General features: G+C 37.3%; 9 protein-coding genes across 15 annotated transcripts; 7 read left to right on the top strand and 2 right to left on the bottom strand.

The window, feature by feature from the left end:
* The first annotated feature begins 21703 nt into the window (after nt 1-21703).
* LOC108671719 lies at nt 21704-24782 on the top strand. The gene is made up of 3 exons (XM_018159292.1): nt 21704-21951; nt 23090-23213; nt 24417-24782. The coding sequence occupies exons 1-3, from the start codon at nt 21821-21823 to the stop codon at nt 24780-24782; spliced, it is 621 nt and encodes a 206-aa protein (XP_018014781.1). The 5' UTR covers nt 21704-21820.
* A 51-nt stretch (nt 24783-24833) lies between these two features.
* LOC108671709 lies at nt 24834-28652 on the top strand. The gene is made up of 5 exons (XM_018159283.2): nt 24834-25633; nt 26339-26420; nt 26795-26900; nt 28348-28422; nt 28632-28652. Exons 1-5 carry the CDS (start codon nt 24841-24843, stop codon nt 28650-28652), a joined length of 1077 nt encoding a protein of 358 aa, XP_018014772.1. The 5' UTR covers nt 24834-24840.
* Nucleotides 28653-28755: 103 nt separating this feature from the next.
* LOC108671845 (protein starmaker-like) lies at nt 28756-34101 on the top strand. Its single transcript, XM_018159444.2, has 6 exons — nt 28756-30222; nt 30351-30790; nt 31083-31224; nt 32155-32663; nt 33229-33390; nt 33751-34101. The coding sequence occupies exons 1-6, from the start codon at nt 28776-28778 to the stop codon at nt 33982-33984; spliced, it is 2934 nt and encodes a 977-aa protein (XP_018014933.1). The 5' UTR covers nt 28756-28775; the 3' UTR covers nt 33985-34101.
* A 4381-nt stretch (nt 34102-38482) lies between these two features.
* On the top strand, nt 38483-41412 carry LOC125178451 (secreted protein C-like). The gene is made up of 3 exons (XM_047882188.1): nt 38483-38629; nt 38977-39410; nt 39447-41412. Exons 1-3 carry the CDS (start codon nt 38627-38629, stop codon nt 40726-40728), a joined length of 1719 nt encoding a protein of 572 aa, XP_047738144.1. The 5' UTR covers nt 38483-38626; the 3' UTR covers nt 40729-41412.
* A 5442-nt stretch (nt 41413-46854) lies between these two features.
* LOC108671977 lies at nt 46855-50292 on the top strand. The gene is made up of 2 exons (XM_018159586.2): nt 46855-48600; nt 48848-50292. Exons 1-2 carry the CDS (start codon nt 46958-46960, stop codon nt 48939-48941), a joined length of 1737 nt encoding a protein of 578 aa, XP_018015075.1. The 5' UTR covers nt 46855-46957; the 3' UTR covers nt 48942-50292.
* A 2001-nt stretch (nt 50293-52293) lies between these two features.
* LOC108671698 (glycine-rich protein DOT1-like) lies at nt 52294-56662 on the bottom strand. The gene is made up of 5 exons (XM_047882187.1): nt 56588-56662; nt 54879-55656; nt 54609-54795; nt 52478-52731; nt 52294-52328 (listed from the first exon to the last, which is right to left on the bottom strand). The coding sequence occupies exons 1-5, from the start codon at nt 56660-56662 to the stop codon at nt 52294-52296; spliced, it is 1329 nt and encodes a 442-aa protein (XP_047738143.1).
* A 6471-nt stretch (nt 56663-63133) lies between these two features.
* LOC108671875 (fibroin heavy chain) lies at nt 63134-65874 on the top strand. Of its 6 annotated transcripts, none has more exons than XM_018159478.2 (4): nt 63134-63218; nt 63586-63802; nt 63839-64463; nt 64850-65874. In XM_018159478.2, exons 1-4 carry the CDS (start codon nt 63210-63212, stop codon nt 65496-65498), a joined length of 1500 nt encoding a protein of 499 aa, XP_018014967.1. In that variant the 5' UTR covers nt 63134-63209; the 3' UTR covers nt 65499-65874. The 6 variants fall into 6 exon arrangements, with proteins under 6 accessions (XP_018014967.1, XP_018014976.1, XP_018014990.1 ...); XM_018159487.2 differs by having other exon boundaries at nt 63586-63838; nt 63875-64463; XM_018159501.2 differs by having other exon boundaries at nt 63586-63892; nt 64055-64463.
* Nucleotides 65875-68777: 2903 nt separating this feature from the next.
* Nucleotides 68778-75292, bottom strand: LOC108671933 (cuticle protein AM1159-like). Of its 2 annotated transcripts, none has more exons than XM_018159539.2 (2): nt 75215-75249; nt 68778-69354 (listed from the first exon to the last, which is right to left on the bottom strand). In XM_018159539.2, the coding sequence occupies exons 1-2, from the start codon at nt 75224-75226 to the stop codon at nt 68848-68850; spliced, it is 519 nt and encodes a 172-aa protein (XP_018015028.1). In that variant the 5' UTR covers nt 75227-75249; the 3' UTR covers nt 68778-68847. The 2 variants fall into 2 exon arrangements, with proteins under 2 accessions (XP_018015028.1, XP_018015020.1); XM_018159531.2 differs by lacking the exon at nt 68778-69354 and adding an exon at nt 73754-74334 and having other exon boundaries at nt 75215-75292.
* Nucleotides 75293-85723: 10431 nt separating this feature from the next.
* On the top strand, nt 85724-86510 carry LOC108671949 (cuticle protein AM1159; the record flags this gene model as incomplete). The annotated part of the gene is made up of 1 exon (XM_018159551.2): nt 85724-86510. A coding segment is annotated over one exon (525 nt), but the record flags the coding sequence as incomplete, so codon positions are not given.
* Nucleotides 86511-108394: the final 21884 nt, after the last annotated feature.

Genomic DNA, 108394 nt, shown 5'->3' with positions numbered 1-108394 from the left:
TTATATTTGATGAGACGTGAATTCGCGGAGACGACAGATATAGGCGGTCGTGTCTTCGGTATCTTGACTACAGTCGCTCCACAAATTTCACAGCGCAATATTTTTCAAACCATCCGAATGCATAATGCAAACAAATGCTTGGACAAAACAGTACTGCGATCAAATATAATACGCGATGCAGCTGAGGATGTCAAGATCCATAAAAATCTGCCATTGGTGATCTCTTGCACTGTTGTAGAATCTGATGATGACCTTTTAGTACTAGGCCTAGATTTCATGTAATCTTATAGCTGTTATATAGATTTAAGTTTTGTTTCATTTTATATGCTTATTAATTTCCTTAAGAAATCTTCAATCTAGTCCTCACATTGTGACGAATGGAAATCTCATTAGGTTATAAGATTGCTGCTTTGTTCAAATAGTCACAATCTAGTTTTGTTTCATTTGATATGCTCATTAATTTCCTTAAGAAATCTTCAATCTAGTCATCACATTGTGACGAGAAGAAAGCTTATTAGGTTATAAGCGTTTACTACTTTGTTTACCTATAGGCTTATTATTTTTTTAACTAGTCATCAATATAGTTAGATACATTTACATTCCCTCTCCCCTTCAATTGCATAAGATTTCATTAATTTTTCTGATAAAGACATTGCTCACATTCTGCCATCTGAAGAGGGGCGACTTGTTCTGGGTGAGTTTTTTCATTGCTTATGTCAATATAGAGCAATCATTTTAATGGGTTGTAATGAACTATGAATTTATTAATTTAAAATTGTAAAACATTAATAGATTATCTATATATTAGTTTTCATCATTTATATATCGGAGCACGTTAGAGTTCGAATTGCTTGCCTTGAAGAGTGATGCAGCGAAGAGGGGGACAAGAATAAAAGGCAATGGGAGTTCATTGAACCGAGCGTGAAGCAAATCAATACATTAGCTCTAGACCAGGAAATGTATAACTTTCATATTCGCCAACAACGAAAAAATATTTGCAAGTTTGCCTAGATTTTGATCTGATTAATCCTCGTCTTTACGCGGAATTAGAAGTGGCAAGAATATTATTCTACTGTGGGACGAGACGAGCTGACGAAGCAGAGCGATCACAACAAAATTAAACGAGAAGGAATTGCGATCCCAAATATGGTCCTCGACTGTGTCACCTGCCGCAAGACTGCGCATGGGACGACTGACTAATGACTATAGGCGATAGAGTGGCACGAAGAAAATGTGGGCTGTAATTTTTGTGTATCAGGCGTCCCGTGCCGTACACGTAGAGGCTTTACAGTCTCTTGACAGCGCATCATTTAGTAATGCTTTGCGTCGCTTTCTTGCGATTCGCGGGGACTGCTGCTGCTGCTGCATCCTGCGAAGTGATAGAGGCACAAATTTTGTGGGACATGCTAACGAGAATTTGGACCTACATCGAATATCCAAGAGTTATCAGGAGAAAGACTTCGAATGGATATTTAATCCAGCTCACGCGTCCCACTTTGGTGGGTCTTGGGAAAGAAAGGTGGGCCAGGTGAAGCGTGCGCTGGATGCCGCTAACCTTCAGGCGGGCACCTGCGGCCTGCCACGTCGATGCTGCAGGCCATGCATTGGAGCTGTGACCGTATTAGTTGCGGTGCCGAACTGCTGTCGCCGACGCTGCTGCTTGTAGATTTCTTCTCAAAATTCATCTTCTTAACTATGGCTTTTTAAGTATAGCTGTGAAGAAGGCTTCTATGAGGTTTTCAATGATAGGTCTGGTTTCCTGCTCCGCGTTGTAGCAAGTTCAACCAGCTAAGGTTCTTGCAGTTTTAATTGAAGCTTTTCGGATGGCTGTTATACTACAAACGGCATCAATTCTGCCGGATTTAGCGGAGAAAATTGACAAAAAAAAATCACGTGCTGCGTCGCTCGTTCTTGCCGATCTATAGGTCATGATCAGATCATATTGACTTGTATTGAAGCTCGTGGTATTGAAGCTCGTGGTATTAGTCTCCGTCGTTGATGTGAAGATATCGTCGCAGGCGTTGCCATGTGACTTCGTGGACCTACGTGGACGTCGCCCGTCCACGTATGGACGGGCGCTGTCACCTAAGCTGGAGATTGGCCACCATCTTTAGTTTTATATCACTACAAAAATTGTCAGGATAAAACATAGGCACTTTTACGTTCTCAAACCGGCCGTTGCTTAGGTTCAGTATTTAGACTGTCACCTAAATCTCTGTCACTGCCACTCACAAGTCACTCTCACTTAGAAATGATTCGAACTACACAAAAATTCATTATAGACGGCATGCATGATTAGGTAAAAGCTCCTACAATAATCCTCAACGCTTCCCTTGATGACGACATCCAACAGCAAGACGATGTGCAGTTTATTCTTCAGGAGCCGAAGTCGAGAGAGATCTACGAACGGCTCATACATTTGCAGGAAAACTGCGAAGCGAAGGAGCGAATTGAAATTGCGACATCTCCAACAGACATGGCTACTTCTTCTGTAACTAAGGCTCTCAAAGCCAGGAGGAGGAAACGCGAATGAACTCTCCCATCAGCGTCTTCCCCAGCGTAGCTAATGCTACAATCATGATGCCTGCGTTGGAAGATCTTCAACACATTCACAGCTCCCTACTAGGCTGTAATATCAACATCATATGGCCCAGTATTATACAAGCATGCCCAAGTCGCGTTCAGCACCTCCTGCAGAAAGCTTTTGGGGGTGGCAACAACTTATCAATGCACGGCTACTTTGAGAACAAGTACATGCAGTTCACTAGCGAGTCTGGCAAGGTACTTCATTCACAAAGATACCCTTAAAGTACGTCTATGCTACTAATATTACGCCGGAAGCGCTATAAGGACAGTACCATGCGTGGCTTCAAGACGCTCGCCGTGGGGATCGTTAGGATGAAGCAGGTGTCGCAGCGGCCGCAGTATCATGAGTTGAACTTGTATTCTCTTGTGGGCAAGAGTACTAGGCCTAGATTTCATGTAATCTTACTAATCTATGCTGTTATATAGATTTAAAATTAAATAAAGTAGGAATATCCTACGAGGCTATTCCATTTAAATAAAACTGAAAACAATGTGAAATCTTTAACTGACCTTTTTCTTCAATTTTGGATCTTGATTTCAGAGTTGGCTGGCCTTCGATGGGCAGTACGTAACTTTCGCCGAATTTACGCTTTCCCTTTACCACGTTCTACTGTGAGTGCATGAGTGTCATATTCATTGTGACGGTAATTTTGAGTTTTTGTCCAGCATCTTCTGATTCTGTCATTCTGAAGAACATTCACTTCCACTTCCATCATGGCTGAGCAACAGAACATCCAGACTCCAGCAAACTGCGTAAAGATGTTATGTAACGTAAGCATCACACACCTGGTGCTGTTGAACCCCACTTTCTTCTCGGACCTGTCGTCCGTGTTGCTCGCCGTTAAGATGCACAGCAGCATGGACACGCTGCGCTCCAATGAGATGCAGCTCTCACCCACTGGTGCGCTCGATACCACCATAAATCTCTGCTACTCGCTTCAGTACTCACGCTTCTTAAAACAAGATGGGGACTGCCTTCTAATTTTGCTGCAACGCCGGAAGCGCTATAAGGACAGTACCATGCGTGGCTTCAAGACGCTCGCCGTGGGGATCGTTAGGATGAAGCAGGTGTCGCAGCGGCCGCAGTATCATGAGTTGAACTTGTATTCTCTTGTGGGCAAGAGTACTAGGCCTAGATTTCATGTAATCTATGCTGTTATATAGATTTAAAATTAAATAAAGTAGGAATATCCTACGAGGCTATTCCATTTAAATAAAACTGAAAACAATGTGATATCTTCAACTGACCTTTTTCTTCAATTTTGGATCTTGATTTCAAATATCCAGAAACTTTGGTGAAAGGCGGAAAATAATGTATTGCTGATGATAAGAGTTGAAAATCGCAAGCAGAAAAACTACCGTGCATGCATTAAAATTTCAACGTCAGTCGACGTGTTTAGAGTATTGCGTTTACGAACCCGAATTATTGAAAGAGAAATTCATGTACATGGTTCCACTGCACTAAGGTTCAATAATCGTTGTCTTGAAACAGCTTTCGAATAACTAAATGAGAAATAAGCAACAATTTCCACTCCATAGAAGTAAAATAATTAAAGTTTAATATTTGAAACCAAAATGGAACAAGCTGGTCTGGGCGAACACCGTTCTTTGCAAGCAAATTTTTCAGGTAAAAGCAATTCTTTTCTGTTCCGTGTTTCCGACAACGTAGAAACAGTATTTATTTCACAGATTAATAGGAACTACTACAAGCTGCTAGGTGGATTTTGTTAAACAACTATTTGGTGCGAGGATCTCTCGTTTACCCAAATGGAATGCTTTCGCCAAAAAATTAAACCCAGTAGACAACCAAAATAAAATATTTTTTGAGTTATTGCAACATAAAAATAACATTGAAGGAATTAATCTAGAGTGGAAGTAATGCGGAAAACAGGACTGAGCTAAAGGAGGGGTTTCAGTACTAATTACATAGGAGACCATTATAAAAATTCAGCAACATTCCGCGCAAAAAATGTTCAAGTGGAAGCTAATGCACCATGAGACCTTCGAGCCAAATGGTAGCAGTTAACCACTGCTGAATGGCAATGGATTCGTCAGTGCAACTTTACGGACAGATCCGCCATTCAATTTTTTTATTTATAACATCTCTATAGCTTAATAGAATGAATTTTATATAAGTTGCTCACATTGTTTCACTGTGAACCCGTAAGCTTGTGCTCAGCATTCATCCGTTACTAGAATACGATTAAAGCCTATAAACCTTTCATTTTACTCAAAAAATATAACCCGTGTAATTTGATGGTGCATCGAAAAAGCCGACTTTAAAATGCGGAGTTCGAGACGGTGGGTGGCTGAGGGCTCAGTGCTGATGTTTCACGGGAGGCGAGGCGATGGTGTACAGTCGAAGACAAAAACATTACAACTAAGAATTTTCGGTCAGTTGCATTCCTGTCGCATGACTGGTTCTATAGATGGTTTCGTAGAAGCAAAATTGCTCACATTATTTACCAAGGCGTCACGGAAACATGAAAAGGCGAAGTACAAGCTCAAGTGATCGAAGTTGGAGAATTCTAGGAAAATGCCACCTAGTTCCAGCAACTGTGGACGACATTAGTTTTGTCTTTTGGACCTATATTGGAGTTGGCCACGTTGCCGAAGACGAGTTGCTGCTTGGCCTAGACTTCATTTTCTTCGCCTGTCAAACCATCCGAATGCATAATGCAAACAAATGCTTGGACAAAACGATACTTCGATCAAATATAATACGCGATGCAGCTGAGGATGTCAAGAAAGATCTTCAATAAATGAAGAAAAGAGGATATCGTTCGAAAAAAGGAAGAAAATTCTAAAAAAAGAAAATGGAAGAACATTAGAACCTAAAAGTAGAAATTGAAAATCATTTCAAGAAAATTTACTACGAATGCGAACTTGATAACGACAATAAAACTACCGGTGAAATAACAACATCTGCTATGCAAGTAACAAACTCGTGCTCCATTGAATTAAAGGTTCGGGGAAAAATTTTAAAGTCTATCATCGATACTGGCAGTACAAATTCAACCATCTCAAGTGCTATTGTGCAAAAGTTCGACCTCTACAGCTTAATGGACCATGAAGAGAAACTTGCAGAGTATTGTGAAACAGTTAGTCAGTTTAAGGAAATATTAGGCAGCTTGCTTTTACCAGCTTACTTTAAAAATCTGCCATTGGTGATCCCCTGCATTGTAGTAGAATCGGATGACGAGAATGACGACGAATTAGTATTAGGTTTGGATTTCATGGAACCATACAGCTGTTACATAGATTTAAAATTAAATAAAGTAGGAATATCCTACGAAGCCATTCCATTTGAATAAAACTGAAAACAATGTGAATCTTTTATCTTTAACTAACCTTTTTCTTCAATTTTGGATCTTGATTTCATATATCCAGAAACTTTGGTGAAAGGCGGAAAATAATGCATTGCTGATGATACGAGTTGAAAATCGCAAGCAGAAAAACTACCGTGCATGCATTCAAATTTCAACGTCAGTCGACGTGTTTAGAGTATTGCGTTTACGAACCCGAATTATTGACAGAGAAATTCATGTACATGGTTCCACTGCACGAAGGTTCAATAATCGTTGTCTTGAAACAGCTTTCGAATAACTAAATGAGAAATAAGCAACAATTTCCACTCCATAGAAGTAAAATAATTAAAGTTTAATATTTGAAACNAGTAGGCAAGGAACGCACAAATTAATGTATCTTACGCTTTTTCTGAAGCCTAAACTTTACAATGGGTAATTGTTGATCATGAACCGATGAAAACCAGCAACCGAGGGCAAAAGTCTAAAAAACAGGTCTATGTCGAATGTTATTGCTGATGTCCCTACGACTCTTTCATAAATGTCCCCACATCAAGTTTTACTTCCTGCCAACTAGAAAAGCAGCATTCGAGTACGAATGCAATCAAATGGACAGAGAACAACAGTATAGAGATAAGAAGTTACTGTCGGGAATGCGGGCTGCTGCTGCAGGTTGCGCATCAAGCATCAGACTCGCACAGCGAGCTCTAGCGCATCTCTTGAAAGAGAAAGTGGACGTGAAGCTCGAAGAGATGGTAACTAATTTCAGAATACACTCGACATCTGTTAAATGTTACAAGTATGACTCGTACAGGTACAAACATGAACACTTTTATTATTATTATAGTTACAAACTTGAACATTTTTATTATTATAGGTACAAACATGAACGCTTTATAAAATTATTTTAGGCGGATGTCGGCCTCACGTCACGCCATGACTATTAGTCTAAAGTAAAAAGAAGCAGAGATAACGGTGTATTTGTCCTCTAGATTGCACGTTAAAAGATATTTTGTGTCCACAAATTCCGGGAAGTGGTCAGAAGATGATGTGTAGTGAATAAACAAGTTGGAACTCGTAAGCATTTGAACGGAATTTTTTAAACTAACATTCCTTGAAAAAATTGCTGAAGCAAAACCACCTAGAATAAAATTGAAGCCAAAAGTCTTTTTGGCCTTCAATTGTCACGCCCTAACATTGTTACCAACTATGGACGTAACCCCGGCACTGATCAGTTCAGTTATTTATGCATTAGTTACACAGATCCACCATTATTCCGACTGTCGTATGCATCAGTGGTAGATTGCTAAGGCCGGTCGTCGACTGCGACATCCAAAACCCGTTTCTATGTTAAACTGTGCCAATGAGTTATAATTCTATATGATGAAAGGAAATTTTATCTCAATATTTCATATTGATAAGAGTTCTCTTCATATACTCAAACAGATAATCAATATTTATAAAATGAGACTTTTGAAACGGATTATCACTAAATAAAAATATAAGCGGCAAGTGACGAGGTAAAAATTTAATGGAAATAAGCTCAAAGTTTATCCAAATTTACAATATTTTTTCATTGATTCAATGTAATAAACGGTTATAAATTTGACACTACCATAACACGTACGAATAGGAACGTACCAAAATGTGCCTAATAAAAGTATGTGAGGCGAAGGACTCGACCACGCATCATCACATGAAGCCTAAGCAACATCACGTCAACGAGCACCGACCAAGAAGGCTCGCACCTCGGCTTTATTCACACTCACGAGTCCGGCTGTTTTGGTTCATCTTGAACTGCTTCTCTCCTGAAACCTGCACCACAATTCGTTAGCCCCAAATAACACCAATTCAAGAAACATTATACATTATGACGTTAATATAGTAAGAAATTCTATATGGTTGAAAATTTTGAGGTGTAATTGACACCTAAGTTTCAAGACAACAGCGGATGTCAATGTTTTGTAGAAAAAACATTTAAATTTGTTTATTTAAATTTCGTAGCATCAAATGAAACGCTCAGCGAACATCACAGGCTCAAAATTCGACCACAGTAGCTATCACAATTGCAACATAATTATAAAAATGCAACAGGTTGGAGGAAATAAAACTTTTGAACAAAGGTTATAACTTTCAAGTTCCCACCCAAGCTTCAAGCTTTCGCAAGTTTGACGCCTGCAACAGAAAGAACGATGTTTTTTTACAACTTCACAGAACAGGGAGAGACAATGCGCCTACAGAGCAAATTTTAGAGCTCTCACGTCCCTTGTACAGGTCATGTGCGTACCACCGAATACAACGACGATCTCAAGACCGCAATCACACGGAACGTCGGTGAAAGCCTCTCGGGTGACACAACTAATTCAGTGATACTCTTCCCGCAAGATATTTGGTGTAGACTAAACTTGATGCCGGCGTTACGCTGGACCTGGGGCCATTGTTTCAAAACTCGCTAAGTAAACGTAAGCATTACGCTCTATTTTCTTGTCTATGATTGGTGGATTTGGCTCAAAAGGCCGTCAATGATTGGCTGATGAACTTACGATCTCTCAACTTTTTTTGAAAGTATAGGCACAGGAGTTAATCCAGACGAAGAAGGAAAGGAGGTCTCGTTACAATATAGATCCAAAACTAATCTACTATTTCGGTAATATGGATGCTTATGCATGCAGAAGTCAATTGAATACTGTCAGCTACGCTAGCGCCTACGCATCACAACAAAGAAATAGCATTCCTTCAGTAAGGCATATTTTTTAAAGGCATTCGATAGCATGCATTCCATCCGACATCGCAACTCCGTCGTGGGCCATAGGAATTATGATGTCGGAAACAACGAAGTTTCAATAAATAATGCCGTTCCAGTTGAGATCTGGAGTGCGGTACAATACAAAACAACTGCATTTTTTCTTCGTTTACATAATATACAAGAATTTAAATGCATTTCGAGGCCCTGAATATTATAACATGTCTAACGTTACATTAACTGACAATTAAATGATCAACTAATCTACCAACTTGAATCAATGGTCATATATAGGACGCACCTAGACACTTCATAGGTACAAAAATATCTCTGAACGTAAATGCGTCGAAAGAATAAAAGCGGAAGAGCCGGCCGGAAGTAGCACGATATCTCGGCGCCGTTCACGCATCGCAGCCTCCCAGCAGAGACGGTCGGCGCAACTTCTTACCAAAATAACTAAAAGTAAATTTATTTACACTGGTAACGCACAAAACGATGACTAGGCAAGAAGTGGCTTTTGAGAAAACGGCATCACGCAGCGAGGCTTTCAGCGATTTCACCGAAAAAGCAGGTGCAGTCGTTTCAGCTGAATGGCATTTAGGTCAAGACATGGCGAACAAGAGCAGAGTTAATTACTTCTGAGTAATTCACACGTAAAAGACATCTCGAACTAGAAGCACCACAAGGCACAAGCCATACTGAATCAATTACGAAACAGGTTCTACAGGGCACATCAAAGCCCTACATAGATTTTTGAACAGTACACATAAGAAGCTCATAAAGTTATGGATTACGCTTTTCAAGCTGTTCAATAACAGCTTGAGACATACTCTCGATAGAACATTGAGTGTATGTAGTTCCTATTTACTAATGTTGAACGATTATTAAGCACGTAAATTTCCAGTGGCGGCATGATGGCGAAACACTCGGATTCGGTCAGCTTGGATTCTGCAGAGCCTTCGACCGAACACGATCCTGGAAGGTCAGCTGTGTAAGCAGGACCAGAGTTTCTTCACAGTGTCATAAACTAAAATGGCTTCGAAAATGACATTAAGCAAACAAGGGAGCGCCTTACAGGCCCCTAAGAGATTAAAAAACCATTCGTGCTTTCAAACTTCAAAATTAACGACATGTATGTGACGGCTACAATAGACACTGGCTGTGATGAAACCGTCATGGCTGAAAAGACCATGAAAAGGGTCGGGATATCTGCCCTTTTACAAAGGAAAAGGCGACATACTAGCTCCAGTGATGGAAGAAGGAACATTCTGAAACGTGCCACCTCGTTGCAGCGACTGTGGACAACATTAATTTCGTGTTTTCGACTCATATTGGATATGGCCACATTGCCGAAGACGAGTTGCTGCTTGGATCTGATTTTATCTTCTTCGCTTGCACCACCATCCGAATTCATAATGAAATTCAAAATCATTTCAAGAAAATTTACTATGAATTCGAACTAAATATTGACAATCAAACCACATTTGAAATAAAGACATCTTCTATTGAAGCACCAAAATCGTGCTCGATTGATTTGCAAGTACGCGGAAAAATTTGTAGCTAATGCTACAATCATGATGCCTGCGTTGGAAGATCTTAATTAAACACATTCACAGCTCCCTACTAGGCTGTAATATCAACATCATATGGCCCAGTATTATACAAGCATGCCCAAGTCGCGTTCAGCACCTCCTGCAGAAAGCTTTTGGGGGTGGCAACAACTTATCAATGCACGGCTACTTTGAGAACAAGTACATGCAGTTCACTAGCGAGTCTGGCAAGGTACTTCATTCACAAAGATACCCTTAAAGTACGTCTATGCTACTAATATGATGCCGTTATTTTTCCTGAAAGAAAAAAGACAGGCTATATTTCATATGTTCTTTGAATATTCGATAAATAAGTTCTGTTGTCTTCAGGAGAGCTAAGCAGGAAAACGATTGTTCAAACTTTAAATTGAAGGGTTCTGAATAACTAAGATAAAGAATTGACTGGTAGCCTATTTCGTCCTATCCTAGTTCTTGTATTTCTTTCTTGATAAGGAAAATATTCAACTTGCATTAGGTGATCAAAAAGTATTTTCGAAATTCGTCTACAACCGATCTTCGCAATTTCGACCGCAAAATTAACCCTCCCGATGTTTTTTCGNACAGATTTATAACCAAATTCCAGCAGCCTTCACCAAGTTATTTACTAAAGGATACTTGTATCATGTCGATTCGTTCAGACCGAAACTTTCTATTAGAACAAGTAATCGATTCAAAGGAGTCAGTGTCAGCTTTGAATTAGTGTGTGGAGCCCTGACCGGACGAACGTCACTTGTAGACGCCACAACGAAGGAACCAGCGCGAAGTGTCTAGTTGAAACCAGATCAGCCGCCAAGACGTCGGCTTCCGACTTCTTGGAACACGATACCCATCAAATCCCGAGGGAGTTGATATATTACAAATTTGAAGCTAAGTTATGAAGTAATGTGCTAAGTAATAAACTAAGCGAGTAGTTTCGCTCAACGCTGAGCATTTGCTGACAATGTGATCGCTGAGCTGCGGCCGAGGCGACGAGCTCGTTCCGCTAAGACGGCTGGAAAGCAACTGTTCCAGCTTCAAGGATTTGAATCTTCTATTACAATACCCTAGCGCCGAGCCGCCGACTAGCGGTCGTTCTGGTAGTGGTTAAGCACGTGTGCAGTCGTGGGCAAAAGTTTATCTCCAAATTACCAAGTTATAGCAGTGCGTTGGGATCCAGTTGCCTAGCAGTTCAAGAACGGCTGATTTTGTATAGTCAATGGTGCTATGGCGTAGATTTTGATGTTCTGAAATAACTGAAATTTAATACGTTCTCACAGATATTTCCTTCGACTGTACCCAAGTCGCAAGCTGGAGCCTACGTTTCAGCTAGAGACCAAACACGCGCATCGGAGTTGATCTTCAGATTCAGACAAGTTATTTCCCAGATAGACAAGTTAAATTATCTGCTAAAGAGAAATATAAGTAATAACGGATGGCATGCTTGGTTAGGAAAAAGTTGCATGCAAGCTAAGTTACCCAGGTCCCAGCAGAAATGGAAAGATTCTATACGCTTGAATCTTCAATTAATCTTTCGGCAAATAAAAACGCTCTTAACTGGATGAACTTGCTAGCTGCTCGATCATCAATATTATCGTCACCATTCGTCCATAATTAAGGATTCTGCGCTATTCACAAACTAAACTATCCATGCAGCAAACAAATTAAAGCTATAGACCGCAAACAGCGTTTAGTTACGAGTTCACAAAACCGTCAGCCAATCACTAACATCTTTTAAAGCAAAACCTACCAATCACAGACGAAAAATCAGCCGCTCTGTGGACTTTTAGAAGTTAATTCCAGTGTACTCGAGTGTTTTTTGATAACTCGACCTCGGTAACGAGTCACCTTCAGTAGACATGGGTTGGCCTTTTTAATTATTTTTTGCAGTTCTGGAAGCTGTGGTATATTATTTGTTTTGGAAACTCTAGGGCAAAGGGGAAAGAGAGAGATAGTTTGGAAACTCTAGGGCAAACTCTCTAAAATTAATTACTAGACAAAGGGAACAGGCCAGGCAACTCAAATTCGCAATGAATGATAGTTTGATGCGTTTTGTGCCGAAGTGGGTGGAATTTACAGGAAACCATCTCAAAACATTATTAACTTTAGTTCACTTGCGCCGTCGAACGTCGGGACTTGCCCGACTGGCACCATAGAAGTAAAAGTTGTAGCCTTGATCAATCGTTTGCGTTATAGCTTTGTCCTGTATTTGAATATTTCATACTGTGATGGTAAGTCTTGAAAGGGTGATTTGATAATATTCAAGGTAGATTTGAAAAATTATTTGTGCTGTAAGAGTAGCGGAGCTAATATGGCGATCATGGCTCGCCATCTGATGAAGAGGGGTAGGAGGAAGAAAGTGTCTGAGATACTTAATAGGGGTTCCTGCGATTTTTAGCCCATTTTCTCATTTATGTAAAAAATGCCATATTGTGCTCGTCATGTCCGTCTGTCTGTCTGTCCGTCCGTGACTTCACGTTTTCGTTGACGAGAAAATGCGCTCTGTCACTCACTGCAGTGAGTACTGAGTTATATTGGTCTGGTCTTCAATTCAAATCTACTGTGGGGATTATTAATTCATTTAAGGACAATTAAAAAGCATACTTCTAATTTTGCCACTTCAATCGACGGTGATATTGTAAAAAATGTTACCCGCTTACTAAGGCAGAGTAAATAGGGCACTAACTTGAAAATGTATTAAAATCGCAGCTCCAGAATCTCGTCTTTTGATACGTTTATAGTTTTAATGTTATGCGTATCTGTGAGACTGGTACCAATTACCGCCATCGTATAAACAGTTTAGCAGGTTTTTGCTTATTGTTATATTGGTTTGGAATGCATATATATTTTTAATCTTTTCCTTGCATTGCAGAAAAAAGCATTGACATTGATCCCGGAACGGAGAAATCCCATCACGTCAACTCTTGGGGAGAAACGTGGAAAGCTCTGTTAGCAGCCTAAGAGAATGATCCAGAATTGGAAAAACACGTCGAGAACTACATCAACCAGTCTATTATCTACAAACTGATTAACAGTCATTTCCTGGACAGTTTAAAATTCGACCAGCATGATCATGTCCGCCTGAAGCAACCTAATAAGATTGACCGTTGACGAACAACTGGCATCACAATAATGTTGTTTGGGGCCCTGTGGTTACTCAGCGACTCAACGGGGCCGGTGAAAAGTTTAATGTAGAATTGTGCAACGTTCAAACTACTGCATATCAAATTAACTCGAGAGCAGCTCAAGATGCCCCGCAACATTGTGACTAAAAAGCGATCGATGAATTTGTTGCAAAATTAACCTCCCCGTATGCAGAATGGTATTTAAAAGATGGCAAATATGCAAAACCAAAATATCATGAAAATTCAAACTTGCGATTGTTATTCATTAGTTTGTTCATTAGAACACGATCTAATATTTGGGGGTTTATTTTCATATTCTTTAATATCATTTCCTCTCATTAATTACTGATAATGTCATGCCATAGTCCTAATCTCTGAGCAGATTTTAGTAAATTTTTATTAAATAAAGATTATGATGAAAGTGCAGTGAATCATTTTCACTGATTAGTTGAGCTGTACAATCTTAACAGTAAACATTATGTTCTCCACAAGAGCAGCGTCAACTTAAGTGATGTCCGCTACAAAATTTTTATGTGTTGTCGCGACAAATGTGATATTCACTGCAAAATTTTAGGGAGTACTCGCAAAAAGTGATATTTCAGTACAAAATTATGGAGAGTAGTCGCGTCAAGGTAATGGACTGGGATAGCTAAAATTCTTAATAATTACATATCCTTGTATCGACTACCATTAATTCCCGTTAATGCCACTAACACTTCTGTAACCGGCCTTCAAAAGGACTTTTTTTTTTAAGAAAAACTAACTTAGACTAACTGACTTAGAAGAAAGAAATCCCCCCCTAACAGACACACATAAAAACAAACGCCTCTTTCTTGATATTTAGTATGCTGCAATTTTAAAAGAGAAAGGTTAAACACGAATGTGTATTTCGCAAATAGAACCCCATTTAGTAAACCAAAATATTTTTTTAGTTTCAACTGTTTCAGCACTAGAAATTCAAGACGGCTCGGACAAATTTACGGCCGGTCTCGATCACGGCCAATCTCCAAATTCAGTGACCAAGGAATATCTCTCAAACTAATGAACGCAGCACGATAAAACTTGGAACACGTATAAATTAGGAAATAACGGTGATGTAGCTCCTGAAAATTTTAAATTTCACCTTCATTCGGGAGTTATATGGCGGTCTGGGCCGAAATTCGCAGTGAGCAAAGAATTTCTCCCAAACTACTGAACAGATTAGAACGAAATTTTGAATCAAAATTCCTAACTATCAAACGGTGATTTTTAGCTCGTGAAAATTTACCAGATTCGGAGTCATGTTCTGCACGTGTTGTGTACAAATCGTCAAACAAACGTACGAACTTCTGACTTCGACTTCGCGAACTGCCGCCCCCCTACTGCCCCTTTCTTCCTCACCGGCCCCCCCCCAGATCTTTCCATCGCCCACAGGGGGGCGATATCGCCCACTTTGGGAACCACTGAAATAGATCAATCAGCCCAAAAGGAAAGAAGCCTGACGTAGAATGGCCCATCATCGTCTGCCAATACGCAAAAAAAATTTTACACCACTCGGACGGAGCGCGGCGGAGCTGTCCCGTGTGTCAAATCAGCCTAACGGTTGAACGGCCACGCGTCGTACGACGATAAATTTTGGAACAGAACTATGAACCTAACTCCAGATGCTGTGAGCTAAAAGTTACGTAATTTAGCAAAGCTTCGAAAGTCACTCGTCGAAGGACGATAGATTTTGGAACAGAACTATGCTTTCTGAAACCTAACCCCGGATGTTGTGAGCTAAAAGTGACCGTCTGGTGGTGCACGCTGCACGGCGGATGCATGCAGTTCCACTGGCGGGCTGGGCTGCATGGTTGGTCGCAGTCCGTTGTCCGCTAGTTACAGTTCGAGCTAAAGTCAGGATATGAAGTGATGGTTCGGTGCAACGTTCAGTGGTGGACAACCATTATTCTATGGGCTATTCGCTTCAGAATATGGTGGCGTAAAGCTCCTAATATTTAAAGCAAGATGAAGTCATTGGCTGGTTACTGACGGCAGGTTAATACGCGGCTGATTAGTGGTCATCCGGAAATATGCTGGCCGTCCCTTTCAGGGCTGATTGGTGCACAAATTTGGTGGTGCACGGCTGCGTTCCCGCGGTGAGAGCATCTGCCGCACCGCAAACCAGTCGTTGCTCCACATCATTGCCGCAGCATAATATAGTATAATAAAAGTTATATCCAGGTAATAAAAAATAATGGCCTAATGAAACCTTAGCCTAATAGTTATAAAAAATAAGTATATATCTTTTGAAAGGTGCAAACGTTTTTGCCTTCATCATTCAATTAATACCTAAATAGTTAATTATAACAGATATTTCATTGCGAACATATAAGTTTTAATTTCGAGTTATTTAATTTCGAACATCTAAATTCCTATTTCTCCATTCCGTGGCGTATGCACTTCCTTGCAGAGGCGAATTTTCCTCTGGGCAAACGTATTTACTGGCAATAGAAGTTCTTGTTCGCAAATTTGCTGCTCAAAAATTACATGTGAGAATTCGCCATAAAAGACAACTATTTCCGCGCATTTGGCATCAAAAAATCTCAAAATGTGAGAATAATTATCCAATTATCAGAGAAAATCAAGCTCGGTGAAAATTCTAAACGGATTAGAAAACATCCAGTCTACGACTGACTAAGCCTACGGCTTGAAAATTTCCGAGCGGGTCCAACCATTGGCTCACCATCGTTTTTCGATGTTACACCAACGATCGCACAAAAATTCTTCAGAGGCTTTAAGCTTTTGATGAGCAGGCCGTCCGGCTAAAGTGATGAAACTAAACTTCGGAGACTATCTCGCCACAAGCTGTAAAACTATCATTCGATGAACATCTCGCCAGTCGCCACATATTATACGGACTATTCTCCGAAGTGCATCTCGATCGTTCGCCGCCATGCAGTGTCTCGTGCCAAGAATTTCTTGGAGGCGTGACTAGGGACCCAAATCACCCAATCAGGTCCTCATATAATCATGGTGGAGCATTGAATTACAAGGAATTATTATATTTTGCGTTACATTAATTGGTGAGGGTTAATTTTCTATATGCTTATAAGCGTCTGCTTATCGTTTAAATTTTTTAACAAAGTCAAAATCCCAAGGCGATAAGTCTTTGCTACAACCCAAATTTCTGATTTTGTGTTCCGGTGAAGATATTATGCAGCTTTATCTTTAAAATCTAATTTTAAATGGCTAAAACTCGAGAGTTGGCGGCAGATTTGTGTCAAAAGATCATAGATTGTAAAAAGAAACAGAAGGGGTATCGAATAATATCCAAGAAGCCTGATCTATCATTGACTGTACACTTGGAAATATCATCAGGAAGCAATCATCCAGATGATATCATCCGAGCATGCTGTTGCTAACCTTCCAAGACCTGGTTGTCCAAGGAAACTAACGGACGGCAATGCAAGGTGAATTAACAAAAAGGTACAGAAGAACCCGTTTGTTGCTCGTGGTGAAATTATAACGACCGGGAAGAATCTTGGATTGATGTAGAAAATGACAATCAGCAGAGCTCTACATCGTACTGGTCCTATGCAGTGTTGCCAGGTTTTTTCTCGGCGAGAATACCAGATTGCCTAGCTCAAAATACCAGAATTATGTATTGGAGACAGGTCAAAGTAGACAAGTGATGCAGTAGGCAGCCAGTTCTATGAATGGATGATGATTTTCAAGATCAGTGAAATATTGAATGGCACCCCAGAATTCAAGTGGCACTCCAATAAGTGGCACACTAGAATTCAAAACCACCAAACAAAAATGTTGGAGCTTGCGTCGCAGAGATCAGTTCGACAACCACAGTCGTCCTAGGCCATTTTATCACTGATCAGTGATCAATCAAGGATCATCACCCTCGTGCTTACATATATTGTACTAAGCACTTTTGTTAAATGTTAACAATTAGATTAGGGTTATTTCAACATGCGGTAAACTTGCGGGTCCAAAAATTGCGGGAAACCTCTAGTCGCGCCGCTTTGAAGGTAATCATATAATCCACGCCTACGCTGGATAAACTTCTAACTTCCTGGTGGAACTTAATGCAGTAAATTTGCAATAAGCCAGAAAAATACCAGATTTAGGCAAATATACCAATATACCAGATCTAAAATATTCATACCAGACACCTGAAAATACCAGATTTGTGAATTTTGGTATAGAAATATACCATTTGGCAACGCTGGGCCTGTCGTCGATTCTTACATCGCAGAATATTTACAGCACAGTGTGAGCTGAGTGAGCTCTGCCCATTCAGGTTCAGCTTCTCACAGCCGATGGTCATGTGTTAGGGTTGGCCTCATCGGGACACATTGGTTGCTAGTTTGGTAAGATTTCTTGATGTGATGAGTGGCGGCCATAGTGACAAACCAGAGATTTATAGAATCAGTTTATTTTAAATTTCCTAATTCACTCAAGATTTCAATCAATTTATTATATATGATAATGCTGGTATCCATGATACTTTTCTGGTCTACTAATAGGACTCAAGAAATGAACTTGAGGGAGAGTCTAAAAAAAACTCTGCTTTGCCACTATGGTGGCGGCTGGTGCTGAGTGTAAACAGACGAGCTCATAGAGCGGCTGCGCTGCAATGGCACATTTAGTTTTTTAGACCATCGGCAACTCCGTCCTTTTTTAAATCAAATGGGTGCTTATTAATTTTGTTTCATATATTCATATAATTTAATTGTTCTGGCCAGTGCCCAGTGGCCAGTATCCAAGCCAGCAAATTTGTGAGATATTTGGACTTTGATAGGGACATTGAAGTCATTTGAATTTTTAAGAATTGTTGAAGGGTGATATTATGAATACCTAGGTAGGTTAGGTACCTACACAAAACCTCTCACTGTATCAGACTGAGCTCCATCTTATTTTGAATCAGTCAATCAGATACTATCACATAGTATCAGGAAACGTGAAAGTGTTGAAACTAGATCTTCCTTTACAGTTTTTTTGATAAAACTGCAATAAACTCTAATTGAAAGTTGAAACATGGTCCTGGAAAAAGTAATTTATGTATAAATAATTTTCTTGTTTGTTCATTCAATTGTTCAAAGAATATTTTTTGCTGTGTGGGCACCGTAGTGGCAAAGCAGAGTTTTTAGACTCTCCCTCATCTCTCAAGCATGGTGGCAGGGAATTATTGTGAGTACTTATGCGTTTGCAAGAGCATCGACCGGTCCGGCTCCTGTCTCTTATACACATCTAGATGTGTATAAGAGACAGCTGCTTATCGTTTAAATTTTGTAACAAAGTCAAAATCCCAAGGCGATAAGTCTTTGCTACAACCCAAATTTCTGATTTTGTGTTCCGGTGAAGATATTATGCAGCTTTATCTTTAAAATCTAATTTTAAATGGCTAAAACTCGAGAGTTGGCGGCAGATTTGTGTCAAAAGATCATAGATTGTAAAAAGAAACAGAAGGGGTATCGAATAATATCCAAGAAGCCTGATCTATCATTGAGTACACTTGGAAATATCATCAGGAAGNGCTTTTGCCGGTGAAGGTGTTTTACGATCGGTCCGTAAAGAAGCGTTGATCGGTTCAAAATGACATAAGAACAGGTTCTTTTGAATAACCTATGGATTGCCACCATGCTCTCAAGTTCATTTTTGAGTCCTATATCATATATGCTATGGAGACCAGTAAAGAGTAAAGTATATCCTGGGACCTGGATAGGTACCTGCATTATCATACATAAGAAATTGGTTTAAATCATGCGTAAATGAGGAAATTAAAAATGAACTGATTCTAAAAAATCCGTGGTTTGTCAGTTGTCAGTTGTCACTATGGAGTCAGGACTGGCCACTGGGCACTGGGCATATCACAAAGCAGGTTTCCCAAAGCTCTTTTAGTATATAATATTGTCATATTGACAACATTTTGAGCTGAATAAATATTATAATATTATTCATTATTTAATAAGTTACTTGCTGAACTTAATAAATATTATTATAATATTATTCATTATTTAATAAGTTACTTGCTGAACTTAATAATAGAGCCTGAAAGTTTTCTATGCAGAAATTCTGAGATCTTGAAATGACTTATTTGGTAAAATTTGATATTATGGATAAAACTTTCAAGTTGAAAAATGTTTGGAATTGGGTACGTGCTGACCTACGGGCTAAGGCTACCATCATCAGCTACAGTCAAGACCATTAGATTGATCATTTATGGATTTTACTATTTATGCTGCATAAAAATCTTTTACTAGCATGAAAAAATTTTTACTGTACACTTGGCAGCTAAAAATGTTTAATTAATAAGTGTTCATTACAAATCTAATGGACTAAAACATTTGGTTATACATGTCAACATCCAATTAAATGTTAGCCTAAATAGCCTGATGTTAATCTGACTGACTAATTATTATCCAGACAACTCCAGAAGTTTGTAGTTACCAAATTGATAGCTCCATGCCAAGGCCACGGTTGTGAGGCCAATGTCCAGGCAGAGAGACCAGGGTCCAGGTTGAGGGGTGGGGGGCCCAAGTCCAGGTTGAGACTTGAGAGGCCATGGTCCATGCTGACAGGCCCAAGTCCAGGTTGAGAGGCCATGGTCCAGGCTGACAGGCCGTGGTCCATTTTGAGAGACTACCGTAAAATGGGGTTACTTTGACCGGCGGGGTAACTTTGACCACTTTTCGTTTTTTTTAACAAAAACCCCCATGGGGTAACAAAGACCATCACTTTTTTTGAAATTACATAAAGACTATGAGAGGCAGGAGCCAGCAATTTATGGTGAGTGAAGCTAGAGTATAGACCTGTATTTTGCATGTTTCAATTCAAGTTTAATTTAGCTAGTAAAAAAATGGCATCATTTATAAAAAAAGTGGTCTAAGTTACCCCATTTTACGGTACTAGGATGGAGGCTGAGAGACCAAAGTCCAGATTGATAAGCCAGGGTCCAGGTTGATAAGCCAGGGTCCACGTTGAGAGGCCATGGTCCAGGATGACAGGCCAGGGTCCATTTTGAGAGGCTAGGGTGGAGGCCGAGAGACCAAAGTCCAGATTGAGATGCAAAGAAGCAAGGGTCCAGGTTGAGAGGCCAGGGTCGAGATTGAGAGGCCAGGGTCTAAGTTGAGAGGCTAGGGTCCAGACTGACCAGTTGGGGTCCATTTTGAGAGGCTTGGGTGGAGGCTGAGAGACCAAAGTCCAGGTTAAGAGGCAAAAGACCAGGTTAAGAGGCTAGGGTCGAGTTAATATTAGCTAGAGATTCATTTTTGATTAGGTATAAGTTGAGCTTCAGATGAGATTGGAATATTCTGATTTTTTGGAATCTTGCAGCCGCAAAGACTAAATGAACGATTCCAATAAATTCTGGAAAATTTGGCCAAATCTAACAATGACAGAGATGAAAACGCCTGTGCTTGCAGTCAAATTTCACTATTTTCTGCGAGTCTTGCCTAATTGATTTCATTAAAAATGAGAAAAATAGAACTGTTTTTCATGCTATTTTTGAAATTCCCATAGAAAATGATGAGTTTTACTTGCTATTTTTTAAATAATTTTGTTAAATTCTAGGTTGGATGCTGCAGGTGCTTGCATTCAGGGCTGGGTAGATAAAGGTCTTCTTATGAGCCTCCCTGTGGTGGTCATTGCTTCACTATTAGCCTCTAAGTGGCTATGCCTATGGCTAATTAATTAGGCATAGTGGCCAATCTAGGATATCAGGTAGAACTTTCCAAAAATAGCCAGTAAAAAAAATTATCTCTTGAGTGATGCACCCAACAGAGACGCTTGAAATTTACAGAGCTAGCACAGAAAATTATGGTCTTTTTGAAGTAAAAAAAATTCAACACACTCACAGTTCAATACCTTGAAAAATGTAGGTAAGAAATTGTGATCTACACTGCCCTGCCACTTATGCAAATGAATACATTTATCTTCTCCATTTTCAAAGATTGAGTTACTGTAACGTCTATTAAGCAATGAACCATTGAAAAAAATAGCATTATTTTCATTCCTTTAGCTTTTTACTCTATTAATTAAATATGACAAGACATGAATGCATGAATTTACTTTTCTAATGAAGTTTTAGTCCAGTCAAAGCCCCAATTCTGGGTCAAAGTTATTCTGTATTTATGGGTTGAGGTGCTCATGGAAAGATTTTTACAAGGATAAAAATTTGGAGGACCAATTGGAAATAAAGGGATCACTGAAATGAATTTTGATAAGGAAAAAATTGGTTTGAGGCAGGATTAGATGTATTTTGCATGTTATTTCTTTAAATACAATATTATTTTATGTTCACAATTCTGAGATGGGTTTGTATTATCTTCACATTGAAGTAAATTTCTTTGTGCTAAATAATTTCCATTCAACATCTCATCTATTTGCTTTTTTCTTGCAGATATTTTAACTTGAAACCAACCTGTGGAAAATTACCTGCTACGTACCTGTCATTAATTTATTTCTTTCTTGTAATTTATGTAGGTTGAATTACATTATAATATTAATGATTCAATATTAGAAATGGCTGCTCCTGTAGTTATCACCTCTTGGAAGAGCCATCAGGCTCACTGCATACTATTTGCTTCAGTGCATGAAGATGTTGAACCATCAACCAGAGAAGTTGAACTCTACATATCAGAGTCTAGCTGCAAGTGAGTATATATGATCCTTGATTATCTTACTCTGGCTTTTATGACTTTGAACCATGAATTAGCCTTATTACTTAGTTTTTATTTCACATATTCTTCAAAAACATTAAAGTAAAATTGTGTTTACCCCATTAAGGCAAGAAATGGCTAGCTTACTCTTTTTTTTTTCCATACAGAAACTGATGTTTTCAAAAACATTGTTTTGCACTAAATGTATCAATGAAACATCCTATGTATTTAGTCATGCTTTCTGTATGCTGGTTCATTCCCCAGTAGACAATAGACTGTTAAAAATTTACAGTAGCCAGCACTTGTTGTGTAGGTATAATATGTTTCTCATTAAAACCATTGATAGATCCTCATTCCAAAATATGCTTGTTCCACCCAGCGGATATTTCCATAAAAGATGAGAGTAATTTTCATTGACAGCCAGTAATCTTAACATAGCATTTTTGATGTGAAAATGTTGCCTCAAACAGTGGATTTGAATTCTAATCAGTGCCATTCAATGTTTTGCTGAACAATTTCCCATTTTAATAATTGGTATTTGCTGTGCTACTTTTGTTTGCGATGGTCAGGTAATGAAGTTTTGTGTGCAGCTGATTAAAAAAATTTACTTGGTGGTACATCAAAAATACCTACCATATTATTAGTAACACAAAATTAGGGTCATCATGTTTGATGCAATTCATCCATATAATTTAGAGATATATTTTGTAGTTTGTTTTTCCTACATGTTGTGCCACTGCAAGATTCTATTTCTTTTCTTCCATATAGTATATAATCATGAAAGTAGCAACATCCAGTACACTTGACTTGCATTTGCGCAAAGAAATTGCAGATTCCAAAATTTTAATGGTTAGAAAATTTTAATCTTCATTATAAGAGTGAATCAAGTTTGTGATTTTTGAGATTCATTGTTCCATTCATGATATGAATGAACAATGAAAAACTCTTGATAAAAACATGTGTTTTTTAATGTGGAGGAATTATCTTTCCTGTTGGTATATAACTAGTTCTTTGTTGATGTGATCATTTGATTTGTTGATGCAATCACTAGTATAAAGTTTATATGTATATTTTCTACCAAGCTGTTTGAAATGTTTTTGGTTTGATAATTACTTCTATATGTGTTTTTCAGTGAATACAATGACCATGCAATTGTTGAAGAGAAGAAGGTACATGATGAATGTTTACTGCCTGGCCCATATTGCGAATCTCTTCCTCAAGACTACACCATCAGGAGCTTCAGTCTTGAAATAATTGTGAGTCAAAGTTGTTCTTATGAACTAATTTGTTCTATCATACTAAGTTATTTATTATTGAATTATCAGTTCATGGTCCCTGATTGGCTAGTTCAAGAAAGCTTGCTGCTGTGTGAGACTGTGATTGTCAAGCTTATTTTCAGAGTTCTTTAATGAATGATTGATACCTATAGTTTAAAACCTGTGTGGTGATTGACATACTTTTTTTGAGATCTGTGTGGTGAAAGGCAGTGTTTTCTTAATACTGGGTAATGATGAGCAACAATTGCTTGGGAACTGAGAAATAAGCTTAAGATATTTTGGCTTTGCTTAGAATTTTTTTTAAGAAAATGGGTAGGTGCTATGGGTCATAATGAAATGGGTCATGGTGAAATGGGTCATGGGTAGGTGCTATGCAAGTTTTGCATAGCACCTACCCATGGTGAGATAGGCAGGTATTGCTCAGACCTGTGGAGAGATAGGCAGGTATTGCTTAGACCTGTGGAGAGATAGGCAGGTATTGCTTAGACCTATGGAGAGATAGGCAGGTATTGCTTAGACCTATGGAGAGATAGGCAGGTATTGCTTAGACCTGTGGAGAGATAGGCAGGTATTGCTTAGACCTGCGGAGAGATAGGCAGGTATTGCTCAGACCGGTGGAGAAATAGGCAGGTATTGCTTAGTTAAACCTGTCAAGAGATAGGCAGGTATTGCTTAGACCTGTGGAGAAATTGGCAGGTATTGCTTAGTTAAACCTGTGGAGAGATAGGCTGGTAGGTAGGTATTTCTTAGTTAGACTAGGTAATGATTATCTTTTGGCTAAAATGATTTGTATATATATGAGGATAGTAATCCTGCCATAAGCCAGAAAATGGTTTACTGTGCATTTTTAATCATAAAAGTTAGATGTTTTGGAAACTTGATGAATTGAGAGTAAAGGTGGTAATGCATCTAGATTATTCCTGGAACAATTTTTTATACATACCAAGTAGGTTTATAATAATTTCCAAGTCAAGTATGGTACTTTATTTAATGCAAGTCATTTTAAAAGGAATAAAGTTTAAATTTAATTGACTAACATTAATATTAAAATTAAATATTACATCTACCGTCAACTTAATTATAATGTGTTATGATTATTGTTAGTATTATTTTTTGTATATTGGTAGGTAGTTTATTGTTGTGATGTGGAAATATTCCTGTCTCATGTTAAACTAATTTCAGAAGGATTACCATCTCCCTGGCATGCCTTTGGATACGTTCCAAAGCTTCAGTTCCTATTGGGCTACAAACGGCGCCGTCTTATGCTGCACGTCCTGGGTAACGCTCTACCCCTTCTTGTGTCAGCGCTCTGTTGTCGACTGGAGTGCCAAAGCATTGAGAGAAACATATGAACTTATGCCGTGTCTGCAATGGCTGTCATGCTATCACGATGTTGATGCTTCAACTGCATCCTTGAACCTTGTTGACGAGGGGGCCTGTGGAAGAGAAGTTTACAGTGAATGTGGTGTTGAATTGATCAAAGTTGATGATCGAAGCCAGCTGCTTAGAAGTGCTTATCAAAAATTTGTGATATTTCGATACGTTTGATTTGGACTTGAATTCGTTTTTTTACTTCATTCAACTTTTGTGCAGAGTTGCCAATTCAATGGGATCCATCTTGAGCCGCCTTCGTGACCAAGGTGAAGCCTCAAAGCCTATTCATGATGCAGAAGACTACATCCCTTTAAACCTGCAACAATATTCACTGAATGATTTAGTTGTGCGTTGTGACACAAACAAGGTTGTGCGATATGACTCAGCCAAATTTTCCAGTAAGGCTTACCGTATCACAGAGAGCGTTCGCCGTGCAGGATTTGACTGTGCAAAATCTTTCTTCACATCAAGCAACAACCTAACTTGTGATGATGTCGGTTGCATGGAACCTCTGCCTCGAAGTCTGGTTGAGGATCTGAAGCCAAAGTACACATGTTGTCTGTCTCGTGAAGATGACTGCTTATTGCAAGAGTACGATAGAATCTTTAGACGTTTCGTGGGTCTTGGTGAAAATTTCAGGAATGAAATATTGATGTCCAGTGAAACTGAACATTATGAAACCGAGAGCAGCGAGACAGCACAAACTGTATCTCATGAAAGAAACAAGGCCCTGATTATGCCATATTCTGACTTTGAAAACTGCCGCAATGTAACATGGCTACAGCAGGAAGAACTCGACAAAATCACATACATGAATCAGCCTTTTTTGGATGGAGATCTGTCGGTAATTCCACTTATATCGCAGCTTGGCATTAGGTTAGGATATCACAAGATTGCGCTGGATGATAAGAGCTTTCCGCATCAGTTTCTTCATCCCAAAATGATGCATTTCTTCCTCAAGCTTCAGGAGGCATTTTACACTCTTCGTTGTATGGACTTTGACTTTGTTGCAGCATTGCAGGACGGTAAGTATCCTCTATAGTTTTCTTTCAAAAGTTTGATTTTTCTTTTGTTGTTTTTCTCTTTTTAGCGCATTTTCTCATTTATGGAAAAAATGCACTATTGTGCTCGCCATGTCCGTCTGTCTGCCTGTCCGTCCGTCCGTGACCTCAAGTTTTCGTCGACGAGAAAATGCGCTCTCTGTCACTCACTGCAGTGAGTACTGAGTTATATTTTTTTTAGTTCATGTTGATTTTGTATACATTTGAAGAAATGTAGTACTATAGGTACTCGTAGTAGAAAATGAGTAGGTACCTAGTTTCAATGTTTAAGTTTGTTCACTTAGCCATTGGATTGAAAAGCTCATTATTACATTCTCATTGATCTTTCAAACCACCAAATGCATCACTTGTGGTAGTATGTTTATCTGTACTCTCCTACCAGTGATGGCTCCATAAAAAACCCACTTGAGTACATCAACCTAACGTACCTTAAGTTTTGTAATGTAGGTAGCAAAAATAACACCACATTTAGGGTTTATTTCAGTGAATCATAAAATCACCCGTTCTGTGCCTTTCAATTTACATGATGCAGTTATGCATACTCAGACGTGGGCAAGAGCTTGTCCAGAACAAGATTTACCTAACAGTTTTTAACCACTCGTTATCTTTTAATTAATTAAAGTGAATATTAGGTTGAAAATCATTAACTGATTGTTGTTAATTGAACAGCACGTGCTAAGGACTTTGTCAACGGTGTCTGGACACGTGTAGATTCAGCAACAAAGGCGCTTGATGAGCTGCTGTATTACAGGTAAGCGGCTTGATACGTGAATATTTTATTTGTAATATTCTTTGTTATTGAATATACCTTTATGATTATTGAATATACCTTTATGATTATTGAATATACCTTTTTGATTATTAAATAAAGCTGGGAGCTTTTCAGATAAAGATTATATACTTTGTATGTACTTTGTATGTATTCATCCGTTCATGGAATATAGGTACCGTATTTCATTGTGATTAGCAAAGATCTATAATAATTTTAGCCTAAATATATTTTTATGTGTTGCAAAAAAGCACAAAGTTTATGAATAAAGGTTAACAATCGCGTTTTCTGCCTCACAAATGGTTTAAAAGAGTGATCATTCAAGGCTTGTTTTGACTTATGTTTCTCCTTCACAGGCTGGCTAAGAGCAGCGTGGACATAACAGAAATTCTGCATAAGCGTCTTGGTTATGAAGGATATGCTGAGGACCTGTACTTGGGTGATAACCATGCCATTGCTCAGGTACCAAAATTTTGCCTAGTGTAATTCTCTTAATTATGCTCTTAATTGTTATTTGATATGCGTATTTAAAACTGCAATTTTATGTAATGTAAGGACCATTATACCTGCATTGTATAATGGAAGCATCTGTATACTTTTAAGGTCGCATGCACATGGATCAATATCTAAATACGAATTAATATTGTATTTTAATTTTCTGGGCTTTCTCTGGAATGTCTTATGAAGGAATTAAAATGATGAAGTCAATCAATTATATGCTTTCATTAATCTCACTGGTGATATTCATTAGTTTATATAGTGCTTTATGGTCAGAGTGAATGTAAGTTTCTATTGATCTTTGCATGGTAGCTAATTTATACCTATCCATTTTAACTAGTTGGCAGGTTACTATCAATCGCGGTCTTCAAATTGGAAGGTATATTTTAATCAGGTTTACTGTTGGGTGTAATTCTGATAATTCCGAGGATATTGAGGGTTTACTTTGATAATCTTCTAATTTTTGATAAAGTTTTTACTCGCATACCTATTCGTAATTACATATTTTGCATTCTCCAAATATGTGAACTACAAATAACTTCAACACTTATTGTTGCATAAGTGTGCCAAATGCAGTATTTCTCTCTCTTGCCAATAAAACCTGACATTTAATCGGTCAACTTTCTCTGTTGAAAAGATTTCTTTGCGCTAAGAAAGTTGATTCATGTTTGTGAAAACAAGATAAGCAATATCAAAGAAGTGGTTCCTGAAATTCAACATCTACCTGCCCTATAATGACTAGCAAGAATATCAATAATATATAATTAACATGCCTTGAATATGTATTCTAGCATTGAATTGTCTAGGCATTTTACAACACTTTAGATGTTTAATTTTTCGTTGATTTGGCAGTTTCTAGTTCAATTTAGCCCACTTTCGGAACCAGTGCATTTAAAAGATGGATTTTGAACAAACCTCACTCATTGATATATATATATTGGTACCTATCAATTATGGTCATTAAAACCTCTTTTTAGCGCATTTTCTTATTTATGAAAAAATGCCTTATTGTGCTCGTCATGTCCGTCTGTCCGTCCGTGCGTCCGTGACTTCACCTTTTCGTCGACGAGAAAATGCGGTCTCTGTCACTCACTGCAGTGAGTACTGAGTTATATTTTTCTTTCTGCCCAAATCAAGTGTGTATCATTTGTCATTTATGAAACATTTGAGGATCACATTTATTCCACGCGTGTGCGTTGTTAAATTACATTTTATTGTGATAAGCCTAAAGTTGGAATAGTTTTAGGCTACTTTTTTATCCTGAAGCTTACATCCCTATAACCCTTCATGTACTGACGGCACTTTCTGTCCCAAGCCTTTGTACACGTATAGCATTGACTTCATTAATGTATTTGCCGGCAAACAATTAAGCCTGCAACTCCATGCAATTAACACATAAATTCTGACCCAGGCGCGTCGTCTCGTGCTGAGCTACCGGTCGCCGCTGGTTGAACTACATCCCTATNGGTCTGTTGCTGTGGTGCTGGTCTGTTGCTGTGGTGTGGGTCTGTTGCGGTGGTGTGGGTCTGTTGCTGTGCTAATTTGTGATCGTTCTAACTGAAATTCATGTACACTCGGCGCTCGCTTCTACCGACAAGAACGCAACATCGAGAAACAAAAACTACCGCAAAATATCCTCATTGCCAATATTACAGTAATACTTCATTACAATTATGCTGTTGCCTTCCATGACAGGTTCTGGCCGTTGTAGAGTAATTCTCAGTGATGTTTCCATGCGTCTCCTAATTAATCTAATTATGTATTAATACTATCTTACTCTTTTTCTCTCATACTCTATAATACTCTCTTTTTCAGCCCGGAAAATTGCCCCAAGATTACATGGCTAGCATCCACGCAAACTTCGAGGCGTGCGACGAGTTTGATCAGGAGAAAGAAATTGCCACCGAATTGGCAATTCTTCGACGATTGCATCTTCCTGTTGGCAAGGTTGCATTTATGTACCATTTTGGAGAAACCAATATCGATGAGCAGTCGTGTCTGAAACGTGACTCAAGCCAGAGCAATGGGATTCTGAACGATGAAAGTAGCGTTAAAGATTCCACTCGAAACGATGAATACGGAGAGAGCAACTCTCCTCGTGATGATGAAAGCAAGGAGTGTAACTCATCTCAGGATATAAATGAAGAACACGCCCCATCACAGTATGGTGATCACACGCCATCAGCCACTGAGTACAGTTCTTCATCTTCTCATCACTTCCAATCATCTTCTACTGATGTCTCTGTTGTGAAAGACGTGAGAAGTGAAAGTGAGTTAGGTGCAAAACATGGTCAGGATGTTGATACTTCTTGTGAACAATCCGAAGAAAAAACGGAATCTTCGCATGAATCGTTTGAGGAGTACTCAGATGCTGTGGAAATTTCAGCTTCGACACTCCTCCCTCGTGATGTGACCAGAAAGCTTTTCTCTAGCACCAGTAGCTGTGAGAGCGTCACTGTACATGGTTTGCCGTCTCACGTTCACTGCAAGACATCACAACAGGGCATCTCTTCTGACAATAGTAGTGCCCATAGTAACTGCTTTAAATGTAGTATTGAAGGAGATTATTGTATATATTCACATAATACCTGCGATGAAAAGCATGTTGTAGATGGAAATCGCCACAACATTGATTCTGCCGAAATGACATCTTCGACTGAAGTTTTGAAGGAAGCGAAAGAATTTAGTTATGATAGCAATGTTTTCGAGACGGTTTCAGAAGAAAAAATGTCATCCCAGAATATACCTTCTGTGGAAGATGGTGAATCTGTGGAAGATTCTGAAGAATATTTTGATGAAGCCGTAGAATCTATTCAAGAAAATGAGGAATCTGCCCAAGAAGATAAAGAACATCTCCAAAGACATGAGAACCGTGTCCAAGAGGCCAGAAAAGTTGTTGAACAAGCTGGAGAATCGTTGAAAAGAGCTGGGGAATCTTTCAATCATGCTGGAAAATCTTTCAAGCAGGCCGCTGAAGCATTGAAGCGGGCTACCGAATCTTTCAAGCAATTTCAAAAATCTTTCGAAAAAGCTGGTGAATTTTCCCTTGAAGGTATGAAGCCTGTCGAAGAAGCCGGAGAATTTTTCCATGGAGAAAAAGGATTTTGCCAAAATGAAAGGGATACGGCGCCGAAAGCCAAAAATGATCGTCTAGTTCATTCTGTGGATGCAGCACAAGAACTTTCAAAGGAAAGTGTGCGAGACTTCAATTTTTCTATCAAAGACACGGAAGCTCCTTACCAAGGATCGGAAATTTTTCACAAATCATCGGGAACTTCTCATCAAGATTCAGAAATTTCTCAAGCTTTAGAAACTTCTCATCAAGATTCAGAAACTTCTCATCTAGATTCAGATACTTCCCACCGAGATTCAGAAACTTCTCATCAAGATTCAGAAACTTCCCNTCTCATCAAGATTCAGAAATTTCTCAAGCTTTAGAAACTTCTCATCAAGATTCAGAAACTTCTCATCTAGATTCAGATACTTCCCACCGAGATTCAGAAACTTCTCATCAAGATTCAGAAACTTCCCATCAAGATTCAGAAACTTTTCAAGATTCAGAAACTTCTCATCAAGATTCAGAAACTTCTCATCAAGATTTAGTAACTTCTCATCAATATTCAGAAACTTCTCACCAAGATTCAGAAACTTCTCGAGATTCAGAAACTTCTCAAGATTCAGAAACCTTTCACCAAGATTTAGAAACTTCTCAAGATTCAGAAACTTCTCAAGATTCAGAAACTTCTCATCAAGATTCTGAAACTTCCCATCAAGATTCAGAAACTTCTCACCAAGATTTAGAAACTCTTCACCAAGATCCTCAAGCTGCAGATGAAAAAAATTGTATTGATACGGTAAGTTTGAGTTTAAATAGTTTACTTTATCATGCTCTTTAGCGAACATCTATACGACTAACCCAAAGCATATAGGCTTCCATTTTGACGGTAATTAGGTTGTGTTGTTTCATTTTAGCGTACTATTATTATTATTCCAGTGACTTGAATATTGACTATATTCACGGAAATATTTTCATGTGTTGCAAATAACCTTGCCAATATCACTTTCATGAATGATTGATAATTCATTTTATTGTAGGCTGGTAAGATTAACATTATGTATGGTCACCAATGCTATTTGTGTTCGCAGGTCGATAGGTTTTCCCGCCGCAAGCAGAGACGGAGTGCATCGAGTAACATTCCGGCCCACATACCTCCTGAAGTTGCCCGCTTCTACTCCAAGAGGTACAGGCTCTTCGGCCTCTACGACAGAGGCGTGCGACTTGATACCGGTGAGGCATGGGTCTTAATTACGGACCAGGCAATAAGTCCAGCAGCTATCTCAATCAATCGTCAGTTATGGAAAGATCGGGTTCCAAAGGCCGGATCCCTTGTGAATCAAGTCACGAAAAGTTCAAGTAGGAATGTTGAACTCGTTGTATTAATTAGTTTTTTTTTTTTTGTGATAGATGTTGAGATTAGTTAGTCTACATATGCTCGTCATATGCTTGTCATATGCTTGTTTGTTGATAATGCTGCCTGTCGATAATGATGTGCACATTTATTTACATTCATCTCAGCAGCATAATCATAATCAGCGATCTTATAATTGTGTGCTTGCGTTTATTTTTCTGAATTTGGTTCTGATGAAGCTCTGTGATATTGGTTGGTAATGAATCTTCTTTTTTTTTGACAAATGTATAATTTGAAAGGTGCAGCCTGTGCTAGAGATTCGCCAAGCCGGTAGAAGATGAGAAAGAGTTTGGTGAAGTTTTTGCCTTCAAAAGAATCAATATTATTACTCACTAAATTAGACCATACCATTCAACTAGTAGGTATTGAAAATAGCTCTAAAGTTGAATATAATTCATTCATATAAACGTCAATCGTGTTGTATTCGTTTAGTTGGCAAACATGCGCGTGTGCGCGAGCTGGTAAAGGACAAAAAATTAAACAATTGTTTGGAGTATGAACATTTAATTAGAAAGTTGTCACTTTGAAAAGGTCCTGCCTTGCAGACGTGAGTTCCTATAGACTTAACTTTTAACACACGGCTTTCCTTATCCGTTCTAGAATTGCCACAAACTTTTTAACTGCTAATAAGCAAGTCTCATCTCGTGTTTATGTGCAACCGTAAAGAACTCCTCTTTGATATTGTACGCGCATTATGACAAGTTTTCTTGCTGCACTTCATCTCACGTAACGCTTTCCGTGCCCCACAGAGAGCTGGTACAGCGTCACCGTTGAACACCTCGCCCGTCACCACGCTCAGCGTTGTCACTGGGCTGCCGTACAGAGTCACCGGCGTCACGCATTGCCTGCGACCAAAAAGACTTGTGGTGAAGCTGGGTCTGTCCCAAAATCTTGTGCCAGCTTTGAGACCCTCGATGAATCCATGAAGGAAGCTCCTGCATCACCTAACACCCAAGATTTCTCGTCGTCTGACGTGAACAGTTTAGTTACTTCTCCGCTCGGCGAGGCTAGCCGTTCGTATTCCTTGCTGACATCGCCAAAAACGCTGCCCACGCGAAAAACAACTCGGGTAGTGGACGGTTTTTGCGGTGCTGGAGGAAACGCAATACAGCTCGCCAAAATATTCGACGAGGTTATTGCCATTGACATCGATGAAAATAAAATCGACATGGCTCGTCACAACGCCGAGGTTTATGGCGTTCAATCAAAGATTGAGTTTCGTCGTGATGATTTCTACTCGGCCATCGAGCAGTGCGAGGTGAGGCTTTCTTGTACATTCGTGCGAATTGTATGGGATTTATTTGTACGAGAGTACCTTGCAACGTTTGTACAATTGGCTTAACTTAACATTTATTTAGCCGTATCAGCTTAGAATAAAGAGTTATATTGCAGAATATGCAATAAATGTTGCATTGATATGTATTCAATGGTACTGCAAATGACGGATAAATTTAGATATTTTCATCAGGCTCAAAATTTGTCTCGTGTCTTGTCGAATTTGACGTGCCATACTAACGTGTTGTTCATTAGTCGCGTCTTGGGACTAAGTGAATTTAACGTGCTAGGCTGACGTGTTTTTCATTAGTAATGTTTTGGGACTAAGTGAATTGACTGAATTCGACGTGTTTTTCATTAGTCACGTCTTGAGACTAAGTGAATTTAACGTGCCAGGCTGACATGTTGTTCATTAGTCATGTCTTGGGACTAAATGAATTTAACGTGTCAGGCTGACATGTTTTTCATTAGTCACGTCGTGGGACTAAGTGAATATGTCGTGTTGTTCATTATTCATGTCTTGGGACTAAGTAAATTTAACGTGGCAGGCTGACGTGGTGTTCTTGAGTCCCCCGTGGGGCGGTCTGGACTACAGCAGCGAGGAGGAGTTCGACGTCTGGCAGCTCGGCGTGCAGCAGATGCTGGATGCCGCCAGACGTGCTGCTCCCAACGCTGTCGTATTCCTGCCCAAGTCCAGCAGCGTCGATGCTGTGAGTATCATATGTCACCATTATTTTGATTATTTTTAAAGAATTCTTACCAGAAACTGAAATTAAATCCTTACCAGCAGTTGGATTAATAGATAATAATCTGTAACTAATGATCTTTCATCTCGCGAGCAACCTTTTTCATCTAGTCTTCTAGAGACATCTCTTTGTGTCTGACATAGTTTTTCCAGTTCTTTCTAGTATTTCATACGAATGCATGCAAATTCCTTTGATCCATTTGACTGGTAAATAGTGGTAATTTACTTTTCAGGAACAAATTCGTTCATTTTGATCATATCTAAAGGTTCATGAAGTTGCACAAGAAGAACTTCATGTAGTTAGTCACTTCTGTACGTATTCCAGATAATTTCACTGGCCGGGGAGTTCGGCAGCGTAGACATTGAAGTGAACTACATCAACTCGGTTGCTCACTCGATCACCGCTTACTACGGTCCCGACATCGTCTCCTACAGACGGACTAACAAGTTCGTTAACTCGGCCTGCGGTCTGATGGACAAGGCGGACGCAGAGGCTGCCAGGGTGCATGAGAACGTCCTCAGGAAAGGCCGGTCGCCGTTTGACGTTCAAGATCATTAGGAATTGTCACGGGATCCTAATTTTCTGGAACCAGAACTTACTGAGGAACGTGATCTATATATTAATTGATCTCAATTCATCCATGTATGAAGATTTGAGGAAACGTGATCTCTAATATTCTTTTGTATTTATTTACATTCAACCATTATGGAAGGTTCAAAATTTCGTTTGTAAGAGGTAACGCATTCAATATTCCATCAGAACTTTAGCACTTGCTCAGTTTCCGATGATGTGCGTATATATAATTACCGAGATGACTATTTCACTTGCAATAAACAATTTGTTGACAGATAATTTGGTATAGATAATCCAGTGAAGTTTTACTATGACCGGATTTCTATATTACTAAGTAGTGTTACAGTGAAATGACATTATTTTACGGTTCTGAACCTTCGACAAGAGGTCGATAACTCAACTCCTGCGTTTTTGAACCTTGAATAAGTCACGTATGGGTTTGACATCGCCTTGCTTGTGCGCTGTGCTTGAAAGTTTCGAGAGTTGAACATTTTATTATAATGACGAAACTAAAATCTCGCTTATTCCTAAAACTTATTGTGGGATTCTTTGAAAATTTATGAATTTAAATAAATTCCAAATTAATTTTCATTCAAACTTACGTGGCGGAAACTAGTATTATAGTCTGCACACGATTTTGTTTGATTTGGGATCCCAGATTCGTTAACCGGAATTTTTGAGTGATAGATCTACTTGGGCATAAATTTGGTGCAAAAATCGTGTCAATTGATTTTCATGAGACGATCTTTTATTCGGCATTCTTGATTTGCAATAAGTTATACGGCTGTTTTTACAGCTTTCGCCCCATAAGTGGTTTTGCATCGACTGAAAAATTACAGATGTTAGTTCTTTGCAAGTTTGATTTTGCCACGACTTATTTCTTTTTGAATATTTTCACTCTGAGTGACCTCTGCATACCAGTGAAAATAAGCTGGTTCATATTTTTTTTTCATTTTGATTGCTATTTCCTCAAGATGCCGTCAGAGGAACATGTATACGCCGCCATGATGTTTCTAGTGTTCTCAGCCTACAGATCACTTAGCAGCACATTTACTTATTTTCTTCAGTGTTTTGGTTCACAAGGCGATTTATTATCATAGATTCCCCTGCGTTGACCCACTGAACTTGTCTCAGGTTTTTCTCTGAATATTGGGGCGGCACTGCGTGCTGGTTAGATTATTTGCTAGTTCAGTTTATTTGTTACTCTCTATGATTATCTGGAAATATCAAATGCATTGTTTGGTCTCTTATTATATTATTGAAGAACTCAATGCTTTCTCATTCATCTTTCTTTGCTTTTATCTACTTATGTTTATTTTTATCTATTAGGAAAGGTTAAATTTGTGAGCTATGCAAGATTTTTATTAGCGGAAGTAAGCATTGCGAAGTAATAATTGATCAATTGATATCCAGTGCCTGTTAACGGATATGATGTCTTTGGCATTGTTAAGAGTTTTTGTGGCTATGATGTACTATCATAAGTGGATTACAATGACCAATTGAATTGAGGTTATGTTCAGTAGCCTAGTCTGTAAGTAGGGTTTATATGCGCAATTGGGAAAGATTTCACAGATCTTGCATTTATTTTACCAATATTTTAGTCCATGTATTGAGACTTCAGGTATTTATTTTTTATGAGCTTTGTTTGAACAGCATGCTGTTAGTCTAAGTTGTTTACAGGTATTAAAAATTAATTTTAAGCTAAATTCGCCTTCATTATGGCTGTGAAAAACTCTAGTTTTATGATTCCGTAAAGGCTCAGTGCCGAACTTTAGTAACTGATTATCGAAAATACGCCAATTCTGACGGTGTCCACCATCATAACCTTTTCTTCTGAAAACTTAACTTTAAAAAAACTCAATCGTTCACTAATGATACGATGATAAACGGTATCGGTAACCATCGGTAACATCATCACTGCGTAATTAAGATTTGCAGGATTACGAATTTTCTGTGCGAGAAACTGAAAACTTGCTGTACATTTATATAACCACTGGCAGGACATCGCTGTGAGCAGTATTTTACTCCTCGCTTAAATAGTCTCTTACCATCATTATTCTCGCTGCTATGACTGAATTTCAGAACTAAATATTTGAGGTATTCTCAATGCAAAGATTTTGAACATTGTGGCTTAATGTAGAGTTTGGAATGCGTATTTCATGTGTCTTGCGATACGCAGAGACGTGATGTTGAATCTCGGTGATCTCGTCAACTAAGCAATAATAAATAATTGTATTGATTTATTTTGAGCCTATTGTTGGCGTCAAATTACTCACGATTACGTTTTTATGCACGGACGCTTGCCGCGTGTCACCGCGTCTCGATTCCTGTTCATCCTCGGCATTGGTCCATCATTTTTCCCTAGCAATTTGAGACCATATACCAGCGCGGCATTCTCGTTAGTTCTCAAGGTATCTGTAAGTTATAAGTAAACTTAGTTTGTAATCGTAAAAAGGCGAGTGAAGTAGGATTAAGTGCATGATGAGTGTACCGCCAGAATTCATTGCGGAGTGTTGGGCTCCTTATATTATTTGATAAGATAACTACTGTACTATGTTCAAGACTTCGTTTCGATGTCCTTGTCTTTTTTAATTTTATATATAAATAATTATCTGGGCTGGACAATTGAGACCTTCCGCCCCTTGTGGGTGATGAATAATTGAGACCTTCCACCTCTATGGTGATGTTCATTTTGACTTTCGGTGCGAGATAGCTAAATAGCTGAAGCGCTAGTAAACATTTGGCCACTAAACTAACTAACTAACTAGTCTTGTGCGTTATTCACTCGGACTGGATTCGTCATTGGTAGCAAAAAGCTCGTGTCATGGCTATAGTTAATAGGCTCAGGCTGATCGCTGGTCATCTATTTTCAGTCACTTTTCGTTCAGTACCGTTTGACCGCTAGAACCTTCTTGCGTTGACAGCCGAGTAATTTACGACGTACAGAAAGCTTGTTGTTTTCTTATTTGTTGTTGTTCCTTCGCCGTTATGGGTCCTTTTAGTATTCGAGACTTTAGCTCCACATGTGAACATTCTCGTCTGAATAAATATTGGTTCCTATTATCTACAACAAGGAGGCTGATCGAGAAAAGTCACATATACTGTAAAGTACAAGAAATGTTGCTTAAAAAACTTATGAATCGGTCTGTAACCTTTCCTAAGATACGGTTCAATGGTAATTTGTAAACAAGGAATTGCTGGCATTTTCTTGCTTTTCCTTCTTAAATTGAAGCCAAAAATTTTTCCCTAAAAGCTATGAAGGCTGTGAAATAGGCCACACAGTCATTGAGAAAGATGTCCTTCAAACGTCAAGGTCCGTTATTGTTATTCCTTGGCAGTTTAGACGCTCACTCTTCACATGTCAAGCTCCGTTATTCCTTGACAGTTAGACGCTCACTCTTCCCATGTCAAGCTCGGTTATTCCTTGGCAGTTTAGACGCTCACTCTTCACATGTCAAGCTCGGTTATTTCTTGGCAGTTTAGACGCTCACTCCTCACATGTCAAGCTCGGTTATTTCTTGGCAGTTTAGACGCTCACTCCTCACATGTCAAGCTCGGTTATTCCTTGGCAGTTCGGGCGTAAGCTCGCAGAAGGACAATCCAAATTTACAATTAATATAAATTCGTATCACGCAAGGCAAAAGCTTCAGGTTGCGCGTTATGTTTTATAATTCGAAGACGGATGATGTTGCCCAACAGCAGCGATCCTGAGGTATAAACTTGAGTTCAGCAGTGATTCTTTCACATTGCCTTGAGCGCAAGAGCCTTGAATAGTTTACATTCCTACGCCGCAATAAAAGATTTGAATGCAAATTCATTAATTATTACGATTTATTAAGGCTATTGTAGATGACTAAATATTGACGTTATAATACATTTTATTGTTGTGATATTGCTTGTGTGATGTGACTCATTAGTCATTAGCAAGAAGACAATTAATTCTCTTTGTTACTGAAGCATTGTGAAAGTTTTGACCATAGGAGCTTCTAGCACAAGATCAAACCAGAACCAAGGCTTAACAGATTCGTCATATTGAAATTTTTTTCCTTGCATTGAAGCAGTTGTAACTGTTCCATTGAAAATGTGTCTTAAATATCATTAAAAAAGTATACATTTTTGTCGATTTGTTTATTTGAATTTTATTTTTATGAATAAGTGAAAATGTGTGTACCTAGGGTTATCCGTCTTGCTGTGAACCTGCGAAAAAGTGTCAGTAATTAATTAGGATTAGGAAAGCGTCACGTTTACATGGAAATCTGCATAAATTTGACTAAATTATTCGATTTACTAATTACAGAAAAGTCACCTAAATTACTAATTACAGAAAAAGTCACCTACTGAATGAGGCTTAGCTATAAATTAAAATTGACAATTTCGAATTAAGATTAAAAATCTCAATTACACAGTCAGCGTAAAAAAGTTAACTTCTTCTATTATTGTTTACCTTTCATCTTAATCCCAATTGGTTATACAGCATGAAATCACCATTCAAAATAATTTAAACTCATTCCAGATGTTCTTCCAAAGTCCAAGTTCCTCTTCTCTTGACTAAAGGCAAAAATTGTTCCAAGTTCGAATTTTCTTGAAGAATAGAAAAATCCTTACGCAGAGCGCATCGGATAAATAAATGGTAACACTATATTATAGCTAGAGACAAAATTTTCTTTAAAAGTTTCCTGAAAACTATGAATGTGTATTTTACGGTTATGATCGAAAAGATCACGGTTATACAATTCTAGCAAAATATACATGACATATGTTACGAAAATATTTGCTGGTATGTTGATCGAAATTCGGATTTGAAAAATATTAATTGTCTGAACTATTTAAAAATTATTCGAAAAAAAATTGATAACGTTAGGGTACTGCTGCTCATTAACTTCCGTATACAATCAATATTTAATCATAATAATACATAATTATTGCTCATAGAACAAATGCTCATGAAAAATTTTCTCACATTTTTCACGTTTTCAGGTTAGCTTTACCTTCTCGGCTTTTGTACTGGCTCTTGCGTGGCCAGTCATCGTCGTCGGTGAGAATGTGGAATCATCAGCCTACGACACTAGGCAGAAAAAATTTTCCGGAGCAGAATACGGAACAAACGCCGATGTCCGGTTCCAAGCGCACCCAAATAACAGCAATTATTATTCAAATAATGCGTGGGATGGTCACACCATAAATGCTACTCGTGGAACTGATCCATCAGATCCAAATATCGAGTATGGGTCACGAAGAGGATCATTTACAAGTGATCCGACAAGATTGGCTAGTGGATGGCCAGAATATTATCAATCTCGTGGATCAACTTCAAGTTATCCTGCTGGGTCATTCAGCTGGTCGTCCCAGAATTATTCATCTGGATCGACTACAGGGTCAACTCAAAGTTATCCATCTGGGTTATTCAGCTGGTCTTCCCAGAATTATCCATCTGGATCGGCTAGCTGGTCTTCCCAGAATTATCCATCTGGATCGACTACAGGGTCAACTCAAAGTTATCCATCTGGGTTATTCAGCTGGTCGTCGCAGGATTATTCATCTGGATCGACTACAGGGTTAACTCAAAGTTATCCATCTGGGTTACTCAGCTGGTCTTCCCAGAATTATCCATCTGGATCGACTACAAGGTCAACTCAAAGTTATCCATCTGGGTCATTCAGCACGTCTTCCTTGAATTATTCATCTGAACCACAAAGAGAAATATCTCAACGTTATCCCGCTGGTTCATTCAGCGGGTCCTACTCGAATTATTCATCTGGATCAGTAAGTGGATCATCTCAAAGTTATCCTGCTGGGCTATTCAGCGATTCTCCCTGGAAATATTCATCTGAATCGGCTTCTCCAAATTCTTCATTTGAATCAGACAGAGGTTCGTCTCAAAATTATCCATCAATATCAGACAGAGGATCAGCTAACAATTTTCCGTCACAATCAGACAGAGGAGCGTCTCAAAATTATCCATCAAAATCTTACAGAGGATCAGCTAACTATTTTCCGTCACAATCGGATCAAAATTATGCATCGGGATCAGATTGGAGAACAACTCAAAACAATCATTCAAACTCAGTTCAAAATTATCAATCAGTATCAGACAGGGGAACTCCAAACATATATCCATCTGGATCGGCTGGGAATTACAATACGCCAGGAATAGTGCAATCGGATAGTGCATCATTTTCTACAAGTATCGGGAATAATTTCACTACGTATTCCGATGCAACGAAAAAGTTTGAGTACGAATGGAAATTTCCGAATCCTCAATTCACACAGAATTCTGGTATCGCATCATCGGCACCCAATTTCACGAGTCAGAATTACGGCCAAAGTTATTCGAGTCCGAATAATTTAACACAATATTCAGGTTCTTCTACAAACTTTTCCAAAGATCTATTGTATATGAACTCTAATTTTGGTCTCGAAGCTCAGAAGGCTCCGACTGAGGAGGATCTTGGTTCCTTTCTCTTTTTAGAGCACGAAAAGAAAACCAACTCCACAAAAAAAGTGCAATTCCTATTGAAGCAGCGCTTGGCAAATGACTTGAACGACTATCACCATTCAGTATCAAAGAACCCTTATCGACGAGACAGACCAAGCTCTATTAAAATATCACCGTTCGAAGAAAAACGGCTTAGCGGTCAAACCAAGCCTTACGAATCTTTTCAGTCGCGATATTACGTCGAGGATATCATCCCATTCACTATCTTCAAGAAGGAGAGTAATGTTGGGTGATTGCTATATTCAAGCTTACAACATAATGACCTTATATACCGATATAAACTACTATAGGGACGACCAGATCTGATTATTCACATCAATTATTCACATTAAAAACAGCGTTGTCTGAAAATTTTTCGCAAGGAATTTCTTACTATAATTTTTGACGTAGTGATGAGGGAGGGTGAAGTGAGATCTAGCCAATATAATAATTACGAAATAAGATAATATTAATGCGAGTGTCTTAATTTTAAAAGTTTAATTTTATTGTTTGGGAACAGCAAAGAGATTTAAAACTTATTAGAATAAAATTCAAATTATGAAAACTTCCTCTATGCCTGTTATGACCAAGTGACTCATTTCATATGCTTAATTGTATATATTTGTACGTATATTTAGTTTATACCGTTGTTGACATGAACCTTAAGTGAAATGTTTCGATGTTAATTTTTGTTGATTTTGAATTAATGGGATAACTTGATGATTTGATACACGTTAGAGTTCTTCGCAAGAATCCATTTCTTTGGGATTTCGCACTTGAGAAAAAATATCTTTGTACATATCGAGATGGACTACAAACAATGGAACTATCCAGGTCCAAGTGCCTATGTATTCTGTAAAAATACGTCTTTCTATAAAAATTCGTGTTCATCTCGAGAAAAAAACACAGCTGGAAACTCAATAGAATAGAATAGAAGTGTCGGCACTGAAGAATCGGCTATGCCAGTAGCCGATTCATGTACTTTTCGTGACTTGATTCACAAGGGATCCGGCCTTTGGAACCCGGTCTTTCCATAACTGATGATTGATGAACAAACAATGGTACAGTTATCAAAAAACTTCTGACAGGCGAGCAAAGTCGTTAATGGAGAGAGACTCATTATGAGATCATCACTAATAGAAGATTGGTGAAGAAGAAAGTTTTGCAGGGCGAAGATTGCACAGCATCGTCATGTGATGCCCCAAGCTTGCACCAGCATCGTCATGCGATGCCCCAAGCTTGCACCAGCATCGTCATGAGATGCCCCAAGCTTGCACCAGCATCATCATGTGATGCCCCAAGCTTGCACCAGCATCGTCATGCGATGCCCCAAGCTTGTTCCAGCATCGTCATGTGATGCCCCAAGCTTGCACCAGCATCGTCATGGGATGCCCCAAGCTTGTCCCAGCATCATCATGTGATGCCCCAAGATTGCACCAGCATCATCATGTGATGCCCCAAGCTTGCTCCAGCATCGTCAAGCGATGCCCAAAAATTTCACGACTGGTGATATCTGAAAAGAAGTCGTCATCAGCTTTTATAAGCTGGCCTTGCAATAACTCCAGCAGTTATCTATATCAATTCGTCAGTTATGGAAAGATCGGGTTGCTAAGCCCGGACCCCTTGTGGAATCAAGTCACGAAAAGTAAAAGAATCGGCAACAGGCCATGGGCCTATTTCTTCAGTGCCGACACTTCTATTCTATTCCATTCTATCAATTCAGTAATCAAACTTGACTTGATAGGGTTTAAATTTTTTCGGTGTGAGTTGTTAATCAATATCCATAATTATTAAATTGCTTTCAATGTCTTGTCAAAATATAAATTTATGCGTTGCAAACCCATTTTTTTGTGTGAATCAATGCATGTTCGAAACACCATATTAACAGAAAAAAAGTTTATTAGAAACCCGATCCTCGAAATTTTAAATTCAAATTAATCCGTCATTTGTAAAATTTAGAAAACAATCGACAAATGTTAGTACCAGTTAAACAATATTCTACACTCTACAATAAAAGTTGCCTAAAAGGAACAAGTTCTGCCTATCTATGCCAGTAAATGTACATATCCAGAATTATAGTACATATTCAGAGAATAGTAACTCTAAATGCTCATTTAACCTATACTTAACCGCCCGGCCTCCTTGCCGATTCTGACCAGAAACTGGCGCACAGAGCTGGGATCGAACCCGCGCCTCTCTGCGCCAATCTTGGTACTCTGAACGTTAACCGACACCTTGCTATTGCTCGAGACACCTAAAATAGGCAGTAAATTTTTGCATAAATATGATCGAAAATGATAATAGACCTTTCCCTTTTTGGATGATCGAAACGAAATTTAAATCTATCGAAAAATTACAGTTTTCTGATCTGATTAGCAAGAAGGATCGGCCCATTAGAGAGGAGACTTCGATTTAACCCTCTACAGCAGTATGTCTCTTTCCGGGAACATAACATTCAACTTAAATTATACTTAAACTATTTAGTGTAGCAACCTGAGGACGTTTCTACGCAACAGAGAACATTTTAAAGTTATCGTACGTGGCGGCAACCATCAGTGCAAGTCATTTTGCGCTCACTAGAACGTATCCTTTTTGGGAAGTATGCGCGTGACAATATTGCTCCAGTTACTCGTGTCAGGCGGTACCGATTCGACACTTCAGCGAACTCGCGTGCGAACTCGCGTGCGAACTCGCGTGCGAACTCGCCTGCGAGCTCGAACTTCATTTTCAACTCTGGCACTCATAACTCCTTCAATTATGAACGGATTTTATTCAAATTTGAAATATAAGTAGATAATATCAGTACGCTGCGGAGAGTATTTTTTTCAAATTTTTTCATCGATAATTTTTTTTTAATACGGAAAACCTAACTTAATTTTCAACTCTGGCACGCATAACTCCTTCAATTATGAACGGATTTTATTCAAATTTGAAATATAAGTAGATAATATCAGTACGCTGCGGAGGGTATTCAGGCGGTAGAGGGTTAAAATAGTGAAGGTTCCAGAACCTATGTTACGTACCCATGTTGATGATAATATTATCATTCACAGCTTCTAAACAGTCCCAGCTCACATCAATACATGTTAATTATTTTTCAATGACTTTCTCATTCGTTAAAACTTACAAGGAAAAATCTGTTGTGGTCAGCCTAATATGAGAAACCGTTTTAACTTCTCTGCCAGTTTTTTCGCCAAAAATCCTCTTTTTGTGACAGTAACAAAACTTCTGGCATCGATATGACATCGGTATTCCAGGGAGCACGTAAGTCGTAACTGCCAAAGAAAGAAAATGTGAAAATATCTCGCACAGGAGGAACTACTCAAAGTACGAAGAACTAACTACTTATGGACATTGTATTACTATCAGTTGTTCTAAAGTTAAAACAGAAGTTAACTTAATTTATACCATGATCTGAACGAAGAACATTGGTCCTCGAAATAATTTTCGTAAAAAATGTTCATGCAATCAACGATAATGCTTAGTTGAGTTCAACTTGAGTATTATCGGAAATTTTGTCCGATTTAATCGAGCCAACTTCGGAAAAATTATGATAATATAATATCAATTAAATTAATTTATACTAATTTTAACATATTGAATAGTTAGACGGTCGCTTATTCTTATAATGCCCTTGACTTGTTGTGGCGGTTGAGAATGTAATGAATTATGTATTCTTTAACATGTTTCTATTAGTCGGTACAGTTATGAATAGTTTATTCAGAGATCTTCAACATTGTATTAAGGGCAGGTACAAATTGAACAATTTGGAGAAGCGACTTGCATAAAGGTAATTGTGGTGCTGGCGCCTTCTTGTGAATGAGTGACAGAGACAGGTAAGATGAACCGATTATTTTTTCGTCAAAGAACTCAAAGAGCCTCTGAAAACTTGTTAACAGATATTTACAGATATTAACTGATTACGGTACGAACCCGTATGTCAACGTCGGGACTATGTTACCTTCCCGACAGCCGACACTATTGTCTCTTGGAGATCTAAGATCGTAACAAGCCTTTTGACCAGATCTATTAAAAACCGATGTTGAAGCACTGTACCTGCTGAACATCTATTAATTTGTGAGGTGGGAGGCACTTCTAGTCGAAATATATACTTTGCTTTTATTTTTATTTTTTATATATACTTTCAAATTCTTCTTCAACGCTTTCTTACTCGAGGCGTCAATGATGCCAGCATAGACGCATCGGACAATTTTACGGCCGGAGCATTAGTTTTGGAGATCTTCCTTGATTATTGATTATGCAGACCGGCCGCGAGTCCGGCGAGTCCGGCCGTAAAACTGTCCGAGACGTTCAGCTCCAGCATAGGAACAAATGGCTTGAATTTTTCCCACGTGCGGATTGTGTCTACTAAGTTTCATTCGTGAACCGTAACAATGATAACATAGTTGCAAAATACAATACTTTTCAGTTTTTCGTGAACATAGAACGTACTCAAAATGTAATAAATGTACTTAAATCTAACAAATTAGAGTCGTGTCGTAATTTCTTATTCTGTAGGCGTCGCGCCTGACGCCAAGGCCATAATTAGGAGCAGCAAACACAATCGTTTGTGTAGAAAAAAAAAACACTGCCTGGCAACTTCAGTTCGAAGTGAAAAAAAAAAACACTGCCTGGCAACTCTAGTTCGGCGCCTCAAGAAGATACCGCTATACGTCTTCATTACTCGTCACTCTCTCAGAAAAACCAGTCAAGTTCAGGTTTGATTCAATGTTCAAGAATGGAAAGACCTTTGAAGTGCTTCTTAAACGTGAGTAGTGCAAATGGAAATACATTACAAGTGAAGTGTATTTCGCTAATGAAATGTATGTACTAATTAATTAAAATAAGATTATGTGGACGCAGATTAACATTAAGATCTGACATCATAATTCTATGCCTGATCTTTGTCGTAATGAAGTTGTTACTGTGAAGTATTTGCAACAATAATTTCAATAAATGTATGCCAAGTTGAAGCCGGCAGTGCAATTGTCATCTAAGACTTCCATGCGTTTTACTTCGATTCCATCGAAACTAACAAAATTTCAGCGGGCTAATTAATCCATCTTGCATGGCTGATCTAACATATTGTTGAGCAAGCTTTTGTGTTTATTTGAAACTTGACTTGGAGTCATGCGTACCATCGATGAACATGATGCAGAACATCATTATGTTCTCCTCGTCATGGATGATGAGATTCGCAATGACGAGATTCGTGACAACTGGATTCCAGCTGGGCAGCGCTACTTTGAAATCTAGCGGCGCTACCGCTACATGCTCTAAATGTAGCGGGCGCTACCGCTACCGCTACACCCACTAGATTGTATATGTGGTGGCAGCTGGCACGGAACAAGAACAAGTGGTAACTGGTAACAACTTAACAAGTAACAATTAACATGTTGACACTACAGGCTGAGGTTGACAACATTACACCGAAATCTTTTGTACAGTTTTATTCTGTAATTTATATTATGTAGGTATCATGCTGGTTTTTAAATAATATTTAATACTATTAAGTAAAATCTAAAGGCTTTATCTATAAATTTAGCGGTAGTGCTGTAGCGGCAAAACCTCGTATCGCTTAAATATGTAGCGGGCGCTACCGCTACCGCTACATTGCCTTAAATGTAGCGCCGCTACCGCTACATGTTGCGCGCTACTGCCCACCTCTGCTGGATTCTCATATTCAATGCACTATCTATCCCGGGTAACACTGGGTTGACCTAGTTTTCTATAAAATGTTATTTACAACTTTAGTTGTAAATCCATCTGGATCTATTGAATTCAATTTTTCAGGTCGCGTTGTGGGCAGTGATCATTCATTTGCAACTGGACTTTTCGACTTCGCATCCGGTTATGCGATTTCATCCCCAGGAGGTCGTTGAAGATGAGGGCGTAAGTAACTTGAAAAGTCCCAGGTATAAGCCAGTATCAAGTTATCGACTTCAACTTGAGCAAAAACCAAAGCCTAAATCAGTAAGTCCTGATAATTTGCTCTTCCAGCCTAAACCAATCGTTAGGAAAGAGAATGAAACTGAAGATAAATTCGACACGGTAGTTGGATCCCCTACCGACGTATCCGGATTGGAAGTTCCCACCGATGCCTATCAACTAAATAAAATCTTTTCAAGTTTGTCAAGCACTAACCAGAGTGACACAGAATCTCAGTATCCAACTCTTCTCACAAAGCTTTGGGAAAAATATATAGAACTTTTAAATTCAACACGGAGAACGAATTTTACCGATGGTAGTACGGAATCCGAGGAATCCACTACTCAAATAAACGACGAATTATATACTTCCGAATCTCCAGATTTTGTTAACAGTTCCAACAGAAATGCGACATCATCATCATCAGGTAACTACAATAAAATATTCCCGAGTCTTCGTTGTGAATCACTTGTGGGTGCTTGCTTTGATGAGCGAACTGATTCAATTCTTATCCGTGGTGAAGAAGTGGCACCTACGCCGCCTAATTTACAAGGAATGCATTTAGAAAAACCTCAAGATCGAGCAGATAACTTACCAGCCGCACATCTGGAGGAGGCCCGAAATGAACCTTCCCATTCACCTGACACATACATGGTAAAAACTATATTTCCTGATGCTGATTTGCCGACTATACATGTGGAAGGATCTCCAATTCGTGTTTCTAATTTACCAGCCATACACGCAAGAGAACCTCAAATTCGCAATTTGCCGGACATCCATGTGCAAGAGCCCTCAATTCACCCGGTTAATTCTCCAACCGTACCTAGAGGAAATCCCGTTCCTAACGTACCAAGTCGATATTTAATTTACAATGATTCAAAGACCTACGATTATTATTCAGACGATTTTATTCCATTCCTCTCATTATATTATGACTCTCTGCCTGGAAAACCCTGGCAAAATTTAGAATCTGTTACAATGACTGATCAAATTAATCCATCCGACAAGTCGGATCACTTAGAAACAAATAATTCAAAATTCCATAAAAGCGAACCAACTGAAATCAGCATGAATGGGCTAAGAGTTCCTATCACAAAATCGGATACATTAGTAGATTCGTTGATCATTGAGCAAAACGATTATGCACATACTTTTAAGTCTCATCGAGAACCGATGGCAAGAAAACTATTGCCTCTGGCAGTTGAAGCAAACTTTCAAGAAATCGACAGACATAATACGAAGCAGTCGTTCTTGACTAACAGTATTCTATTAGGTGCCAATTCGAAAATAAACGATACTGCTCGAACAGATGTTGAAAAAGCGGATGAGAAGAACATACATGAAAGATTTTCGAGTAAATTTAACAATTTTCCAATCCCAAATTTTAAATCTAATCAAGACATAGCCGTAAACGCTCAGAATTTTGTCCCTGATATTAGTAAATTATTCAATTCTGAAACCACTGAAAACTATCCTGCAACGAATGAAAAGTATATTGTCTACTTAGGACGAGATTATGCGACAGATGCTAGCCAAAATATCCCGCATGTGACCTTTAACAACGATTACAGATATTCGCCCTCTTTTAATGATCTCAATCATTCACATCATTCAATTGGAGAACTATTTTTTGAAAATATCTTTAACAATGTATCGAACACAATTTTTCCTGACGAAAAAGAAGAAAACACATCAGAGGAGGAAGAAAAATTTTCTTTTTATGCTACTCCAAGTTCTTCCTTCAAGAGCATGGATTATAAATCAGAGAGTCTGAATACTGCTGAACCAGAGAATCAGACTTCAAATGAAAGTCATTCAGAACAAGATCACATAGTGAGGAACGACATAGAGAATATTCACGGCACATTGAAAAGTGTTTTCCAAAGGGCTGCTTCCGAAATTTCGGACGAAAATCGCTATAGCTCGGACGGAATTTTTTCTCACGACCATTTGGATGAAGGCAATGAAAACCGGGACTCGTCGATAACAGACGATCCAACAAATAATTCACCTGATACCGGAGTTACCAAGTATGTCAACTATGAAAATAAGATAAAAACTCCAATCTTATTCTTGGCTGAGGATAAATATCTTGATGGGTCGTACAACTTCGAATATCGTTCAGCTGATGGAACATCGCGTCAGGAAGTCGGAACCGTTCTTGGAGAGGGTGGAATCCGGCAGCATGGACGTTTCGCGTGAGTTACAGTATATCATATTACCTTATTCATAGTTATAAGTGATATCCACAAAATTATGGCCAAAGTAAATGGTTTTAGATAGCTTCATTAGTCATGGATGAATGAAGAGTCAGAATAAAAAATGATTAATTTACTGTATTGATCAATTGATTCTATTTCGTAGTGAGAAGTCTCAACTGTTTATTGAAACACATAGTAATTTGGGTGTCGGAAATTCTGGGATGTAACGCTAGAATTTTTGCAGGTTTAGGAACGGCAATGGCTACGAGACAAGAGTGGTCTACACAGCCGACGAAAAAGGATATATTCCAATTATATCTTACAGTAATTCATCTTAGATTTAATATGCAGTTTAAAAACAACTGTCGTTCGTCGATAATCTCACTTAATGCACATCAACCCCCTACACCTTTACAACGAATGCCGAACTTTATTAACACTTCAGTTATCCAGAAGTTTGTAATTTCTTGTGAATGTGCACAAGATGTTTATGTTTATAGGAAAAAAACAATGTTGACTAATCGCAATTTTAATTAATAATTATGATGCAGCTCAAAATTCATTAGATTAGATTAAAGTAATATGAGAAGTTAAAAACAGAAAAATTATACAATGGATAAATAAATTAATTAATTGCAAAGCTGCAATACCGCAGGGCAACAGCGTAAAATTCTACGTTTTAATCTCGCAGTCTACCATGAGTACAGCTCAGCTCCACCTACATATTTCATTGCACAGACTGCTAAAAGTAGTTCCATTTTCTCGCACGTACTATCATAAGAAGTTATAAATATACAGAATGGATTTGCTACATCTATCGGGAAATTAACACTTTACGAGTCATCCACTCAAGCATAATAGATGAATAATATTCAATTAATATTCAATTTCAGTAGATAGAATTTTCACCTCATTTTAACCCTCTTAAAATTTTAGTCTCAGATTTTGGATTAGTGAGAGTTGAAATAAATTCTGTAACATAACTTTGTGCATCTGAAATAGTGATGTGGTGTTGCATATCTACTATGTAATATTAGATCCACATTTTATTCATCAAGTTCATGGCGATGAGAAATATGTTGACAAAATATGGTATGGACAGATACTTCAGGAATATTAGAAGTATAATATTAGAATATTTATGTATAATAAACAATTGAGCAATATAGCAATTGTTTAGACATAGCGTATGTTAATATTAAATGACAGATTAAGCTTATCTAAGCACGGTTGGTTATTGGTCAGAGAATTGATAAATTTTAATTTTTAGTGTCGAAGAATATTCTTTACATAACGTTGGTTAATCAAATGCAGGTGTAAGGAAGTAACTTTAATTTATTAACGACGTTTGAATGTAACAACTTTCATTTTCAAGTTATAGGAAACATTGAATATAGAAATTTTGGTGCAAATAAGTACATAAAACAACAATCTAATACAACAGGAAAATTTTTAACCTTGAAAATAATTGCGAAACAATCTCAAAACTTAGAAAATCATTGAATGCTCTGGCTATTAACCACCCGTGTTTAAATATAGCATATACAGCAAATGCAAAAAATTAAAATTCAAATTTTACATGTCTTCTTTAACATTTTTACTCGATCTCCAGATTTACGTACCAAATCTTTTTCCTGGAAATTATCGAAAAATAAATTTCCCAAACGAAATGCCTGATGCAAAAGGGCAGGTAAAAGATATCTTCGTATCTTGAAGAATAGAATTGATAAATTTAAATTTTTAGTGTCGAAGAATATTCTTTAGACGACGTTAGTTAATCAAATGCAGGTTTAAGGAAGTAACTTTAATTTATTAACGACGTTTTGAATGTAACAACTTTCATTTTCAGGTTATATGAAACATTGAATATAGAAATTTTGGTGCGAATAAGTACATAAATCAACAATCTAATACAACAGGAAAATTTTTAACCTTGAAAATAATTCCGAAACAATCTCAAAACTTAGAAAATCATTGAATGCTCTTGCTATAAACCACCCGTGTTTAAATATAGCATACATAGCAAATGCAAAAAAAAATTCAAATTTTAAATGTCTTCTTTAAAATTTTTACTCGATCTCCAGATTTACGTACCAAATCTTTTTCCGGGAAATTATCGAAAAATAAATTTCCCAAACGAAATGCCTGATGCTAAAGGGCAGGTAAAAGATATCTTCGTATCTTGAAGAACATTTCACAAGAAACGAGAAATTAATGTGATTTTAAGTTCGAAGAGCGCGTCATTAATTTATTGAATTGTGATAGTGGTTTCAAAATGAAATTCTTTTTAAGTTTACAAACACAATTATTGCATCGTTTGATATCTATTATCAAGTTTGAAGTCACCTCTCTCGTTTGGAATTACCGAGATCTCACTTAACTTTGATCATATTATTGTAAGATATAGAATTTAAGACTTTATTCCCACCTTTCAAGTTTTCATTTTAAATAAATAAATTAACTGTATTAATTAAGTACAGAATCTGCATACACAGTTTATAACATTATACCAGCAAGAAGCCTTTAATATTTTTCCGCACATGATTACTTACTTTTACATTACATTACTTCTATATTAGTTTACTTTTACATTACATTTGAGATGCATTGCGGCTCCTAAATAGTATTCGGCATCGGACGCATCAAGTGAATTTGACTTGTGCATCGCTAAAAATTCTTATTTTTTTGCTATATCTTTAAGATTATATTTTATTTTCTGTTCAGCGTGCAATGCTGCCATGGATTTGCTTAACTTTTTTTCCTATTATCTCAGGCTTCAAATGTTTTCTACGGAAGGATGATTCAAGAAAATTGAAGGGAAAACATTTTGTGAATCATGAAGCGGTGAAATTATAAGTCTTCGAATTAATGTTTGACTTATGAACAACAAACAGATTTAATTAAAAATTTGAATGCGTTTTTCCGCTGGAGAAAGAAATTTGTGCTGAAAAATGGTTTGAACACTAAATTCTGTCACTTACGTATTTGTTCAAATCTCGAGTCAATTTTTTAAATGATAAAAATGTTCTTCTTATTGCCGTCTTCACATTCAGTCCGTGAAATGAAACCAATAACAATAAGCTATCTTGTATTGTTTATTTATTACCCAGGACATATCTGGGAGAAATTCTTGTTATAAATTAATAATATGAGCAAAAAGAATATAAATACATGTACCTAAAATTATCTCTATTTAAATATTGTTCTTGCTGAGTACATTCTAGTATCCTAAAAGGTTTATCATGAAAATTGTCTTTGTACACTTTACATGCCGTTATAAAAAATATTTATCAGTTTATCTTCACTCAATAAATTAGAGAGCGACTTCTTTGCTAACAAGTTATCTTATTTTTAACACGATGGTCGCATCAAATAAATAATTCGAGTGTTAACACTCAGACACACAATAACAAAACGATTATTATCGAGTTATTGTTTTCCATTCACCATAGTCGAGCGCCATATTTACAACAATATTTTCTGGTTTATCCGCGTTAAATTCTTTCACACGCGACAAACATCCCCTATCCCGCGGTGCCCTGATGGTATCGTTGCTACACTGGCACAAATCCAACTAATCCAGCTGTTCCATTCCCAGGAGCCATTGTTCCACCGTACTATCTACTTCTACCTGAAACTGTTAAGTTTAATCCAGCCCTTCTACCACCCGAAACCATCAACGACCATATCCTACTCCACTTGAAGATGATCCACCAGCTCTTCCTCTGCCCCAATATGCACCCCAAGTTGAACCTGGCCCACCCACTCCACTTCCGCCGCCAGTAGCTATCCATCCACCACCTACTCCAGTTCCTCCACCAGTAGCTACTACCCCACCACCGTATCCACCTCCGCCTGGAGCTGCTCCACCTACTCCAGCTCCTCCTCCTCCAGTAGCTACTACTTCCTCCTCCACCTCCTGCTCCTCCACTTCCACCTCCTGCTCCTGCACTTCCACCTCCTGCACTTCCACCTTTAGCAGCTGCTTCAGCATCCTCTTTCTTGGCCCTCTCTATCTGCTCCTTCACGAAGTCAGGGACGGGTGGCAGGAAGGAAGACTGCGGCTGGAATCCATTACCATCCGCGATGTAAGTCAGTTTGAACTTCTGCCCGTCAGGCATCGTGTATCTGCAAATAATTTATTCAGGGTTAGTGGTATTGAAAATACCCAATTAGTCAGGCATCGTGTATCTGAAAATAAATTATTCGCGATTAGTGGTGTTGAAAGTGCCCGATTTCAGCGGAAATTCTCTTCTTTTTCGCCTTGATTCAAGTTAAGGATTACAATTTGATTTTTTTTAATTAGGAAGAGAACACCTGCTCTTTAATGAAGATGGCTACAAGTTTTCATTAGCGGCCGGTTTTATTTAACTTAGAAACTACCACTGATATGTGTAATAATGTGTACTACTTAAAGTAGTCGATATTTTTTTCTATGTACAGTTCACTTGAATTCATGTGAAACCACTTGAATTAGCTGAATTAACAACTAAAATTTGAATTAAAATTAATTAGTTCCTGATTTCAAAAGCTTATTTTTTATAATGAACACTATATAAGGTAGTCATTATGAGCCCTTGATAAATGAGCCCTTGGTAAAGGAGCTTTTGATAAATGAGCCCTTGATAAATGAGCCCTTGGTAAAGAAGCCCTTGATAAATGAGCCCTTGATAAATGAGCCTCTGATAAAGGAGCCTTTATGAAGGGCTTCTTTTGGAAGGGGCCGGGTGATGTGGCTCATATATCAGACTTTCCCACAGGCTGCGCGAACGCACGACAAAGTTTGAAAACAATTAGTTTTATTAAAATAAATGAATTATCAGAATTTCGTCATATTGACGAAATGAACATCTTCGCAAGCCATTCTTGTCCAATAGAAAGGCGTCGTAGTAATACTGACCTAGTACGATTCGTCGCAAACTAAACTTTAGAGCCACTAAACAGGGGGTAAGCGTTTCAAAAAATTGTCAACTGAAATAAAGTGTAAGTGCATGGCTTGGAAACGTAGCTCTAAAGTCATTCAAGTTGATACGAACTTCCCATGGATTCGTCTCAAAAAATATTATTAAGTTCTCTGAGTTAATAACTTAAAATTTAATTAGCTGTACATGAAACTTTTAAGTACATTTTTCTCGGCTGAATTGACGACAGAATAGTTCGTCATTCAATCGAAACTATGCAATAACTTTTAATTTATTTATATTGTCACACACTGATTGTGTGACCTCAAAAGCAACTTAGAGACAATTGAGTTTAAAAAACTCTCATTGGAAAAAGCAGTCTCCGAAAAAACGAAAGTTAAATAAAAAAACTTGCTCTATATGAATGCCTGGACAAGTTTTCTTTTTAGGTAAATCATCGAATTGAAAACAGTGCAGTCATAATTAGACAAGGTTTCATCACTCGTATGCTGCTCGATGGTCAACTTGGTAGGAATAGCACTATCGACGGCAGTAAAAAAGGTTCTGCAGGTTAAATTGAACATAAAATCGATCGATGCACAATGAACGAACTGCTTAATAAAGTATCCTAATTAGAAGAAGAGAATGGCACTTAAATTCTGTGAGCTGATTAACTATGTCTTGCTTGTTAGGCCAAGGCCAATCAAGTCACTCATACCTTCTTTTATGGTATTCGTACGTATTAACCGCCGCCAATGGTATTCGTATCAAAGAAACTTGTAACGAGAGTTACTACACAATATACAAATAGTCAAATCGTCAAAGCTTCTATAAATTGGCAGTATAAAATTCATGGCACTATAAAAGGTTCAGAGATATTATTTGATCTTATTTATAACAAAAAAAGGTTGAAATTGTGATAATAACGCAAAAAAGAAATTTCTTCTGCTTGACAATCATTTTCCTTTTCATGGAACAGGTGTTGCACCAACGCTACAGCGGTTTACAACTTACTCTTAAAAATTTCAAAAAAAAAACAGAGTTATGTTTTACACTCAGCATTTCATTCAAACAATAAAAAAATAATTAAATATTCGTACTTACGAATATTCTCCAGTTTGCACAATCATTCCTTGGGCGTTCAAAGATCCGGACTCCGACCGCGCAATTCCGTTTTCCGCTTCAAAGGAGAAGCTGTAGGAACCTGCTGCATCGGGAGCTTTTCTCTCGTCTTTGATGATTGCTACTGGAGTTTTGGATGCACCTCCACCTGCTGCAGCTGCACCTCCACCTGCAGCAGCTGCACCTCCACCAGCTGCAGCTGCACCTCCACCAGCGGCAGCTGCACCTCCACCAGCGGCAGCTGCACCGCACCTCCACCAGCGGCAGCTGCACCTCCACCAGCGGCAGCTGCACCTCCACCTGCAGCAGCTGCACCTCCACCTGCAGCAGCTGCACCTCCACCTGCGGCAGCTGCACCTCCCCATGCAGCTGCTGCACCTCCACCTGCTGCGGAAACGCCTCCACCTGCACCTCTACCAGCTCCAGCAGTGCCTCCACCAGTTGCGGCAAAGCCTCCAGCTGCAGCAGTTCCTCCTCCACCTGGTGGCGTCAGTAAGCCACGTGCTCCACCCCCAACGGTTCCACCTCCTGCTGAACTTCCTCTCTGGACTCCAGTTCCACCACTCACTGAAGATCCAGCGGCACCATAGCTCGCACCACCGATTCCACCTGCTTGTGCACTTGCAGCTCCCCCTCTTGCACCAAATGTTCCACCTCCTCCAGCAATTCCTCCAGCTACTCCCCATCCTGCTTGAGCTCCATCTCCTACTCCTCCAGCTGACCACGCGCCTCCTGCACTCCCACTTCCTGCTCCACCTCCTGCTCCAGTTCCTGCTGCTCCAGCTGACCACGCATTTCCTGCACTTCCACCTCCTGCTCCACCTCCTGCTCCAGTTCCTGCTCCTCCAACTGCCCACGAACTTCCTGCACTTCCACCTCCTGCTCCTCCGACAGCAGCATTACCTCCAGCATTGCTCCACCAACTGCTTCCATCGCTGGCTGGAAAAGTTGATGCAGGAGGCGAAGAGGGAGAATAATAGCCTTGCGGTGCTGCCTCGGTTAAGCTTAAGGCAAGCGCCATGCATATGACCTGAAAAAAACATGAAATAAGGTTCAAATTGGATTAAAGTTTTATATCTTTTTTCAAGCTGCTTTCAGAAAGTCGGCAATAAATTTATTAAAATAAAATTAGATTGGACAGATTGAAAATACAAAGAATATTTCTTAAAATATCATGGCACAAAGGTAAAATGAGATGTAATAAATTCAGTATGAATATTTTAAGGATACATAATTTCTTCTTTATTCAGGAACCCAGAGCAATGAATACAAAGAATTCTAGTTTTTGTGTAGTCTGCATGTACCTGACCCCAGTAGAAAGGTCCCTAGCAACGTAAAGAAGGGTTTTGTACACACCTAACCCTAACTCTAACCCTAAGTTGGCTTTTTTTTATGCCCGGTAATGTAGTTCATTTATTTATGCGTCCGGTTTTTCAGTACAAACTAGTTGCAGAGTATATAAGCGGACGCGGTTTTGTCAGGATTTCTTACCCATGTCCGGTATTTACTTTTTTATTGCTCTATTTCCTGGCTAGGGAAGGCTAGCAGGAATTGAATTTTTAGGAAGAATGGAGCTGGAAATTCAATCCAAAATCGTCAAAAGTTTTCAAAGCAACGGCACTTACCAAGTTTCAAAAACTCGCTTTATAGCCAAAAGAACTTTATTTGATGCCTGGTTCCATGCCTCATTCACCAAGCAGCATCCATTCTTTATTTCATTAACTTTATTATTATTTGACAAAATTTATAATCATTTCTTTAACTTTAACTTTACGAGTATAAATTTACGAGTTAAACGTTTAACTTTAACTATACGAGTATAAGCGAATATATACGCGATACTAGCGTGCCGAAATTGAAAGTTATGCCTATTCTGGATTGTAACCGATGTCGGTTGTCCTACATTATTAATTTTCACAGACATATAAATTACGCATATACATCATCACTATATGACTCACTATCAGCATGTCGGATTTAGTTGAGGTACCTCTGTCTCGTTCGATGATAACTGAATCGAGATCCAACAAGGACATGTTTTATACCGTCGCAATTGTCCTTGTTCTTCACGGTTGCGGTTGAGAGTTGAATGCATGCAATCATTTAGCAGATTCGATTATGTCCTTGCGAAAAACGAGCTCCTTTCCACAAAATAACTTCCGATGTAACTTCCGTCAGCTGATCATCCTAAATGCAGGCTTATCAGTCCAGTTTTGAAAAAAAATTTTAATCGTTAAATAAATATATTTTTTTGCTAAATTTGGTCTTTCAGCGCCATTCACCGTAAGACTCATTGGCCGTTTGTATAATTCCACAAAACCTTTTTTTAATTGGCACAAAGTAAGTCATTGAAATGTTGTTTTTTATAATATTTCATAATATTTATATTAAAAATAATTGAAATATTTGACAAGTTATTTCCACTTCGACGCTAGTTTGCGTGGTATTCTTAATTTTCTGCCAGGCTTTTACTGCTATTGTAAAAAATATCAAATAGTCGGGAGCGTTTCTCAGTTTATCAAGAGACTTTTACATAGTCAAGACTTTTACATAGGCAATATAACAAGACTTTTTACAAGATTTTTTATATATAACAAGACATTTACATAGTCAATATCCATGATTAATCCACGCTTCATGAACCCATTAGCATTTATTTTCATATCAGTGAACAATGCAAACATGGAACATATATGCCAAGTCCATATAGAAAAATATTGCAACAGCGCGCAATTTGAGACGAAATGACCAATGCGAAATCAGAAGGTAGAGCTTGCCCACAAAACTCAAAACAAACCTTTCTATTGGCTGTTTAGTTTAGAAAAAAATGACATTGAACAGGAAAATAAACTCGTTTTGCGAAGGGATTTTTACTACAAGGTTTCTCTGCAAAGAAAAATGAAATTAATATCAAGTGAACTGTCATGGCTGTGTTTTCATCACAATTAAATGAGTTTTGGCTTCTTTGGAATGTGAATGGCAGAAATATCGAGTGCCTTACCAGTGTCTAACATAAATGATATGTGAGAAATGAAAGATTTTCACTACTTCGCATAATTTATCACTTATAGTATCCGATAATTAAGGTAACTGAGGTAGTACAGTGTATCTTGTCACCCACGAAGTTTCAACGTTTCATGTTTTGGAAGCTTGCAATAATTTGAAGTAATTAGACAGAGCATTTTTTGAAATATCTCTTCGAAGTCTATTTTAAGAAACTTCTTAGGTCTGTTATGCAGCATGAGTTAAGGTCTGTAATTGATGGTCATTTCCTTACACTCGCCCCTCACCCCCCGAAAAAAGTATAAGTAAAAAATTGTCATGTTCAAAAAATTTGTAAACGGTAATTTTTCAGTTCGAACTGAGCTTCGCAGCTTGCAGCTGCGTCTTTCAACAGCTGCCCACTCAATGCATATAACCTTTCTCGTCCGACCTACCGGCTAACATTGTATAAAATATAATCGACAAATTATCTGCTCAGTGAAGCCATCATAAATTCAAAATTAGGATGGACGCTCGAAACATCTTGGTCAGCCTGGTGTATAAATCTTAACACAATTGAGAACGTCTAGAACCTTTTTCGTTTGACCCATCGTCAAGTGAACTGTCGAATATGATTGACAAATGTCGAAGCATCCTTCGCGGCCTGTCTAATAAATGATAATAATGGTTATTGGAAGACTTGTTTGTCCTTCCCATCATTCCCTTTGTATTCGAGGCGGGCTTTGAACTTCGGGGTCAGCCAGAGAAAGTGGTGGACGGAGCCCATACTGAAGCATGGTTATCCATGAACTCTCCTGCGTACCTGCTATTGATAAGTCATGCTACTGTGCTGCGTACATCATGTAGCTTTATACTGCTGCATTATACCAGGGGATAACTTTTATTATGAACTTTAAGATTAATCATGCGTGTAATGTTTAATGAGTTTTATTATCTATGGAACTTCTAAACTTTCTGCGTGCCAGCAATTGATAAGTCATGCTACTGTGCTGCATTCATCATGTAGCTTTATACTGTTGCATTATACCAGGGGATAACTTTTATGATGAACTTTGAAAATAATCAAGCGTGTTATGTTTAATGCGTTTAATAATCTATGAAACTTTTAAACTTTCTGCGTGCCAGCAATTGATAAGTCATAGTGTGTTGCGGATATCATGTAGCTTTATACTGCTGAATTATACCAGGGGATAACTTTTATGATGAACTTAAAAAGCAATCATGCGTGTAATGTTTAATGAGTATTATAATCTATGGAACTTTTAAAATTTAAACTTTCTGCGTGCCAGCAATAGATAAGTCATGCTACTGTGCTTTCCAGTCGAAGACTGAGTTATAACAGGATTTAACTCTTTATAATAAACCTAGCCAATAATATTACTTGTTCATTATTATTATTTAACATTAATAATTATTAATTATTTGGAGATTCGTTATTCATTGTCACAAAATCGCATGTATACGATGTAAAACATGTGTATATAAACGACCTAAAATAAATTCGTCAAAAAAATTATATTCCTGAAAATCATTTTTTTCTGAATGATGAACTAAATCATGGAACATGAGCAAGATGATTTAAGCTTCCTTAGATACTTGAATAAAAGTTCAGAGGTAATGTCGTTAGATAAATCTTTTCCCTTAAAAATACTGTAGCATCCATTGTATCGTCGAAGTAACTTTTTTTATCAGGATTAGGATAAACAAATTTTTAAACAAATTAAAGTATGTTTTAAATTTGAAGAATGCCTGAACAAAGTCCCGTCTTGCTTTGAATAAATTTATTTTATATATCAGTTTAAATTTTCAACTTATGGTTAGACTTAACAATGTATGTATCAACTTCAGTTGAAAAATTTACTCATTCCTACGTAACTCATTTCAGGGTTCAAGTTTTTAAATTACTCGTTCCATATGTACATGTTACATTTTCTTTAATCAACTTCAGTTGAAAAAAATATCTCATACCTACGAAACTCATTTCAGAGTTCTAGTTTTTAAATTACTTGTTCCATATGTACATGTTACATTTTCTTTAATCAACTTCAGTTGAAAAAATTATCTCATATCTACGAAACTCATTTCAGGGTTCTAGTTTTTAAATTACTTGTTCCATGTGTGCATGTTACATTTTCTTCAGTCTTTTACGAAACTGGCCTTCCATTAACAAGGGTCCCAGTTACCCAGTTAAGATATCGCTTGCAGGCAGCGGCTGACCAGACCTCGCTGAAATTCGAGGTCGACCGCTTGTGCTGTCTCTTCGCCTCCATAGCTGAACTCAATTATAAATTGGGGTAGCTCTAATTTTCATCTTGCTTACTCAAGTAATTGATCCGCGCATAAGTTCAATTTCAGCAAGCTTCATGAACATAATTTTACTATTTTGTAGTAAGGACTCCCGAAAACTCATTTTCGATTTTGAATAATTTACCCATGAATGAAGATAGTGAAAGTATAAATTCTAACTCGCTATTTAACTATGAAATTTTACGGTGAATGGAGTTCGGTCAATTCATTCAAGCTCAATCTAATCTTTGGACTGACTTTATACCTTGAACTTTATTTTATAATAACGCTGCAGTTCTTAAAATAAATTTCTTAGGAAGTTACATTTGTCTCCTGAATGGTATATTGATTTTGAAAAATGTTAAATGCTTCTTACTAAGTTTTATTGAGTATAACAATTAGATGTTTAATGGTAAACGCATTACATAGATTTTAGGTTTAGCATCAGTGAGATTTTTATGGATCGATTTGTTTGCATTCAAGTTTTACATGTATATATGTATAGTGGTTTCTACCAATTGTTAAACCAGTTTTCATATTAAATAAAAATATCAATACTGGGTCAAGACAATGTGAGCCCTACTAAACCTGTACAACGCACTTTTGATTACACAGCAATTAAATAAAATGGCTTCGATTGAATGCAAATAAAAAGTCTCACATGATTGACCATAAGGGGAACAAATTGAGCCGCGTTAATATGATATTATTATAGACGATCTGTTCTCCCAGCATCGATACCCAATAATTTTCTGGTGATCCGATAAGGTCAACGGGGCTGAGCGATGTTGCGACATGTTCGTCGTCAGAGCTCACCTGCGACGACGACGAAATTTTGGAGGGTGACTAACATAAAAGAAAATTTCAATAGGGATGAATGCTAGTATAATATTTAAATTGGATCCAAGATGGTGGCAATTTGAGCCACTGAAACTGTAGCTAATGCCTAACCAAAAGTTGATAAGCTAAAAAGAAATGAGCTTGTGTATTTATTAAATAAGGAGTTTCGAAGATTTCATTTCACATGCATACTGGAAACCTAAACAACGCATATAAGAAGTTGAGCAATGTTTACGAAAAATATAAAGAATTATCGTAAAACGTAAATAATCATAAATCAGTAAAAGAAAAAATATAACTCAGTACTCACTGCAGTGAGTGACAGAGAGCGCTTTTTCTCGTCGATGAAAACGTGAAGTCACCGACGGACAGACAGACGGACGGACTGACGGACATGGCGAGCACAATAGTGCACTTTTCCTTAAATGAGAAAATGCGTAAAAAAGAGAAAAACTATTTTATCAACCAATTTTTTCCTGCTAAAAAATATCTACGAGTGCGACAAATAAATTGTGGACTTTTTCAATATACAGTAATTAGAATTTTATCACAATAAGAACGTTTGGATTTAGGATTGAAGTTTCTCGTAAATTACAGGCTAGTCTATCCCTGAAATGTTAGACTAACCTGTTAGCATAATACAAGCAAAAATTTATCCACGCTTATGAAGTTATTATTTTTCCTCGTCGACTTGAATTCGTATCTTCGGGACTCAGAGTGAGACATGTGTATGAAATTTTTCTAAACGATTGAAATCTAACGAAATATGCGGTCATCCGATTCCATTCAAATGATCCCCGTCATTTGGGAAGTGATTTGAATATAACTCAGTACTCACTGCAGTGAGTGACAGAGAACGCATTTTCTCGTCAACGAAAACTTGAGGTCACGGACGGGCAGACAGACAGACGGACAGACAGACAGACGGACATGGCGAGCACAATAGTGCATTTTTCCATAAATGAGAAAATGCGCAAACAACAGTATGTATTATAGCAATTTCTATATTGTTTGTCTATAAGTAATTAAGGTTTCCCCAGACTAGCGTGATTAAAATTTCATGCAAGGTATCAGCGATATTTACAGAAGTGACCTCAGCAATAAACTGGGACAAAAATAACGAGCCTGGTTGTTTACCAGGCCACTAAATTCTCGTGAGTTTGCTTTAACAAATTAATTCATGACGTCATTGCTCTTCTCATGGCCGACAACAACTTAGTATTCAGTCTGCATTATTCAGTCACTCCTGCCGCTCCGAATGCTTTAAATTATTATTTTTCATCTATCGTGCATGTGTATCCATTTAATTACTACATAAGAGTATTATAAGAGCACATGGAATACGGAAATATATTTGCTAAAAATATTCGAAAAATTTTTAATTCTGGCTCACTATTTTTTATGTTCACAGAAATAGTCAGAAACAAATTAGAGAAAAGCTATACAAAATAAATGGAATTTGATGTTTTCCTAGTTGTCATTGGAATGAATAGCGTCAATTATTTATGAAAGTATGTTCGAAACATCATAAATTGATTTCCATAACAAGGCAGCTAAACTTTGTATTAACTAAGAGAATCCTTCGATGATTTAACGTGCCTAATAGAAAGATAAAATCTTTTGGCCTAATATTTTTTAGTCGTAAACTTTTATGACATAAGCTGTTTATTTGTAAGTTACAGAAGTGATTCAACACTACCTAGGGTTATTTGCATGCATGCTGTGAATCATTACGGAGTACATATACTAGATTGTATTGCAGATAGTCACGACTAATGATATTAAGTCATTTATTGTATTTGTTTCTGCGCAATAAAAAAATCAAATTCTACTGTGAACTGGATGTTCAACCCGATGAATATCATGCAACATGATTTTTAATTTCGCTGAAAATGTTGTAAATATTCCTGCATTGACCAAATTAATTTTTCTCTAATGCTGACCTACAATAATATCCATGAGGTAACACGTTTATATATAAACTATACACGATATGAAAAATGCCTCTGCATTACATATTATTATTGTTCATTAAAATTAAGTTACAGAAAAATGGAGCTTCTCAGTAGTAGCGGCAACAAACTTTTCTTAAAGGAAAATTGGAATCATGTTTTTACAGCCTCATTTGAGCACAACACTAACTTAATTTTATCGTTTTTTTTGGGCGTTGAAATTCAGCGCTCACTAAATTTTAGTAATCAAAATCTCACATAGTGAAGGTTTCACGCTATAATCCGTCTGTAAAAATTGTTATTCCGCTCACTTTTGCTTCAGATGACCCTCGAAAGAAGTGGTGCTCTCCTCATACTAAGTATCAACAGTCTTTGGTGCATTAGTAATGCTGCACAATTAAGTTTACTTCACTTCTCGGGTATAAAACCAACAGTCATGATTGAAGACCATCATAAACGAGGACAGCCTCGCAGTTAGTAGGACCACAGGACACGAACCACGATGCAATCTGTGAGTACAAAACTAAAGTGTGTAATTTTTAGCGCATTTTCTCAGTTATGAAAAAATGCAATGTTGTGCTCGCCATGTCCGTCTGTCTGTCTGTCTGTCCGTGACTTCATGTTTTCGTCGACGGAAAAATGCGCTCTCTGTCACTCACTGCAGTGGGAACTGAGTAATATTTTTTCTATTTTATAAGATGCAGTAAATGAGCAAAACAATTGGATGAAGCAATTCTGTGTATCCATGACTAAAATCCTTTAACGTCTGTAAAGTTACTGTTCCCTGTACTTTCAATTGACTTAATTTATTGTTAATATCGTCAATATCGTCACAATTTAGTCTAAAAAGATTATCTCTTTTATCTCTGACTTTTCAGCAAATACTGATCGTGTCTGTGGCTTTTGCCATTGTCACTGCGGCGCCAAGTCAACTGAAGACTACGGAAGAACGTTACACCTATTCCATCCCAGGAGGAGTAGCTTTCTCAGAAACTATTTCACAAGAAACTGCAGCCAGTTCAGGAGGGCCTGGAGCCCAGGTAGGTGGCACCGCCTTCGGAGCAAGTTCAAGTCTAGGAGCCGCTGCTAGCCAAGGAGCCGGCAGCCAATTCGGTGTTTCTGCAAGCCAAGGAGCCGCCAGTCACTTCGGTGTTTCAGCAAAGCAAGGAGCTGCTGCTAGCCAAGGAGCCTCAAGCCACTTCGGAGCTTCAGCAAGCCAAGGGGCTGCTGCTAGCCAAGGAGCCGCCAGCCAATTTGGTGTTTCATCAAGCCAAGGAGCTGCTGCTAGCCAAGGAGCCTCAAGCCACTTCGGTGTTTCTGCAAGCCAAGGAACCGCTGTTCGCCAAGGAGCCGCAAGCCAATTCGGAGCTTCAGCAAGCCAAGGAGCTGCTGCTAGCCAAGGAGCCGCAAGCCAATTCGGAGCTTCAGCAAGCCAAGGAGCTGCTGCTACCCACGCTGCTGGTGCTGGAGCTGGATCTGCGGTGGCTACAGGAATTTCTGGCCTTAATAGTGGTTTCAAAACTAGCAGCACAAAAGGCGAAGCAACCGGAGTTTCTGGAAGTGCATTTAGCAGCAGCAGCAGCAGCTCCAGCGCTTCTTCAGCAGCAGAATCAGTTGCAATCGTCAGCGACGTGCGGGCGGGGCCTGATGAGACTGGAGCTTACAGCTTCAACGTCGAGGGCGCCGATGGAACTGTCTTTCAGGAGAAGGGCGAGCCAGGGGCCAATGGAGGCATCGTGCAAACTGGATCATACAAGTCAGTAGTATACTCGTACACTACGTTTCAATGATCAATATATATAAAGTGTAAAATCTTTAAGAATTTTCATCAATAAGCAATAATTAAATGAGCATAATCACGGTAGAAAAAACATATTACTCTGATTAAAACCTTCAATTACGTAAAAAGAATTCTCTGCACTGAACTTTGCGTTTATAGTACGTGGAATATTGATGTCTTTCTGGATTTTCAATTACGTTGTGAATGGTCAAAAGCTTTTACAGCGATTATGATAATTCAAAATTTTTTGATAAAATTATTTTTTCAAGTTTCAATAAGTGTTTACGTCGAAATTTTTTTCTTTGTTGATCCTAACCACCTAAGATTACATCCTAAATTAAATGAAGCCAATGTTTACACAGGTATCTTTTGCCCGACGGCCAACTTTTTGAACTGAGCTACGTTGCTGACGAACAAGGCTTCAAGCCAACCTCGAACGCCCTTCCTCCACTTCCAGCCTTCGTGTTGGAGCAAATAGAGTTTGCTGCCAGAAATCCAGAGCCTGAGGAAGCCGCAAGCCAAGTCGGAGCTTCAGCAAGCCAAGGGGCTGCTGCTAGCCAAGGAGCCGCAAGCCAATTCGGAGCTTCAGCAAGCCAAGGGGCTGCTGCTAGCCAAGGAGCCGCAAGTCAATTCGGAGCTTCAGCAAGCCAAGGGGCTGCTGCTACCCATGCTGCTGGTGCTGGAGCTGGATCTGCAGTGGCTGCGGGAGGTGCATCCGCAGGCTCGAGCCAAAGTACTTTCGGCGGTATTTCGTTTGGCGCCGGAGCGTCGCAAGGGACTGGTGGAGCATCAGCAGGAAGCAGTCTAGTTGGCGCACCGAGATTTGGAGCTAGTTTCTCACAAGGAACTTCTAGTGCTGCTGGAGGACTCAGCGTTGGAGGTGCAGCAGCGAGCAACGTTGGAGGTTCCCCTGGAGCATCATTTGGCTCCGGGTTTGGAGCTTCAGCAGGCGGTAGCCTGAGGCAACCCGGCAAGCCTGCCCAGTCCTACCTGACCCCCAACGCGAAATAATTCAACACATTTGCTCACGAATCGCTCCGATGAACGTTCCAACTTTGTGAATCCTCGAACGATACCTATAGATCGTAATTATATATTCTTATGTAAGCCAGCATCATTCTTCCATTCGATTTCACATATTTCTTCACGATTGATGCACATTCGATTATTTTGTTGCTTTCTTCATTCATGGGAAGCATCATATTTTCTAAATTTGTAGCAAATGCTAAAATTCTGAACTTCTAGCAAAAGCACATTTTATTAGCAAATAAATTCATTTTAGCGCCCTTTAAAATATAATTGTAGACTTCACTTCGAATTTTCAGACAAACTAATTTGTTCAGTATTTTAGCTAAAAGTCCTTTAATAAACACGAATTTTTAATAACTGAATTTATTATGCTCTGACCTGCATTCGTGTCATTTTGATAGCTGAAGTAAATGATCTTGGTACATAAAATGTCAGCGAACGACCGTTTCAGTGTTGAAGTAATTTAGAGCAGAATTTTGACGAAGTTAACGATCCATAGGTTGAAATTACACGTATGTTTGGCTAGTTTTGTTGGATGTCATCAATAAATTATCATCAATTAGTCGGAAATTCAATTCGATAGTTTGAATAGTAGAGCCCTGTAGGGACTGTCTCTTATACACATCTAGATGTGTATAAGAGACAGTTCCATAACTGACGATTGATTGAGATAGCTGCTGGACTTATTGCCTGGTCCGTAATTTGCTAGGCATTTTAAGACTGAACATATGCTCCTGCATAGCTTCGTCTAGTCTGTTTTTGAAGAGGTTCATACTCGGAGCTTCAACGATGCTATCAGGGAGGCTGTTCCACATGTCGGTGACTCGAAGCGAGAAGAAATGTTGTCGCATGGATGTGTTTCAACGCTGTTTTTTTAGTTTATAGCCGTGGCCTCTGGTGTTGGTTTTTGTTTCAAATTCTCTTGTGCGATCTCTCTTAAACTTCAGTTTAATATATTTGGGAAGAACATTCTCAAACATGTATTCAATAATAAATCAACTTTGCATTAAATTCCGTCTGAAATGACAAGTATGAACTGTAGAAACGATGGGAATTCAAATGTTTCTTTTGAACAATTAGGAGTACATAGCAATGGAATTTTATTTCCACTCACACTGTCCAGATTCATACCGTGAAGATAAACCACATTTGTTTCTTGACAATGACTTTAAATTTATGACCATTTATGACAATGATAATTTAAAGATTAATTTAATCCCTGCTCTCCAATAGAATGTTTAAACACCGGAAAAATCAAAGAATTTTCTCAACTCATGCAATAATTGTTTTTCGTAAAGTGAAATTCAAGACTCACAGCTTTGATCGTGATGAGGGTTGTTGTTGACTACGTCAGTTGAAGGTGTGAGGTGACTCTTAGCTTCGAGCCGCTTCTTTATATACTCGAAAAACTTAGTCTTCTGATAGCAAGATCGAATTGAATTTCATGCCCCAGATAGACGTGGCACCAGCAATGTTTGTTTTTCATACGTTTTTCGTGACATGAAATTAATTATGTTCCTCGAATTTTGGTAAACATTCCTACGAATAGAGTTTTATTGGTACAATAGCAGTTGTGTTATGCGGGAATCATTTGAATACGAGCAGCAATAACTACCTAACCAGAATTCAGGTGCTATTCTGACGCTGCAAATGGTACCACATAGGATTCGGGGAGCACTCAAGTCAGCCGCTCTATGTCCGCTTCAGGTTACTTCCCCATACAGCTCCGGTAGCCTCAGTCGCTACTCTGGCGAGCCTTGGGCGGTACGTATTGCGTTCGTTTCAGTTTCTTAGACGTCTATTGCCGATTGTGATTGATAAAAAACTCACCTCTCTAAAGCAGTGAATGTTATTGAGGGTTAATTAAGGGCGTACGTTATTTGCTTCATGTGCTTGTTGAAATAACTTGTTAAATACAATAAAACTCCGATTACTGGGTAACATTGCGCGCGGAAAACTTTTTCACATTTACTAAAGAAATAGTGTAAGAAGTGATCTATAATCAAATAATAATAAACTGGATAATAACATTGTTACGGAATCGCTACTCTAGTTAAGGTGCTACCAATTTGTTTTTGGCATGAATTGGCAGCGTTCTCCCACTCCATGCAACGTTCACTATGGTAAGACAAGCGTACTTACAACCAAAAATAACATATTTACTGTCAAACAATTGCTTTGATATCCAGTATAGCATGGCAAGCGGAATCCATTATACACTAGAAATTTGTTCAGACACTACATTATACGTGATATTATACATCATGCGTAATTCAATGAGAGAACGACGCGCCAATCAGGGTTCGCGCCAGGATCCAGAAATTTCGAAGTCAGAGCCATGTCACCGTTCAAAGTCAACATGTACAACAATAGAAAAGAAATAAAACTGACTTCTATTGACAATGTAGAGAATATTTTTCTGCCTTTTATATTTGCTAAATCTCTCTTAATAAATAATTATGAGCATAGACTAGACACTAGAGAATCATGCAATGCATAAAAATTGGTTTTATGAAGCACGGAAAAAACCTTCTTTTATTTCCATTATTAGGGAAAATTGTGGATAATCGCGTTGTTTCTTTGACATTAGAAACGTTTCCTTGAAAAAATGGTTCCCATCTGTGGTGCGCCCATCAATATTGATTGGTACGGGAGGGCATTCCAGAAGGAATGAATATTATACGTATTATCACGAAAATCTTTTAAATGATTGAAAAATTGAGTTAAATTCGTAAGGGGCACTGCTCGGTAACTCCATTATAAATTTATTCTATAATCGTTGGACTGAAAAATCATATCCATCTGAAACTAAAATTCTTGGTAAAGATATCGCTGTCATTTTCGAAGCGATGGTTTTGTCTTCAAAAAATTGATCTCCAATTGAATACTGTACAGAAACCATTACGTTCATCTAATTTGCCCACGAGCATCTAATTTAACCACTCGATAGCAAGCCGTCAGACTTTACTCTACCAGTTTAATTAGGCATGTTCCGTTGGTTGAGAAATTTCATTTTAAGATTTTACAAAAATTATTAGTTGATTTCACAATGATATCTTCCGCAATTTAATTTTATATCACTCGAAAAGACCTTTAATGAGCCCGAATCCATTTTTTCATGATCACCACTATAATCGAATTTATTTGGTAGTTTAAGAAACCGATTTTGTCACAGTGGATGCTGGAAAATACCAATTACCTTTTATAACATTCTGTTGTGTGATTTAATAAACTTATAGATTCGGAGAATGAGATTACACGAATGCTTGTAAAGTTTATTGGGATTTCATGAATAAATTATCATAAATTACGGGACAATTCCATTCGATACTTAGAATCGGGGAGCCCTGTAGGTGTTGGTCGGCTCTGGGGCGGCATATCTGCCACTTGGTGCAGATCGTGCGGCTTCCTCATCTTCACGGGCAGCCTTGGCGATCTGGTCGAGGACGAACTGGGGGATCTCGTGGGGGAAGGCAGGGGCCACGGGCAGGGCATCGGACTCGGGTTGGTATCCTCCCTCGGCGTTGGCGATGTATTTCAGAACGAAGCTCTCACCGTCGGGGTGGACGAAGCGGACGGTTCCCTGGGACTCAACGGCGCCATCGGGGCCTGAGCCGTAGCCGGACTCGGAGATCTTGGTGCCATCAGCGGTTTCGAAGTCGAGGCTGTACTGTCCAGCGGCGCTGGGGTACACGCGGTCGTCACGGAGGATGGCGACCTCTTCGTTGCTGTCGTCGGAGCGGTGGGCGGAGTAGGTGTTGGTGGGGGGAGCGGCGTATGTCCGGCGGGGGGCGTCTGGCCTGGCAGCGGCCACGGCCACGAGGGCGGCGAAGAAGGTCTGAATAAATGCAAGATTTAATAAATGCAAGATATTAACAAACTTTCACTGTAGATTTCCTCAAACTATGATATATTCTCAGTGTCCTTTATTTCCGCCGTTTTCCCTCGCCGCAGCAGTAAAACTAAAAAATGAAATCCTTTTCATTGCTACTAGCTGAAGCTAGCAATGAATGCTACTAGCTGAAAATGAAGTCTTTTTTTCATTGCTACTAGAATGTGTTTTTGAACCTAAAATAAATTGAACTCCTTACATAGTTAAATTCTGAAACTCGCATAAAATAAATCCTTATAACGCAACTTCTTTAAGTAAGCACATGTTGCAACTTCAAACTATCATTTCGATTTTGAATATAGATGATTACAAACTTTTTAACATTCTAATTCTGCGAAGAAATAATTATCGGTTTTATCAATCTCCAAGAATGTAAAATTTTCAACTCTCAAGAAGATGTTTTGTTCATTAGACAGAAAAAAGTTGGTGAATATAAGTAACGAACCAGAGAAGCCAAATTTCTTTCATGTGAGGGTGAAGCAAAATATGGTCCTAGAGCCGTTATTATTTTATTATTATTTATTGTTATTATTATATTATTATTATTATTTATTACATTCTTCGATCGATTGATTTTGCTAACAATTCATGAATGTAGTCGCTTTTATATAGTCCAGAGACTCGGATTTTTGAGAGCAAGGTCGACTCAAACCCCCTCCCATGCCTCAGGAAGACGAGTCGCAAATTCGAGTTTTTGTCATGCCTCTATCGTTGCGTCTACTTAGGTATATGTCCTTCTGATTTGATTAACACAAATTTCATTGAACTACTGCAGAGTCTGTCACGAAACTGAAATTTGTAGACGCTTATGTTGTGGGATGAGTGAATAATTTTGTTGCAGTTTTTTTGTGACAAATATGTGATTTGAAATATTATTTTTGAAAATATTATTTTCTCTTTCGTGACTATGCTGCTTCAAAAATTCACACATTAGCGTAAAAATAAACACTTATTAAATAAATTTCGTTGCATAAATGAAAATTTTGATTTTGTTTAGGTGGTAATCGATTTGTATGATAATATTACAATTGTTAACAGTAATACTCTCTAGCTATTTTGAATATCGTAGAGCTAAAGCGTAGATTTAAAAATGAATTATTGCAATCTGATTATCAATAAATTGGCTTCATTTGTAAATAATCTGAATTGCATTTGGGGGATAAATACACTAAGCATTCACATGTTGTTATGTGAACTCACATGTATGAAAATCTTTCATCATCAATTTACTAAACCTTTTTTGACTTTTGGTACGATTAAAAAAATTACTTTCTTTTGCAATGCACTGCAATGTGTTGTGAACTCTAAACAGGACAGAAATTAATAATTTATAGGTAACATTTAGGTCTTTTTTCATTATGATAAAATCATATAATAATGTCTAGAACTTTCAGCTCCCTTTTTCGCCTCCTTTCACCAAAGTAGAGATTTTCCATTTATCCTATAAATGAATGAATACGATACAATTGTGTGACATAATTAGGAATAAAAAATATTTGAAACACATGAATTTAGAAATCAATTACAAAACCAAAGCATTTAAGCAAACTACTCAAAGTTACTCATGGTAAAGAAATTATTATTCATTGATATTATTGCATCTACCAATTTTCTCGATTAAATAATTGAAATTAATAATTAAAAACAATTTTATTTATATCACAGAATTTTCACAAGGAATTAGATGAAAGTTCTATCTAACAAACGCAATATAGCTCGAAAAACGACGCTTCGAATGATCACAAAAGCTGCAGATTTTCAATTGAATAGAATTGTTAAAAAGTTGTAGTTCTAACGGATAAACCACAAAATAATTCAGTCGTCTAAACAATTGGCAGAATACTGAACAAATCTGCACAAAAAATTACTAAATTAGCAACACAATCTTGTTTCACGATGGAATGCATTTCGTTAAAGGCTAATTTTCTGGGTAACTACAAATTATACGAAAAAAAGTTTGAAAAACTAGGTAGTTGTAATTGAATGAGGGATTGGCTTTGAAAATTACTACCTCATTTTTTTTGAATAGGCAAGATTTAACTAATCAACAGACTTTTATAATCAATTGATGCTTGAAAGACAGTCACGAACATTTGGAAATCAAGCTTACTATACATAAAAGATTAAAAATATTTGAAACTTATTTAGCGCACACATCTCAAACAAAAAATCAATTGCTATCACTCAAAATCGTTCATGAAAATATTTAAAATTGCGCCAGAATATTTGATACGCCAATAAAATTTGAACATTATAGAATTTGTTTCCTTTGGATTCTTCTGATATCAAATTATTTGTCTGTAAATCTTGTGTAGATAATTATTTCAAAAGCCGTCCAATGTTTTCATCAGAAACGTCAGATTTTGCAGGAATAAAATGTTCGTTTGGTAAGTTTTCATAAAAATAAATTCGTCTGGTGAATGAATATTGGCAACCGACGTCGTTTCAATAGCATGATTTTTGCAATTGATTGATTTTAAAGTAGTTTACTTTAGTTTTTAGCTCATCTGATTTCGGATTTGAATTCAATTCAGATGTACGGAACTTCTTGACCATAAGGGAGCAATATAATAGAAATATTAAATGTATAATTGTTCTATGTATTTCTATATAATTTCAAAAGTTGAGAATATTGTAATATGAGCTGAATCTGTTGCTGCATCTGTTAAAATAAAGGAAGGGAGATAAATAAAATAAAAAATAAAGGACGGGTCAACCGGCTGTCTCCAAGGTGTAATGGTCAACCGGCTGTCTCCAAGGTGACCGGTTGACCATTACATGGCATTAGGTATGCTGGTAATGTGTTGAGAAAATTAGTTGATTTGAGCAAAATTACCGATTTTTTGGAGCGAAATTCGGTTTCTACAACAATTTCTCACTTTTAGCGAGCCTCAGAAGCTTCTTTCACTCACGAACTGATAAGTTTCACTTGACCAATTCTTGATTTCAAAGAAAAATAGCGACTCAATGCCTCGTTTGTAGACGTCAGAAATTTTCAACGACACCTTTCAATTGTTGGCTATCGAAAAACTGGAATTTTATTTGATCCTAAGCTTTCTTCTGGGTTCATCGATATTCATAGTTTCAAATTTAAATCCACACTCACTTTTTCGACTGTCAAAGGCAGTCAAAATACAAAGATTGTTCATTGTCATATTGAATGTTATAGAGGCTTGCTCATAATTGTCCGTTCTATATATTGATTTCTTATACGTGATGTGAGTGAATTTGATGTCACAGCTGCGTTTGGCGACACAGCTGCGTACAAGTTCACAGCTGCGTCGGCTTGTAGCAATGTAAGTTAACCACGCCCGCCGACGACTCAGTCACATTTAACCTTCGTCATACTTTATTTCGCAACCCGAAATAAAGAGACTTCCTGGCAGGCAAATCTGAATGCGACACAGTCGAGACGGACGATCTCCAAGCGCTGTCTATGAATCGTGATTATTCTGTACATTTTGAACAGTGTTACCTAATCATCTGATTGGAGTTGCGGTCGCAATTTATTCATTTACAACTATTCCCTAGCAATCATAACATGCAGATACATCACATTCTTGTTCCTGTTCTCATCGTAAACATCATATATTTTCCAAGTTTAAATATAATTTTCTTATTCTTTAAAGAAATGTACTGGCAAATGATTGAATCCCTAATTTTCAGTAACGATTAATTAGTCGCCCAGAGTAGAAACTTATTTAAAGGAGTCTAAAGGGATGAATCGAGTCATCCCTAGATTTCAGGATGAGGCTTATGAGCAGCGTCTGGAGGGGGTAAAGGTTCCTAGTATGACAGGATGGTTCGTGGCGACCACATAAAGACTTGCAAATACACCCAAGGGTATTACCGGAACGAAATTTTGTATACCCTGGACACTGAGGGGATCACTAGGGGATAACGGTTTATGATAAGGAAACCAAGGAGTAATACTCGTACAGTCGTACTACTCAGCGGCAGCACTTCTCGCATCGCGTGACCGATTGGTGTAACGGCCGGCCAGAAGAGATTGCCGAGATATTAACGATGAACTATTTAAAGATGAGACTTGACTCGGTAATGTACAGGGTAGAGGAGCCTCCTACCAGAACCACTGGACAGTAAGTAAAAATACTGTGCCGTTTTGGACATAGACGTGTCCATTTTTTTGACATTTTTCGGGTTAGGTATAATGCAATGAGATCCGGTGGGGCCCTATAATAAGCACTGTCATTCTTCACTCTTATAGTATTAAGAAGGACAGATTTTGGTGCTTGGTATGCTATTGAGTTGTTGAATGAATAGCAAATTAACTGAAAGCTTTCGATGGACGTGTAGGTGTAGGTGTAGCGAAATAAACTGGAGCGAAGCTTGAAGAGTTTATTTATTACAGTGTCAGGAATAAATTATCATAAGTTATCGGAAACATCATAGGTATTTTTAGAAACGAGGAGCTCTGTAGGTGTTGGTCGGCTCAGGGGCAGCGTATCTGCCACTTGACCCAGATCGTGCAGCTTCCTCATCTTCACGGGCAGCCTTGGCGATTTGGTCCAGGACGAACTGGGGGATCTCGTGGGGGAAGGCAGGGGCCACGGGCAGGGCTGAAGACTCGGGCTGGTATCCGCCCTCGGCGTTGGCGACGTAGGTGAGCTCGAAGCTCTCACCGTCGGGGTGGACGAAGCGGACGGATCCTTGGGTCTCGACGGCGCCATCGGGGCCTGAGCCGTAGCCGGACTCGGAGATCTTGGTGCCATCTCCGGTTTCGAAGTCGAGGCTGTATTGTCCGGCGGCGCTGGGGTACACGCGGTCGTCACGGAGGATGGGCACATGTTCGCGGCTGTCGGCATGGCGGGGGGCAGAGTAGGTGTTGGTGGGAGGTGCAGCGTATGTTCGGCGGGGGGCATCTGGCCTGGCAGCGGCCACGGCCACGAGGGCGGCAAATGCGACCTAGAGAAACAAATGTACTTCTTCAAACTTTTAACGGTCACATTTAAGAAAACAAAGGAATACACAAATTTTATTATAATTATGCAACTTTAACGAATGATTTTGCTTCGTCGGCATGAACGATTGAAACTTAAGTTTTCAATCTTTTTCTGAAAATCAGGATTTTAACTTTATTTCGGGTTTGAACCGATTTAATATTTAAGAATTAACTAGTGATACACATTGATTTACACCGGAAGTTTTACATGGACATACTCATAATGTAGAAATTTATTCACACATTTTCAGCCGAAGCTTCATTCCACTTGAGCCGCACTTGAGATATTCGTATTTGAGTACAAAATTATGAAAATTTAATTATTTAATCACTCGGTTTTACGTTATACGCGTCCGCAAAAAAAACAAGAATTGAGTAACACATGAGATTGAAATAATCTATTTTCCGATAGTTCACTCCTGCAGGAATTAATATCACTTGACTGCTTAAATCGCAAGTTTATAAAAAATTTAAAAGCAAAGAAAATAGCCGGAAAATTGACCCTTTCTTAAAAAGGAAAACGTTTCGGAGACCAGCTCCATCAGTGTTTTAGGATTTGAACTGATGATGGAGCTGGTCTCCGAAACGTTCTAATGCAGGAAATATCAAAATATCACGTATCTTTTCATATGCGTATACTTATCCTCAAATATACTGTTATAATTTTTGGTAACAGTTTAGTCTAGAAAAACGCCTCTCTTCGTAAGCCATTAACTGTCGCTCGTCTCTTTAACTTTAACTCTTATCACCCGTTCTCTCACTCAAATGTTTCAATCACTTAAACGGTTAAGAATTTTCCAAGCTTATACATGGATCTGAAATTGAAGAAAATTCAAGACTCACAGCTTTGATCATGATGAGGGTTGTTGTTGAATTCGTCACTGGAAGGTGTGATGTGACTCTGAGGTTCGAGTCGCGCTTTATATACTCGAAAGACTTGATGTTTCGAGAGCAAGGTCGACTAGAACTCCCATGCCTCAGGCATACGTGGCATTCGCTAAGGTTTTTTCATATCTTGTTCGTGACGTGAAATCAATTGTGTTCTTCCAAATTGCTGTACAGTCTTGACATGAAATATTTTTGACACTTCATTCGAGATGAATTACTTGGTTGCAGTCTATGCTGTGCAACAAGCGAAAGAAATGATTTGTTTTTGACTAAAATATTATGCTGTCGTTCGATATTCTGAAATCGTCTTGTTATAAAATATTCCATTAATTGCATAGTGATGAAAACGCTCGCACTAGCTCGTCTCAGAAATAAATAAATTGAAGATTTCTTTTTCGAAAATGGATTTTGAAAGTAGTTAGAGATTAAGAAATTTCTTGTCGAAATATTTAAAAATTTTTTGAGTATTTAGCATCATAAAAATGGATGGACAAGCCACACTTGTATTCCTACAAATTCAACTTTTTTATTACAAAATTCCACTGTTCTTTGGGTAAACAATTCGAATGAAGGCAGCATTAACTATCTATGGTTAGGATTCATATGTTATAAACAATAACCATCACCTAAACTTTTTTAGGCCATATTATTTGGCTGAGTATGTAATCAATGAATTTCATTACCTCATACCATCTTACTAAAGAAATTTTATAGAAAATCAATAAATTTTGAGTCGTACGGAAATGCGATCAAATCAATGTCATGTAATTCAATGAGAAAAAATTATTAGATTGCAAAATTGAATAAGGCAATTTCAAACAGTACAGCTTGCAAACCTCATTCGTATAATCGAAAAGTCGAGTTCAATTTTTGTGACATTATGCTTGATAACTGAATTGTAAAATCGTTTCATTAACGATTATTTGACAAAAAATAGTGTTCGTTCATGAATCATTGAGAGGAAACAAAAATTTTGTAAAATGACGGGATAGAAAATTATAGCTTTATAGAGAGAAATTTATAACTTTTACAAATATTCATGAATTGTAATCGCCATGGTGTCCACACAGAACTCTAATTGCTATTGTTAGTAGCGAGACAGCAGGATAAGTTTCATCAAATAATTAAAAAATCAGAAAATTCGCCACTAAATTATATAAATGACGGCAAAATTTTAGTAAGGTACTGAAAATAATAAATGTAACACACCTGGATGGAACACACAGACTGAAAATGTATACATATTAGGTCTACAAAGAAAAGCGTTAAGCCGCAAAGGCATACGTGCAAATTAGTTAGGTCACTTGCGTGTCGTCAGCGCTTGCTCGAGGCGACTGAACACCTGCAAGGAATGTCATGGCGCACTCTACGAAATGTCGACGACTCACGATCACAGTTTTTTCGTAAAAAAATTTTGTTAACTTGGGGGTTAAGGCTTGGGGTTGCTTGCCCTTCGGGGCTTTTCTTTTCAAAAAATGTCAAGAGATCGTAAGTTCATCCCCCAATCATTGATGGCGTTTCAAGCAAAATCCACCAATCATAGACAAGAAAATAGAGTGTTCACTTTTAAATTTACGTTCACTTAGAGAGCTTTGAAAGTATGGCCCCTGGTTTGTTGAAACTGCTTCTAAAATTGTTGGAGCGCATTGCATTTCTCAACGTTCTTCACACTGTTTATCAATTACAAATTGCACCTTACAATTTTTTCCTGCTTAGAATCATTCACGGTCTTGTTGAAAATTCATTCTCAAATAAATTTAATTTAAGAATTTGCAACTAATGAATCGAAGAAACTCCTGTCTCTATAAATCCATTTATCTGAGTTTGATTAGCGAACGAAATTTTCACGATTCTTCGTTGGTAATGTTTTTTCTTCCAATGGAAGTGATTGTATATCTTACAATGGTTGTATACCAATAATTAATTTTATTTTTGTCCTCGTGACAAGTATTTCAAAATTATTCGAAGTTTTCGATTTACACGTTAGAATGTAATAGAAATTTCAATTCCATCGATATCGTTAATCAACAGAAGCCATAGTTAAGTGATGGGAGTGGACATTGGATTTATCGTGGTGACCGGATATCTTCAGGTCACTTCTTATGATCAGGGGACTGTATTCTGCAGAATGGCCTTCATTTAATGGTGGTTAATTTCCAATTCTGTAAATTATTTACTGCCGATATTAATATCCTACTCCTGAAAATATAAATGGGCTTCTTCTGAATTTCCGATGATTGAAATTTGAATGGTAATTGGAAGATAGAGAGAGCGAGACAGACACGGTGTTGGATAAACAGATGTGAGAGAAAGAAAGAGAGAGAGAGCGAACATCGAGAGAGAAAAACGAGCGAGGGAAGGTGAGCGAACGTCATGCACGATAACCGCCGCAAGGTTAAAGCGGGATCAAGGTTTGACCTAGCGCTGCAAGAAGCCAGGATCGTGCCTGAATAACTCGTGTCGTTCCCAAGAAATTAAATTTCAAGTGACATTTTGTTGTGATTTCGTCTCAGGAAATAGAACTTGTTAGTGATGAATTATCTCAGTTTACGACGAGACCCATAAAATGAAAGGGAAATTTCTTTATAATGATCAAGCTAATGAAAGTTGTTTGCGACACTTAATATTCCTTGACAATTTTTCTGTTATCATTCCTTGATAATTACAACTTAAAATTAAAGCGGAAACTTTATCGTATTGGATTATTTTTACTGGAGGATTTAGTCAAACATTTGCTTAAACATTCGGAGCGGGCCACACAAAGAAGATTCTACAAATTGAAATTATTAAAATTAAATTGTTTTGTTTATATTGAAATCAAAGTTTGTGGTGGGTTGATATATTTTTAAAACCTTCTTTATCTCGCTATTTTGCGCGCAATCATACTTTTTGACGTACCAAACGATAGTCTAGAATCTTGTTTATGACATATGATAAAAAATTTAAAAGCAAAGAAAACAGCCAAAAAAATCACCATTTCTTATGCGAAAAAACGTTTCGGGGTCCAGCTGCTCCATCGTCAGTTCAAAAATCTAGAACACAAATACAAACAATTAGCGAATTAAAATTCACTCTCACATTTTTAAAATTTTTAAAATTCACTCTCACAGCGAATTAAAATTCACTCTCACAGTTTTTTTTTTTTTTTGCTTTCAAATTCTTGCTAAACTTGCGATTTAAGCAATCCAGTGATCTTAGCACCTATGTCGTATGATCTCGTATTTTTTTGATAGCAATTTTCGCTTTTTCGCCCAACAATTCTTTTTTGCCAACAATATTCTTTAGCCACTAGATTTTGATTTGAATTTGTGTAAAAAATCGTTGTTCCAGGGTAAAAACTAATGGTACCAAATATCTCAAAGCATTTTATCGACTACTAGGATTGCAATCAATAAAAGCATTATTTTTTTTATCAATGCACTTACTGTTTTTTTATCTATATGCGAATAAAGCTTCTCACTCCAAATGCTCATCTTGATCACATTGAAAAAAGAACACAACTAACGTACACAATTATTACGAACAATAATGGTAAAATTAAAATTTTTAGTCTAGAATGACAATAGCTATATTTTGCAATGCTTGATTCATCGCCACTTTTGACGTTCAGTAATGAAAGTAGAGTATTAGAATCTTGACAAAGGCTCTGAAAGTTTTTCAGGAATTAAGATGAACATTTGATCGGAGAAAAGGTCAGTCGATGTCGATCTTTCATGACGACATCAGGTCACCTTCTTGGTCTTCTTGTAATGCAGTCCTTGAATCCTGCTCGCAATAATATGATATGAAAAATTTCGAAATTTTTATTAAATTTTTTAATAAAATTCGACGAAAAGTGTTATTAAATTTTATCAATTATCTATGTTGATTGTAATGATTTCTGTTCATGTCTTGATTAACCCTTATCCCCGGCCGCCCACATGTCAAACAAATTACGTAGTGTTTGATTGTTTTTGTGTACTATTTGTCATATTAATTATTCTAAAAATGCAATTAGCTTCGATTCACATGAATTCAATTTCCCATACTTCAAAAAATAGCGCGACCTATTTTAGTGAAACTCGTACTTCAAGTAAACTTTGTACTCGATTTAAGCAATGTTTTTAAAGCTAAGTTTTTATTGTGCTTTTTCCACTTCATACTCAGAAATCAATCCCACCAATTTGTCCATTTTCGGCATTATTGAAGCTCTGCTTGTACCCCATCAAAGATATTATATTGGCTATCAATGTCAGCAAGATTCGCGCTTAATCGCTACACTTATAAATCAGTAATGTCTTAAAATCTTAGCATTCATTTTAATTCAATAGACTACCAGGATGGTAATTATTATCTGCAAAAAAAATAATCTGTGCAAAATTAATTAGACTCATATGCTTCATTAAGCGTCCATCACGCATGTGGTGCCAATCGACTTCCAGTTTAGGCCAGCAGAATATTATGAAAAAAAATATTCAAGGGACTTCTGATCAGGAAGCTGTATGACTTCTTTATAAAAGAGTTTATCAAACAGAGGACAACTTCCGATTGCAGGAAGCAGTTCACCCACTTCTCAGCGAGACTACTTGACTTCACCCACTTTTTGCACTTGACTGAAGCGACTGCAAGGCATCACGTGCAAAGTGCATCCACAGAACACACGTACACACTAGTTTCTTCGTTGGATCTCAACTTTTGTGAAGGATTTATCAATTTGAATCTTTATATTGTAATTTTGCATTCAATTTCAGATGTATTTTTTGGCAATATAAAAATTCCCGATATTCAAGTTTGGCAATATAAAAGTTCACAATATTCAATTTTTGTTGTATAAAAATTCACGTTATTAAATTTTGGCTATATAATGTTTCATGATATTCAATTTTGGCAATATAAAAATTCAGATATTCAACAGAATGGTTTGATGTGAGGTGAAAATAAAACATAAATGAGTTTTAAATTATTTTTCAGTCTTTCAAAATTTCTACATTTCCATAGACTTTATTTTCAATATAATTTTGCTAATATATTTTTAATTAATATATTAATCTAATGAGTAAAATGACTACCTAAACTAAAATAGATCTTTTTACTCTACATTTGCGTTGAAATTTATACCTCTATGCCCCCTGTTTAAATTGCATTTAGTTGACATAAATCTGTCCAACCATTGGAAGCTTGATATTTTAGAAGAGAGTTGCAGAGTATATACTTGGAATCTTTAAATGAAAAACAAATCATTCATGTTGCGTTCATTTCAACAGATACTTTGTTTTAATTCAATCTCTTCTATCATTGGATCAATCAACAACCTTCATATCTTCAGTCTTTCTTCAGAAGCTAAATTAAGTTTTCTATCCACTTATTCAAATAGATTCCTGCAGGTTGATTACTTCCTACATGGGAGACACTAAGCAATCAATTCTCGCAAAGTCTAATCGTTCGATCGGGTCGCAGTCGCTGTTTCAAGGCCGGCTTTCACGACACTGAGCGAAAGAATGTAATAAAAACTATAATGCAGATTCATAAGAAGTTTTCCCATCACTAAAAATAGTGTATGGATCTAAAGCGGCCATAGGGTGGCTGCTGATAATTTACCATGATGTGAAAAACGGGCGCTGTATTGCACCATTGACATGTGGTGTATAATGGCGTGGAAGCTGCGAAAGAACCCCTCGTGTTACTTCCTATTAAATTTGTTTCTATTGTTTTACTGTGTCTCAAGTCATTATGGCTTGCCGTGAGTTTATACATATTATCCAGCAAAAAGTATTTTATTGTGTTTCAAGCTTTGCTTTCAACTACATTCTTAGCACCCTGAATAAAATATGCTTAGGTTTAAATTTTCAGTAAAAACGACATTGGACTTTGTTTTCTTGCTAATGAGTGAAAATTCGAAAAATGTATCTTACGTAAAAGTGAAATTCTAAATGTGAACTAACTCAACAGCAGTTCTCTTGCTAAGCTACCTACCTGTATAAATTATAGTAAATAATCAATTAAATATTTTTCTATAATGATTTACTAGTTTTATTTTGCATAGATTTGCCTGTTGATACAATTTAATTTTGATTTTCAGATTCACACGTAAATTGCATTTGTTTTCAAGCGTAAAAACAAATTTAATGTTATGAACAAATACACCACCTGAACAAAACCTATTCCTTTTCTTACGCAATCATTTTCCTACGCAAGCACAAACAAACGACCATGCTAATAATCATTTACACTGGCACTGAGGCTTAAAAAATTTACCGCGCTCACTAAGTCTTTTTTTTCACCGTGAATCTGGATAAATAAACGAGGAAAGCTCGGAAACGCGACGCGCTCTATTCATCGCAGTTATGAACCGTCATCTTATTCTTGTTAGTATTAAAAATACGTGAGTTTGATCCGTCTCGACTAATATGGTTCTTGTAGGCAAGCCATGCTTTGTTTTGCTTCGATAGGTAATGTTACATAGGGTTCTTTCAAGGCATACGTTCGTTGAAAGTGAGACCTCGTCTCTGGCTCAGCCCAAGGTTTGCCATTCATTTCAAGGTGTTCACTTTCAAAGAATGCATTTAACTGTCTGCTTAAAAAGACCCGCAAATTGTTTGGTTAGGATATGTGATTATGCACCTATTGTTTCATCGAATAAACACTGGTAGATTGGATGGAAAGACTGCATGAGCAGTAAACCCTTACCATTCAAAATTCAAGGAGTTCAAGTTCTCGTTTCAACGTATAATATAGAGAAAAAAATGTTCCTTTTGGTTGCAGAAACAAAACCATAATTAAAACTAAATTTTACACAGTTTTCGAGGTGCGAACAATGATTATAAGTGTTACAATCAATTTTAAGTTCAGTTCCCTTGATCTCTTTACCCACCATATATTAATCGAAGAAATTGTCGTGTCGGACAGTACCAGACAAAAACTCTCGTCTGATAAACACATAGGAATTTTATAAGGAAATGTATCCGTATCCCCTTGCATACAATGCACAACGCTGTCACTAGCTTGTCTTATAAATCTCTGCAAATTATTTACTTCCGCCACTTGAACTTCAACCTTCGTGTACGCGGATCATATCGCGGATGTCCATGGCAACATTAAATTTGTTCTCATACTATTATCATTTCTATAATATCTTTAACATTTGAATAAATAAATTTTTAGCGTAGAGTGCAACTTTTTAGGTGAGCATCATAAAAAATAACTAATTTTTGATGCGCCAAGCAGATATTACTTCGTCACAAATATGAAAAATTGTGTTGTAAAATATATATAAAAATTAGAGCTAATTTTAACGGGTGATGCTTTCAATTTTGTAAATTGATGTAAAGCTTTTTGTCGAAAATCAATTCAGAGATTTATTGGAAATTTGTTAATAAAAATAAGTAATTACATGAAATATCGATAGCTCAAAAGATTCAATTCTAGATAGAATAATATTACTTACAAACGTTTTACACAATTTCTTTCTATAAATAATGAGGATGAAAATAAACTGTCTCTAAAATCTAAACGTTACACTTGCCTCCAAAATTTTCGCTGTGTTGTTTCTACATTTGAGACAAGTTGAAAACGTTTTATATGCGGGCAAAATCCTCAACAGCATCGAAAAAAAGTCATTTGGACCAAACATAAAAGTTGTGTCATTTACATTCAAATTCTTTCTCATACTTAAAAGTCGTTTCATATCATACAAGTAGTTTTCTGCACGTGGAAGTTGTTTCCTACACATCCGAGATAGAGAATCATCCATAATGGTACAGGAAACGCTCGTAGATAACTACACGCAGCGTTTCAGCATCCCGCACGTCTGTATCGTACATACATTTTCGCCTTAGAGTCACTGGTTGTCCTTGATGGAATCTTTCGATCTCTCGATTTCACTCGTCCGACTCTGAAAGAAGGAAGGAAGGATGTTGGTGGCACCAAGACCGATCTCGAGCAAATCCCTAAGTGAAAAGGAGCATCAATCACAGTATTTAAACACCAAACTTGTTCGCTCGAAAAGTAAACGCGTTACTCGGGCGCCAAGAGCTTTGTGTCTCATGTGCTGGACATTATTCGTGTCAAGGTGAAGACTTGGACTGAAATTTGCTTATCTCCAAATATTCAGAGAATATCGTGCCCCCCTGTGCGATCTACACATGAGTTTATTGTTCATTACTATCAAACAATATCGGAGTTTACTTTAAGGTACTTCTAAACGCTACCGTAAATGTATTTGAGTGAACGAGTTTATTCAACTTGCTGCTGAAAAACTGCATAATTTTAAAAATTTTTGAGTAATCTCTCACCGATTAAAATTTACGGACCAAAATTCGTTTAATTCACTAGAAATTCAGAAGATGACGTTCTTTATTTTTTACTCTTCATATAACGATTCGGATCCAATCTCCATCGTCAGTTTGAAAATTCTAGAATACATATACAATCAGTTGTTAGCACAGTTCAAATTAAGAAAAAACAAAAGTTAAAACCTGAATTTACAAATAGAGACAAATCCCAAAAATAGACGAATCATATATATTTACAATTCAAAATAAATAAGAGATAAAGGCTGCATCGAAAATAGGCCTCTGATTAAAACAATTCAGACGTACTAAAATTTGCAAATCGGAAGCATCGGAAGTGGCTGCAAAGATTTGAAAACACCATCGAATATCGGCTTGTTACAATACTCGGCATGAGTGCGCACAGCCGAATGAGGGAGACCTAATGATTGGCCAGTTCTACAACTCATTCCTTTATGCTCCGCCACTCTAGAAGAAAAATTGCGTGTCTTTTCTCTGACATACGCAGTTATGCGTCACGCAAAACTGTGCTCATGAACTTGAGACGATTGCGTATGGATAGGGAGAATATTTTTGTACCTTAGTAGAGAACCGATTTTAAAATTATTCAGATTAACATCTGAAAAGTTGTTCATAGACAAAAATTTAATTCACTTGAAATAGTGTCGGATGCAGTGCCAATGTGTTTATTCTACATTCCGTGCTATGCACTCCGAATTTGAAATTTTGCACAATATCTTCTTGCGAAATGGATTTCCGTCTTACCTGTTGATCACCAAAATAAAGAAATTCATATCCAAGCAATACAAAAAAGTTATTCCAGAGCGCGATAGTAGGAATTTAGTTATTTTTTTTTGCATACCTTGGCCTGGCATCCGAAACGATGTCAAAAGAATTTTTGGAATTTACCGACTGTAACGAACAAGGACTTATATCTGCATTCTCGAATTTTTGAAATGACGATGGAGATGGACTCACTATCGAAATATTTGCTATAAAAATATGGATAATTTTTGTGGAATTTTCTTCACATTTCAATTTCTTGCAAATTTGCGATCCAAGAAATCGAGTGACATTGATAATTCGTTAAAGTGCTGAGCCGCTGCCATCACTCTAATCACCTTCTATTGGGGTCACTTTTTTACACAAAGTATATATAAATGTGTAAGCATAAAAGTGGGAGTAAATCCAGGTCGCAAGAAGTCTATAAAAGGCGAGCCCTTGAAATTATTTTTTTTGGCAATATTTGCCTGTAATAATATAAATTTGCCTGCTAATTTTATGGTACGAGTGCCCCGACATTTATTTTTTTTGTAAACGCAGGATAGAAATTTTAGATGCCATGGTTATTGACAAATTTCCTAAAAGAAAAATGCAGTAAAATTTCAATATTTTTGACCCATACTTCAACCTGTCTCTTATACACATCTAGATGTGTATAAGAGACAGGTTATACTCTTTTCATCGGGATGTTGGTATGATCTTCCATATTGCCGATAAAGATTAGGAATTTTAAACTAAGCTAAAACAGTAAATTGACCGCATTGTGATCAACCATTTAAATCTTAGAAGTAAAAATAATTTGAGCACTTTATTGTCGTACAAATTTTGATGATGGTAAATGATGGTAAAATTCTACAAATAGTTTCTCATTAGCTATGAAATATTTCTTCAATAATTTTGAAATAAATTTTTCGTATATTTTCATTCATGAATTGTTCGCAAAATCAATGGATCAAAGAATGTAATCAATAACTTGGATCTCGCACCATATTTTGCTTCACCATCACATACAAGGAATTTGGCTGCCCTGGTTTGTTCACCAGCTTATTTTTATCTAATGAACAAAAAATTTTCTTGAGAGTTGAAAATGTTACCTTCTTGGAGGTTGATAAAACCAATATTTATTTCTCCGCAAAATTATTATATTAGAAACTTTGGAATCATCTACATTCAAAATCGAAATATTTTGCAAATGCGACATGTGCTTGCTCAAAGTAGTAGCGTTCTTCTTCAATGTAAGGTTATAAAGTTCAATTTAATAAGGTTCAAAAGGATATTGTAGTATACCGGTACATGAAAATTAAACTTCATTTTTTAGTTTAAGTGCCACGATGTTGAAAACGCCGAAGACAATGGACTCTGCGAATATATCAAAGTTTGAGGAAATCTACAGTGAAAATTCGTTAATCTATACCTTGCATTTATTCAGACCATCTTCGCCGCCCTCTTGGCCGTGGCCGCTGCCAGGCCAGATGCTCCCCGCCGGTCATACGCCGCTCCCCCCGCCAACACCTACTCCGCCCCCCGCTCCGACGACAGCAGCGAAGAGGTCGCCATCCTCCGTGACGACCGCGTGTACCCCAGCGCCGCCGGCGAGTACAGCCTCGACTTCGAAACTGCTGATGGCACCAAGATCTCCGAGTCCGGATACGGCTCAGGCCCCGATGGCGCCGTCGAGACCCAGGGAACCGTTAGCTTCAGCCACCCCGACGGTGAGAGCTTCGAGCTGAAATACGTCGCCAACGCCGAGGGCGGATACCAGCCCGAATCCGATGCTCTGCCCGTGGCCCCTGCCTTCCCCCACGAGATCCCCCAGTTCGTCCTCGACCAGATCGCCAAGGCTGCCCGTGAAGATGAGGAAGCCGCCCGCGCTGCTCCCCGTGGCTCCTATTCCGCCCCCGAACCCGCCAGTGCCTACAGCGCTCCCCGCCGTAGCTAATTTCTCCCCTCCGATTCCCCAACTCTAAGTCGCACTTACGTGTAAACGCCCTCCATCTTTTCTGACTTCAAATTAATGATAAACTCTCTTCGACCTTCGTCCACTGTGATATTAGAGGAGCCACGTTGAGGGAACCTTCTCATGCGTTGATTACCTAACCTCTCATCGGACGGTTCTCCAACGCAGACTCACTATTTGACCTTCCATTTCGATCTTAACTATTTATCATATTTATTTATTAAATATGTGTGTGAATTTGCAATCGTGTTTTCAATCGATCCTCATTTCAGCGACTTTCTCGTTTTAAACTTGACATTACAAAAATATCAGATGTACTATTGACAAACAGGAAAATAATATTGGATCCGCCCTGTGTTGCTCGGATACCGACTAAATGTTTTCAACCATTCAAAATAATGAATATAGTTCGAGGATCAACATTGAGTAATCAAGTATAAAAACCAACTTTAAGTTGACATGAAAGTACGCTATTTTAATTATTTGAAATTGAATTAAATTGAAATGCACGAGTGAAAACAGAACAGATGAACAGAGCAGCAAAAATCGAAATACAGTAAAGTGAAATTCTTATTCTCAGAATGGTCGAGAAAGAAATCAAACACTAAAAAGGTATAAATAGTTATGTAAATTAAATTAAATATCACCGAAGAACGGGCTAAAACACTTTCTTGACTCTGGCACAGATATTCAGGAATTATTAATTTATTCGGACATTCGTTTAATTCCTCTATTCCCAGTCCATGCAGACTCTGAATCTGTCATCAAAATATTGTTTCCAGGTTTTCGCTTACCAAATTACGACACCAGCTTAGAAAAAATCTAAATATGAAAAGCCGATGCATTGCATAAGGATAAACTACATAGGTTAATTGGACCTTTACCAGGTTTTTGAACTAATTGGTTTTCCAGGAGCTGAACCACAAAGATTGTGGCCAGTCAGTCTGCGTTTAGTCCTGGGTTGGAATGGTGTGGATGTGAAACTAATGTCTTTCGATAAGTGTATGCCAAGTTTACAACTTTTCTTATGAAGAGATAATGGTGAAATATTAAAAGTCAGCCATAGATCTTTCATAACCCCCAACATGCTCGAACTGGTGGTAAAATTAGGCAGTGAACTTTATAAGAATTATCTTTAATTTTAAACTCAAAATCGAAGTGGATTCTATCACGTGGAACAGTGTGCTGTGTGATTGGGTAAAAACATTTAGTCCATATTATCGAATTCAATTCTCTGTAATCAAGTTAGCTTTGAAGAAGTTTCTACAGATTTTATTCAAGGTTTAACTTCTGCTTGAATTTGCTGCAGTTAATCGGAACTGCAATCAGCAATGCTATCTTATTACTGCAGAATAGCGTTCATCTGACATTCGATTGCCAGATATTTCGTTGTCGAGCTGGACAGCTAGGTGGACCCGGCACCCGCAGTATTCCTAGATCGAAATGTTTGAGCATTTTTTGCCAGTACACATGTTTTGCTCAGAAGACATTGATTGTCACGACTTGGCAAAACAGGCGCGCCGCTGTTGGCCCACGCACAAAATTATTTCTTTGAATATCCTTGGAGCTAACGCGCATAATTTCAGAAGTCCATAGCAACTGCCCAACCAGTTTCGTCTCCGTGGGTGTGCAATATGTCCTATTTGGCTATTTCCACACTTAATTAACACGACTCTTCAACTTCATGCAGCCAACAAGGTCCGGTTAGGTTTGTTTGGGGGGAAAGTCGGGGCTAGGGTGGAGGCAGAGGCTCCATGGTGGCGTCGAAGATGAATGTATTCTATACTAACTTGAGGATTGGCTGTGGACTAACGGCGGCACGGCGCTGTGACTAAAAGCAACTAACTACTCGCACATAGACGACAAGTCCTTTAGCGTGGGCGATAGGAATAACATTCAGTGAGAAGATGGGAATTGCTGGCCACTGAAACTCTCCTCGGGAAAACTACTTCGAGGACTTCGGTAGCTACGCTCTTTTAATGGTGATTCATCAGCATAATGATAAGCTGCCGGCTGATCAGTGATACTCGTTGATAAATTTATCCACGAGTATCACTGATCGCCAGTCGAAGGCTGTTAAAATTGGAGAGTATTAAATTATTTGCTACAAGGTTGTAAGTGAAAACACGTGTCCTTAAGTTGTCTTTAGTTAAATGCGCTCTAAATCGCACTCCAGTGTGAGTGAATTCATATTTATCATTTGTCTTTCCAAATGTTAATGGGTTAAGTAAGTTTTAACCTAACATTGGTTGTCAAGGGCTGTCAAGATCTGAAACTTACCCTGCATTAAGAAGAATATTTCTATCCTTGAGGGCAACGTACGAGCCCTGGTTGAAAGTACTCAAATTTTAAACCAAAAGCTCCACAACGCTAATTTGAACCTATAGCCTTAAGATATCATATGCAGTTAATATAATTCCAATCGCACTGCTCAGGAACAATCGGTCACCTCTAATCTCGTTTCCCATTCCTCAGAAGAGTTTTATTTTCAGTGATGAATTTTAAGTCCTGAGTCCTGACTGGCAATTTTGGTGATAACCTCTACAAAAAAAAAAAAAATGATCTTACAGCTTGGGTCTCCAATAATTTCTTTCTATTCCTTCTAAATATGTACGCATTCTTTAGGGTGTTTATCAAGGATCAGCTAAAAAATGTCGCGATGCCTAAGTGCAATTAAGGCTGTAGATTACGTGATTTTGAATGCCCGAAATCAGCCTACCTAGCCATTCATTGGCCCATGCTAGTCAAGTGTGTAGCAGTTGATAATGTTACTTGTAAAACATACCCTTCTAATAGTAGTGAAATATTGTTGATAAATCGTTAAACGATCCTTTAAGCTCGATCGAATATTTTGTGATGCATTTAAATGTGGTGAGTAACCGAGTTGATAAAATTTATTTTTGGTTCTGTATGTGGATAGTTAAGCCTTGAAAACGTTGTTGGATCATTCAGTCCAAAACGTAATACATAAGATTCGTTCTGTGAAAGTAAATTTTTAAATAATTGGTGCAGCTCATCGGTACAAACGGCCAGTGCTTTTTATTGTCCTTTCTGTGAAAGTGAATGAGAAAATGATCAAGCCATTTTGCCTGCCATTTTGGTCTTCCGCATCCGTCCCTCCCACGGTGAGTACGTACTAAATTGAATCATGTCATTTTAACCTGTGCTTGGTAAATGATCTTGAAACGAGATTTTTATGAAATCTTAAAACAAATGAAAATACTGTTTATAAAATCAGTAAAATTGTGTCTATAATATTTTCTATTTAATTTTTAATGATTGAATAGGGTTGGAGTTCGATGTGGGGGTTGAGTATAGCAATGAAAAGAAGATGTCTATTATTGCTTAATTTTTCTGAACTTTTATATATCATGCTGGTGATATTTTTCGGTTAATTTATTAAACTTTATTTGTCGTTTTTTACCGTACTAGCTCCTAATTAATATTAACAACTGATTTCTTGGCACTGCATCTGATCTTAAATTGTTGTTCCGTGTCATCGGCTAAAATTGATGAAATTATTATCACCAAAAATCGTTTCAGCTACTGCGAGGTACTTGCATAAAATGGCATTCAAGCGATAAACTGAATAATGTAATTATAACCCAACTTAGCATATAGGAATTGATCGGCAACTATTAATTTGTTCATTTGTCGTTGGCTAGGCCATAATTTACGTTGACTTCACCAAAGATATTGTTTGGAAACTCCTCACTTTTGCGGCATGACCCGGAAATATTGCTCAAGTGCCTCGAATTAGGGACTGCGATTTATATCCTAACAATTTTTTCGGTGTGCGTAAGTTTCTTTCCAGGGTATAAGTAGGATGTAGTATGAGTTTGGGTCACTCTGCGTTTGACAGCTTTCTATCGTGCGGACTGCTGCTTGAGTATAGTGAAATTATGACCGTGATCAATTGTATTCGTGTTAGGAATCCCGGAAGGTGTCCAAAGCTCCACTATATTTGGCTCAGAAAGCTCGACTTCATGACGCAATGTTTAAAATTACGATATTTTAAATGTTAGCTTTTCTACATTTTGGCAGATATTTACAATATATACAAAACACGTACAAGGTTTGCAATAATTTATTCTTTTTCAAATAAGATATATTCATTTTGTACCTCTATCGCCATTTACTGGTCTCGCATTACACCGCAAAGAACTTTTTCAACAATTTCAAAATCGGTCGAATCTGTTTCCATTATAACAAGGTATGCCATAGAAATAGATGTAGCAAAAATTTTCTGTGAAGACACCGTAGAAAGTTTTATTTTGATGGCATACATCTAAATTTATTCAAATTTGTTCACTCTCAATTCATATCCACAATAGTTAGGCAAGATCATGGAGTACGATGCTTACTGTGTAACCAAAATAGTATTATTCATAGTATAAAATTGTCGATAATTTGGTTTCTCATTGTATTTCGTTCAATTTATTAGAGTTACGTGGCTATTTGAATTACCCTCATTGATTATGTTCACTATTTTGGATAACTTTCTTGCGAACGAAAAAGGGGAGAAGAAGGTTTAAGCTTGACATAGCATACATCCAATATTTGCCTAATAATTGGATTGAAATGGTACATAAATCCTACAGAAACCTGGGGCATAATGAGGAACCTCATCTCCGATGTCCATATAGCGATTGATGCAAATAGAATGGTGCTTAAATTTAAGATTAATAAACTAATTAAAGTCTTAGCAGTTAATGTACTGTAAAACAATTATGAATTTTCAGCATAAGCATATCAGCTTCGAGATGCCTGCAGTTACGTGCAGCGTTGCGTCTGCGAAAATGCCCAAATGGTAGAGGAAGACCGAGCGCACGGCCCGAGACAAACGATAGTTAAAAATATACCTATTGGTGGCATCGAAAGAGATCGTCCAGACTGTCTCTGAACGAACGCAATAAAACGCAATAAAAATATTCTTAACACGTTGACCACGATTGCTTCATCTTGTACTATTATTTCATTTTTTGTACTGTTTTTAAACAGGGTTTCCAGACGGTCATTTTTTCCGGACAAATTCCGTGATTTAGTTTTTCTCAATTGCGTTGGCCGGCTAAAATTTATGATATGGGGTTACTTCCTAATTAAATTTTAAATACTGCAAAAAGGAAAATAAATGGAATTTTTATAGTGGAACCTACAAATAAACTAGTATATTTTGAGTTATCGGCCTTTTTTGGCCTTTTTACAACACTTCTCTTTAACATCACTTCTTGTTTGTCTGTCTGTCTGTCTGTCTGTCTGCTACAAATCTTGTAATCAAAATTTAATACACTTCTACTTATCCTATCGATCTGAAATTATTAGTTCATTTTAAGATCTTTAAAATCATTTGCATTCACTCTCGGTTAAATAACATAACATTCCTTTGAACACTGCCAAATGGACAGGTTTAATTAAATGAAACCTCACGACTATCCAATCGTACGAGGTCTCGTACGAAAATTAATTTATAATTTAAATTATTTTGAATATAAGTGAAGCTTTCCGAAATGATTCAACTCGTATTACGAAAGTTATACGAGTTCAATGTCTGAAAGTGAACTTTATTTTGTATATACTCGTATATTAATGATTCATTCGGTGCTTTATTTAGACCTTTAGGTATACTGAATTTCATTTATAAAATATTATAACATAGCGTAATTTCAGTTTGATAAGCATTTTAGTCTATAAAATAGAAACCATCAGCGGTATAGCGAAAAAGTGTTCAAGAGATGACCATAAATGCGTTTATATGGCTGAAAAGTCAGTGAAGGGACTCTCGATTCGCGAAGCATAGTGGAAATAGTGACATTGTACTTGTATCTTCCTTTGTCAAATCCGCTATAGGAATAACCTCGTTTTCCCTTTTACAGCCTAACTTTTTTTGCCCATGTACCATTTTTTAAGAACGGGCCTGTATGTTTCTGAAGGTTGTTGTGAAATAAACTGAATCTGGAATAGAGCAAGAACCGGATTGATAACTTTATTAACATCGTATTTTTTATTTGTACATGTTGAAATTAGTTATGAAGTAAAAACTGAAATTCATTCAAATAAAAAATTAAAAATTAAAAATTAATTTTTTAACTCAAATTCATTAGAAATTAAGGCAGTAAATTATTTTTCAAACATTTTTAGCAATGAAAAAACATATTTTGCTCTCGAGCATCTATTGTGTTGAACTGGCGGTAGGAACGCTCCTAATTCTGCCTGAATTTGCTGTGTAACATAATGAAAATGAGGCGCAAAAATCTGTTGAAATTAAAATAAAATTATCGTAGCAAGCTTATGGTTGGCCTCCTGAAAAGGTTATTCTAACGTACGTACGCCCTATATCAGTGGTTCCCAATCTTTTTCAGGCTGGCGCCCCCTTTGGCTCGACCATTGTGAATTTCTAGCGCTCCCACGGACACATTTAAAAACATACGCCTTTTTCTTGAAATTTAGTACTCTGCAATTTTAAAAGATAAAGGTTAAACACAAATGTGTATTTCACAAATAGAACCCCATTCAATGAACCAATATGTTTTCAAGCTGTTTTAACTGTTTCAGCACTAGAAACCTAGGTCGTCCGGGCAAATTTACGGCCGGACTCGTAGCCAGTCGCACGACCAATCGGTATCGCCGAATAATTTGTCATTTAAATTCGCGGCGATCAAGAAATTTCTTCTAAACTACTGAACAGATTTCAACGAAACTTTGTATATAAATACTAACCTCCCAACGGTGATGTTTAGCTCGTGAAATTTTTTCTATTTTACTTTCGTTCGCGAGTTATGCAGATATAGGAGGAACGACCGGCTTTTCTACCGGCCTGTTTAACCAAGAGCCGTTCACGTATATCCGTAATTAAACATAAAAGTGTCCGCTCTGCCGTCTTTAGTATTGCTCTATTTGAACCCGTATACGTATAGCCGTATAACTCGCAAACGAAGACAAAACGAAAAAATTGTAGCGATCTAAACATCACCGTTGCTGAGATTAGGTATTTAAATACTAAGTTTCGTTCAAATCTGTTCAGTTGTTTGGAAGAAATTTTTTTGATTACTGCGAATTTAAGCACGTATTGCTGTTTAAATCACGAATGAAGGTGAAATGAAAAAAAAAACAACTCGCGAACAAAGGCACAATAGAATAAATTTTCACGATCTGAACATTATATACCGTTTGGTAGTTAGGACTGTAAATTCAAAATTTCGTTCGAATCTGTTCAATAGCTTGGAAAAAATTCCTTGATAACTGTGAATTTCGGCCCGTATTGCCATATAACTATGGCAAAAACAAATGAAGGCGTAAGCGTTTGATTTTACTATACACAAGGCACGATGGAAAACCATTAAGCTGAAATATATTACGAATGAAATCGAATTCCAAATGCATATCATGGAAAGTAGAACACACCCGTTAGTTTGAGAGATATTCCTTGATCATTGAATTTGGAAATTGGCAGTGAGACCGGCCGCGAGTCCGGTCGTTAATTTGTCCGAGACGTAAACCTGCAGGAGAGGTTAAAAAACAGATCTGGGTGAAAAAAAACCATCGCTGGGAGTCATGCGCCGCACGTGTCATGCACAAATCGTCAAACAAACTTTGGAACTTCTGACTTCGAATTCTGACTGCCGCCCCCTTTACCGCCCCCCTGTCGCCCTATTCTTCCTTATACCGCCCCTCAAAATCTTTCCACCGCTCCTAGGGCGGCGATATCGCCCACTTTGGGAAGCACTGGTCTATAACCTGTTCCTACCAGGTACTGATGAATTGGTAAGCAACTGACTAGGTTACGTGCAGCTTATGTATTTTTGTTACTAGTCCAATTCGCAAGATTTTTTCGAAAATCAAGTTTTTTGTTGCAGTTAACTCATTAAGAATCGCATTATGCTTCAAATGACTTTAATGGAATAACTGACCACCTAAATACCCATTATTTTTTTCCGAAGGCTTTTGCATAAATGTGACCTGGTGAAATTCAACGGATTGTCCAAAAACGAGCTCACTGTTTTGGTGTTTTTAATTATTGTGGATCATCTTGTCTTAGCTGCTAAGCTTATAAGCTCTTGTGTGAGTAATTTTTAACTCTCACTATGTCGTGAGTCGTGACTCGCAGGAGCGAGCTTGCAGTGACTCGCAGCAGTGCAGTGACTCGCAAGAGCGAGTCACTGCAAGTGTGTGAAAACCCACGAAACTGTAAGTGTGTCACTACAGTGCGTTGGTTTTTGGACCAGCCGTTGACTCACTCAAGTGGGTAGTTTTGGCCCACTCATTTCACAAAACTTTTCGGTTTTCATTTCTACATTTCCCCAAGCTAGTGGCCAACTATTCGGACATCTGCCAAGTGGGTTTTCATATCTTGGGCCTTATTTTCTTCCTTCTTTGCCTCTCTGAAATACTAAATCTTCTTATATCGTAAACTCCAATATGGACCTCCCGCCCCGGTTGTGTAATCAAAAATTTGATGTCAGGAATTAAGCTTCATGTAGCCTTTTCATCTCGTAGGGGGATCATATTTGTCTTACTTCAGGCGTCATATCTCCTCCCGTCTCATACCGTCCTGAAACTTGTTTCCTATACATAATAGCTTCATGTTGTACTTGCTGCTTGACATCAGAAATTCGACAACCTTTTGAATATTTACTAGCTAACTGTGAGCTAACAAAAATTTCATGAGTACTGCTCTATTTTTTTCTGTTTTAATCCAGATGGCGAGTATATTGGGATACTATAACTAATTATGCTAAAATTGCGAAGCCTCATGGCAATTTAAATATGTTCATACGTTACTGCGGGTGTTTCTCTAGTTTATTGCTATATGAATTGTTGATATTGCTACTGAGAATGTAATTGCGCTTAAATGCCGTCATCAGTGTTACGTAGAGTTTATTTGGTCGTTGGGTTTATAAACTTCATCAACATCACGATTACATGAACGTGATCCTATGCATTTCAAAATTCTATACGTTGCCAAGCAAAAATATTTTAGTCTTTGCTCATATATCGCATGAAGATTAATCGAAATCATAACGGTTATTATTTTCTGAAAGTCGCATCTTTACTCACTTTTTCTCTCAATCGGCATAGGGTGCATGCGGTGAGTAACTGCGTCGTGCAAAAAATCACTGATATCTAGAAGACACTACTAACTCTTGTAAGACTGCAGAATTTCACAAAGTTTTAATTGTACCGAGTGTAGGTTCAGTTCTACCTTTGTATCCCGATAAGGTTTAATGTCCCTTACCACTAAGACAGTCTTTGTTCCTTTTTCAGCGAGCTGCTTCTTGTTTCATTTATTGCAAGCCATTTTGCATAGATTATCCCAGATCTGCTTCGCCGATTTGATGAGACTTTCAAATTTTCCATCACAGAAGTCAAATAGTCTTTACAAAACCGTATAGAGATGGAGTATGGTTCACCCAAAGAGATGGATTCACCAATGGTGGACTAGCTGTACAGTGTACCACTATATTTTGATACGAGATGAGTACTCATATGGTAGCACTGCTACTGCTTGATGCTCGTCCAAGCGACTGACTAAATAAATAGATGCAATGTATTGTGTTTCATGCTCTGATTTCTTTCAGTTTTGCACCCCAAAAGCGATTCTTCAGTGATTTCCTTGGAAAGGTCATCTATAAAACTTAATAATAGTTGTCAGAATTTTTTTTTATAAATGATATGCTTAGATTAAATTGTCAAACAGCGATATGGGAACAAATAAGTAACTTCCCTTGTGTGGTACAAAATAGCTCCAGATTTGGTCATACTAGACATTAGTGATTAGTGATTTAAATATTTCGAGCTTCATTTACCTCAAATCTTGTATCATCACATGTTCGGTGATTTTTCTAATTAATAATTTCAATCCTCCTTTACGAATATCCAAAAAAATATGAGCAATGATTTATTACGCCGGAATTTATTGAGTTGGTAAATAAAATCTGAAGAAAGTTTCGCTTGGACCAGCTGGCATAAGGCCTCAACTTGCCATGAACGTTAGATAGTCGAAATAAAATCTCGAAACATCAGGCCTGGAAGCGGACACCTTGAATGTACTTGCAATTTGATATTATTTTAGTCCAGTTGATATTGGCTTATTTGCAGTTTATTTGAAGTTCAGCAAATTTCACTGGCATTATACCTTATAAGGTCGGGTCAAAGTCACTCATTATGGGCGATATAAAGAGACATGTGATGCATTAAAATATCTCGATGCCCTGCCTTCAAGTTGGACACTTTAACCTTTACCAGAACATGGACCACTCCTCGAAGAGCTTCACATGAACATTATTCATTCTTAAGCTGACTTTGAAGAATGATTCAGTTATTAATGAACATTAACGAGCTAAGGGCGCCCGCTCGTGAAAGCTGGAGTCGTGTTAATGAAACTGATCCTTCTTTATTAGGAGTCTCGACTCCAAAGCGATACTGAAGGCCAAGTCTGAAGATAAACAATGCTTTGTTTTCGTAGCCGCAGGTCAGCTCTTCGATGAAAGTTTTAAACTCTCGGAGTTCTTAATCTAAATGAAATGCTGCTCGAAAAGTTGCGTTACGTATAGCATGCATGCAGGATGTATGTCCAACGTATAATCCAACGTTCTGTCAATTTCCATGCAAAAGAAATGAACTTTCTCAGAAAACATTTGTATGAACCGTAATCAAGTTTTACGGGCCACCCTTTTTACCTTAACCATATATTTTTGCGAACATTTGCTTACGCTTTCAATTTAAATTTTTTTTTCCATCAACGATTTCAATTTTTGCGAACATTTGCCGACGCTTTCAAGGCCAATGTCATTTAATACGTACATAGAACGCCATAGGATTAATCAATCTTCAATTTAATTGTCCGCCTTAGAAACACAAATTCCCCACAAAAATTTGCGCGGTTATTTTAGCCAGTAAGTAAATTTCAATTTTTTAGTTTAAGAGGGTTAAATTTTCGCAGAATTTTGTTTTCCAAGAATTATGACACAACACGAGACAACCGCTTCACTATTTTTTTGTTGAGTGCGTGAGATTTTTACTAAAAAATTTTATCAGAAGGTGAAACCTCGTGAAGCCAAGACCTTGTATAAGCACCACACGATTTCTACGACATAAAATCGACTAGTTAGCCTCGTGGGAACTCAAGTTGGAATTAAAAATATAAACTTACCCTTAACTGCCGTCGCGAACTGTGACGGCACTTACCGACTTATCAGAGTCAGAGACTAAGTTATTTTATCGTAAAACATTTTTTTCAGTAGAAAATAGTAGAAGTAGAAAGTAATTTTTGATATTGATTTCACTACGCTGGCATTGATCTTTTGACATAACATATTCTTAAATAAGTATCAATTTCAAAGTGAAAATAACAACCTCATTGTTAACACATTTTAATTACACCCAAATTTTAAATCATTGAACATATGCTTTGAAACTTTAACCAAAACTTATGCCCAGCTTTTGTAAACCATGCCCGATTCGTTTCTTCCTAGAAATCATCATCCATAGAAGAGCAAATACTTCGATAATGAGAAAGCCAGTACAATATTTATCCTTTTTTCTCGCAAAATTTATATGTTAATTTAGTCTAATTTTTCATCATTAATTTATATTCTGAACTGTGCCCGTTGACTTCACTAAATAGGACCGCAAGTTCACGGAAATCTTTTCCGGCCATTCAAGCGTCGAATTTTTTTTGACTGACTGTTTTTTCTTTTAAATTGCCCGTTGACTGATCTATATGGTTGATGGAAGAGCAACGCTTCTTCACAGAAAATATTAAATATAAACATCTTAATAATTGACCATCAAAGTTACTGGCTTTATTTCACGCGTTCTTCTCTGGATTTTGTCTGACACTTGAGTGAATTTATTACGCCTCGTGAAATTAGAACTTCGAATTGTCTCTAATTTTCTGGATGATTTGATACGTTAAAATTCATTAATATGAAAAAAAAAAATTTCATGTACAACTTTTATGCACTCAAAATAGAACATATAGAAATCTGCATCACAATAGAAAATAAAATGTTTCAAGTCCAATTAAAGATACGAATCTAATTTTGAATTTATCTTTGATGCTCTTCGTCCAGTAGATGACCACTGAGTTTATCTAGAAACGAGTTTTTTTTCAATTTTCGGATGCATCGACGATGTTCGAGTTCTTCATTCGTGTCCGAATTTCTCCCAGCTCGTCGCATGTGGCAGTTGACCTCCATGCTCTGCAATCGATCTTTGGCTGCCGCTGCTAGTCTTTCAAACTCTTAAACAAAAGTTTATTCTTGAAGTTAATGAACTTTAGTTCCACAAATTTTAATATTCTTGTCTGATAAATGATGACATTTTAATGTGATATTTTTGTTTAAAAAAAAAAAACGGTTCTATTTGGCGTCAGAAAGACGGCGGTACTTCGATACAATTATTTTCGCATTATTTCGTTCAAATGGAATATTAATATTGTTCTAGTCTTATTATTAGTGTTATCCATACTTCCTTTCACTTATTACTGATGAAATCCTTATAATAATTGAACCAAGGTTAAATTTTATTTTATTCGAGAAAAAGTTACCGCTACTTCATAGGCGCGATAAATTTCCATGTTCTTTGGGTTAACTAGACAGCTTATTTTTTTGTGTCTCTGACCAGCCCTTTGAACGGATGAACGGTACAAAGTATTAATACTTTGTTGATCGATTACGATATTTATGGCGATCATAGATATTCGTAATTTGATAAGGGAATTTGATATTGATATTACCTAAATATTCATAATTTGGTTAAATTTAATTATAGGGGTGATTGTTTTTACTCTCGTATCGAATTTTATGCTTCTGTCCGCCTCAGATACGACCACATCGCACTATTTTTGCTCACCACTGAAACACATTCCCCGAAATTCTACCACTACTTGCCATTTATTCTGCAATGGGAATTAGAAGTAAATAATTGCCGTTTTAATGGATTTAGTTTATGACTGATAGAACGAATTCTGCAACGCTACTGTCAACACTAGTTGAGAGTTTGTAACTCAGTCAGCCAATCACAATCGGTTTACTTAGGACGCTGGCTACGTGTACTTGAACACGTTGTGAAAATACGGCCCTTAGTCCACAGGCTTCTGAGCTCACAATAATACTTTAGATATTAGTCCAGGGACCCGTGCTAATTCCTCACATCAGTTGTATTGGAAGTTCTTTTTCTGAAGGATCTAACGCATTGAGCACTGAAGAGAATAGATTAGGAAATCAGCAGTCATGATTGATATTCTTACATATTTTTGAGAAAATAAATCGTTTTGTAATGGATCAATCATCATTCAAAGGTTCATTTTTGCCTTCGAATCACTAGTTGTCAGATATACTTCCTTACTCTAGTTATTAGCTGTATCTCAATTTGATTAAAGGTACCTTAAAAACCATTCTAGATAATGCGCGTTTTCCAAACTGATCTACCTGACAGCTATCGTAAAATTGAAATTCTCTTTCCTTTCCATTTGAATATGAAATATTATCTTATTGATCAAATTGTACATTATTAAACTATAATATTAGCGAAAAAGTAGCAGGCAACGTACAGATCATTGCCCTGGGCAACAGCAGCATCACCGACTCCCGCCCCAGCATCCGTCTTGGTCGCCACTCTCACTTTCGTTAGCCGCGCTTCGAGCGTACAACTTTTTATCGTCTGTAGCCGAGCCCGCAGTGTTCAGCCACAACCAAAAGACCGAGACATTGCTTATCGCGCGATATTTTGAGACGAAATAGTATTCACTGAATGCATTTAACCAACAAATAGTTTATTACCAGTGTTGATTTGTACGTTAATGCTTTTTCCCTTTTTGCCATAATGAGATGTGTAAAATTTATCGATTTGTACTTCCAATGATTTTTCGTAGACTGTACCTGACTATCCGTCCATAAAAAACTGCTCGGATTCGTGCACGCAAGGAACGCCGTAATTGTCTTGCTAGGCACCAGCGCAGATGTTGCATGCCACGCCAAGTGACATTTACTCCCTAAATTAACTCTCGGAACGCTCTCAACTTAATGCTGGTAACAAATAAAGGTTTTATTAGCATTTCTATTCAAACGTAAAAGACTTTCATTTTTGTTCAAGCTTCGCAAGCTGAAAGCAATGGTTTCAACTGAAACGGATTCATTTTCAGCACTTCCAATTCTTGGGGTAATTCGAGCATGAAATGCTTCAGCACAAACCTTGATTTTTTCATTGGATTTTCATGCCACAAGCTTAGAATCTATTTAAGCTGACTTGAAATAAAGTGTTTTAAAATTAAATAACGAAATATTTTGTCAAATAAAAAGGTTTTAAAATGATGCCTGATATTTTGTTTCCTTCAATTTAATATTGTACAAAATTTTATTAATCAGTTAATCGATCCATTTGCTGGCAAGCATTCGGCCCTCGTTTTCACAGCTCTTATTTAATTTGGAAATATTTTACTACCTCATATATTTGGCCCAGTTTCCCTCACATAGTGCAGTAGTAAAATTATATTGGTAAAATCTGACTTTACTCATTGATCGAGGGAAATATGTATGATTTATATTGTTATTATATCATCAGAATTCCAAGGGTAATTTTTCAGGGGTAAAGAATTTTCCAGGGGTAAAGATTAGATTATATGACAATCTTGGCTAGAAAGTAAAGAAGATTTAGGGGAAAACTGTCGTGTATTCACTTTTTTGGCGATTAACCCTCTACATCTATATGATTAGTTTTATTATTACAACGAATTAATAATGGAATATTTTTAATCAATAGTTCGCAAAAATAATTGAGTTATAGCTGAATTTTATCATTCATATAAAATTTTTGTACATGGAGCTTTGAAAATCTACGGCAAACAAAATTTGAGTACGTAGCTTCTCTGTCGGAAATTCTTTCATTTCATATTTCGAATTCTTTGTTTAGATTGTTAAACGTGGAAAATCCAGTACCGTATACAAATTAATTTTTAATGAACAATGTAGTACAAGCTTCACGTTTCGATTTTTCTTAAAATTTCGATTCCATAGGAAACGTGCAAGCATCCAAAAATGCATGTTTATAGATCTTGAGACATTTCGACTAGATTTAGACGAAGATACTTCGTTTTATGTGCATTGGAGGTGAAGGTCGGACTAGACTCAGAGCGCCAGGTCGCATGTATGAAAAACATGACTTCAAAAAAGTGGTCTGGCACAATGGCTCTCGAATTCTTTTTTTTTTGTCGAAGTTGCCTCAAGAAAATTTCTAGAATTTCTGCAGAAGCTTTTAATTGTTTTTAATTTCCTAACTAGAATGCTTCTGATTTTATTATACACTAAAATGTGAATGTAAATCAGTATTGTTTATGAATGGTCAAAAGTTAGTAACCTTTAATTTTGTCCGGTAAATTCATATAAGTTTAATTTCTGTAAACGATATATGCCTTTGTTTTATGGAATGATAATTATTATAAAGTTTCTTCATCATACATGCTCTTGTTAAATTTAAAAATAATGGCTCAAAAAGTTCGTAGCAAAACGTGAGATTTCCGGAGAGTAATTTCATTTTTATTTATCGTAAAGTAGCAAAACGATCAATGAAAAAGTAAATTTAGATTTAAAATTACTGCGAATGTAGCAGTCCAAATTCGATTTTAGAGTAATACCATTATTTACTACTCACTGAAATTTTAGTTTTACTATAAACCGAGCAATGAATATCTCAAGTGAGGAAAATAAATCCAACATTTTCTTTGTAAAAAAAGTTCTTCTCTTTTTCTTCCAATGTCCATGAACGAAAACGACTAAAGAAAAGGAGAACGAAGAGAACGAGTGACCCACGTTCTTAGCAGTAAATATAAAGAAACTGTAAAGAGAACGAAGAGAACAAGTGACCCTTGATAAAACGCCTCACTCCGTCCTGCTGCCCCACCTTGCATATTTCGCTGCTATAATAAAGGTCTAGCCAGATCGCTGACTTTGTCATGAGGGTCAAATGGCTGCATGGTGGAAAACCAGAGATTTTACCACACTTCTCTTTAGCTTTGTCTGTCAGGTACCAATCTTAGAATCGACATTTAACACACTTCTACCAGTCAAATCGATCTGAAATTTTGCACACTTGCGTAGAGTCGGAGACAATGCATGACTAAATTAAGAAAAAGCATTTAAAAAAAGTAAAACAATTGTAATGCATTAAAAAATAAGAAATTCATTGTACTTTGTACATGGGTAACATCGGAGGCACCGGCCTCTTTACAAGTGTGGTCTTTAACAAGTACTTTTAAACGCATATTATTTATTTTAGAAGCCGTTCATATATGATTTTCTCATTTACTCAAAATTTAAAGCAATATCTTATATATTGATATTGCTGGTATACATGATACTTTGCTGGGCTACTTACAGGACTCAAAAGTCAAAATTGAACTGGAGGAAGAGTCTAAAAAATTCTCTGCTTTGATTTTTTTTGAAATTTTAAAATAAAATTTCATCAACGTGTGGAAAAAATCTGAGAAATTGGTGTAAATCATGGACATACTTCCATTGGATGAATGCAAATGAATGAATGAATGCTGCAATCGCAAATTTTGTGATTGCAGCTGCACTCTCTGAACTAGAATAAACTACCTCCAGCCCATGAAATCAGTGGCCATTTTCATTTAAATTTTGAAGAGTGAAATTAACTAAATAGTTGAGTAACGTGTGTTGGAGAAATAAAATAGTTACGTATGTGTTTTGATGATCAACGAAAAAATGTCGATTAAACTATTAATAAATTTCAGTACAACAACTGAACTATGTAAACGAACAGATTTTTTATAGTTTCAACCATTTTTTATGTAGAAATATGAAAACAAAGTTTACTTCGGGGAAAGATAACATTTCAGTTTATTTTTTTTTTCATGCTGAAATGTCGATAGAAAAACATGTTATTTCCATTCGTATTTCGTTGGTTGCCGAAAATTTTGCCAGACGTTGGCAAAAAATAATGGACGTCGTCACGAGCTAATGCATATCTTGCCACGACTGTTGTGAACCTTGGCACGATGATTGCAGCTTGTTTTTTACTGCCCATGTCAAGGGTGGACAAAACAATAAACACACTAAACTATTCCATAAATTCAAAACGTGTTCCTTAATTTTCGAAAATTTATGGTTAAGGACTATTGCCATATATTCGACGATCTCTGGTTGTTTCATTATTTTTAAAATTCAAATTCCAATTTAATCTTATAGGTAATTCAATCTGCGGAAAGAAATGTATGATTTCACAAATAAAACGGAAAATATAATAAATTTTTGCTGGTTTTACGGAAAATCGTTCAGTTATGGATCATTCTTACCGTCTTGCCTATTGTGATTCTAACGCAAAATTCTAAAGATGCATAATTGATGNGAAGGATAGATTTTTCTTTGTGATAACAGTATTTTCTATATGAGAACATTTATTTAAATAGTAAAAATAGTTAATAAAAGTTCATCGTACGAAGAGAAAAATACCATTATTTGATGAGAAACCTCTATTTAAAAGTAAAAATATTGCTGCAGCATTATAACCTCTGATAATTAATATCAAGTCATGTTGAAGTCTCTTGTAAAACTGCATAACTTTCCAGCTAACTGTGAGTCAAATGAAATAATGTTAGTTATGCTTTACTTTCTATAATTATTACTTAATTACGTTTTTAATTCATTTTAACCTATGTTCCTGGTTACAGTCTCGGAAGTAAAAATATTTGGATTTTCATTCAGCATAAATTAAAAGTAGGAAGTGGGGTTACGCGGAAATTAATGTAGGTGACGTCCTTACAGCGATTTTTCATCTCCACTCAATGGTGAAGAGCCCGATTTGGCGATTGAATAGCCACTATTTTGCACTTGTCCGAAATATGGCAGTGAGCAATTGTTCATTTTTTAGTTTTTATGCTGAAATCCTGAAACGTATTCTGAAATAAATTTTATCCGTGCTGTGAAATTTCGGTCAAGCAGTGACCATGTATTTTAAAATTAGCAATTGATTGATCAATACGTTCGAACAAGGAACCATATAATTAATTTCTTGAATTATGATCTTTGCAATATAATTTGTAATGCAACTTTTGGGATTTGACTACAATTTTCACTCGAAGAACTTATACCTAAGAAAAGATGTCGTTATACACTAAATGGAAAATTAAAAATAAAAATAATGTAGTCCTGAAAATTATTAAAAAAAATATATGTAATTCTGAAAAAGTTGTACTGCTGTATTTCGGTTACTCATCTAATTATATGAACTCTCGAATGAAAGTATAATAATGCATGAAAAAGCTCCACAAAAAAATGAAGTAATTATTTAAGTAATGACTATTGAAAGGAAAATTTCGGAAACAGTTTTTAGCGCATTTTCTCATTTATGGAAAAAATGCACTATTGTGCTCGCCATGTCCGTCTGTCTGTCTGTCTGTCTGTCCGTCCGTCTGTCCGTCTATCCGCGACCTCAAGTTTTCGTCGACGAGAAAATGCGCTCTCTGTCACTCACTGCAGTGAGTACTGAGTTATATTTTTTCATTATTGCTCAGATTCAGAATTTGCGGCATAATATACAAATATGCTAAAGTGAAAATTTGAGTTTGATTCTAACGCAAAATTCTAAAGATGCATAATTGATGAGTTTTTTTTCAACCTTAAACTAAAATATGATATATAAAAATCTTGGAAATTCGATGAACAGGCTTTTGTTCATGAATGATTTCATTACCCAGCGAACGCACCTGCTAACTCTGTATAAAATTTTGGTTTATTAAGTTCCAATCAGATGCTTTTGTTAAATCAGATGCTTCTGTTTCAATCCGATGCTTCTGTTTCTATCAGATGCTTCTGTTTCAATCAGATTCTTCTGTTTCAATCCGATGCTTCTATTTCAATCCGATGCTTCTGTTTCAATCCGATGCTTCTGTTTCAATCCGATGCTTCTGTTTCTATCAGATGCTTCTGTTTCAATCAGATGCTTCTGTTTCAATCCGATGCTTCTGTGTCAATCCGATGCTTCTGTTTCAATCAGATTCTTCTGTTTCAATCAGATTCTTCTGTTTCAATCCGATGCTTCCGTTTCAATCAGATTCTTCTGTTTCAATTAGATGCTTCTGTTTCACAAGTCGGTAAAATTAGATGTCAGTGTCTTCTGAATTAAAATGATTCATAAGATCTCTACTGATCATCATAACACAATAATTTTTGAGATTTTCATAAAACTATTAAACTTAGTCGGGAGTTTAAACTTCTGTTTCTGTTGATAAACACTGTTAGTGTGTAAGAAGTATATGTAAAGTGTCAATCAAAGCAATATCTCTAAACAGCGAAAGCTGTCGTCAGCCGGCAACAGGCAACTTTATATCAATATCGAAAATCAAAGTGAACTTCTGATTATTTTTTGTATGCGGTGTATGCGGACGATAGTACAACAGGCGTGTCGAGTCAAGGCCCAAGAAGTTGTAGTGTTCTTCGATTGATTAGACGATCTTGACGGAGGATGGTTATTGGTCAATTTTTTGCGTGTAATAAGTAATTTAACTATTAACTTAATTGCCTTGATGAACACGCTTCCATGTCTTAGAGAAGTCATGGATTTCTTATCCAAAAGTTATCGAACTGTCATTGTGTTTTTTTCCTAGCCAGTTTCTTATTTTGATTTTTTTTTTCAAAGTGTATCCATAGCTCTTAGAAACTCAAAAAAATGCATTCGTTTAATGAAAGTATGTCCGTGATTTAGAGGTATTTCCCGGATTTTTTTCCATAAGATGATGAAATTTTTTTTTTAATTTTCTAAAATATGAAACGAAAAGATACAGTGGTATTATAGAAAAAAATTCGTCAGATAGCTTTAATTGCACGCATAATTTAAAGGTTAAGCTTGACAGTTCATCTCTGCTGAGAGAAACGCAAGAAAAGCTTTCCTGCAAAATTTCTGTGGCCACAAAAGAAGTGATGCAATAGAGTCGAATGTTGCCTCAGTCCAAGCTTTGATATGCATGGCTTTAAGGTGGAATAATAAATGAATAATATTAGGATATTCATATATTTTCAGTCTATTCCTACAGGAGAAACATGATGTAATTAGTAAGCATCCTTCTAATTATTTGTAATTTTCAAGAATGTCATTAATCCTTGAAATGTATTAAAATATTTTCAGGCTACTCCCACAAGAACAACAGGGCGTGTTAAATTACCCTCCTTCTAATTCGTCTGATTATCGAGAAGTTCTCGAATCAATGAAATGAACTCAAATAATTTAGTGAACTTGAATATTTCTCATCGGACGAAACGTCACGTGAAGGATAGATTTTTCTTTGTGATAACAGTATTTTCTATATGAGAACATTTATTTAAATAGTAAAAATAGTTAATAAAAGTTCATCGTACGAAGAGAAAAATACCATTATTTGATGAGAAACCTCTATTTAAAAGTAAAAATATTGCTGCAGCATTATAACCTCTGATAATTAATATCAAGTCATGTTGAAGTCTCTTGTAAAACTGCATAACTTTCCAGCTAACTGTGAGTCAAATGAAATAATGTTTGTTATGTTTTACTTTCTATAATTGTAACTTAATTACGTATTTAATTGCTCTAAACCTATGCTCATAATTGCAGTCTCGGAAGTGAAAATATGTAGATTTTCATCCAGCATAAATTAAAAATAGGAAGTAGGGTTACACGGAAATAAGTGTAGGTGACGTCCTTAAAGCGATTTTTCATCTCCATTCAATGGTGAAGGGCCCGATTTGGCGATTGAATAGCCAGTAGTTTGCTCTTGTCTGAAATGTTGCAGTGATCAATTGTACAATTTGTTTTTAGTTTTAATGCTGAAATCCAGAAACAAATCCTTAAATTCTTTAAGTGTTGAGAGATTTCGGTCCAGCAGTGACCTTCATGTGTTTTAAAATTGGCAATTGATTGATCAATACGTTCGGACAAGGAACAATGTAATTAATTTCCTAAATTATATATATTTACAACATAATTCGTTATGCAACTTTTGGGATACGACTACAATTTTTTTAACGGCCAATAATTCACTCGAAGAACTTATTCCAAAATACAAGATGCCGTTCACACTGAATGAAAAAGTTATTGAAGTACCGGTAGTCCTGAAAAAGTTGTACTGCTCTGTGTCGTTTACTCATTTGATTATATGAATTCTCGAAGAAAGTACAATATTCCTTCCCCGAAAAAATAAAGTAGGTAATAATTTAGGTAACGAATTTTGAAAATGAAAATTTCGGTAAGAGTTTTTTCATTACTGCTCAGCTTCAAAAATTTGCGGCATAAAATACAAATGTTAAAGTGAAAATTTGAGTGAGTTTCAACACTATTGCTTCNACAAATATGCTAAAGTGAAAATTTGAGTGAGTTTCAACACTATTGCTCTAATATTCAGATGCTACGTGAGCTGCCATGAACAGGTGGTCTGCTTGGGTATAAGGTTAATAATTTGAGCGGCCGCGACGCTGGGCCATCGGGGCGAGTAGCTGACCTCGCTGCGCAGGGCCTTTGTAGGTCACGCTTTTTTGGTGCTATTTCTCAGCATTAGCTTAGGGCAGCCACTGCCAATATGGCCTGAATAGTATTTTTTTTCAAATGAATTACTTTTAACAGTCACTTTTTCGCGTTCAACTCGCAACATTTTTGTAAAAGATACTTTTTTCTTTGGTCTTTGTAGTAAATGCTCCTAATTTGTTGATGCAAACAGAAACTAATAACACGATTTTCTGAGGCGGTAACTTGTTTAATAAATGTCAATAAGTGGTGCTCCAACTTTTAAAGCCAAATATTTTGCATTTAATCAACGTAGGATTTTCAATATATCGTAGCAAATATTAAAATAGTACAGATTTATTTAAACGCAAATTGATTTTTATTGGGAGTTGCGGCGTAAAATCATTGTGCTGGATTCGATCATGGATCTAAGCTTTCCAGAAATTAGCAACACACAATAAACTTTCAGTTTCAATAAAACTCAGTTATGATACATATGTGAAATTTTATTCAATTGATTTTTTAATAATAAAAGCTGTCGCAACCTTGTTAGCACTCTGAAGTAATCTAATGTTAATGATCATATCCAAAACGATTGGAATTTATTCTTAATTAATGCAATTTAAATATTGCTTTGATTTC

The sequence above is a fragment of the Hyalella azteca genome, unplaced genomic scaffold (genome assembly GCF_000764305.2).
Source record: "Hyalella azteca isolate HAZT.00-mixed unplaced genomic scaffold, Hazt_2.0.2 contig9858, whole genome shotgun sequence".
In the NCBI taxonomy this organism is placed as follows: Eukaryota; Metazoa; Arthropoda; class Malacostraca; order Amphipoda; family Hyalellidae; genus Hyalella; species Hyalella azteca.
The sequence above is the reverse complement of the archived record's forward strand: the minus strand, read 5'-3'. Positions and strand labels throughout refer to the sequence as shown.

What these genes read in the sequence shown, in the direction of transcription:
- LOC108671845 (XM_018159444.2), top strand. Translation starts at nt 28,776, where the DNA reads ATGGCTAGCATCCACGCAAACTTCGAGGCGTGCGACGAGTTTGATCAG. An exon ending in AGGCGTGCGACTTGATACCG is followed by an intron (nt 31,225 to 32,154) that starts GTGAGGCATGGG and finishes CGTGCCCCACAG; the next exon opens with AGAGCTGGTACAGCGTCACC. An exon ending in CGGCCATCGAGCAGTGCGAG is followed by an intron (nt 32,664 to 33,228) that starts GTGAGGCTTTCT and finishes TTAACGTGGCAG; the next exon opens with GCTGACGTGGTGTTCTTGAG.
- LOC108671698 (XM_047882187.1), bottom strand. Translation starts at nt 56,662, where the DNA reads ATGTCCTTGTTGGATCTCGATTCAGTTATCATCGAACGAGACAGAGGT. An exon ending in CTAAATCCGACATGCTGATA is followed by an intron (nt 55,657 to 56,587) that starts GTGAGTCATATA and finishes TGTTTTTTTCAG; the next exon opens with GTCATATGCATGGCGCTTGC. An exon ending in GTGCAAACTGGAGAATATTC is followed by an intron (nt 52,732 to 54,608) that starts GTAAGTACGAAT and finishes AATTATTTGCAG; the next exon opens with ATACACGATGCCTGACGGGC.
- LOC125178451 (XM_047882188.1), top strand. An exon ending in CCATCTGGGTTATTCAGCTG is followed by an intron (nt 39,411 to 39,446) that starts GTCTTCCCAGAA and finishes ATCGGCTAGCTG; the next exon opens with GTCTTCCCAGAATTATCCAT.
- LOC108671977 (XM_018159586.2), top strand. Translation starts at nt 46,958, where the DNA reads ATGCATTTAGAAAAACCTCAAGATCGAGCAGATAACTTACCAGCCGCA. An exon ending in CGGCAGCATGGACGTTTCGC is followed by an intron (nt 48,601 to 48,847) that starts GTGAGTTACAGT and finishes GAATTTTTGCAG; the next exon opens with GTTTAGGAACGGCAATGGCT.
- LOC108671875 (XM_018159472.2), top strand. An exon ending in GTGCAAACTGGATCATACAA is followed by an intron (nt 64,464 to 64,849) that starts GTCAGTAGTATA and finishes ATGTTTACACAG; the next exon opens with GTATCTTTTGCCCGACGGCC.
- LOC108671719 (XM_018159292.1), top strand. Translation starts at nt 21,821, where the DNA reads ATGGCTGCTCCTGTAGTTATCACCTCTTGGAAGAGCCATCAGGCTCAC. An exon ending in ATATCAGAGTCTAGCTGCAA is followed by an intron (nt 21,952 to 23,089) that starts GTGAGTATATAT and finishes TGTGTTTTTCAG; the next exon opens with TGAATACAATGACCATGCAA. An exon ending in GCTTCAGTCTTGAAATAATT is followed by an intron (nt 23,214 to 24,416) that starts GTGAGTCAAAGT and finishes AACTAATTTCAG; the next exon opens with AAGGATTACCATCTCCCTGG.